Source organism: Salmo salar, chromosome ssa20 (genome assembly GCF_905237065.1).
Source record: "Salmo salar chromosome ssa20, Ssal_v3.1, whole genome shotgun sequence".
Taxonomy (NCBI): domain Eukaryota; kingdom Metazoa; phylum Chordata; class Actinopteri; order Salmoniformes; family Salmonidae; genus Salmo; species Salmo salar.
In genome coordinates, this window is record NC_059461.1 from 63,695,408 (window position 1) to 63,839,586 (window position 144,179).

General features: G+C 42.9%; 2 protein-coding genes across 2 annotated transcripts; both read right to left on the reverse strand.

Moving 5' to 3' along the window:
* Nucleotides 1-18,288: 18,288 nt before the first annotated feature.
* On the reverse strand, nt 18,289-83,838 carry nectin3a (nectin cell adhesion molecule 3a). The gene is made up of 7 exons (XM_014163107.2): nt 83,637-83,838; nt 44,407-44,754; nt 37,542-37,726; nt 30,600-30,714; nt 27,447-27,564; nt 27,050-27,201; nt 18,289-21,846 (listed from the first exon to the last, which is right to left on the reverse strand). The coding sequence occupies exons 1-7, from the start codon at nt 83,728-83,730 to the stop codon at nt 21,182-21,184; spliced, it is 1,677 nt and encodes a 558-aa protein (XP_014018582.1). The 5' UTR covers nt 83,731-83,838; the 3' UTR covers nt 18,289-21,181.
* Nucleotides 83,839-122,080: 38,242 nt separating this feature from the next.
* Nucleotides 122,081-125,021, reverse strand: diabloa (diablo, IAP-binding mitochondrial protein a). The gene is made up of 6 exons (XM_014163106.2): nt 124,659-125,021; nt 124,371-124,503; nt 124,114-124,239; nt 123,830-123,940; nt 123,391-123,487; nt 122,081-122,734 (listed from the first exon to the last, which is right to left on the reverse strand). Exons 1-6 carry the CDS (start codon nt 124,784-124,786, stop codon nt 122,532-122,534), a joined length of 798 nt encoding a protein of 265 aa, XP_014018581.1. The 5' UTR covers nt 124,787-125,021; the 3' UTR covers nt 122,081-122,531.
* Between the last annotated feature and the right edge of the window lie 19,158 nt (nt 125,022-144,179).

Sequence of the window (144,179 nt, forward strand, 5' to 3'; positions counted from 1 at the left end):
AGCAGAACGTGAATGAAGTAAGACCCTCTTTACACAATAGGCCAACTGGGAATCCTCCTCAGATTCAACAGCCTTCTTCCTCAGTGTCTCCTTTAGCTAACTTTAATGTTACACCAATTTTCCAGGATCATTCTGAGGTTTGATGAGCCCAGAAAAGCAAAATATACAAAGACTTGACTACTTTGAAATTGCACTATGTAATGTAAGCTAATACAGTAGACAAATCTTAGATGCTGCTACAGATCGATGAGTATTGTAGGCTTTGTTAATTTCACTAGCGTTCCATCACGTCTTTAGTAGTATGGTTCTTTTTTTGCATTGTGGACTACACAATCACCATCTTAGTAAATGTGTTTCCTGTCAAAGCTGCTGAACTTTTACTCACCCTCTGTGCTAGTGTTGGAGTATATCATAGTAATCTATTTGCAGTGACACTAAATGAAATGACTTGAGTAAAAAATCTGTTGAGTCATCAGATAGTTTGTGTGGTTTGTTTGTAACGACATTTTGACTCATTCAGAGAGATAGAAAACAGTTTCACCCCACACAGCTGGTACTGACTGTGAGGTTGTAGCAGAAGCACCCTCTAGTTGCGTCAATGGACTATAACTTCATCTGGAAGACATCAGAAAATACATTGTACTTTGCATTATGTCAGATAAGTATTCTCTCGCTCTCTTTCACTCAATCATTCAAACACACACACACACACACACACACACACACACACACACACACACACACACACACACACACACACACACACACACACACACACACACACACACACTAACAACACACACACTAACAACACACACCACTAACTGGCAGATTCTGCAGTAAACAGGAAGACTTCATGTCAAGCAATAACCTCACTGTGTTTCCTGTTCATCAGGGTGACAGAGACTAGCAACAGCAGCAGGGCATGATGAAAATATACTATAATCCATATTGTGCATATGATATGTTTCTACACTACAGTAAATCAGTTTAATCAATACTATGACTTGTATATAACCGCTCTGTATCTAGTAATACATCCATATCTGATGATTCTATCATTTACTGTCACTGCTGCAGCCATGATTTACAGGCAGAGGATAAAACACTGATGATTGTATCACCCAATAGTAAATCATATTCGACATCATGAGATACCAATTTCAAAAACGTAATTGAATTACATGGGGCATTAGCTTTTAATAGCAAACACTTAACATGGAGTTAGCTCGTCTCTCTCTTCCCTGACTTAATGTGAATAATCACATGAGCATAACGCCTGCAAGCTGTTTTTCTACCTAATGAAATTACCTTCAATGGTATTCCTGAAATCTGGAGAGAGGAGGAGTTTAGCAGTGGGAATAATCAGGAATTTTAACTTCTCCTCATTGCCATTTACAACCTACGGTCTGCGTACTGTCTGAAACCTTCTGTAATTCACTAGCGATAAAACATGTATTATTTGTGATATTTATGAACGTCACAGATGTACTGTTGGCATCCATCTATCGCAATAAGTGTAGTTACACCCTTCTCTCTCTGCCTCTCTCTCTCAGACACACACGTACGCAAGCACACTCAAACGCACACTGTGTCTTTGGAAAAGAGAGTGGAAAAGGTGGCTGATGATCAGGCCAGTAATGATGTTTATGGGACAGATCATTGAGATGGGTCTCTTTAGGGCTGTGATGAGCCACTTAACACGATGGAAAGGAGAAAATCATAATTCTTTCCAAAAGTGGAAAAAAATATTTGACAATTCCTCTATATTCTTCTGCACTCCCCTGTTCTTAATATGAACCCTCCCTCCCAACCCACATTTCCTTCCCAGACATGGTTCTATGATAGATTCCACATTGACTCCAGACTTGATTGATATACTATTACCCAGTAAGCAATCTGAGATATGTGGAAGAGTTAAGGCATATGAGATTTCTGTGCTGCAGGCCAAACTTTATTATTTTATTTTTTATTTAACCTTTATTTAACTAGGCAAGTCAGTTAAGAACAAATTCATATTCACAATGACGGCCTACCCCGGCCAAACCCTAACACGGAGGACACTGGGCCAATTGTGCCCTATGGGACTCCCAATCACGGCCAGTTGTGATACAGCCTGGAATCGAACCAGGGTCTGTAGTGACGCCTCTAGCACTGAGATGCAGTGCCTTAGACTGCCTCCGCCACTCGGGAGCCCATAAAACAGAGAGGGGAAAGATGTCTGTGTCCCACATGGCACTTTATTCCCTTTATAGTGCACTACTTTTGACCTGGGCACATAGTGCAAGTCCTAAGATGTCATTCTCCACAGCATGGACACCTCACAAAATGACAACACTAAGACAATTAAGCCCAAAGACCAACTTTGTTTTGAGGAACGTGTATACCTGGCCAAATGCATTGGTTAGTTGTCAGGGCTTCTCTTCTCCTCAGGCTCAGGTAAAGTGTCCTGGTTTTCAAGCCACCTGTTCAGAGTCCATGCCTACAAAACAAAAGCTGGGGGAGGGAAGTGATTGTGGTGTTATAAATGATTTCCTTTATGTTTTATGAAAGGGAGGTACAACAACATTTCACTCTTTACTGAGCAAGGCATGGACCACTCATGCATTGTATTGAATTCTCCTCCTCTGAACATTACGTTTTATTTATGCTTAGAGCATGCTGAAAGGCTGAGTGCTTGATGGCTGTTGAGTGGAGGGAAATGTCTCCTAGACTGGAGTGCACAGCAGCAGATTCTGTTGACTAATCTGCCATTAGAGTAGTGGTAGCGCTAATAGGGATGGCTGTTTATGGTAAATGGCCACCTGCATACTGTATGTGAGCTACTCCTGCAGTATCAAGTCATTTAATACAGTTGGTGGTGGCTAGGCTGCATTGCACTGGGAGCACTGTACCCAGGTGTCATTTTGAAACACAGTGCAGTGAAGTGCAGTCTGCATTTCAAAAATAACTCACAGTATCAATTTGTTTCACATAATTCTATCTGACAGAAAATTTTACAACCCCCATATATAAGAGCAGAGATCTTACCATAGGGAACGGGCTGTGCTGCATTTCCAGTTGATGGAATAGGGACTGGACATTCAGAGTAGATTCAGGTGGCTGCTGTGGTGTGTGTGTGTGGGGGGGGGGGGATGAGGGCTGTTGGCAGGGAGAGTATCAAGAGAGCACCGCAGGGAAAATGGACAGCAGATGGTTCTGGTTTGGGTACCGGCTGTACTGTATGCACCTGGTTGGTCCTGGCTGGTCCTGGCTAGGCCAGTGAAATCCAAGGTGGAGCCCACCATGCCTGGCACCACTCCTGGTATCCCCTGCTGCATGGATCTTTCTAGAGTATAGGCAGAGAGCATCTTCCAGTGCCAACCAACCCTACAGGTCCCAAACATGGGGGAGGTGACTCATAATATCAGCCCATCATCCAAGAGCTGATGTCATGGGCCCTGGTCAAAAGCAGAGCCCAATGAAGGGAGCATGGTGCCATTTTGGAGGCATACGTGGACATGATCTTTATTCACAACCAAGACCCTAGGCAGTTTGTGGTTTATAGTCTTTCATAGACAAAAACTGTCTGTGATTGTCGTTTCTGTAGGTGCACTAGCAGTAGCTAGAATGCTCACAGTACAAAGGAAATGCATTTTTGAACCACAGCGCTTTAAGGAGCAAAGCAGGAGTGCCACACCTCAAACAGTTACTCTCAGGGTGAAAAGATAATTTATGTTGACAGTCAACAACAAAACATCATGAACAAACCATTGAATATCACAAGAGAGCTGCATGCTGTACATCCTCTTGGCCCCCATTCTCCTACTGTACCCTCAGCCACAAAATCTCTACTCTCTGCTTGAGTAGATTATCTTAAGAGTTTTATCGTGAAAAACTGAGGGGCACGCATACTTCTTTGCTGATCTTGATAAATATGCCCACTACAGTTTGGAGATGTCCGGTTGCTATGGCCAATAAACGAGTTAAATATGTTGCTTTCCTAGGCAATGAGCTCTTAATTAAAAGCAGTGTAATTAGAGTTCCACCTCCTCTGAAGCGAACAAGCAGCACTACTGCATGTGCTGCTGGCTGCACCCAGCTCAGCTGACACAACAGAAAATTCACATGCAACCTTAGACCTGGGGGACAAATTATCCCGACACTGGCCAGGATGGGGGCTGTGGAGTGGAGTGAGGGAAACAGCAAATCAATATGGTTCTATAGGCCTGAATCATACATAAATGTTCCCTCTTAGCAGGGCTATTTTCAGTCATGTTTGATCTAGACTCTCCAGGGGAGGACTGAGAGGAGGCATGGGGAGGGTCCCACATGCAGGCTGGCTAGTGTGGTAATGGAGAACATTAGGACTGTGTCCCCAATGGCACACTATCCCCTATATAGTGCACTTCTTTTGACCAGAGCAAACGGCATTCTATTCCCTTTATAGTGCTGTACTTTAGGCTAGGGCCCTATGGCCCAATGGGACACAACCTAGGACAGTTAGTTTTACTTTCCATTAGCCTTCCTCAACACTGTCTGTTTCAAAACCTGCCATGCTCCCACACACACTCAATATTCATCTTTAAAAGGACATTAAGTAAAACCTGAGCAAGGCTATTCATTTAATTAACCCACATTTCTCCTGTAAGTTGCTCTGGATAAGAGTGTCTGCTAAATTACAAAAAATGAATGGGGCTGGATAAATGTAACCACTCTGTAACGCCCTGGCCATAGAGAGAAGTTTTTTGTTCTTTATTTTGGTTAGGCCAGGGTGTTACATTGGGTGGGCGTTCTATGTTCCTTTTTCTATGTTTTGGTATTTCTTTGTTTTGGGCCATGTGTGTGGCTCCCAATCAGGCACAGCTGAAGCTCGTTGCTGCTGATTGGGAGACACACATAAGGAGCATGTTTTTCCTTTGGGGTTTGTGGGTAATTGTTTCTGTTTTGAGTATTTTCCTAACAGGACTGTTTGCTGTCGTTTTTGTTCATTTTGTAGTGTTCTCTTGTTTTTTGAATTAAAATTCTAATGATGAACACATCCTCTGCTGCACCTTGGTTCCCTCTTCCAGACAGGCGTTACACACTCTCAACTTCATAGACAGAGCTAGAATGCAAGGACCGACCATTCATGATATCAAAATTAGAGATTTAATCATATTTTGATGGTTTATAGTGTTTGATTACATTTACCTTGTTTCCAAACATTGGAACGAAATAAGCTTATATTTTGGATTCTGATGGGGTACGACAGTTGAAATAAGCTCGTAAGGCATTTCTAAGTTATATTCTTCAAAAGTCAATGGGTACATACAATACATGACCAAAAGTATGTGGACACCTGCTAGTCGAACATCTCATTCCAAAATCATGGCCATTAAAATGGAGTTGGTCCCCCCTTTGCTGCTATAACAGCCTTCGCTCTTTTAGGAAGGCTTTCCACTAGATGTTGGAACATTGCTGGGGGGACTTGCTTCAATTCAGCCACGAGCATTAGTGATGTTGGGTGATTAGGCCTGGCTCGCAGTCGGTGTTCCAATTCATCCCAAAGGTGTTCGATGGGGTTGAGCTCAGGGCTCTGTGCAGGCCAGTCAAGTTCTTTCACACCGATCTCAAAAAACAATTTCTTTATGGACCTCGCTTTGTGCACGGGGACATTGTCACGCTGAAACAAGAAAGGGCCTTCCCCAAACTTTTGTAAGCACAGAATCGTTGGTGTAACGTGTGAGCTGAGAGTCGGGAAGCAAGTTCAGGGAGTGAGTGGTTTAATAAATAAACGTAATACAAAACAAGAAAACACAAACAACGCACAGACATGACACAGATACAGGAACAATAACGCCTAGGGAAGGAACCAAAGGGAGTGACATATATAGGGAAGGTAATCAGGGAGGTGATGGAGTCCAGGTGAGTCTGAAGACGTGCAGGTGTGCGTAATGATGGTGACAGGTATGCGACATAACGAGCAGCCTGGTGACCTAGAGGCCAGAGAGGGAGCACACGTGACAGTTGGAAGCACAGAATCGTCTAGAATGTCATTGTATGCTGTAGCATTAACGTTTCCATTCACTGGAACTAAGGGGTCTAGCCTTAACGATGAAAAACAGCCCCAGACCATTATTCCCCTCCACCAAACTTTACAGTTGGCACTATGCATTCGGTCAGGTAGCATTCTCCTGGCATCCACCAAACCCAGATGGTGAAGCATGATTTGTCACTCCAGATAACATGTTTCCACTGTTCCAGAGTCCAATGGCAGTGACCTTACAGTTGACCTGGGCAGCTCTAGCAGGGTAGAAATTTGAAGAACTGACTTGTTGGAAAGGTAGCATCCTATGACAGTGCCACGTTGAATGTCCCTGAGCTCTTCAGTAAGGCCATTCTACTTCCGATGTTTGTTTACAGAAATTGTATAGCTATGTGTTTAATTTTATACACCTGTCAGCAATGGGTGTGGCTGAAATAGCTGAATCCACCAATTTGAAGGGTTGTTCACATACTTTTGTATATCTATTGTATCATTAATTGTATGTAGAAACTGCTGATTGCCCCTTCAAATCAGCCCAGCATGCAATGGAGGATACATATTTCAAAGCTTTTGCTTATGACAATGGCACCCTATTCCCTATATAGTTCACTTCTTCTGACCAGAGCCCTAAGGGTCCCATTTGTAGCTCAGTTGGTAGAGCATGGTGCTTGTAACATCAGGGACGTGGGTTTGATTCCCGCGACCACCCACACGTAAAATGTATACATGTATTTGGATAAAAAGCGACTGCTAAATGGCATATATTATTTTGAATAGGGTGCCATTTGCCATCAAAGGCTGACTCCAGGGCTGGAAGTGCAGAGTGTTGGTCCAGGCAGAGTGGCCAGGAATGATCCAAAGGTCTGTGCAAAGAATACACATGCATGGGATGACGAGAGCAGAGCTCCCCAGAATCACTCATGGCGCCTCTATATGTATTCACTGACCGTCGGACCAACGTATTCCTGTTACACACTCTACTGTAGGTTGGAGGCCTAGCTGTGTTGATACAGGAATCGCCATAATCACAACTGGATCTGTAGACAGACTCTCTCTGTCCAATTAACCTTTAGCTTCACAGCAGCAATAGACCCGATCACCGCTGTCATGCCTGGCCTGATCAATATATAACCATTCACACAATGCCTTTCACATATGCATCCAAACGGAGAGATATCTCTTGTTGAATTATTTTTATTCTTTGCCTTATTGAACTTCACCTGTGTTGTACCTGTGCTGAGTTAGCGTTCACATCAATGTTCACACAGTCCTGATGTCTATCTATGAGTGTGATCTATGGTGCTGATTTCTGATGATAGCCCACTAAAGGTTTGAGAGGCAATAGTTCAAACCCCAGCCCTACCTCTCCGCTCCCCATCCTCCTCTCTCCAGGCCTGAGCCTACAAGCCTCATCCACCCTGGATCATTGTTGATGGAGCCATTGATCTTCTTAACGGGCCAAAGTTAATTAAAAGCAATTAGTCATGTCCTGCACTTATTGTATATTGTAGGGAGTAACCTATAGTCAACTCTTATCTATGCCCGAGGCTCTGATCCTATTCAAATCTATTCTGATACTTCATACAATATATGCACACACACATATTAACATCAAATCTAACATAATAAATAATAACTATGGTATGTAAAATATGAAAGATGTTGCCAAACTATGGTAATACTGTATATTTTGTTTAAATAGTAGATATTATACAGTGCTAATGTATGATATGATTTCTCATATTCAGCATGAGACAGGACAACAAGGGAAGTCCCTTTATATCCATGTAATGAAAAGAGCAGTCAGTCAGTCAGTCAGTCAGTCAGTCAGCCAGCCAGCCAGCCAGCCAGCCAGCCAGCCAGCCAAGCCAGCCAGCCAGCCAGCCAGCCAGCCCTTCCCTGGACCCTGTGGATGGTCTCTCACCTGAATGTCAGGCTAAATGTCACCAACTGTGAGCTTTGGCGCTACATCAGAGGCAGGTCTGTGTAGGCAGAGCACACCCACGCCACACTCCTCTTAATCCACACATAAACTCTGTTATTCCCCAGGCCCACCACACCATCAAAGATAAGTCGAAACAATGCATTCAAAACAACCTTAACAGCCCTAGAAAGGTCACAATAGTTTCTTCTTACAAAGAACATCTGTTGTCACCGTTAATTCGATTTATGTTCCTGCATGAGAGAGAAATGTTTGGGGCTCATGTTGTCCTTGAGACACGCTAAGTCAGTGTAGGAAATGAGGTTAATAATGTTTCAGTGACTCAGTGCCTGGCAAAAACGTTTAAACTGAAATAATAACCTTCAGTGAATTTTACGGTTTGGGTTTCTTTAGTATACAGTAGATTGGATAGTGAAATGCCTGCTGCAGTTTTATAAACTGAGAGATGATCTTTATGATACAGTTCATGAGATTTAGTCCAGTGGCATTGGATTGCAACTAAATCCTCTCCAACAACATGAAAACCATTTAAATGTGAAACAGGAAATTGTACTTAATCAATTTTTTTTTTACAAGCAAATGGCCACCAATAAAAAAAGAGCTATGTTTTATTGTACTTGAGAAACTCACAAAAGAAAACATCAACAGAAGACATTGTTGTGCTAGTGCTGACTATTAACTAAAGGCTTTGAATTATTCCCATAACAATTTCGAACCACTAATTACTGTAAAAGACTGGTCTAAATGGATAATTCACTAGAAACAAAAAACAGCTACGTTCATAGAAATAAAATGGGGACAAAAAGTGATGGAGAGCTTTAAAGCTAGAATCCTTAGTTGCTACATCCATTGTTGGACTTAATATACACTGCTCAAAAAAATAAAGGGAACACTTAAACAACACATCCTAGATCTGAATGAAAGAAATAATCTTATTAAATACTTTTTTCTTTACATAGTTGAATGTGCTGACAACAAAATCACACAAAAATAATCAATGGAAATCCAATTTATCAACCCATGGAGGTCTGGATTTGGAGTCACACTCAAAATTAAATTGGAAAACCACACTACAGGCTGATCCAACTTTGATGTAATGTCCTTAAAACAAGTCAAAATGAGGCTCAGTAGTGTGTGTGGCCTCCACGTGCCTGTATGACCTCCCTACAACGCCTGGGCATGCTCCTGATGAGGTGGCGGATGGTCTCCTGAGGGATCTCCTCCCAGACCTGGACTAAAGCATCCACCAACTCTTGGACAGTCTGTGGTGAAACGTGGCGTTGGTGGATGGAGCGAGACATGATGACCCAGATGTGCTCAATTGGATTCAGGTCTGGGGAACGGGCGGGCCAGTCCATAGCATCAATGCCTTCCTCTTGCAGGAACTGCTGACACACTCCAGCCACATGAGGTCTAGCATTGTCTTGCATTAGGAGGAACCCAGGGCCAACCGGTACCAGCATATGGTCTCACAAGGGGTCTAAGGATCTCCTCTCGGTACCTAATGGCAGTCAGGCTACCTCTGGCGAGCACATGGAGGGCTGTGCAGCCTCCCAAAGAAATGCCACCCTACACCATGACTGACCCACCGCCAAACCGGTCATGCTGGAGGATGTTGCAGGCAGCAGAACGTTCTCCACGGCGTCTCCAGACTGTCACATCTGTCACATGTGCTCAGTGTGAACCTGCTTTCATCTGTGAAGAGCACAGGGCGCCAGTGGCGAATTTGCCAATCTTGGTGTTCTCTGGCAAATGCCAAACGTCCTGCACGGTGTTGGGCTGTAAGCACAACCCCCACCTGTGGACGTCGGGCCCTCATACCACCCTCATGGAGTCTGTTTCTGACCGTTTGAGCAGACACATGCACATTTGTGGCCTGCTGGAGGTCATTTTGTGGCCTGCTGGAGGTCATTTTGCATAATCTGGTAGTGCTCCTCCTGCTCCTCCTTGCACAAAGGTGGAGGTAGCGGTCCTGCTACTGGGTTGTTGCCCTCCTACGGCCTCCTCCACGTCTCCTGATGTACTGGCCTGTCTCCTGGTAGCGCCTCCATGCTCTGCACACTACGCTGACAGACACAGCAAACCTTCTTGCCACAGCTCGCATTGATGTGCCATCCTGGATGAGCTGCACTACCTGAGCCACTTGTGTGGGTTGTAGATTCCGTCTCATGCTACCACTAGAGTGAAAGCACCGCCAGCATTCAAAAGTGACCAAAACATCAGCCAGGAAGCATAGGAACTGAGAAGTGGTCTGTGGTTACTACCTGCAGAACCAGTCCTTTATTGGGGGTGTCTTGCTTGTTGCCTATAATTTCCACCTGTTGTCTATTCCATTTGCACAACAGCATGTGAAATTTATTGTCAATCAGTGTTGCTTCCTAAGTGGACAGTTTGATTTCACAGAAGTGTGATTGACTTGGAGTTACATTGTGTTGTTTAAGTGTTCCCTTTATTTTTTTGAGCAGTATATATATATATACATGCCCATTGATTCTTGAATAATATAATTTGTAAATGCCTCTTGAGTTTAGTTCAACTGGCTTATCCCATCAGAACCCAAAAGCTTGTTTTACTCCAATGTTTGTAAACAAAGTAAATGTAAACAAACACTGTACGGCCTCAAAACATTATTTAAACTCAAATGTTGATATCATGGATGGTTAGTCCATGCCTCCATAGCTCTGTCTATGAATTTGAGAGTGGTTAAGTTTCTCCAGGCCCGTCTCTCAGCTTTTTACCAAAACAGAGGTGGAGAGACCCTTTGTTATTGTTTAAATCAAGGATTCTAGCTGTAATTCGGTTATAACTAAAGACTGAAGTCCTTGTGATATCAAATATTTATTCATATGGAGGTAAAATGACAAGGCACTCAAAAGAATCATGTTGAGGAGGAATCCCCACCCATCCCCCAGCTCTGAACAAACAGCAGACCTTCTCACAGTTGGGTGGCCCTGCCTGGCCTGGCACCCCAACCTCCTCTGGCTAATCTGGCTTTACTTGACCGCTGTGTCCACACTTCCACACACCTCTCTCTCCCCCTAACAACACATAAAAAATGACTCCACAAACGTTTAAGAGATAACAATAAGACTGCACTCAGACACCCATATGCACAAAGCCTGTTCTCTATTGCAGTGTTTTCCAAACTTGGTCCTGGGGCCCCCCTGGGTGCACTTTTTTCTTCTTCTTCCCTAGCACTACACAGCTGATTCAAATAATCATAGTTTGATGATGGGCTGGTTATTTGAATCAGCTGTGTAGTGCTTGGGCAAAAACCAAAACGTGCACCCAGGGGGTGCCCCAGGACCAAGTTTTGGAAACCCTGCTCTATTGGCCAACATAAATATAAAGAAAGACTGGGATGACCTGTGTCCCTAGCAACAGAGTTACTGGAGTTTTGGTTTGGTACAGTAGACATGCAAAACCTCATTAAAACACTTAGGCTGCATCCGAAATGGCTCCCTATTTCCTTATCTAGTGCACTACTGACCAGGGCCCATAAGGCTCTGTTCAAAAGTAGTGCACTATGTAGAGAATAGTGTGCCATTTGGGACACACAATAGGACTTTCGCTCCTCTATAATTAGTGACTCACTCCTGTCCAATGTCTGCTTAATGATGTCCAACATCTCAAGTAAAAAGGAAAAAAAATTGGCACTAAAAAGTCACATTTTAGCCACATATTCTACCTAATAATCTTAAGGGCTCAACATTTTCAGTCAATAAAAAAGGTCTGGAGCCAGACATGGCAGCCAGACGGTTTTATTGCATTCTGGGATTATACAAGCCAGGCTGAAAAATGAAAGTGCATCGTCACGTTTACCAGCTAGTTACCAGTCCTCTGTTCCTCATTGCAGGAGTGACACAAATTCATGACCTCTCCTCTCCAGGTAGCACAGCCATGGGTGAATTGAAAAACAGAGCCATGGGTCCAAACGGCAGCATGGAGCTGCCACATAGCATTTGTTCTGACGTCACCACGAGAGTCACTTGGAGATTGAGCTAACTGAAAGAGCTCAATAACTTTATGATGTTAGTCACCCTTGAAGGCATCCAAAACCATCTGTCTGCGAGTCAGTTTAAGTTGAGGCATAACCAAAAAGGATTTGTTTTTTTTACTCTATGCACAGTAACTAACGGTAACAGTCACCTAAGTAATCTCTCAATAGGCATTATTACACCATATGAATCTGTCTCCTTTGATCTTCTTGGATCATGTGAGTATACTCCACAATTGCCTTTTGAAGCTGTGTGATAAAAACAAACACTAACTGGTCTAAAAGAGGGTTTCAACCCTGACAGCACAGGGAGGGAGGCCAGGGGCCAAGGTTAACAATGTGCAATCTGATTCACATGGTAAACATCCCACCCTCAGGCCTCCCGAGTGGCGCAGTGGTCTAAGACACTGCATCGCAGTGCTAGCTGTGCCACTAGAGATTCTGGGTTCGAGTCCAGGCTCTGTTGCAGCCGGCTGCGACTGGGAGACCCATGGAGCAGTGCATAATTGGCCCAGCATCGTCTGAGTTAGGGGAGGGTTTGGCCGGCAGGGATGTCCTTGTCCCATCGTACAATAACGACTCCTGTGGTGGGCTGGGTGCAGTACACGGTCACCAGGTGTATGGTGTTTCCTCCGGCACATTGGTGCGGCTGGCTTCTGGGTTAAGTGGGCATTGTGTCAAGAAGCAGTGCGGCTTGGTTGGGTTGTGTTTCAGAGGACGCATGGCTCTTGACCTTCACCTCTCCCGAGTCTGTATTGAAGTTGCAGCAATGAGACAAGACTGTAACTACCAATTAGATAGCATGAAAAAGGGCAAAAATAAAACACATTCCACGTTCATGATGCCATCTATAAAGTACTGTATTATGTATTGCAAATGGCCCCAATTATTCCCTATGTAGTGAACTGCTTTTGACCAGACCTATGGGCCCTGGTCAAAAGTTGTGCACTATATAGGGCCTGCTATTTGGGACACGACCATCTCCTTTCTCTCAATCTTTGGACCTTTTCCAAGTAAATTTTCTTCACTCATTGTGATCAGCAGGTGGTGCCATGTGATTGGACAGCGGGGAGTCAATTGTGATCATTATTGCAGGTAAACTCAGTGAGCATGAAGGTTCAACCTGACAGGCGTAATGTTGTGAAAGTGCCTGATTTGATGACGGAATATTCCTCTCCAGTCCTCCCCTCCTCTTTCCTTCAGACTGGTCCAGTCAAGGTCAGAATGTTGCCTAACCTGATTATACCTAACGTTCCAGACAATGGAACTATATTTTTCCCCTCCATTAGCAGAAGAAAGTGGAAACGTCTTGTTATGCCCCAAGTCTCCGACCTGAGAGGCTCCGCCTATCTGCATCCCAAATGACACCGAATTTCCTTTATAGTGCACTACTTTTGACCAGTGCCCATAGGGCTCTGGTCAAAAGTAGTGCACTATATAGGGAATAGGGTTCCATTGGGGAAACATCCACTGCCTGTAGAAAAAGGGTCAGTCAGTCTCCTCTCCTTCCTCCTAGCAGCGGGAGCAGCAGGTCTAAACTCCAGACCAGCGCAGCGTGAGTGCAGCACAGGCCAGTGTTAAGTCTCTGTAATTAGGACTTCACGCTGCTCGCCTTTAAAGGCCTCTAGATAGGGGCTCTCACATCCCCTTCCTTTATATTTCATGCATTTTATTAGCTTTGACATCAGTTGTTTTCACCTCATCTTCCCCTCCGCTGTAACACACGTCTGTGTTTAGTTGCGAAACAATGGTATTTCTTTGCTCCCTTTGTGTGATTTTTTTCATCATCTACCATGCTGTATACGGTACTGGTTGTGTTTAAATAAGTCAAAAAGTGCCTCTGTCTTTCTTACAACGGACAGACCTTAAAACTATTACAATGGATTTAACTTATCTGTAAGGCAAACTATCAGAAAATCTAAGGCTAACAAAAGTAGTTCTAGAGAGCAAGTCCTTGAGTAGTGAAAGCAGGCGTAGAGCACAGTTAGTGCATTAGGGCTTTGAACTAATATCTGAGACAGCAATCTCAAGTGATGCTCAAACAAAACCTACAAATCTCTTGGCTGTGAGCTTCATCATCAAAGCAGGAGTCATAGGATGTGTGGTGTCACATGTACAAAGGCACAGCTGGTACTAGAGAAGAGCAAGGAGACAATCATAGACAATATGACAAGTGTTCTATAAGAAGACAATACTGTCAGTCTGTGAGCAAACAAACAGCAGAGCACAACGTTTGAGAGTCGGAGGGATGAGACATGAAGTGGGTGGTGTGGTGTCTACTACTGTGGTCACTGTTGCTCCTCAGCTGTCTGTGTCAGGAGGAGGGCCTGTCCTTGAACGACGGACAGCCAGAGGACAGGTGGAATAAACACAGCTATAATGCTAAGGATAACAGCAGCAGATCTTTAAAGAACAACAACATGGCCGACAGACAACCTTTCAGGCAGCCAGGGGAAATCCCTGGACAGGTGGTGCTCTCTGGCACCCTATTACCTATGTAGTGCACTAATTTTGACCAGAGATGGGTCCTGGTCAAAAGTAGGGTGTCGTATGGGATGCAGACTCTATCTCTGACTATCTTGGCTAGTTTGTTACGTCAGTCAGGACAGTTATGTCTTATGATATCCGAATGCATTATATTCCTTTTTTGTCCAACACATTACCAAGTCATGTATGGACAGTAGATGGTATAACTATAATCGACTTATTCCAGGCCAGTTCTACTACCATAGTAGTATCTGAGCCCCCACCTCCACGTGCTTTCCCTCGTTCTGTTGTTTTTTTGTAGGCTACTCCATGGATATTTCCCAGGGACCATTGCATTGTTTGGACCTGAAGCATTAAAATCCATTGAGGATTATATGTGCTCCAGCATTGGAGAACAATGCCGGGGGATGTGGGGGTCTTGTTGTCACGTCTCAGTGCGATGGCTGCCCACCCATTCTGATCACAGCCCCTTGCATGCCATGAGCCCAATTAGAAGTTGCTTAATCCCTCCTATGTGAAAGCATGCAGCTCTCTGCCCCTGCCTGCCTTCATTGTAGTACGTCAATGTGTTTGTGTTGAAGTAGCTTTTCATAGCCTGGTCCCAGATATTTTGTTCTCTTGCCAACTCTATTGTTGTCATTGGCATGACAATGAGTTGGCATGATAGCACAAACAAACTGGTACTCAGGCTAGCTATTGCAGGCATGGATTGTAGAGATGCATAGTGGTGGATTTTATCAAAGGGGCATTTGGCCCATGGCTGTCATAAGACCCTGATCTACAGACCTATGGTTTCCAAAGACAGTTCTGACCATACTGCACATCCTCTGGACTCTGAGAATAGAGTAGATACAATATGCCTGAAGTAGATTATTGTAGTACTGTCCTCTGAGGGATACTGTAAGCTCCAATCACTCTCCACCATCGCTTTACAACTTTGTGACTCAGTGGGAAAGAGACAAACACAGCTATCTTCTGATCCACAAGAGAACGAGAGCAGGCTGGGAACTGCACAGCTATGGTAGCGTATAATCTGTAAAAGGCCCTCAGTCTGAACTGATCTCAAGGAACAATGTAGTTCATCAATGAAACCTTCATTGTCCTTGCTCCCAGTCTCAGAGGAGGTGCTCAGTACAAAGGGGCTTTTGTTTTGCTGTCCTTACTCAGTCTTTTCCCAAATACAAGCCTTTATCCGAAAACAATTCATATCCACCAATTCATTAAAACAAAAAAGGCTACTTCTTTCTTTCCTAAATTGCCCTGTTCATTTCGCGGTAATTGTCAAATGAACGCAAGAAGTTTCACTCATGCAAATTACTTAATGTACTCCACATCTAGCCACGTCTGATTTCAAAAGGTAAAAAGGGACTAAGGGAGGATAGAAACTTACGGGCAAGGAGTCATACAATAGAGACTGCATGTTTCCAGGTTTACATAATGTCTACCAAACACATAAAGAAGGAGAGATGTCAGTTTTATAGAGGAGAGGAAAATGGTGAAAACAAAGGCTTCAGAAGTATACCCAAAACCATCTTCATGGCCTGGCCTGCTTTATGGAATGCACTGAACCGAGTCGCCGTGGAGACACCACTCCACTGCTGATGTAAGGAGAACCTCGTCACCCCGCTATCCCCCTTGTCTGTCGCCTCATTTCTCTCAGAGTTTGAGTGTGTTAATTTGGGACTGTGAGGCTCCTCTTTCCAAACTGGGCAGTATGATCAGATCACGACACCCATCTGACAGACAGCAGAGAGTTGTTTCTCACTCTGCCATGACATAGTATCTCTGCTGTTGGTGTTCTGCAGTCCGCTGTTCTCATTACAGCACACCAACGAGAGCTGGCCCGGCCGGGGATGGCCACGTGACAAAATGTTTGTTGAAACTGCTCAGCACTTTCCCACCGTCTGCAGCATTTCGTTATTTCGTTATTTGTCAGCTTTGGCCTTTGATGTTCTCTCCTTTGTGCTCGGGTCGTGTTCATTAGATAATAATTGTTGGGTTGTTTATTTGAAGGCAGGGGAGGGATAGATGCAGAGACTGGAAGTGGCCTTCTCTCTCTACTCTTATCTAAATGATTGGGAGCCAAATCCAGTCAAAAAGAAAACCTAGAAACCTGGCCTTTGATCTGCGTTCATTATTGGCTACTGGTAAATTTCAAGATATCCTGCAGCATGACAAAATAACACACACCACATCTAAGCAAACAAACAGCCCTTTTTTCTAGCAGCATAGTTGCAATGGACTATTAGATACCACCGCATGGCAAGACTCAAACATTGGGTGGGGTCTACCAAGAATGTTCAAAGTGTTGACTGCTGTTTTATAAGGTAACAAAAGCAAAACACATTTGCCGACAGATTCATTAAGTGTGAAAAAACACAAACCAAGACAGCTGCGGAGATGCAAGAGAGAGAGACAAAGAGCAACTGAAGCCCACCAACAGAGCTATTTACTCCTGCAGCCTGCACAAACAAGCAGATAGTAACAGTGATGAATTAGGCCGGGGTTATCCCAGTTAGGCAACGTGACGGTAATAGAGAGCGGTACCGGGTGTGTTTGGGCCACTGTTGCCAGTCAAGTGATGAAAGCAGAGAAAGGCTGTGGACCAAATGGCTCTTTATTCCATATGTAGTGGGCCCTGGTCAAAAGCAGTGTACTATATAGGGAATAGGGTGCCATTTGGGACACACACCAAGACTGTAAGAGGGAAGATTTCAGCCTGACATGCCAGAGAAGATTAGGGATCTGGTTTCTCTCCTCTCTCTCTCTTTATCACTCTGGCTTCATTGAATAACAGACAATGATACTCTTCATGCCACCTCCAGAAGCAAGTTAACACAGAGGATTAGATACCAACACTTAAAGGAAGAAGAGGCCAAACTGGGGAGTATAGAAATTTATGGGTGATTAAGGGACAAAGGGGCCCTTTTGTGAACATCACGCAGTTTGATAGGATACATTTCTTTTTTCAACTCAAGTTTAACCAGTCATTTAATATGGTAAATAAAAGTGGGATATAAACACATTATACAATTTCCTATTGGTGCAGAGGAAACGCCCGCCTTGAAACATCATGCAATAATGCTTTATTTATACACCAAATCAAGGCCAACAAAAGAATGCGACTCGTCTTGCAGCAATCACTCAAGACCTCATTGGTGACTAATGGGCTTGGAGACAGGTTCATGTCAATAGATACAAGAGGAAAACCTGCTAGGACTGTGGGTGGTCAGCAAACAAACTCAACCACCTATCCCAGTACAGGTGTGATGCATTTGTCCATCACAAAGGCAGCGGGTGGGTCTATTCTCTATGTCAGTGATGGAGAGGGTGCTGACTGGGACAGGAGAGAGGTGATGGGTCAGTAACTGATCACCACAGGTGTGGAGGCTGCTGAGGGTGACAGAGATAGATGGGTTAAGGTCTGAGTGAGTGGAACACCTTTGTCCCTCGTTTTTTTCTTGGCCCATAAAGTGTCATCTGATTGCATTGGAAGAGGTTGAACTGTGTCCCCCAAATGGCACCCTATTCCCTATATAGTGCATTACTTTTGACCTGGGCCCATTGGGCCCTCCACCCTTCTCTTCTGTCCCATAGAGCCCTGGTAAAAAGTAGTGGACTATATAGGGAATAGGGTGCCATTTGGGACACAAAATTCAGCCTCTTCCAATGCAATCAGATGACACTTTATGGGCCAAGAAACAAAAAGATTAGTAGGAAAACAAAACACCTGTTCTTATACCCATAAAGCTTATTTGTTCCTGATATGTGATTTGAGGTGAAATAAGATATTGCAGACTATCACTGCAACAGAGTTATGAATATAAACCTATGGGACAACACAGTTCAGCATGATTCAGATAAGATGCTCATTTATTACAAACACAGAACAATTATCTATCTCTTGTTTCCAATGCGATTTTTGACAAACCAATTAATAGCACAATGGCAACAAAATAATTAGTCAAACTTTTGAGAACTAATATCTTGTAAAATGAAGTGAAAGAGGAAAACTCCCCAGTACTAACAGACTAGTGCTCGTATTTTAAATTACCTTCAAATAATCGAAATGCTCTGTGACAATTTCAGACAAAAAAATTTAAAAAATTGAATAAAGAATAAAAAAAACAGCCAGCATATTTACAAAACAAGAATATTGACTATGATTCTGGCCTGCTTAGTACTAACAAAGTACTACTCATGTAATTTTCCAGTGAAATACAATTTTTAGGTACATTGCAACTTGAGCTGCTACAAGAGCTGCTACAAGAGTCTGTGTGTATAAGGCTAAACAATTCACCTTAAGTCAACTACGCTGGTTTAAAAACAAGTAACAAAATCATAAATATTACAAAGAAAGACATAAGGCACCAACCTTTCTCTCCAGGGGCATTCAGGACTTAAAATCAACACATGAATCAAATATCTTCCCGATCAGGCTGATATCATCACACATAAAAACCATGAACATATATACACACGTATGTACATAAGCAGAAGAATAAACCATAAAGGATTCAAATGAAAGGAAGGCAGTATAGGCACAACAATAACTTAATCTCTTTCCATTGCAAACATGGTCAACTTGAAAACAAAAGCTTTGCCAAAGAAAAAAAATAGAAAAAAAGAATTTCAGTAAACATTCAATCACTTTCTTCTACTCCAAATGAAATTACATGTCAAAGACCAGCCTGTATTTGAACAAATGTTCAAAACAGGGAGTAAGACCAAGCTAACCTCATATTGTGTGTACAGACAGACAGTAAAAGACATGAGAATGTATCCCTGCATTGTATCTAGCCTACGTGCCCACAACCTCTGGGTGGATGTCTGAGCAGTAGCTAAGCTAAGAAAAGTTTTCAGAGGGGCTTTGTCCATTTTAGTCAGGCTTACGCTGGAAGCCTTGAATCAAACAGATAAAAAAACATGCGTGTGCTTGCATACACAGATGCTCTACACATCACTGAGGTCAAACATTCGCAATGTTCATCCAGGGAAGAGAAGTTAATTAAAAAGCTAAAACTTTGAGGTGGGCTTTGAACATGGCAGGGTTGGAGTGGTCTAGGCAGTAGGCAGCATGTGGAGTGTGTGTGTGTGATATGCAAGTGTTTAATAAACCACCAAAGGGTTGGGAGCAAAAAAGAATAAGGATCAAATTAAAAAGAGTTTGCCCTCAATCTGCTAAACCCCACAAGGAGAAACAAAGCAACCTCAGGCAAAAACCAAGCCCCACCAAGCCCCATCTGGAAATGCCACTGGGAGATTACCACCTCTTTAACCCCCTCCTCAAACAGTCAGTGTATACATAAATGCTCCCCTCCCCCCGACCCGTTGACTGAAGAGATCGCTTTCCTTTAATAGCAAGGCTTTACAGAGCGCACTTTGATCCTTTAGTTTCTCAGGTAGAATGAAGCAGCCGGCTGAGAAGGAACAGGAAATGCTAGGTCAATACAAGCTAATGGAGATGAGACCACTGGTGATGTCAACCCTTTAGTAGCTTTAACATCATGGTCAGTGTCCCATATAGCACCATATTCCCTATATAGTGCACTACTTATGACTAGGGCTCATAGGGCTCTGTTCAAAAGTACTGCAGTACATAAGGAATAGGGTGTCATTTGGGACACCGACCATGTCATGGTGCCTGGTTGTGTACTGGAAAAAATCCATCACAGATCACACTGACACATACTGTACCAGGTTCCACTTCTATCAGCTAAAAACAAGAAGAAGCGGTCACCAACACTGGACAATTGAGGAGTAGAAAAACATTGCCTGGTCCGATGAATCCCGGGTTCCTATTGCGTCATGCTGATAGCGGAGTCAGGACTAGATAGCTGTACCTAATAAACTGGCCACTGAGTGTATAGGGAATAGGGTGCCAGTTGGGACACAAGGCTAAAGAACATGTCCAATAAACCTTTCTAAATAGATGCAAAGCTTGAGATTTGTTCCTCCGATATGCCTAATGGAGTCCTATCACATCTCATAGTCCTGACAATATCACTGTACATCCTGCTCACATCAACATGTGGATATGTTCTATCGTCATCTAGAACCGTAAACTTGTCAAATTGTCATATTGTTGAATCCTTTTCCCTTTCACATAACAGTGTCAGCACTCAAATATAACAATCTGATTTAGGTGTTCTCAACAGCAAGAAGCAACCAGAATTGTACCTTTATGAAAAAGTCATATGATTACAGGCAAGCAATAAAGTGTACATTTTGGGGGAAATGTCATTGAATATGAGGGGTTTGAATTGATGCAACATAGTTCAGAATGTTAAAAAGGGACCGAAATATTTCACTAATGAGGGCTAAAATGCCAGACTCATGAGTCATGACGGAAGACAGGTGTTTACATACATAAAAGCAGAAAGACACAATGTGAACCGCTCACATCTGTTGAAACAACCTACTACAGAGAAACCCTTGCCAAATGAACCCTAGTTCTAAAGTTAAGCCGATAATGACAGCAGATTACTGCCATTCTCAGCCTGCAATCATCTGTTGAGATGCCACGACGTTATAACACACTCCATATGGAAGTCATATAGAAGTCCTTAGGGTCAGTGGTTAGAGTCAGAGCACAAAAATGAACCGGGAATGTTCATTCTTGTCTAGAAGAGTCTGTTTATTGAATTGATATAAATTCTCTATAATATATCTATTTCAACGCTTGTTAAATTATTGTCTCACCAAGTCATTTTGAGCCAAAAGGGATTTTCCAGCTCCCCTGGAGCTCTCAGACATACCACTCCCTGCGTGAGATCACAGACCCATCCATGTGGGACACATATTCGCTGTCTGTGCCGTTGTCATAGCAGTCCTCCGGCAGGTAGGGAGAGCCGTTGGTCACTGTGGGGGTGTGAACGGGCAGCCCTCTGGGGTGGTGGATGGTGTTTTGGTTCTCAGCAGGGAAGTAGCTGCCCTCCCGGAGGCCCCTGTGGCCGTCGCCCCAGTCCTCCCTGTCCTGGATGTCGTTGGGGTAAATTATGTCCCCTCCCAGTCCCGGCTTGGGTTTCAGCTCCTGGCTGTCCTTGTAGGTAGAGTTGTGCCCGTCCCCGTAGACCTCCTGCAGCTCGTGGGGCTGGAGCACGTCCAGCTGGGACTCCTTCTGCATGTCGGAGGGGCCCAGGTACTGCTTGGTGTAGTAGTCCCCCCTGAAGGTCCTCCGCTGGCGCATGAAGCAGGCTCCGCCCAGGATCAGCAGCAGCACCAGGAACAGGACCCCACCCACAGCCCCGCCCACTATGGTACCCAGGCTGCTGTCTGACAGGGAGGCCAGAGTGGGTGAGGTGGAGTGGCCGCTCGCTCCTCGACGCTTGTTGGGGGCCGTGCTGGTGTCACTAGTGTCCAGGAAGAGGGGAGTAGAGGTTGTGGGGACTGGTGCTGTGGTGGGGGGAGGATCTGATGGATGGATAGAGGATGGGTGTGTGAGAGAGAGAGAGAGAGAGAGAGAGAGGGGGGGGCAGAGATGAGGGTTTATGGAGGGAGGGAATGGCATGACAGAGAAGAAAAAAACAATGTCAGTTAATGTCTTTAGTATGAATCTGATTGGTGACACAGTATAATCATTGAATACAGAACAAATAGAATACACAAATGTTTATATCCTGTAAAAATAACATTTAGAAAATGATAGTTGACAAAAAAGCTTTAGTCTTAATTGAAATTCTAACACGGAACCCAAACCGGCTGTGCGCGTGCGCCATCATGCATAAATGTATTTTGTCCCCCCACACCAAACGCGATCATGAGAGATGGGAATAACTAATCTCACACACACACACACACACACACACACACACACACACACACACACACACACACACACACACACACACACACACACACACACACACAAACCATGGTCTGACCCTCTTAAATCTCCCTTTTCTCTTGACTTTCTACCAGAGCCTCTCACTCCTTTACAGAGCCTTTGGTATTTGTCCAGACACTTTACTTATTTAATTCATATTCTAATTCATATTCTCATATTCTCTTTAAAAACAACAGTGTTACAGTATTGCAAAATAAATGTAGAAATCTATATTATTCAATTATTGCACCCACACTGCTCGCTTGCGCCAACGAACATCTGCGTTGCCAAGGGCTAAAATAGGAGTCAGTTCTATTTCTGACGCAGATCGCGCTGCAAGTCCTGCCTCTCCCATCTCCTCATTGGTTTATAGAAGCAGGTACCCACGTGTCATTTCCTCATTGGTTATACTCACGTGGGTGACTGAAAGACGAATGAGGTCAGTGGCGGTAATGCACCTAATTTATGAAAGATGCCAATCGCAATATAAAGTCAAGAGAAGAAAAGGCCTGAAAGGAGGAGAGATGACTAGAAACGATTCGGTTGACTGTTTTATGTGTGGATTAATTGGTGGAGTAAAGGACCTTGTGCATTTCAGGTAAAATAACAACTCAATGTTTATATCCCAGGACAAATTAGCTAGCAACAGTAAGCTAGCTAAATAGGACAAATTAGCTAGCAAGTGCAAGCTAGCTAACTAAAATTGCCATAAATGTTTAACCTCTCTAGGGTAGGGGGCAGTATTTGCACGGCCGGATAAAAAACGTACCCGATTTAATCTGGTTATTACTACTGCCCAGAAACTAGAATATGCATATAATTTTAGCATATAAAGTTTGAATATGCATATAAAGTTTGATTTGGATAGAAAACACCCTAAAGTTTCTAAAACTGTTTGAATGGTGTCTGTGAGTATAACAGAACTCATATGGCAGGCAAAAACCTGAGAAGATTCCAAACAGGAAGTGCCCTCTCTGACCATTTCTTGGCCTTCTACACTCTCTTTATTGAAAACTGAGGATCTCTGCTGTAACGTGACACTTCCTATGGCTCCCATAGGCTCTCAGAGGGCACCAGAACGTTGAATGATGACTTTGCAGGCCATGGCTGAAAAACAGTAGCGCATTTGGTAAGTGGTCGATCTGAGAACAATGAGACGGGGGCGCGCGTGCACGTGAAGAGTCCATTTTAGATTTTTAGTCTTTGAACGAAAACAGGGTTTCCCGGTCGGAATATTATCGCTTTTTTTACGAGAAAAATCGCATAAAAATTGATTTTAAACAGCGGTTGACATGCTTCGAAGTACGGTAATGGAATATTTAGAATTGTTTTGTCACGATACGCGCCGGGTGCGTCACCCTTCGTTACCCTTTGGATAGTGTCTTGAACGCACGAAGAAAACAGAGGATATTTGAACATAACTATGGATTATGTTGAACCAAACCAACATTTGTTATTGAAGTAGAAGTCCTGGGAGTGCATTCTGACGAAGAACAGCAAAGGTAATCACATTTTTCTTATAGTAAATCTGAGTTTGGTGAGTGCCAAACTTGGTGGGTGTCAAAATAGCTAGCCCGTGATGGCAAGCTATCTACTCAGAATATTGCAAAATGTGCTTTTGCCGAAAAGCTATTTTAAAATCGGACATAGCGATTGCATAAAATGAGTTCTGTATCTATAATTCTTTAAATAATTGTTATGTTTTTTTGTGAACGTTTATCGTGAGTAATTTAGTAAATTCACCGGAAGTTTGCGGTGGGTATGCTAGTTCTGAACGTCACATGCTAATGTAAAAAGCTGGTTTTTGATATAAATATGAACTTGATTGAACAAAACATGCATGTATTGTATAACATAATGTCCTAGGAGTGTCATCTGATGAAGATCATCAAAGGTTAGTGCTGCATTTAGCTGTGGTTTTGTTTTTTTGTGACATTATATGCTAGCTTGAAAAATGGGTGTCTGATTATTTCTGGCTGGGTACTCTGCTGACATAATCTAATGTTTTGTTTTCGTTGTAAAGCCTTTTTGAAATCGGACAGTGTGGTTAGATTAACGAGAGTCTTGTCTTTAAAATGGTGTAAAATAGTCATATGTTTGAGAAATTGAAGTAATAGCATTTCTAAGGTATTTGAATATCGCGCCACGGGATTCCACTGGCTGTTGAGTAGGTGGGACGATTTCGTCCCACATACTCTAGAGAGGTTAATGCTTTTCGACCTGTCCCCAAATTAATATAATTGGTTCAGAGTTAGTTTTGATATTTTAACCTGCGTGTCGTGATCGCTTTGGTGTGGGGGGACAAAATAAATGTTCACGATGGCGCACACTTGCAGCCAGTTTGGGTTCCGTGTAACACGGTGCTTTTCCCTGTTCTTCACATTGGCTTCAGACTTTACCGTAATTTCCGGACTATAAGCCGCAACGTTTTTCCTACGCCTTGAACCTCGCGGCTTAAACAATGACGAGGCTAATATATGATTTTTTTTTTTTTTTAAACACATTCTGTGACGTGCTCAGTTTTTTGGCGGCATGAAGCTTTCATTAGACCAATGAAATTGCCGACCGGGTAAAGGTCAAACAACTTTTTTATTTACTGTTTAGATTAAATCGAGCGCTCTCAAACTTCCCATCATTCTGATTACGGTAGTCATTTTGTCACCCTCATCATGGCAAAGACACGGAGAAATGCATATGATGCAGCTTTCAAGTTGAAGGCGATTGATCTGGCTGTTGGAAAAGGAAATAGAGCTGCTGCACGGGAGCTTGGTCTTAATGAGTCGATGATAAGACGTTGGAAACAGCAGCGTGAGGAATTGACTCACTGCAAAAAGACAACTAAAGCTTCCTGCTAATTTTTTGTTGTTGTTGTTACAAGCCGTGTTTCGTTAAAGCCTATTTATTTTTGTTACAAGCCGTGTTTCGTTAAAGCCTATTTATTTTTGTTACAAGCCGTGTTTCGTTAATGCCTATTTATTTTTGTTACAAGCCGTGTTTCGTTAAAGCCTGTGTAAAGTTCATTTGTTTCAATGTACCGGTAGGCACCGGCGGCTTATAGACATGTGTGGCTTATTTATGTTCAAAATTTAAAAAAAAAATTAATTCAGTGGGTGCGGCTTATATTCAGATGCGCTCAATAGTCCGGAAATTACGGTAAGTGGTTGTCACACGTATTTTTACGGGTCCAATCAATAGTATGTTGACAGAATTTGCAAAACAGCTTATCGCCTGACTCATAATAGTCCATTGGGTATTGCTCTGCTCTGAATTTAGGGGTTAGGGTCGAGTTTTTTTGATGAATTGGCGCCTCTTCGACATGTTTCTCAAAGTGACAGCCAAGTTGTGAGGCAACGTAAGGTTCCACACACGATCGACCCCCCCCCCCCTAAAACACCCCAATCGAATACGGAATTATTTCTCTAGGCCTACTCGTCTGTAATTTTACAATTATGAAATCATTTAGGTTACTACAATAATCAGCCAAATTATGGAAAATTCTGCAATATTCCAAGTTTTACAGTTGATTTCATTTTTATTACCAAATTCCGTGATTCCGTCCGCATTTTCCTGATCGCGAAATCATAGGGCCCTACAGTTTGAGCGTTTGTTGCAGCTCGTTCCAGTCGATGGCTGCAGCAAACTGAAAAGAGGAGCGACCCATGGATGTGTGTGTTTTGGAGATCTATAACAGAATGTGACTGGCGTGTGTTATTTGTGGAGGATGTGGGCTGCAGTAGATATCTCAGATAGGGGGAAGTGAGGCCTAAGAGGGTTTTATAAATAAGCATCAACCAGTGGGTCTTGCGACAGGTATACAGAGATGACCAGTTTACAGAGGAGTATAGAGTGCAGTGATGTGTCCTATAAGGATCATTGGTGGCAAATCTGATTGCCAAATGGTGAAGAACATCTAGCCGCTCGAGAGCACCCTTACCTGCCAATCTATTAATTATGTCTCCGTAATCTAGCATGGGTAGGATGGTCATCTGAATCAGGGTTAGTTTGGCAGCTGGGGTGAAAGAGGAACGATTATGATAGAGGAAACCAAGTCTAGATTTAACTTTAGCCTGCAGCTTTCATATGTGCTGAGAGGAGAGAGGAGGGAGACGAGAGGAGGGAGGGAGAGGAGGGAGACGAGAGGAGGGAGGGAGCGGGGATGAGGAAGCTGCTGGCTGTGTGTTCTACAAGCAGTGCTCGCTTGCATCAGAACAGCCTGGTACTGTAGCCAAGTGAGGCCAAATTTAGAAAAACAATGTTTATAGAGCTTTTGGGGGGGGTCCTCTGTCTGTTTTGCGAGTCAGTCATTAATTAATGTGTATTCAATTAAAGTAAATATCATTAGTCATCTCTTGATGAGTGAACGGAAACAACATGCAGCTCTTACAGCAGAGCATGGAGCACACATCCCCTTTTACAGGGAGGGAACATACTGTCTGTTACTGTATCTGTGTGTTATTCATCGTGTCCAACCCTGAAAAATTACCTTGGACAACAAACAATAGAAACAAAAAAGGGCAAATTGCTGCACATGGTGCTCCCATTGACAAGTAGGCATATTGTTGCATATTAGTGCATACTGTGTTCCTAAAAACAAACAGGGTGAAACACTCACTCTCTTATCACAGATATTTAATGTTGCCAAAACCACAACAATTTGAACCTTTGGTGCCGATACTGTGTGTTTATGTTGCTCTTTTCTCCTCTGGTGTCTGGAATGTGTGCAAATGGAGATAGGCCCTGTTTTATCTCATGGTGGGCCTGAAGGGTTTAACCAAGGCCATACTTTCTCACCTTGTATCCAGACATGAACGTCCTGACCGCGTGGACCGATGTCATTGGACACCTCACACCTGTACAGTCCAGAGTCATTTCTCTCCAGAGGACGAGTGAAAGTAAAAGTGTTGTTCACTATATCCACACCGTCAGGCATCGGCCCATCCAACCTGTTAAGAAAGGAGATCATATATAAACACAGGGATACAAACATTGCTGGATATTACTAGCCAGCAATGATCACAGTAGTGGTACATCCGAAATGGCACCCTATTCTCATTATAGTGCACTACTATGTGCCCTCGTCAAAAGTAGCAAACTACATAGGGAATGGGGTACTATTTGTGACAGGGCCAGTGTATGGCATGTTGTGGGGTGTAGTGGGTGGGTAAGCTGTTAGCTAGAGGACCCTGACCTGGTCCAGGAGAAGTGGTGGGCAGGTGGGTTGGCTTTGGCTCCACAGTCCAGCTTCACATTGTCCTGACCAACAAACCAGTTCTGGTCATATCCCACCACCGTCACCTCAGGAGCAACTGGAAAAGAAGCACAATCTTATTATAATTATTATTTATTATTATAATTATTATTTGTTACTTAGCTACTTTGTAATAAAGTAGACTAGGGTACATACCATGTAGGCCTATTGTATAAGATACACTATGATCAGGATCCTTTAATAACACAACTGACCAAGAATATTTGTTCTATACAAAACAAGAGATTCATAAAAAAAAATAAAAAAAATGCCCTAGTGTGCATTGTACACAATGGCCAATGTGCCCCCTTGTAGTACAGCGATGACAAATTAGCTTTCGCCCCAGGGGGAAAAACGAACAATAAAGAGCAAAACAACTGATAATCAAAATGAAAAAGCAGAGGCAAAGGATTCTACAGCACAGGGGTTTTGTTGGATGTGTGAAGCCTAGAAAGCAGAGAGAGAGAGAGAGAGAGAGAGAGAGAGAGAGAGAGAGAGAGAGAGAGAGGCTACATCAGACAGGTCAGAGTGGGGAGATGTAGGGGTAATAATCAATCCACTCTCTCCAGCAGCTCCCCACCAGAAACAAACAGAACAGAGAGAAGCCTACCAGAGGTATTACAGATGCCAGATGTACTGTAATAAATGTAGTAAACAATGACTCTGGTATCCAATTTCCCCCTTTTGACTTCTCTGAAGAGTGAGCAGGCAGAAACGTATTACAGTACAAAGCCGGGCAGGGAACAAGACGTTATGAATGCGTCATGTTGACCTTTGCACTTTGTTTGTGGAGAAATTGTGCTTCTATGGCACTTAAAATCCCCTGCCTCTGCATTTGACATGATTTATTGAGTTCCAAAGCCTTTCTCTTCCTGTATTAACCTCGCCTTTCTGCATCTCCACCCTTCTGCCCCCCCACCTCTCTTCCCCCTGCTGCTGCTGAGGCTTGATCAATATTTCATAAAACGCCTTCATTAACCTGCACTCACATAGTCCAAACAGATACTAGACACTATTCATCAGTTCAGGTTGCCAAGGAAGCATGCATCAATGATTATAAAATTAAGATGACTCTTTAATGGCCCTTTTATGAGGAAGAGGGAAGATGGGGAGTCGGTCCGGTCTCTGAGCATACTGCACTGTAAAACAGGCTATCGACATGACAGGTTATAGATCAGATACAGACAGCAGCCCTTCACTGATACATGTGGCAGTTGTCTAAATCTTTATGTTGTCAGAGAGCGCATGCTGAAACATGAGCAGCAGCTGTCTCTGAGACAAGACAAATCATCTACCATAAAGCCCACCTATCAGCACAGCAACCCCTCTCAAACAGAACACAAAGATAGGGAGCTACCCCTCTACTTGTCATAGTGGCACACAGCTCTCTCTATATACAGTGCATTCAGAAAGAATTCAGACCCCTTGACTTTTTCCACATTTTGATACGTTACAGCCTTATTCTAAAATTTATTAAATCGTTTTCCCCCCTCATCAACACACAATACCCCATAATGACAAGGGAAAAACACGTTCAGACATTTTTTCAAATGTATATAAAAAAATAACACATTTACTTAAGCACCTTTGGCGGCGATTACAGACTCGCGTCTTCTTGGGTATGACGCTACAAGCTTGGCACACCTGTATTTGGGGAGTTTCTCCCATTCTTCTCTGCAGATCCTCTCAAGCTTTGTCAGGATGGATGGGGAGTGTCGCTGCACAGCTATTTTCAGGTCTCTTCAAAGATGTTAGATCGGGTTCAAGTCCGGGCTCTGGCTGGGCCACTCAAGGACATTCAGATGCTTTTCCCGAAGCCACTCCTGCGTTGTCTTGGCTGTGTGCTTAGGTTTGTTGTCCTGTTGGAAGGTGAACCTTCGCCACAGTCTGAGGTCCTGGAGCAGGTTTTCATCAAAGATCTCTCTGTACTTTACTCTGTTCATCTTTTCCTCTATCCTGACCAATCTCCCAGTCCCTGCCGTTGAAAAACATCCCTACAGCATGATGCTGCCACCACCATCCTTCACATTAGGGATGGTGCCAGGTTTCCTCCAGACATGACGCTTGGCATTCAGGCCAAAGAGTTCAACCCTGGTTTCAACAGACCAGAGAATCTTGTTTCTTATGGTCTGAGTCCTTTAGGCGCCTTTTGGCAAACTCCAAGCTGGCTGTCATGTGCCTTTTACTGAGCAGCGCCTTTCATCTGGCCACTCTACCATAAAGGCCTGATTAGTGGAGTGCTGAAGAGATGGTTGTCCTTCTGGAAGGTTCTCCCATCTCCACAGAGGAACTATGGAGATCTGTCAGAGTGACCATTGGGTTCTTGGTCACATCCCTGACCAAGGCCCTTCTCCCCCGATTGCTCAGTTTGGCCAGGCAGCCAGCACTAAGAAGAGTCTTGGTGGTTCCAAACTTCATCCATTTAAGAATGATGGAGGCCACTGTCTTCTTTGGGACCTTCAACGCTGCAGAAATGTTTTGGTATCCTACCCCAGATCTGTGCCTCGACACAATCTTGTCTCGGGGCTCTACAGACAATTCCTTCGACCTCATGGCTTGGTTTTTGCTCAGACATGCACTATGAACTGTAGGACCTTATATAGACAGATGTGTGCCTTTCCAAATCATGTCCAGTCAATTGAACTTACCACAGGTGAACTCCAATTAAGTTGTAGAAACATCTCAAGGATGATCAATGGAAACAAGATGCACCTGAGCTCACTTTCGAGTCTCATTGCAAAGGGTCTGATAATACTTATGTAAATATGATAATACATTTGCTAAAATGTCTAAAAACATGTTTTCGTTTTGTCATTATGGGGTATTGTATGTAGATTGATGAGGGACATTTTTTATTTAATCAATTTTAGAATAAGGCTGTAATGGTAACAAAATGTGGAAAAATTCAAGGGGTCTGAATACTTTCCGAATGCACTGTACTAATCACGTAAAAGGTGATCTAATTGTTCCATTTCAGTGACCCTACATCTCTGCTGTCCTGTCCGCCTGGTCCCCCCAAACACCGTCATTGTAAATACAAATTTGATCTCAACTGACTTGCCTAGTTACATAAAAGAAATGTAAAACACTCACACTGCACATTGAGCACATAGGGTATCCTGAACTCAGTCTGCAGGGCTGGGTGGCGCACCACGCAGGTGAGCGTGTGGCCCTGGGAGTGTCTCCGTGGCTCCAACACATAGCGCACCTGGGTGGTGGAGGCGACATGTTGTTAGACGTGTAAATATTTAAGCATGTTTAAAGAGTGTTTGTGTGAGCTTTGCATGCCTTTTTCATGATCTATATACAGTACCAGTCAAAAGTTTGGACACACTTACTCATTCAAGGGTTTTTCTTTATTTTCACTATTTTCTACATTGTAGAATAATAGTGAAGACGTCAAAACTATGAAATAACACATATGGAATCATGTAGTAACCAAAACAATGTTAAACAAATCAAAATATATTTTAGATTTTAGATTCTTCAAAGTAGCCACCCTTTGCACACTCTTGGTATTCTCTCAACCAGCTTTACCTGGAACGCTTTTCCAACAGTCTTGAAGGAGTTCCCACATATGCTGAGCACTTGTCTGCTTTTCCTTCATTATGCGGTCCAACTCATCCCAAACCATCTTAATCGGGTTGAGGTCGGGTGATTGTGAAGGCCAGGTCATCTGATGCAGCACTGCATCACTGTCCTTCTTGGTCAAATAGCCCTTACACAGCCTGGAGGTGTGTTTTGGGTCATTGTCCTGTTGAAAAACAAATGATAGTCCCACTAAGCGCAAACCAGATGAGATGGTGTGTTGACGCAGAGTGCTGTGGAAGGCATGCTGGTTAAGTGTGCCTTGAATTCTAAATAAATCATTGACAGTGTCACCAGGGAAGCACCCCCACACCATCACACCTCCTCTTCCATGCTTTACGGTGGGAATCACACAAGGGGAGATCATCTGTTCACCTACTCTGCGTCTCAGAAAGACATGGCGATTGGAACCAAAAATCTCACATTTGGACTCATCAGACCACAGATTTCCACTGGTCTAATGTCCATTGCTTGTGTTTCTTGGCCCAAGCAAGTTTCCTCTTCGTATTGGTGTCCTTTATTAGTGGTTTCTTTGTAGCAATTTGACCATGAAGGCCTGATTTATGCAGTCTCCTCTGAACAGTTGATGTTGAGATGTGTATTTTACTTGAACTCTGTGAAGCATTTATTTGGGCTGCAATTTCTGAGGCTCGTAACTCTAATGAATTTATCCTCTGCAGCAGAGGTAACTCTGGATCTTCCTTTCCTGTGGCGGTCCTCATGAGAGCCAATTTCATCATAGAGCTTGATGGTTTTTGCGACTGCACTTGAAGAAACGTTTAAAGTTCTTGAAATTTTCCACATTGACTGACCTTCATGTCTTAACTCTTGTGTTGTCTTAAGGGTCTTAAGAGAAAACCCCTTAAATTATAATTTTTGAACTTGAAATTTGATGATGTTTCCTAGAGTGACCCCAGCATTAGAAAAAGTGAAAATTCGCCTTTGTTCATATTTCCATGAAAGCTGTACACCACCAGGGTACAAAGATTGTCTTATGGTTATAAAATAATTTACACACCACAAAAACCACACACACACACACACACACACACACACACACACACACACACACACACACACACACACACACACACACACACACACACACACACACAATGAGAAATTGAGATTATGTGTGCTACTGATTGAACTCAGACAAAACTCTAACTTTCTTGTGCATGTGCAGCATCTCCCTCCATGACCCCACACATGACTCAAGTTCACAGACAAAATAAATAACATTTCAGACAAAATAAACATTTCTTGAAAGCATTGTTTACTTATGGAGAACGCAGTCAGAGGCTATAAAGGTGCTGCAGATGACAGTCCCCCCAGTTCTCTCTTTGCTGAAGCCATGAGTGCACATCTCAGTGCCCAACAGGTCATAGATTTGATTTTTTATTAAAACATTTTGTCCAGGTGGAACAAGAGAACAATGATTTAGAAGAGGAGGAGGTATCTAAAGAAGAAGATGGGGAAGAATACAACCCAGAGCACGATGCATCATCTTCAGATGAAGAAAAATCCCCCAAGCTGAAAGAGAGACACTTTTGTCATAGAACAGCAAAATAACATGTTTTGCTGCAAAATAACAGCAAAACATAACATTGCAACACAACATGTCATAAGGATGACCACAAGGCCCAAAATACATGCAGTTGCCCATGCCCAGTACATCGCCTCAACATTCTACATGTTCATCACACCAGCCATCAAAAAAATCATCCTGGAGACAACTGGAAAAGGATGGATGAGATTGACCTGCGCTCCTACATAGGGCTGCTAATCTTGGCGGGTGTGTATAGGTCCCGAGGCTACATGTAGTCTCTGGGATGCAGAGAGTGGAAGGGCAATTTTCCATGCCACGATGCCACTGAAAGTCTACCACACTTTCTGAAGAATGCTACGATTTGATACCCGTGAGTCAAGACATGCAAGACATGTGAGAGACAAATTGGTGGCCATAAGAGAGGTCTGGGAGAAGTGGGTGGAGCGTCTGCCATACCTCTACAACCCTGGGCCTGAAGTAACAGTGGATGAGCAACTGGTCCCATTCAGAGGTACATTTTTATTTTAATATCTGTAATGTAAGTGATTTTCAATGTTAATTGTATTATGTATTGCTGTAATATCATTTATTTATGTGATTGTTTTCTGTGACACTAATACTAATTACTGATAGTAATCTATTTTGTCAAAAGGTCGCTGTCCTTTCCGGCAGTATATGCCCAAAAAGCCAGCAAAGTATGGCATCAAGATATGGGTGGCCTGTGATGCACAATCCAGCTACCCTTGGGAGATGCAAGTCTACACAGGGAAGCTGACCAGTGGAGGCCCGGAGAAGAACCAGGGGATGCGGGTTGTGCTTGATGTGACAGATGAACTGAGGGGGCACAATGTCACGTGTAACAATTTCTTCACCTCTTATGAGCTCAGCCAGCAGCTCCTGAAGAGGAAGATCACCATGGTCTGCACAGTTAGAAAGAACAATCCTGAGATCCCACCTGCACTCCTCGCAACAAGGGGGAGAGAGGCCTTCTCATCAATGTTTGCCTTCACCCCCACCACCACTCTAGTTTCTTATCTCCCAAAGAGGAACAAGAATGTGGTCCTCCTGAGCACACTGCACAAAACGGCTGAGATCAGTGATCGTGAAGACAGGAAGCCAGCCATCATCCTGGACTACAACCACAACAAAGGAGGCGTGGACAACCTGGACAAGGTGATTGGAACTTACAGCTGCAGGAGGATGACTGCCCGCTGGCCCCTGGTCATCTTCCATAACATCATTGATGTGTAAATGCCTTCGTGATATTGAACAAGATCAACCCTACCTGGATGCCTGATAAGCGGAACAAGAGGAGGGTGTTCCTGGAGCAGCTGGGAAAGGCACATGAAACCCCACACATTCAAAGAAGGGAGCGCCTCCCCCGCACAGCAGCCAATGCAGCGCTTGTGAAAGCTGTTCATGGGGCTGACTCTTGTCCTCCTCTTGCAGCTGGGGCAGGCAAGAGGAGGAGATGCCAATTCTTCCCCCCAAAGAAGGACTGTAAAACAAATACTATGTGCTGCACATGTGAGAAATACATCTGCAAAGTCCATGCACACACACTTGCATACATGTGCTAATTAGAGTTAATTGATTTATGTTCTTCATGTTTTTGTTTTGTATCTATTATCTTATTTTATTCTTATTTATTGTTGTTGTTTATACACCTTGTGGGTGGGGGCAATGGTTAAAAAAATGGGAGAAGACTAGCATTTTGTAGTTGAATTCCTCATTGCCCCCTTTTACCTTTTACCAAATAGTGCTATCTTCTGTATACCACACCTACCTTGTCACAACTAGGGCTGCTGCGGTGACCGTATTACCGCCACACCGGCAGTCACAAGTTATGAAGGCAGTCAAATTCCACATGACCGTTTAGTCATGGTAATTAAGCTTCTCCAAGCTCTGATGCTGCTGCTGCTGGTCATTAGTAGCCTACCAAACATACTAACTGCCTGGTATTCAGCACTCTTTTGTCCCACTAATTACTCTGACATCAAATGTATCTGAAAATCTAATCAAACCCATCATGAGAGCCCACGAGCTCATGTTGCTTAACATTTCTTTAGGCTATGCAATTGCGGGAGATGGCCGCTATTAAAAAGAGGAGGATCCCCTCAGCTTTCTATAGGCTAGGCCTACTATATTTACTTCTCAACTTTCCTAATATTAAGCACATTGCTTATATTTACAACAGGAGTATACCCTACCAGGCTGGCATGAAAATAAACCAAGGGGAAAAGCGTCCTCCATTCGCTATTTAAGTGCATAGATGACATTTATTTTTTCCCGGGTGCCCCTGTTTTGGTACAGGTGCATGATAATGGTCCATTCTAAATCAAAACAAATGTCACACATATATTATTTTGTATATGTAAAGACAAGATTAAATCAAGAATAGTCTGATATTAATATTAGCCTATCACTTGTGAATGATATATTATCACTTGTGAATGATGCCCAGCATAAGAAACAATGCCTTTTTTTGGCGACTTGTTTGAATGATAGTCGCACACCTCATGTAGCCTAGCCTATAGGCCTATATGTTTTAATAAGGTCTGTATCACAACTAAAGTGGCCAAATAACTTCTTAAAATTAAGCACATTAATCCGCTTTACAACTGGCATATATAACCAGCGTGTGAGTTTCAAGTTTGGGGAAGATCATTTTCATAATAAAGATTGCATAATACATAATTGCGCTAATGAAACATTTGTGCGTATAGCCTTCTATAATGTGTGCATTGCTGTGCGTATAATGTGAAGAAATAGCCTAATAGTTTATCAACATTTTAAGCTAAACATTCTGATCTGTTGCGTCAGCCACATTGCGTAAAAAGGTTTTGGGGATGCTAGTGGTTGTATTCATTTGGGATCTATCACATCCCACTGTCCCAGACTATGTTTGGAATATTTATTTCTTGCACAGAATAGAATAGGTCGACTTTTGTATTATGGGGGAGAGTAGACTGACATAGGCTAGTGCTTTAGCTGTTCGTTAGGCCTACTCATCTTGTGGACACTTCTTCCAATATCTTCAATATGGACCTCGGAATTGGATAAGAAAGCACACAGTTGCGTCCCCGATGTGTCTGTCTTCACTTGTAGCCTGTGAGAAAGACCCGATCACGTGACGGAGAGCTGTGTGAGTGATAGACGTTTCAGATTGCACAGCACACTCAGGGAGAAGGGCACAACGCAGCACTCCGGGCCGCAAAGGGGATGCCGCTGGCATTATCAAGTGGTTGTCAAATTATGAATGAGAGACTATTGGAGTGTGTACAGCCTGCGCAAAAAAAAACAAAGTAGAGCTCATGCCTTTCAAGCAACGTTTTTCAAATCACCATTAGTCTCATCATGCAGCTTTACAATGTATAAAAAATCTACACATATTGCCCAACCTTTGTAGAATAACTAAAGTTACATGAATAACTCTAAATTAAGCATATAGGAGTACCTATTTCCTTGTTAACGGCTCAACACAGAATAGCCGCACGTGCACACTCCCTCAAATAATTAGGAAAAAATATTTCTATCAATTGTATTCTTCATACTATAAAATAATGCCACGGAATTATAAGCAAATCTTGTCTGCTAAATGAACTAGTGTAGCCCACAGCCATTTGGCATAGCCACATCAGGACCTAACATAAGGACAACTCAGAGTATGCTATTCTTTTCTTCTGAAATAGACTACATTTTCTTCATATCATGCTTCTTTAGACCTATCTAAAATAAATAATGGGTTTATTGTGAGGGTGTAGGCTATACTACATGGATTTATTTGACTTTTTAAAATGGCTTGTAGGCGTGGAAGCCAGGAGAAGCTAAATGTGTGTCACGTCCTGACCAGTAAAAGAGGTTGTTTTTTATTGTAGTTTGGTCAGGGTGTGGCAGGGGTTGTTTGTTTAGAGTGTTTCGGGGTTTGTTGGGCTATGTTCTTTGTTAGTCTATTTCTATGTTAGTTCTAGTATGTCTATTTCTATGTGGTGTTTATTGGGTTGACCTTCAATTGGAAGCAGCTGCTCCTCGTTGCTTCTAATTGAAGGTCCTATTTAAGAGGGGTGTTTTTTCTATGGGATTTGTGGGTAGTTATTTCCTGTTTTGTGTTCGTGCACCTGATGGGACTGTTTAGTGTCGTTTTGTTGATTTTGTATACGTGTTTCTTTTGTTTTCCTTCTTTAATAAAATAAGAAGATGAGTTTACACGTTCCCGCTGCGTTTTGGTCTAATCCCTACGACACCCGTGACAATGTGTTTATGTTAATTAACGCTCAATTACCGTGAGGCCGACAGTTATTTGCTTGACAATCACCGACTGACAATTTCGCGACCGCCACAGCCCTAATCACAACACAACTGATTGGCTCAAACGCATTAAGAAGGAAAGAAATTCCACAAATTAACTTTTCACAAGGCACAACTGTTAATTGAAATGCATTCCAGATGACTACCTTGTGAATCTGGTTGAGAGAATGCCAAGAGTGTGCAAAGCTGTCATCAAGGCAAAGGGTGGCTACTTTGAAGAATCTTAACACTTTTTTGGGGGTTACTACATGATTCCATAAGTGTTATTTCATAGTTATGATGTCTTCACTATTATTTTACAATGTAGAAAAAACTCTGGAATGAGTAGGTGTGTCCAAACCTTTGACTGGTACTGTACATATACTGTATATGCACCCCATGAGGAGGTTGATTGTGTATGAGACCATGGCTGTGTCCCAAATGGCGCCCTATTCCCTTTATATTTTGCACTACTTTTGACCAGGGCCCAAGGGCAAAACTGACCAAAACTGGCCTTAGTCAAAAGTAGTGCACTATGTAGGGAATAAGTTGCCGTTTGAAACACGGTACTGTGGTGTAATGTCAAAGCAGTAGCTCTGTTCTGTTTGTACCTGCGTGGTGGAGGTGCCGTTGGGCTCGTCCTGCGTTTGGACCTCAGAGCGGCCAAACAGCTCAGTCTCCCAGGACACCTCGGCTGCAGGCCGGCCGCGCTCTGCTATGCAGGTGGCCGCCACCGATTCATTACCACCATCCACCAGGGCCATAGAGCCGGCAGAGACGTAGACCTTGGGCTCCACTAGGGGAGAGAGAGATAAGATTATAAAACTATAATGTTCCCAATGAGGCAATTCATTTAGCGGCATAGAAAATATACTGTACATACAGACAAAAAACATTGAAAGAGAGAGAGAAAGAGAGAGAGATGGAGTGGGAGAGAGAGGAAAAGGGGCTCGCGGAGAGATGACAAAACAGAATAGATTACAAAATGAGTATTGATATTTTGTATATGAAGATGAATAAATAATGTGCATCATAAAACAGGGACGAGGATATGGACAGAGGAGGAAGTGGCCACGGGACACTCATACACTCTGCTGCCAGACACAGTAGATTGATTTCCTGCATTTCACAGATATCTATTAAAAATTGATGAGCCAAGCAATCTGATACTATAAGAGCACTTTGGAGGGAACTCAACTCTTTTTTATTGTTATTGTGCTGGAGATGGAGACGTCTGTGAGAGATGTTTCTGTGTTTGTGAAAGGAATATTACTATGCAGCATCGACCAAGACATTTCTATTAGAGTGACTTTTGGAGCATCTCCATGAAGCAGTTTGAATTATATTCTCTTCCTACTAAACCAAAACAGTGGATTTTGTGTTGTAAATGCTGTACTTTCAAACTGCTCCTACTACTCATGGCTTGCTAATACGGTTCATAATGACTTAGAAAAACAGTTTAACAGAGAGCAATGTCAGACATAATACTCTGTGCTGTTGTGTGTGTGTCTGTGTTTCATTGTGTGGTGTCCAGTCCTGAACTGGGGAGTTGGGTTGCTGTTAATGTGTGCTGCTATTCAGTGCTTTAGAGCTAGGGTTATGTTACACTGGCTTCCTGTGAGGATGCTGAGTTACTGTGGGTTGAGACATCAGTCGTGACACAGATTTCTCTCAATAGAGCAGCATAAACAGATCCATGTGAACAGACAGTGACCGCTGTAACATAGCACTCTACCTGTTTCACAGAGCACTACTTCACTGTTCTAGTGCACCGACAGACATAATAATAAAGATACAAATAATTCAGATTTATCCCGAGAGTCCAAGGAAATACCGCAAAGAAATACCGCAAAAAATCAGAAGTGCCCATTTAAAGGGTTTAAACCAAGATATGGTCACTATGCCAAGGTTCTCCTCAAATAAGAGCAAATGAAACTGATATTTAGTAACTATCTTTGATCAGCAATGACATTGTTGTGAATTGCAAAACAGGCCGTCCATAAATTCAGAGCGTTATCATGTTCCTCAATTAATTCAGCGCATTTCACAGAGCACACCCAGAGTATAGCGTTGTTGAATCATACACACTTTGTGACAGTAGTCAAACAAAAGTCAAATGACCAAAGTTGCTAAACTTGCTAGATAACCTAATTTTAACGAATGACGGAATATCTCCTATATTTGGCTAAATCTAGTTGATGATTATACAGATAGCAGATCAGCACATGAATAACGGGGAGATGAAGAGTGGAAATATTTTCAATATCAAGGTACGTATCTTAACAGGGACCAACTCTTGTTTTAAAATACTGATATCTACTCTCATATCGTTTGTTGACAACACATTCTCTACCGAAGCGCTCACTTAGCTAGCAAGTACGAGACTGCGCAGAGAAGAGGGGGAAACGTTAAAGCGGTATTTTGACATGCATAGGAGAAAGACGTGCTTTGATAATGCAACCTACAGAATACAGAATAAAGTTACGAATTTTCATGCGAGACAGGAGTCAGGATTTTTCAGTAGGATTGGGACTGGATAGGAAAATAGCCTAGGCTCTAGGACAGGAGAAGATAGACATTTCCCTCATTCCTCTCTGAATTGTTAACAGGCTTCATGTCTGTGACAGAGATGCCTATGTAGTGAATTGTGCCTAGGCCTACTAAATTTGTGACTGTCTGAAGAGTCACAATGACTGCTCAAAGAGACACAAATTATTTTATAGGATATACTGTAGGCGTTTGATGTAGGGTTTATTAACTGCGTTCGCGTCTGCAGTCCAGCAATGCCAATTATGCGTGTGCTTTGAATTTATGGCGACTTTGTGTTAAGTAAATACGCTAGACTAAAGGCTTTCATGCGTCAACCTGTTTGGATAATGTGCAATTCCATTTTTTTGCTAATCTGATGCTGCGCATGTTGTGTATTTTGTGGAATTGCACAATTCCACAGGTTCAGGAGAGGGAGAGAGGCTAGAAAGCACTACTCCACTTCACAAATTGTCTCTAGTGTTTAAATCTATGATTCAGGGAGCTGTCAGGCTGTTTTCCTTTTCCATCATTACTCATCTGAATCTCTTGCCTGGCTACCCAGATTCCTTGCTCCAGCCAACCGCTACGCCACACCCACGGACGTTAGTTTCTTCTCTGCAAGGAGTCTGGATCTGAGTACCTCCCCGACCCTTCACCGAACGCAAACACATTTGGGACAGTCTGATTGGTCCAGAAACCAATGGGTTGGGCCAGAGCCAGAACACACGTGGGTAAAGCAGTGGTTTGAAAATTTGGCATTGGCTTTGATACTCCGATTGGTTAGAGACAACTTTATTTTGTACAACGCCCCTCCTGCCCCTTGTCACCACAAACAACTTCAATGAATGACAGAGCAGCAGAAGAATTTAGTGTCAGTTGTCAGGCTACTGAATCTCCCCTACCCTGCTATCTCTTTTTGCCGTGTCCATTTCTCCTTCCCCCTCTCTTTCTCTCTGTCTGTGGTCTCCTTCTCTCCTTGCATCTCCCCTACCCTGCTCTCTCTCTTTGCCATGTCCATTTCTCCTTCCCCCTCTCTTTCTCTCTGTCCGTGGTCTCCTTCTCTCCTTGCAGAGGGCACGGCACTAACAGCTGCTGGACTTCATTTCACAGTGACAGTGTGGCATGTGGGGCACACATACAGGATCCTCCAGACAAGGCCATCGCCCCCAGACATCTGCCGTACCCCTCCTCACAGTGGAGCGACACCCCAGAGACTCCCTCTTCTAAAAATATACCCGTGTCTCCTACACCCGGGCATCACGCAGCCATCTCAGTCAACCTGCTCACATTGTGCCCCACACCCTCATCTAATCAACACTCCCCCCTCCCCACCCCACTCACTGACCGCGCACAGTAGCTCTGTTGTGTTAAGGGGGCATCCTGGCACCCCCCCTATCCCCTTCCCTCCAGTGTAACCAAATCAGGGGTACGTGCTAATTTGGAGAGGCTGTCGGGGAGGGAGGTGGTTCAGATCTATCTTGTTGAGTGCAGAGGGTAATGATTTTCCGTCAGACAGGCAGAGAGCAGGCAGTGGGAGCCGTGTTGGCCCTGTCCCACCCACACACTGCCCAGTTCCGCTATGCTCCCATGAACGTGTAGGGCTGGGAGGTATACCTTATTTTACGATATACTGGTATTGATGCACAAACCAGTTTGGGTTTTTACTTTACCTTCTATAACGGTATTTGAATGTTTGGTTTGTTAAATGTGATACAGTGTATAACATAGATTTTTATAGTTTACTTCGCTTCTTGAGTCATCTTTCTCCACTCTCTCTCCATGCCGCTTTCCACACAGACCTAGCCACGCCCCCCGTCACTCAAGGAGCGCATTTGTTGTTCCTCGAACACGAGACAGACACTTGCGTTCAGTCTGCATGGTCAATGCAGCACATGCAACAAAGTTGATGAAAACTATGCAGTTTTCACTTTGCTTCTTAATAGAAATCCACTAGCGTTATATAATTACACTATTCGTTTGTGTTTCTTACATATGCAAACAGCTAGATTGTATTTTCTTAGCAAGTTGGGCCGAAATCTTGTTAGCCACTAATGCTAATCCCTAGTTAGTTGTTTAGCTAGCTAATAATGGTAATGAGTCAGAGCAAACATGAGTAGTGATACAGCCTGATAATACCAGTGATGGTTTAGACCTAACTCAGCATGTTGTTTGTGCAGCAAATGGTCCACCCACACAGACAGTGTGGTGAAGAAGGCTCCTTCTTCACCACCTGCTAACCATGTGTAACCATGTGTAACCATGTGTAACCATGTGTAACCATGTGTATGTGACCAATAACATTTGATTTGATAAATCAAAGAGGAATACGCAAAGCATGAATATGTTAGCTACATGAAGTAGCTGTAACCAAATCAGGGGGACGTGCCATTTCATTTTCTTTAGATTGAGTTTACCACCCACTTTGGGCTGCATGGAGTAGCTAAGAGAAAACATTAAATGTAGCCAAAGATTATAGGGTTCCTACCCTGTCACAATAACTCCTCCCTGGAATTTTCATTCATTGTCATGTCAAACAACACTATTCAAAGTGCCCACTACTATATTAGAACTATAGAATTAGAATAATCATTCTATTTTCATGATTCCAACAGTTCACCGATGTGTTTTGCTCTAAATCGCAAGTCAAATCGCAATTGCAATATTTGGTTAAAATTAAGGACTAGATTGTTAGATTGCCCATATCGTGCAGCTCTACATGGAAGTGTGGAAATTATGTCAAATTAGTGCAGGAAATGCAGAAATGAAATGAAAATGCTGCAAATTATTTTTGGTTGAACTGAATAGTATGAAACAATCAGAATGGAGAAAGACCCAATGAAATCACTTAGAATGTATGTGCTTCCCCCCTAGGGTCTCACACTACTCAAAGCAAATGTAGATATTTTGTTATTCAAAAACATTTAAAAAATGTATACCGTGATATGATATTTTGGCCATATCGACCAGCCCGATCAGAGCGCAGCTGACAAAGCCAGTCAACCAGGACTACAGTTGAACTGTAAGGCCAGTGGTCAAACCATGCAGTAGCTCCACAGTTTTGACATATCAATCAGTACACTTAAAAATAATTACAATTATCACCAATCTCTGCATTTATGGGGCTCATTGGATGATCAAGTAAATCATAGAGAATGGATATTTTGATTATCTAATGAAACACCTTCTAACAATAAAACATAAAAATGTAATTTGACCCTCAACAATTGAACAAGTCTTGCCATGGCACTGTACTGCTGCGAGGTTATGTTCTCTTAAGTTTTTATGACTCAGCTGAAAAGAGAAGATGTTATTGCTCCACATCAAATGCATGTCATGGACAGTAAAACATGGCTATCAGTGAGTCATACAGAGAGATCTGGGCCTGAGTAGAAGGCCGCTTATGGTTTGATGATACAATAACTCAGAAAGTTAAAGTGGAGCTCGGCCAGACTGTGGAGTTTGCCGCAATGTCAGGCCTAGTATCATCAGTTGACATCTTCATTAATGCAGCTTTTTTAAGTGTTGTCTTGTTTTCTCTTAGAAGTCTTAGCAGAAACTCAGTCTCTTAGAAAACTGCATAAGGTTTCTCACTTCCTTGTCAGCAATAACAATCCCAAACAAAAGGTCATTCTAATTCTCAGAGTTTCGGTGGTGGTGTATTATACCTTTGCCATTGTTTACATGTGGGGGCTTGAGGCTCAAGTAGCAAAGCTCCTCCAACCATTAAAATGTAACCCTTTGCCTTTTGTAAGGTTAGGAGGAGGAGGAAGGGGGTGGGAGAGGCAGAACGAGAAAGAGAGAATGGGGGGGTGGGGAGGGGTTTCATTACCTGAATGTACACTGCACCCCTCTTATAAGATTCAAATCTATCCCAGACTATTACATTCTTACAACCGTTGTTGAAAGGGAAGCTATGAGCTTTTTGTTTTTGTATCAGTGATTATTCTCAGAAGAGGAGTGTACCCAGTCACAGTGTTAAGAAATAACACACCCCCAATAAACAACAACGCAGAGTCAAGTAAGGCGGGTGGAAGCCCAGGTTGCGTCCCAAATGACACTATTCCCCATGGCCCCTGGTCAAAAGCAGTGCACTAGAGAAGAGCGTGCCTTTTGGGACACAGAAGACTGAAGGTAGATGTGGGCTAATGGAAGGCTGTGGAGGCCCAGACACTGAGTCGAGGCAGGCAGCCTCCTGTCACAGCAGCACTTAATGTAGCCCTCATTAGTCATCAGAGCCAGCCTGAGGCCGAGTGTCAAATTGCACCCTATTCCCTATATTGTGCACTACCTTCACCAGTCAAAAGTAGTGCACTACATAGGGCATAGGGTGCTATTTGGGACTCAGTCTCAGGAGAGATATACACATGAAGCCTGGCTGGCTGCAGCTTTCATCACCGTCCACAATCCAATCAACTATTATAGGGGTGGAAACACATGCTGACCGAACAACAATCCTTAAAGTTCACTCTCAGTAAGGTGCTACTTTATAATGTGTCCATACGAGTTGGAACCTTTACATGTGGATTTGTTTATATTAAGTCAGTAAATCTATGTGGCATTTGGCTCCTACAGTAATAAGGCTAGCTGTATGAATATTTATCAAGTCTGAACTGACCTCCTATAATTCATGGGGACAATGAGAACACTTTCCGAGAAAGGACATTCAGGTCAAATGGAGCTGGTGCTGTATGCTTCTACAGTACAAAAAGTAACTGTTTCTTTATGGTGGACGCCGAGTGTCTGTGTCCCAAATGACAGCCTATTCCCCATTTAGAGCACTACTTTTGACTAGGGCCCATTGGGGCTGCATCTAAAATGGCACCCTATTTCCTCTATAGTGCACTACTATTGACCAGAGCCCAATGCGGGCCCTGGTCAATAGTAGTGCACTATAAAGGGAATAAGGTAAATTGACCAGGTCCGAAGCTGTCTAAGAGTTCCACATACCTAGTATATTGACGGTGGTGGATGCCTGCGTGTTGCCCAGTGGGAAAGTCGCCACTTTACACGTGTAAGACCCGATGTCCTGAAATCCCACGCCTTCCAGGACGATGGTGGCATCGTGCACGGAGGGGTTCAGGAAGGACAGGCGCCTGGCGTAGTCTGGGGAGATGGAGATGCCAAACTGGGGGTTGAAGACGGCCAGGGTGATGGTGCCTGAGGGCAGGCGACGCTCCCAGGAGCTCTGGGTGAGGCTGAGGTTGGTGCCCACCTCCACCCTACAGCCCAGAGTAATGTTCTTCCCCAGCACAGCACTGACCCTCTCTGGGACCAGCACCTCGTTACTGCTCACACCTATAGACAGGGGGAAGGTGAGAGACACAGTTAGTTAGATATAGACACAGTTACAGGAGAGATCCATGTTGAAAATCCATGTCATAAAAAGAAAAACTGTAATCAGAACTGAACCTTAGTCAAAAAGGAGAACAACATGGGCTTCTTTTCAACTTTTATTCAACTTTTTTTATTCCTCTTTCATGCTTTTATTCAGAAACGACAGCCCCTTCCAAACCATAGAAACCAAACCGCCTTGACGAGGTAGGCTTACATTATGAAACATACTATATCACGTCACTTCCCTCTCATGTTACTCTTCCCATGGGAATGGGCTGATCGGACTTCTTTCTGGAACAACTGGTCATGCCGTGTGTTTGTGATATTAAGGTGGTATTTCAACAGTGTAACAACGGATGGGCTTTTAGCTTTATGATGGGGTTTATCAGGGAGATGTGTCTGAGTCTGGAACCCCTCAATGTGTGTTCACTCCTAATGAGCAACACACACCGCAACACACAGCAACAGACATTCAGCCTCCCTGTTCACCACAGGACGTCCTCACTGTCACTGCTGCTAATTGTTAGAGCACCTTGCCATATAAAGTCAAAGCATTATAAAGAAAAAAAACTTTCTGGAAGGAGATGAAACATAAAAAGCAATTTGATGTTTTTTTACTGTTTTTAAAAGGCCCTTTCATGTCTATGCATGTTGGGAGTTATTTTCAGCTTGCTGTAACATGTAAAATGTGGGTTTTTCATGGGGGCTGGCTGGCTAGTTCAGATGCTGTGATTGAGTAAAGGCGCAGAAAGCCAATGAGGAGAGAGGATGAGCAGTGAGCACATTATTATGGCAGGCTGTATCACAACCGGCCGTGATTGGGAGTCCCATAGAGCGGTGCACAATTGGCCCAGCGTCGTCCGGGTTTGGCCGGTGTAGGTCGTCATTGTTAATAAGAATTTGTTCTTAACTGACTTGCCTAGTTAAATAAAGGTTAAATAAATATTTATTTTTTAAAACAGTGGGGATCAGACGCTTCAATGGACGGAAAAGAGGCAATGAAGCCTAACATGATTCAGCAGTATTGTGTTCCTCTACCTTTTGTTTTCCTTTGCTTGGAAAGTAGAAGCTGCATGATACAAGCCTACTAGGCTAATCTGATTTATAGTAGATAGGAAGCTAGTCTGTCTAGGGGGTGTACTTCTACATCAAGCTGCCTCCCGCTACAGAAACAGGAGATACGGGTAGGTGCCTCCTGCCCTATGGGTGTAAGGTTCTGGGTGTAGCTGGTGCAGAGGAGTCAGGCACAGGACAGCAGAGATGAGTAACACAATGAACTTTGCTCAAAATTTCCAAATACATGAAGTAATACCAAGCCCACAAACAACGAACCGAACTTACAATAAAACAATCACTCACAAAAACCATGGGGAAAACAGAGGGTTAAATAATGAACATGTAATTGGGGAATTGAAACCAGGTGTGTAAAACAAAGACAAAACAAATGGAAAATGAAAAGTGGATCGGCGATGGCTAGAAGGCCGATGACGTCAACCACCGAACGCTGCCCGAGCAAGAAGAGGGACTTCGGTGGAAGTCGTGACAATGGGCTATTCTGGCTCGGACAAGGCTTATACAGTAGGCCTACTTCCTACTAGATAGGCCTAACACCTCGTGCTGGATGTTTGCAATAACTAGCTAGTCTAACCATTTAAGAAACTGAGCAATACATGCCTACAGTAACATTTAGAAACACCATAGGCAGCAAACTCTGAATGAATCACTAGCCTACAACTTGAGGGAAATGAATTTGAACTTGAAACACATCTTAAATTACAGGTTAGTCCAATGCCTAGAATCATGGGCAAAATATATTCCAACCAAGAAAGACCAGAGTCAAATGTCTCTAAATATAATAACACAAATGAGTCATTGATACCCACATACTGTATAAATTTAAACATTAAGTTCATATGAACTTTTACAACCCTGTCGTCTATATTGAATTGTTGGGGGCACACCTCGTTGTAAATCTTGCACTAGCCTTCATGTTTTTACATGAATTGAATGCCTTTCAAAACATTCAGTGTAAGGTCTGAGTTTTCTTAACGCAATTCAAAGTTATATTTGGGAGATCTAAATTTCCACCTACCAATGTGTGTGGAGTAAGCTAATAAAAGCGGCCTACTGGCTGGTGCTTTAGGGTCCTTGACATGAATATGAGAGGGAAACCACAGCTACGCTATCCTGGCTAAGAGGGAATATAGGCTCTCCCTGCTCCCTCGCCTCCCCTGTCATTTCAGGGATCACATGTACGCGTGCACGTGCACACACACACTCCCACACTAGGGCTGTCCCAGACTAAAACAAATCTTGGTCGACCAAGAGTCGTCTGTTCTTTCGACCAATCGATTGGTCTAATTTTAAAATGTCTATTTTTCCATGTATAGACATCCTATGTGCTTTAATCAAATCAATGAAATGCACTGAGCTTGTCTGATGCTTTAAGAAAACTGTTTGATGGAATAATTAAGACACACAAGTGGCTAGAGGGACTCAGACCGCAATTGATTTGAATGTTCCTGGCCCGACTCAGACTTACTGTGCTGTGTTAAAGAAAAAATACAGCGAGTGACTGTGACTAGAACCCTTTGGCTCTCTCTCTTCCCTTCTGCAATGACCACCACAGAACACCAACAGTGTGTATTGTGTGATATCCAACTGTGTTGCTGAAGCTGCAACATACAGGGCATTCAGAAAGTATCAGAGCCCTTCTCTTTTTTCACACTTTGTTACATTACAGCCTTATTCTAAAATGGATTTCACACATTTACACACAATTTAAAAACGGAAATATCACACTTACATAAGTATTCAGACCCTTTACTCAGTACTTTGTTGAAGCATCCTTTGCAACGATTACAGCCTCAAGTCTTCTTTCATACACCTGTATTTGGGGAGTGTCTCCATTCTTCTCTGCAGATCCTCTCAAGCTCTGTCAGGTTGGACGGGGAGCGTCGCTGCACAGTTACTTTCAGGTCTCTCCAGAGATGTTCGATCAGGTCGATCAGGTCCGGGCTCTGGCTGGGCCACTCAAGGACATTCAGAGACCTGTCCCTAAGCCTCTCATCCATTATATTGGCTGTGTGCTTAGGGTCGTTGTCCTGTTGGAAGGTGAACTCTTGCCCTAGTCTGAGGTCCTGAGCACTCTGGAGCAGGTTTTCATCAAGGATCTCTCTGTACTTTGCTCCATTCATCTTTCCCTCGATCCTGCCTAGTCTCTCAGTCCCTGCTGCTGAAAAACATTCCCACAGCATGATGCTGCCACCACCATGCTTCACCGTAGGGATGGTGCCAGGTTTCCTCTAGACGTGAGGCATGGCATTCAGGCTACAGAGTTCAATCTTGGTTTCATCAGACCAGAGAATTTTGTTTCTCATAATCTGATAGTCCTTTAGGTGCCTTTTGGCAAACTCTAAGCGGGCTGTCATGTGCCTTTTACTGAGGAGTGGCTTCTGTCTGGCCACTCTACCATAAAGGCCTGATTGGTGGAGTGCTGCAGAGATGGTTGTCAATCTCCACAGAGGTTCTCCCAACTCCACAGAGGAACTCTGGAGATCTGTCAGAGCAACCATCGGGTTATTGGTCACCTCCCTGACCAAGGCCCTTCTCCCCTGTTTGGCCGGGCAACCAGCTCTAGGAAAAGTCTTTGTGGTTCAAAACGCTTCCATTTAAGAATGATGGAGGCCACAGTCTTCTTGGAGACCTTCAATGCTGCAGACATTTTTTGATACCCTTCCACAGATCTGTCTTGGAGCCCTAGGGACAATTCCTTCGATCTCATGGCTTGGTTTTAGCCCTGAAATGCACTGTCAAACATCTCAAGGTTGATGAATGGAAACAGGATACACCTGAGCTCACTTTTTGAGTCTCATAACAAAGGGTCTGAATACTTCTTTATAGGAAATAATTTTGGGGGAACGTTTTACCCGTTTTTCTACCAAATTTTGTGATATCCAATTGGTAGTTACAGTCTTGTCCCATCACTGCAACTCCCGTACGGACTCAGGAGACGCAAAGGTCGAGAGCCATGCGTCCTCCAAAACAGGACCCCGCCAAGCTGCACTGCTTCTTGACACACTGCTTGCTTAACCCAGAAGCCAGCAGCACCAATGTGTCGGAGGAAACACAGTACAGCTGGCCACAAGGAGTCGCTAGAGCACGATGGGATAAGGACATCCCAGCCGGCCAAACCCTCCCCCAACCCGGACGACGCTGGGCCAATTGTGAGCTGCCTCATGGGTCTCCCGGTCGCGGCCGGCTGCAACACAGAACGGGATTGAACCCGGATCTGTAGGGACGCCTCTAGTACTGCGACGCAGTGCCTTAGACCGCTTCGCCACACGGGAGGGCCAAGGGTCTGAATTCTTATGTAAATAAGGTATTTCTGTTATAATTTTTTTTTATAAATCTGCAAACATTTCAAAAAAACTTTTTTTGCTTGGTCATTGTGGGGTATTGTGTGTAGATTGATGAAAAAAATTCTAATTGTGGGATCCATTTTAGAATAAGGCTTCAACGTACAAAATATGTAAAAAGTCAAGGGGTCTGAATACTTTCCCGAATTCACTGTATAGCATATCATAATCAAATCAATTTATTGGTTATAACAAACTCTGAACACCGTAACACGTGACAGCAAAATGGATGCAGATAACGTGACAAATAAACTCGAAACAGGGGAATGTTTACTGGTTGCTCAGGAGGTAAAGGGGAAGTCAGATGTGTGGAATAAATGTGACTAGTTATGGAAAATACTTGAGATCAACAAAAAGAAGGAAAGGAGCAAGCTCTGCCTGCATATTATGTGTGCCAAATAGGTGCTGTATAGATTACAAAATAATTTTTCTGACTGTTTGGAACAATGTAAACAACACAAAATAAATTATCAGCATACCAGTCTGTCTTACGTACATTTTTTGTTGTACAGCCTTTATTACAACAAAGACTAAAAACAGTCACATTCAATTGTAAATAACATTTCTGAATTTGAACGTTTTAGGCCTATTTACTGTTTACGTTAATATTTCAATGGTCTCCTTGTTATTTTATTTTAAAACTAAAATGCTTGATTGCATTTCAAATCATGAATGACTCTTATGTTATGTGATGACATTGAACAAATAAATTATTGATTGATACAGTAGCCTATATACAGTTGAAGTCGGAAGTTTACATACACTTAGGTTGGAGTCATTAAAATTAGTTTTTCAACCACTCCACAAATTTCTTGTTAACAAACTATAGTTTTGTCAAGTCGGTTAGGACATCTACTTTGTGCATGACACAAGTAATTATTCCAACAATTGTTTACAGACAGATTATTTCACTTATAATTCACTGTATCACAATTCCAGTGGGTCAGAAGTTTACATACACTAAGCTGACTGTGCATTTAAACAGCTTGGAAAATTCCAGAAAATGATGTCATGGCTTTAGAAGCTTCTGATAGGCTAAATTACATAATTTGAGTCAATTGGAGGTGTACCTGTGGATGTCTTTCAAGGCCAACCTTCAAACTCAGTGCCTCTTTGCTTGACATCATGGGAAAATCAAAAGAAATCAGCCAAGATCACAGGAAAAAAATTGTAGACCTCCACAAGTCTGGTTCATCCTTGGGAGCAATTTTCAAACACCTGAAGGTACCATGTCCATCTGTACAAACAATAGTATGCAAGTATAAACAGCATTGGACCACGCAGCCGTCATACCGCTCAGGAAGGAGACGTGTTCTGTCTCCTAGAGATTACGTACTGTGGTGCGAAAAGTGCAAATCAATCCCAGAACAACAGCAAAGGACCTTGTGAAGATGCTGGAGGAAACAGGTACAAAAGTATCTATATCCACAGTAAAACGAGTCCTATAACGACATAACCTGAAAGGTCGCTCAGCAAGGAAGAAGCCACTGCTCCAAAACTGCCATAAAAAAACAGACTACGGTTTGAAACTGCACATGGGGACAAAGATCGTACTTTTTGGAGAAATGTCCTCTGGTCTGATGAAACAAAAATAGAACTGTTTGCCATAATGACCATCGTTATGTTTAGAGGAAAAAGGGGGAGGCTTGCAAGCCGAAGAACGCCATCCCAACCGTGAAGCATGGGGGTGGCAGCATCATGTTGAGGGGGTGCTTTGCTGCAGGAGGGACTGGTGCACTTCACAAACTAGATGGCATCGTGAAGAAGGAAATGTATATAAATATATTGAAGCAATATCTCAAGACATCAGTCAGGAAGTTAAAGCTTGGTCGCAAATGGGTCTTCCAAATGGACAATGACCCCAAGCATACTTCCAAAGTTGTGGTAAAATGGCTTCAGGACAACAAAGTCAACGTATTGGAGTGTCCATCACAAAGCCCTGACCTCAATCCTATAGAAAATGTTTGGGCAGAACTGAAAAAGCATGTGCGAGCAAGGAGGCCTACAAACCTGACTCAGTTACACCAGCTCTGTCAGGAGGAATGGGCCAAAATTCATCCAACTTATTGTGGGAAGCTTGTGGAAGGCTACCCAAAACGTTTGACCAAAGTTAAACAATTTAAAGGCAATGCTACCAAATACTAATTGAGTGTATGTAAACTTCTGACCCACTGGGAATGTGATGAAAGGAATAACATCTGAAATAAATCATTCTCTCTAATTATTAATGACATTTCACATTCTTAAAATAAAGTGGTGATCCTAACTGACCTAAGACAGGGAATTTTTACTAAGATTAAATGTCAGGAATTGTTAAAAACGGAGTTTAAATGTATTTGGCTAAGGTGTATGTAAACTTCTGACTTAAACTGTAGGTATTGAAATATAGGCCTAAGTAAATTACGTATTAAGACAAATAAAGATGCGGTCTTAGGCCTAGAGCTCGATGGTGGTTATACAAGGCTGCTAAACTAAGGCTACTAATGATAATGACATTAAAAATTATTATAATGATGATCATAATAATAATAATAGCCAGAAGGAGATCAAGGAAAAAGGAGGGTTATTATTATTATAAATATATTTTCTGACAATTTGGAACAGTGTAAACACTAAATGAATTATAAATAATACCAGAGTGTGAAGTCCGACATGTGGTTGCGTGAGGCTTGGTGCTCACGGAATCAGTAGGCTATTAAACAAACTGTAACGGTCGTCGTACGTAGTGGACCAAGGCGCAGCGGGTTGAGTGCTCATCTTAACTTTATTTGAACACTGAACAAAACAAAACAAGAAAACGATCGAACGAACAGGATTGCAGGCTACACACACAGCTATGCAAAGAACGACTTCCCACAAACCACAGCTGAAAAAGGGCTACCTAAGTATGACTCTCAATCAGAAACAACGATGTACGATGTTCCTGATTGAGAGCCATACCAGGCCAACAAAGAAATACACAACATAAAAAACCAGAGAAATACAAAACAAGAACATTACCAAAAACCCCGGAATACTCTAAACAAACGCCCCTCTACATAAACACAAACCCCGAACCACATAAAACAAACACCCCCCCTGCCACGTCCTGACCAAACTACACTAACGTGACACAAACACTCAAACAGGCAACAGAAGCAGGATCTGTCTTGTTTCTGTAGATATACAGTACCAGTCAAAGGTTTGGACACACCTACTCATTCAATGGTTTTTCATTATTTTTACTATTTTCTGCATTGTAGAATAATAGTGAAGACATCAAAACTATAAAATAACACATATGTAATCATGTACTAACCAAAAAAGTGTTAATTCTAAATATATTTTAGATCCTACAAAGTAGCCACCCTTTGCCTTGATGACAGCTTTGCACACTCTTGGCATTCTCTCAACCAGCTTCATGAGGTAGCAACATGGTCTAGGAAAAGGCGTCAATTCAACAGCGCACTGATGTGTTTCAGAATCGAGGACAGCGACCACTATCCAACGCGGGAGAAAGCGCATTTGTATATTATTTTTATTTGTGCTGCACCATTGTTCTTACATAATATAGCTTAACCATATACAATTTCAGTAGCACATGTCTTAGACTGATGGACTGTGCCATCCCCACGGCCTCCACAATGGATCAGACCACTCAGACAGGCGCCAATCAGACAGGTGTCTTGTTCACCATGATTTATTTATTTTTTGCTACTGCTTGACGAAAGAAATCTCAGCCGACCAATAACCTATCGACCAAACAATCGACCAGTCGACTAAATGGGGTCAGCCCTAGTACACGCACACGCACACACTCTTTCCAATATAAAAACTGGGGGTGAGTGTGTGAGCAATCTGAGAATGTGTGTATGATTCAGGGATTTTGTTTAGGTAGAAGATATGTGAATCATATAGCAAGCCTAGCTGGTGAGGGGTTTGTAAGAGCTTTCCATGGCTGAATAGTTGTGTGTGTATTGCAGCGCATTGAGTTGTGTTGTGCTTTGTTTGTTTAGCGTCAGCGTGCCGTACCGTCACAGTATCCTCTGTGTGTATTGGTGTGGTTGAGTGTCAGGGTCAGTGTATGCTATGCAGCCAGTCTCCACTCCACTCAGAACACTGAGCCGGGACAACAGCTGCTCGTGCACTCTGACTGTCCCTGGGACCAACGCGCCCAGAACACCATATGCTTCTACTGGCCTACCATAACAACGTCACACACACACACACAGGCATGCTCGCGCACGCACACACACACACACACACACACACACACACACACACACACACACACACACACACACACACACACACACACACACACACACACACACACACACACACACACACACACACACACACACACACGACACACACACACACGACACACACACACACGACACACACGAGCAGGAGCTATACATAGCCATGAAAACACAAGCTACTGTAACATGGGAAAACCTCAGTCAACACAGACAGGAGGACAGGAGGGTAAAAAAAAGAAACTCATACAAAAATACAGCTTTTTCTGTGCGGCAGTAGCAGGAGAGTGAATACACTGACATGCTTGGCATGTGTGACAAGCATGTTGATCCAGGCACAGGCATGACAAACGTCTCAGACTAACTGAGACTGGGCCATTACGCTCCGCTAGGCTAGCAGCATGCCCCACATACCGTACCTGCCACACAGTGCCACCATTCCTACATACATAGCTAGGTTACTACAACAAGCAACCAGCAAGACAGTCAGTGTGTCTGTCTGCCTCTGGGACTGCCTCTGAAATAGGACCCAATTAAATTCCCTATATAGTGCACTACTTTTGACCAGAGCCCTATATAGGGAAATGGTGACATTTGGGACACCCCCATAGTCCAAGCAAACATCAAGGCAGTGTGTCTGTTGGTTTCAGCCTCTGGGTTGTCAAAGCACACAGGGAAACTAGACTCCATCCATGTTTGTTTTACAGAACAGCATTGAGCATTTAGTGCTGTGCCCACCACCCTCCTCCACCCCCACCACCACAGGAGAGGAGTGAGACAGATGGCTTCTGCCTGGGACACCTATACTACAGCCAGGAGAGTGTGGCCGGCTAGGTTGTCTCCCATTTATAGTGCGCTACTTTAGTTGACAAGAGCCCTATGGGCCCTGCACTATATAAGGAATAGGGTGCCATTTGGGACACAGCGGGAGTGTGGCAGGCAACTTGGAGTCCCTGGCTCAGAACGCACTGCAGATGAAGGCCCGCAATCAAAACAAATAATACAACTATGAAATGGAATCTGAAAAAACTGGAGGTAAGAAAATGGGAACAGGGCGTTAAACAAAACAAAGCATGCTGTTCCACCAGGGAGGGAGAGAACCTTTAAAAACAATGAGGCATCCCTCTGGACCGGACTGGAGCCACTGTAGGCTGCACTACGTCCCAAATGGCATCCTCTGCCCTATATAGTGCATTACTTGGCCTTCCCTGTAGCTCAGTTGTTAGAGCATGGTGTTTGCAACGCCAGGGTTGTGGGTTCGATTCCCACGGGGGGCCAGCACAGAAAAAAAAAAATGTATGAAATGTATGCATTCACTACTGTAAGTCGCTCTGGATAAGAGCGTCTGCTAAATGACTAAAATGTAAATGTAAATGTACTTTTGACCAGAGCCCATAGGGGCACTATATAGGGATTTGGGGATGCACCCATTGTCTCAGTCCAATCCACTGCCTCTCTATAAAGACACAATCTGTTCACTGTTCTATTCTAGGAGAAGTAAGCTACTTTTTATTTCAGATCTCACCCAAAACAAAGCCATGCTCTTCATTCCTAGGCCTATGTTGTTATGCCTTACTTACAGTTGATATTTTACTGCATTCTGCACCTCACCAATTTTTTTCTAGTTTTTGATTATCCTCTGTTCCTTAACGTAGGAAGAGAATAAATCACCTAGCTCTGTTGCCGTCCTCCTAAATTATGTGGTTTCTATTGGTTTCAATGGAATGTTTTGGAGTTTACAGCCCTGAATTTGCCCGACCAAGGAAAAAGACTAGGGGAAACACTGAAGCCTTCATGCATGGTAGTAGTCCTGGAATCAAATTAACAAGATGACTAAGGGAAAGAGGCCCAAACAATCAATTGATGATTGTTATGACAACTAACATATTATGAGGACTCTCTCAGAGAACAGCCTAAGCCTACTAAAGACAGGACATTACAAAGACAGAGGAAGCAGAACTAAAATTGATATTAGGTCCCTATATGGATGGAAACCCTGAGAACCCATCAGGCAGGGCAGCAATGAACTCATGAAAAGGATATGCTATGCTGGCCCTTTGAAGCACGCTTTCTGTTTGTTTCTCTCCCTCCTGACGCCATTAATTGTGACAAGCTGCTCTGAACGAAGACGCTGTAATGGTAAATCAAAACCTTCCAGTTTGCTTGGCAACCAACTCAAACATTGCACACTGGCCACTTGATGAGCCAAAATCCCCCACCCATCCACCCAGAGTTGACACGGCCTCGATCTTCCCCAAAGAACCTGCATGTTCCCTGGGTTGTAGTCCTCTCCTCTCCACAGTCTGGTCTGGAGGAAGCAAGAGACTGCACAGAGATAGAGACACAAAGCTACAGTACAAACATGAGCAATGGGATAAACACACCACGTAGATGTGGGTAAACTCCATGAATCGATTAGCATGTCAAGTAACACTCACGCAGGACAAAACTAGATCTAAAGACCTCACAGTTGAGGAATGCAGACAAATGAGATCTGTGCAGAAGGGAGTATTGGCTCGGTCCTCCCCTCCTGCTCCGTGGCTCGACGACTCACTGCGAGCTCACAGAACAGGGCTCCGGGCAGCCGAGCGGAAATGGAGGAAAACTCGCCTCCCTGCGGACCTGGCATCCTTTCACTCCCTCCTCTCTCCTCTCTACATTTTCCTCTTCTGTCTCTGCTGCTAAAGCCACTTTCTACCACTCTAAACTCCAAGCATCTGCCTCTAACCCTAGGAAGCTCTTTGCTACCTTCTCCTCCCTCCTGAATCCTCCTGAATCCTCCTCCCCCCTCCTCCCTCTCTGCGGATGACTTCGTCAACCATTTTGAAAAGAAGGTTGACGACATCCGATCCTCGTTTGCTAAGTCAAACGACACCGCTGGTCCTGCTCACACTGCCCTACCCTGTGCTTTGACCTCTTTCTCCCCTCTCTCTCCAGATGAAATCTTGCGTCTTGTGACGGCCGGCCGCCCAACAACCTGCCCACTTGACCCTATCCCCTCCTCTCTTCTCCAGACCATTTCCGGAGACCTTCTCCCCTACCTCACCTCGCTCATCAACTCATCCTTGACCGCTGGCTACGTCCCTTCCGTCTTCAAGAGAGCGAGAGTTGCACCCCTTGTGAAAAAACCTACACTCGATCCCTCCGATGTCAACAACTACAGACCAGTATCCCTTCTTTCCTTTCTCTCCAAAACTCTTGAACGTGCCGTCCTTGGCCAGCTCTCTTGCTATCTCTCTCAGAATGACCTTCTTGATCCTAATCAGTCAGGTTTCAAGACTGGGCATTCAACTGAGACTGCTCTTCTCTGTGTCACGGAGGCTCTCCGCACTGCTAAAGCTAACTCTCTCTCCTCTGCTCTCATCCTTCTAGACCTATCTGCTGCCTTTGATACTGTGAACCATCAGATCCTCCTCTCCACCCTCTCCGAGCTGGGCATCTCCGGCGCGGCCCACGCTTGGATTGCGTCCTACCTGACAGGTCGCTCCTACCAGGTGGCGTGGCGAGAATCTGTCTCCGCACCACGTGCTCTCACCACTGGTGTCCCCCAGGGCTCTGTTCTAGGCCCTCTCCTATTCTCGCTATACACCAAGTCACTTGGCTCTGTCATATCCTCACATGGTCTCTCATATCATTGCTATGCAGATGACACACAATTCATCTTCTCCTTTCCCCCTTCTGACAACCAGGTGGCGAATCGCATCTCTGCATGTCTGGCAGACATATCAGTGTGGATGACGGATCACCACCTCAAGCTGAACCTCGGCAAGACGGAGCTGCTCTTCCTCCCGGGGAAGGACTGCCCGTTCCATGATCTCGCCATCACGGTTGACAACTCCCTTGTGTCCTCCTCCCAGAGTGCTAAGAGCCTCGGCGTGACCCTGGACAACACCCTGTCGTTCTCCACTAACATCAAGGCGGTGACCCGATCCTGTAGGTTCATGCTCTACAACATTCGCAGAGTACGACCCTGCCTCACACAGGAAGCGGCGCAGGTCCTAATCCAGGCACTTGTCATCTCCCGTCTGGATTACTGCAACTCGTTGTTGGCTGGGCTCCCTGCCTGTGCCATTAAACCCCTACAACTCATCCAGAACGCCGCAGCCCGTCTGGTGTTCAACCTTCCCAAGTTCTCTCACGTCACCCCGCTCCTCCGCTCTCTCCACTGGCTTCCAGTCGAAGCTCGCATCCGCTACAAGACCATGGTGCTTGCCTATGGAGCTGTGAGGGGAACGGCACCTCCGTACCTTCAGGCTCTGATCAGGCCCTACACCCAAACAAGGGCACTGCGTTCATCCACCTCTGGCCTGCTCGCCTCCCTACCCCTGAGGAAGCACAGTTCCCGCTCAGCCCAGTCAAAACTGTTCGCTGCTCTGGCACCCCAATGGTGGAACAAGCTCCCTCACGACGCCAGGACAGCGGAGTCAATCACCACCTTCCGGAGTCACCTGAAACCCCACCTCTTTAAGGAATACCTGGGATAGGATAAAGTAATCCTTCTAACCCCCCCTTAAAGATTTAGATGCACTATTGTAAAGTGGTTGTTCCACTGGATATTATAAGGTGAATGCACCAATTTGTAAGTCGCTCTGGATAAGAGCGTCTGCTAAATGACTTAAATGTAAATGTTAAATGTAAACAAGGTCATGGCTGCAGTGAGGTAGAGTGGAGGAGAGGAGAACAAGGTCATGGCTGCAGTCAGGCAGTGAGGTAGAGTGGTGGAGAGGAGAACAAGGTCATGGCTGCAGTCAGGCAGTGAGTCAGAGTGGAGGAGAACAAGGTCATGGCTGCAGTCAGGCAGTGAGTCAGAGTGGAGGAGAACAAGGTCATGGATGTGCATGGAGTAACAGGCAGGGTAGACAATGACAGTGAGGGCTTGGCCTAACACATCATTGAGTCAGCATTAGAGCTGGGGTCAAATACAGTCACCCCAAATAAAACCACTCAGACACAGACACACAGGCTAGGCTAAATGGCAATGTCAGAATTACAACTCGTGTCGTTAAATCATCCAATAGAATTTGCATTTAGAACACATTGTGATGATGAGTACATCAGTACAGGAAGATGTTACCAGTTTGATGTTAGAACATGCTGTAGGCCTGCGTACATTTTATGATGTGTTAACAGGTTTTATTCAAGCTGGTGGTACAAGCTCTACAAGAGAATGGAGAGAGTGGAGGAGTAAACACAAGTTGAGTCCTTGGAAGGTAGTGATCTGCCTGATTCTCCTTTTAAGTGTAACCTGGTTGCCATCATGCAAGCCGGGACAAAGGTAGGCCAGTTCTGCTGGGACAAAGACATGCCAACTCCCTGACCAAAATGGCTGACATTTATCCGATCATAAGAAGGTGCATGTCCATTCTAGTATTCTAATTCCTAATTCTATGCCTACCCCCACATTGTTTCCTTTGGGAGAGGTGTCCTCACATTACTGATGAATAACCCGCGCAAATAGAGAGTGACAATTTAAGTTCTTAAATCAATTGAATTGATTTAAGAACAACAATTAGCAGCCATTGAGCTGAGCTGCTCTACGGTCCTGATTAAATTTGTCCTCCCAATAATCTGTACGCGCACACACACACACACACACACACACACACACACACACACACACACACACACACACACACACACACACACACACACACACACACGTCACACTCCCTGAGAGATGACTAAAGAGGATGAAAAGGAGAGCAGGGTAGGGGAGTACTCAAGTTGGGCGCTCCCTCCCTCACATTAACCTGTGAGGGTATGATGAAACGCAAGACAGTTTAGTGAAGGCCCAGTAGTAACAAATAAAGTTGTTTTTTTCCAATAGGTTAGCTCAAATGACAGAGAGACAGATGAATTAATGAATTCAGACAACGAATGTGAGAACTGAGAATGCTCTACTGGCAAATAAATAACTTCCACAACCGGATACCCTCTGTCTGGCAGTGAGTTATTAACCAAGGCACAGAGCTCTCACCATTAATCACTAGCTTTGAGAAGCTTTCCAGTATACTCACTCAATTCTTAGAGTACAGAATTGGCAGACAGTTGTCTAACATTTACCACAGCTTTTTCAAACATCATCCAATTCACCCTTTATCTTGTTTCCGTCATTCTATAATTTTCCTATAATTTTTCATGTCCCTCAGACATAGGCCCTCCACTAGGCCTAGTGCTGGAACACCAGGTGGTCACAAACAGTCACGATTATTTAATGATGTGAAGGTAAAAAATGTGGTACCACAAACATGGGAAAGGAAGTAAATGGGACAATACAGGACAACATTTGTTTAAAACAAACAATTTGCCTACTGTTGAAAAGATAAGGTAGAACGATGCACATTCTAAAATGGTGACATCAATGCACTGTTGTCAGAGAATGAATGTGAAGCAAACTGTTCCCACTGCTCATCTACAAGACTCAAGAGGTGGAAAGACATTTACACTTAGAATCTACCTAAATGGCTGACATGCTTTTGGGAAAACCTTTACCTGAAGTTTCAAGTTTCCACCACCCTCAAGTCTCTCCATGGAATGAGAGGTAGAAAATTGGGAGATAATCACTTATCTCTAAGGGTGATTTACTGCCGTCGGCTTTCTTTCTAATCCGTGCCTCTTAAAATATTGCACACTCAGGAGACTCAAAGGCTATTGAGTAGGCTTGGGCGGTATACTGTATATCCTGTATCCCTGGGTATTTGAAAAAAAACACGTGATGGTTTTTCAATACCGTCAAACTATTAATTTTAAGTTTTTCAATTAAATTTGAATATTTGTAGATCCTTTCTAAGTTAATACCTTCAGTCAACTTCTGCAATACGTTAGAGGAGATAAAGCAGATTGTGTTCTTAATTTCAGCTGTCACATTGAGCCAGTCACGTGTTTGTTTGTAAATAGCACAACGGGAGATGAAGGGAGCTGGTGAGCTCTATCGGTGTCTCTGGTGTGCGGTGCACATGAGGTGATGAAGTTACAGTTGAAGTTGGAAGTTTACATACACCTTAGCCAAATACATTTAAACTCAGTTTTTCACAATTCCTGACATTTAATCTGAGTAAAAATTCCCTGTCTTAGGTCAGTTAGGATCACCACTTTATTTTAAGAATGTGAAATGTCAGAAAAATAGTAGAGAGAATGATTTATTTCAGATGTTATTTCTTTCATCACATTCCCAGCGGGTCAGAAGTTTACATACACTCAATTAGTATTTGGTAGCATTGCCTTTAAATTGTTTAACTTGGGTCAAACGTTTCGGGTAGCCTTCCACAAGCTTCCCACAATAAGTTGGGTGAATTTTGGCCCATTCCTCCTGACAGAGCTGGTGTAACCGAGTCAGGTTTGTAGACCTCCTTGCTCGCACATGCTTTTTCAGTTCTGCCCATACATGTTCTATAGGATTGAGGTCAGGGCTTTGTGATGGCCACTCCAATACATTAACTTTGTTGTCCTGAAGCCATTTTGCCTTAACTTTGGAAGTATGCTTGGGGTCATTGTCCATTTGGAAGACCCATTTGCGACCAAACTTTAACTTCCTGACTGATTTCTTGAGATGTTGCTTCAATATATCCACATCATTTTCCTCCCTCATGATGCCGTCTATTTTGTGAAGTGCACCAGTCCCTCCTGTAGCAAAGCACCCTCACAACATGATTCTGCCACCCCTGTGCTTCACAGTTGGGATGGTGTTCTTCGGCTTGCAAGCCTACCATTTTCCTCTAAACATAACGATGGTCATTATGGCCAAACAGTTCTATTTTTATTTCATCAGACCAGAGGACATTTCTCCAAAAAGTACGATCTTTGTCCCCATGTGCAGTTGCAAACCGTAGTCTGGCTTTTTTTATGGTGGTTTTGGAGCAGTGACTTCTTCCTTGCTGAGCGGCCTTTCAGGTTATGTCGATATAGGACTCGTTTTACTGTGGATATAGACAATTTTGTACCTGTTTTCTCCAGCATCTTCACAAGGTCCTTTGCTGTTGTTCTGGGATTGATTTGCACTTTTCGCACCACAGTATGTTCATCTCTAGGAGACAGAACGCGTCTCCTTCCTGAGAGATATGACGGCTGCGTGGTCCAATGCTGTTTATACTTGCATACTATTGTTTGTACAGATGAACATGGTACCTTCAGGTGTTTGGAAATTGCTCCCAAGGATGAACCAGACTTGTGGAGGTCTAAAAAAAAAATCCTGTGATCTTGGCTGATTTCTTTTGATTTTCCCATGATGTCAAGCAAAGAGGCACTGAGTTTGAAGGTTGGCCTTGAAAGACATCCACAGGTACACCTCCAATTGACTGAAATTATGTCATTTAGCCTATCAGAAGCTTCTAAAGCCATGACATCATTTTCTGGAATTTTCCAAGCTGTTTAAAGGCACAGTCAACTTAGTGTATGTAAACTTCTGACCCACTGGAATTGTGGTACAGTGAATTATTGTCACGTCCTGACCAGTATAAGGGTTATTGTAGTTTGGTCAGGACGTGGCAGAGGGTATTTTGTTTATGTGGTTCGGGGTGGTGATTTTTGTAGTAGGGTGTTTGATTTATTATTTCTGGGTTTTGGTCTATGTTCTATGTTTTGTAGTTCTATGTTCTTTCTGGTTTGTGGTATTTCTATGTGTAGGTTAATGGGGGGCTGGACCCTCAATTGGAGGCAGGTGCTTTCTCGTTGCCTCTGATTGAGAGTCCTATATATGGGTAATTGTTTGGTGTAGTGTTGTGGGATATTGTTTCTTGTTTTGCCTGTGTGAGCATGACAAGACTGTTTTGTTGTTTGTGAGTTCTTCATTTAGTTATTTTGGTGTTCTCTTGATTTAAAATAAATTAACAAGATGAGCATCCACATTCCTGCTGCGTTTTGGTCCTCTATCCCCGACGACAACCGTTACAATTATAAGTGAAATAATCTGTCTGTAAACAATTGTTGGAATAATTACTTGTGTCATGCACAAAGATGATGTCCTAACCGACTTGCCAAAACTATAGTTTGTTAACAAGAAATTTGTGGAGTGGTTGAAAAACGAGTTTCAATGACTCCAACCTAATTGTATTTAAACTTCCGACTTCAACTGTACATTCATGATTTCTTATTCCAAACGGGCGTTGGTTTGTGTGCAAACTATATGAATAATGTGAGAATACTTCTGAAATGTATCGACGATAAGTGTTTCTTTCCCTATCTGTCTCTCTCCATGTCGTTGTGTAAAAAGCCATATTGCAAAAGTCTGCTAGGGACCTTTGTTTCTTTAGTAAGTGTGTATGTTTATTTCATGTTATTATTTAGTCAGCTAGTAAATAAATAATTAAACCAATTTGTGTAGTACTGAATCATGAGTATGGCTGGGGTTTTTGCAGGTTACGACTGTTCAGAATGATGATATGATAAGGTAAAGATCTTTAGAGTTTCATTCGGGAGATGGTAACTCTTTAAGCAACCTCTTCCATGGTGCCCCAAATTCCTAATGAGTTAACTGTTACATGATTAATTTAAATTGGGTAACAATTAAACATAGTTAGTGGATTAAATAAATAACAGTCATCACATTAATGAAAGTAAAGTCACGACAGTTGTATTGCTGCTTTTATGGCGATGTCTTTATCCCAGGTCATATTTGTGCAGTGTGAAAAAGACATTCGGCCCAACACCAACTGTAATCTGCATCCTTCCTTCCTTGCATTGTAACTTAGAGAGGGTGTTTTTCAGCCAATTAACTTCTTATGGCTTAGGGGCAGTATTTTGACGCCTGGATGAGCAGCGTGCGCAAAGTAAACCGCCTGTTACTCAGGCCCAAAATCTAAGATATGCATATAATTGGTAGATTTGGATAGAAAACACTCTAAAGTTTCCAAAACTGTTAAAATAATGTATGTGAGTATAACAGAACTGATATGGAAGGCGAAAACCTGAGGAAAATCCATCCAGGAAGTGGGATTTTTTGATGTGGGTAGTTTCAATTGAATGCCTATAGAGTATCTAATGGGTTAGGACCCAGATTGCAGTTCCTATGGCTTCCACTAGATGTCAACAGTCTTTAGACATTGTTTCAGGCTTGTTTTCTGAAAAATGAAGAAGAATGAGACCTCTCTGTGAGTGGACTGTAGAATCATGCAGTGCTGGTTTGCGCGTGTGACCGATTGTGCGCCCTTCGTTGTTTTTCCTTTCTATTGAATACGCTATTGTGCGGTTGAAATATTATCCATTATTTAGACAATTGACAAGCTGAGGATTAATTATAAACATCGTTTGACATGTTTCGACAAACTTTACCGGTACTATTAGGATGTATTCGTCTGCATGTTTTGACCACCTTTGAGCCAGTGGATTACTGAACAAAACGCGCCAACAAAACAGAGTTTTTGGGATATAAAGTGGGACTTTATCGAACAAAACAAACATTTATTGTGTAGCTGAGACTCTTGTGACTGCAACCATATGAAGATCTTCAAAGGTAAGTGATTCATTTTATCGCTATTTCTGACTTTTGTAATTCCTTTACTTGGTTGTAAAATGTTTGCATGCTTTTGTAAGCGGGGCGCTGTCCTCAGATAATCGCATGGTATGCTTTCGCCGTAAAGCATTTTTGAAATCTGACAAAGCGGCTGGATTAACATGAAGTTAATCTTTAAGCTGATGTATAACACTTGTATTTCTTATGAATGTATATTATGACTATTTCTGTATTTTGAATTTAGCGCTCTGCAATTTCACCGGATGTTGTCGAGGTGGGTCGCTAGCGGAACGCCTGCGCCAGAAAGGTTAATTCATGGCAGAAACAATCACACTCTGGCAGGTAGGCCTTTCAGAGGCGCAAGCTGACTCTTTCAGAACCACATTCCCAGTTGGTCCTCTCCAGGATCCTTGGATTGGTCCCAAATGGCACCCTATTCCCTTTATAGTTCACTACTATTGACCAGGGCCATAGGGTGCTGGTCAGAAGTAGTGCTCTATAGAGAATAGGGTGCCATTTAAGACACTGTCCTTTTCTCCTTGCTCCCCCACAGCACCCCGCCTGACTACAACCCCTCTCAGACTGTCACATTTAATTAAAGTTCAGCGCTTAAACAGAAAACAGAAATCAATAGTGTTAGCGTACATAGTGTCAGGATGGGTTGCAACCTCTCGACACAGTGGACAATAACTATACTCTCTAGGATCTGTGAAGGACGATGTCTGCCAGTGTCCTTAAGCAAACCAATACATCCCTGCAGTACTCAGCAGTCTGGGTCGTGTGTTATGGTTGGTTGCAGGGAGAATGTGGGACATGTTGATGAAAATATGCAGTCACAGGGATATGAGTATTAGCCTAATTCAATTCCTCAAAGAAAACTCTAGCACAACACAAAATATAATATATATAGTAAAGAAACACTTAGCATCTTGGCAGCTCCAAATGAGGACTAAAGGGATGGCAGTTGGGGGGAGTGAAAGGAAGGGAAGAACTGAAGAAGGACGACTCATGGTCTAGGGGTTCACACTCCGGTGTTTCTCAACCTGTTGTGTGAATAATATGGGCTAATTTGGTAGCTGCAGTGTCAGAGGGTCAGGCTATGACATTCCTGATGTGCTCCTTCTAGAAGTGTTATCACTCTAATGGGTGTTGAGCTGTCCCCGTTACAGGCTTTTCGTACATTGGTGGTAGGTCTATATCTTCCAGTAAATGTACAACTAGTTTCAACACAAGGCATGAGTTGTAAGCCTAATATGCCAGGCTTAGCTGACACACAGACTGACTATTTGTGGAAGTTGGGTTTTCCTTCTCAGAATCAGAAACTCAGGAGCTGACATTACTAAGGCCTGAAAACATTCTCTCTCCACCCCAGACTCAGTAAGACAACCATGAAATTCTTGGGCTAATACATTGTAACGACATATGCGACAACCAGAAAATTGAATTGCGTCTATTCAGTCAGTCTTTGGAGACAAGTGCTTTATGATTTGTTTTTGATACATTTAACTGAATCTATAACTGAATCATTCCCAAACATCACATTACAGAGTCGTGACAAGAAAAAGGTGTGTTAAGCTGAGCTATTTTTGGGCTGTAATTCACAGATGTTGTCAAACTCATTACAATCCAGCCAATCATGTAGGCTTCCATACCACAGACTGAACACTATACCAAACAAGCATCTCCCACCCCACTACGCACTGTGTCAACAGTTGGGTGAAGGAGTAGAGCCGAGTCGTATGCTGTTCATTCCAGCAGTCGCTCTGGATGCATCCCAAATGGCAAACTATTTTTCCTATATAGTGCACTACTTTTGACCAAAAGTAGTGCACTATAGGGTTAGTGAACTGTTTTGGATACAGTCTCTCTGACAATGCTCAAGTGTAAATCCAGCAGTGAGCCGTGCCTAGAAACACACATAGATACAGACGGATGACACTCCAGGCGACAGTATACTATCCGACCTAACAAGGGCTGGGCACTGGACTTCCTTCCAAAACTCACAACACACAAGAGTCTCTTTTGAAGGACTAGGTACTTTCTCTGGTTCACAAACTAAGTTTAAAAATCACAACCTCAACTCCACTAACAATTACACATAGACAGAAATAGACTGAAATACATCAAGCCAGTCTTAGGGGGATAGGTGGGGACTCACTGTCTGGGAGACTGAGGCCTATACAAATCCCAGCAGATAGTAATTAGTTAATGTGAAAAAACAAAAACTCATCCACCTCCTCAACTAAATACTGTTACTGTAGTTTCATTAATTTCTCACAGTTTCCTACATGCCACAGAGACCCTGGAGGAAATGGGATTGTTTTTCTTCTGGCTTTAAGATGATTCCCAGGGATTTTTCTTGCCCTTTTCAGACTTCTTAAACTGTTTGCCTGTATTTTTAGTTAGCAGTAGCTAACAAACTCCTTCAAAAATCAGTAATCTAGCGGTCCTGACATTACTTCAGTCTAAACTGCTACATGACGATGATGGAGTCAGTCATATTTCAGACAACATCAGAACGGAAACACGTGGGAGTGTCGTAGAGACTGAAGACATGCGATGGGGACACAGAAAGGAAAGAGATCTCAAATAGAATGACAACATTATGATTCAATCTTATGGGGATGCAAACACTTTGGATAATGAGCGTGGCCTTTGTATTTGAGAGAGACAATTCCTGTGATGCTGTGAATACCGATTTTGTGTAAAATATTTATGAGCCAGGGGGTTTTAGTTATTAGGACGAGGGATACCCATGTGACAATGTATACCCATGTTCATTATGCTACGTACCTACTCAGATCCCACCTTCCTTCTCATCTCCATCTCTATGGGTGTGTTCCAAGTGGCAACATACTGTCCATTCCCTATACTCCCTCCAGAGGATTCCGGTGAAAAGTAGTGCACTGTAGGGAACAGGGTGTCATTTGGGACACACACCATCTCTGTCTTTACTACATTATGTGCATTCCTTCTCCCAGCAACTTTATGCTAAACTGAACTCTGAGAGCTGTGTCATCTGTCTCTGTGTAAGATCCAGATAAAAAAAACCACAAAGGACAGATTCTAGTCCTTTTATCCATCTCAAAGTAATACAAACATCAACAAGGCTACACAAGTGTCTCACCAATTACTTTAATCAGTGGTACATAGGCTAGATACAGGATGTATTGCATTTATGGCTAGATACAGGATATGCTTGTACCTCAAACGTGTTACTTTGTTATACAAGAAATTAACAAATGATTCAAAAACAGAATACAGGGTTTGGAGCTAGGAAGATTTGCTTTCGCTCTTTCCTAATTGAAGCCTTTCAGCATGGTGATTTCAGCAGAGGAATGGGTCCTGAGAGATTGGATCTGTATTTGTGACAAGCTATAGGCTACTCTTTTTTTTTTTAAATGATCGCTTAAATTCACAGGCCTATTAACGATGTCTGCCTTTGCAGTGCCTGGCTATAATTAGAAAATGGTCTTTAAGAATCTTGGCAATGGCAATGGGGAGGGATTAGTGAGCGAGCACAATGTTGCAATCGTTCCCATGCCCCAGAGTCTTCTTTTGGTCAGTCAGCTTGAGGAAGAGCAGGAAAACAAGTCCGTCATCTGATTTGTGTCTATAACCAAAATACAATCTGTTTAAATTTACTAGTTCAATATCAAAAAGGATGTAATTAAACCATGTCCACGCTTGTGTAGACAATATCAGGTAATAGGCTACTTTATTTCTCTTCAGGTCCTACAGTAAATCCATTATTTTGACAACTCTATCGTAAGGGACAACAGGAGCATCTTTTTCCTCATTGTAGTTGACAAGCATCCTCTGGCTGAGACACAGATCACTAAATATATTGTTTCCTAACAGTCCAAGAAAATAGTTAATCTGTATATTTCCTTGAGAATGCCTTGATAATTTAGGCAAGAAATATAGGATATAATACCAGGCTTGATGGGCTGCATGCAGGCCATTGCTTTAGAGAAATTATTCTTAATAAGGGGATGCTTCTAGTGAAGCTATGAACTTGTTTAAACTTAGAAAGTAAATGGTTGATATAGATCAGAATTTTACTTACGCATAAGTTCCTAGCTAGCCAAGTGAACTGGACCAAAACTGCTGAGCAAGGCTGTCTATTCTTCCTTTCAATAATTGCTTGCAAATCTTCATGCAATCACCAGTAACGATGATGGGATGATAAGATGTTTCACCATCTAATTTGTCGAATAACCAGACCATATTCAGCCACTTAAACTCTATGATTTACAGTGCCTTCGGGAAGTACTCAGACCCCTTGACGTTTGTCACATTTTGTTACGTTACATGCTTATTCTAAAATAGATTAAATAAATAAAAAATCATCAGAAATCTACACACAATACCCCATAATGACAAAGCGAAAACTGATCTTAAGAATTTTTGTAAATGTATTAAAATTTAAAAACAGAAATACCTTATTGACATAAGTATTCAAACCCTTTGCTATGAGACTTGAAATTGAGCTCAGGTACATCCTGTTTCCATTGATCATCCTTGTGATGTTTCTAAAATTTGATTGGAGACCACCTGTGGTAAATTCAATTGATTAGACATGATTTGGAAGGTACACCTGTCTATATAAGGTCCCACAGTTGACAGTGCATGTTAGAGCAAAAACAAAGTCATGAGGTCGAAGGAATTGTCCGTAGAGCTCTGAGACAGGATTGTGTCAAGGCACAGATCTGGGGAAGGGTACCAAAAAATGTCTGCAGCGTTGAAGGTCCCCAAGAACACAGTGGCCTCTATCATTCTTAAATGGAAGAAGGCTGGAACCACCAAGACTATTCCTAGTGCTGGCCGTCAGGCCAAACTGAGCAATCAGGGGAGAAGGGCCTTGGTCAGGGAGGTGACCAAGAACCCGATGGTCACTCTGACCGAGCTCCAGAATTCTTCTGTGGAGATCGGAGAATCTTCCAGAAGGACAACCATCTCTGCAGCACTCAACCAATCAGGCCTTTATGGTAGAGTGACCAGACAGAAGCCAATCCTCAGTAAAAGGCACAAGACAGCCCGCTTGGAGTTTGCCAAAAGGCACCTAAAGACTCTCAGACGATGAGAAACAAGATTCTCTGGTCTGATGAAACCAAGACTGAACTCTTTGGCCTGAATGCCAAGCCTTATGTCTGGAGGAAACCTGGCACCATCCCTACAGTGAAGCATGGTGGTGGCAGCATCATGCTGTGGGGACAGGGACTGGGAGACTAGTCAGGATCAAGGAAAAGATTAACAGAGCAAAGTACAGAGAGATACTTGATTGAAACCTGCCCCAGAGAGCTCAGGACCTCAGACTGGGGCCAAGGTTCACCTTCCAACAGGATAATGACCCTAAGCACACAGGCAAGACAACGCAGGAGTGGCTTCGGTGAAAGGTCTCTGAATGTCCTTCAGTGGCCCAGCCAGAGCCCCGACTTGAACCTGATCGAACATCTTTGGAGAAACCTGAATATAGCTGTGCAACAATGCTCCCCATCCAACCTGACATAGCTTGAGAGGATCTGCAGAGAAGAATGGGAGAAACTCCCCAAATATAGGTGTGCCAAGCTTGTAGTGTCATACCCAATAAGACTCAAGGTTGCAATTGCTGCCAAAGGTGCTTCAACAAAGTACTGAGTAAAAGGTCTGAATACTTATGTAAATGTGATATCAGTTTTTTTTTTTTTATTAACCTGTTCTTGCTTTGTCATTATTGGGAATTGTGTGTAGATTAATGAGGAAATAAAAGATTCAATCAATTTTAGAATAAGGCTGTAACCTAACAAAATGCAGAAAAAGTCAAGAGGTCTGAATACTTCCTGAAGGCACTGTATATAATGTATTTTTAGTGCCTATTTATTATGACACTTAAATCTGCAATATGTAACTTTTTGGGCGACCTGACCAAATTCACCTAAAAATATGAGTTATAGCTGTCATTGAAAGCAAGTCTAAGAAGAGGTAGATCTGTGCTTCAAGTTAAGTTTTGTTTTTGTGTCTCTTACTTTCAGTTTTGTACACCAGCTTCAAACAGCTGAAAATGTAATATTTTTGGTTATTGAGAAGACATTTCACAGCGGTTTAGATGGTACAATGATTCTCTACACCATTGGGTATTCAACTCCTACCATACGAGGTCTGGAGCCTGCTGGTTTTCTGTTGTACCTGAATTAATTGCACCCACCTGGTGTCCCAGGTCTAAATCAGTCCTTGATTAGAAAGACAAATGAAAAATATGCATTGGAACTGGCTTCGAGGTCCAGAGTTGAGTTTAAGGGCTCTACACTATACATTGCTTGTTTTGTCACAAACTGAAATTAGATTAACTATTCGAATTTTAGCAACCAGGAAATGGCGGAGCAATTCCATACTGTGATAAATTGCCTGAATTGATGCCATAATGATAAATAGAATGATAAGTTTATAACAATGTGCACCACAGTTGTTTAAATATCCTTTAAACTACTACTAGTTTGATGGTTGTAGCCATCAATTGTCCCATTAACAATCACTCATATTAGCAAACCTATTTCATTTCAAACTTCACATTTCTCTAGTATAGGCTACTTATCGTAACAAACAATATCAGCTGAATGCCTGCAATAAGTGATCGATATGGTCGGTGTCAATTTTCGGTTTATCGTCCCAGCTCCATTGCAGTGCACAGTACTGTGCCAATAATTTGACGAAGACCCAGTTTGGGGTTGAAACATTGTCCTATTAACCTGTTAGGGCTAGGGGGCAGTATTGACACGGCTGGATAAAAAACGTACCCAATTTAATCTGGTTACTACTCCTGCCCAGTAACTAGAATATGCATATAATTATTGGCTTTGGATAGAAAACACCCTAAAGTTTCTAAAACTGTTTGAATGGTGTCTGTGAGTATAACAGAACTCCTATGGCAGGCCAAAACCTGAGAAGATTTCAAGCAGGAAGTGGCCTGTCTGAGAAGTAGTGTTTCATCTTGGCTCTTTTTATTGAAGACTCAGGATCTGTGCAATAACGTGACACTTCCTACGTCTTCCATAGGGTCTCAGAGCCCGGGAAAACGTTGAACGATATCGAGGCAGGCTCTGGCTGAAACACTTTATCGCTTTTGGCAAGTGGCCACTCAGAGTACTATGGGCTTAGGCGCGCGCCCGCTTCGACCGAATGCTTTGTTTTCCTTTGTCTGTTAATCTAAACGCAGATTCCCGGTCGGAATATTATCGCTTTTTTATGAGAAAAATGGCATAAAAATTGATTTTAAACAGAGGTTGACATGCTTCGAAGTACGGTAATGGAATATTTAGAATTCTTTTGTCACGAATTGCGCCATGCTCGTCACCCTTATTTAGCCTTTAGGATAGTGTCTAGAACGCACAAACAAAACGCCGCTGTTTGGCTATAACGATGGATTATTTTGGACCAAACCAACATTTGTTATTGAAGTAGAAGTCCTGGGAGTGCATTCTGACGAAGACAACAAAGGTAAGAACATTTTTCTTATAGTAAATCTGACTTTGATGAGTGCTAAACCTGCTGGGTGTCTAAATAGCTAGCCCTGTGATGCCGGGCTATCTACTGAGAATATTGCAAAATGTGCTTTCACCGAAAAGCTATTTTAAAATCGGACATAGATTTCGAGTGCATAGAGGAGTTCTGTATCTATAATTCTTAAAATAATTGTTATGCTTTTTGTGAACGTTTATCGTGAGTAATTTAGTAAATTCACCGGCAGTGTTCGGTGGGAATGCTAGTCACATGCTAGTCACATGCTAATGTAAAAAGCTGGTTTTTGATATAAATATGAACTTGATTGAACAAAACATGCATGTATTGTATAACATAATGTCCTAGGGTTGTCATCTGATGAAGATCATCAAAGGTTAGTGCTACATTTAGCTGTGGTTTGGGTTTATGTGACATTATATGCTAGCTTGAAAAATGGGTGTCTGATTATTTCTGGCTCGGTACTCTGCTGACATAATCTAATGTTTTGCTTTCGTTGTAAAGCCTTTTTGAAATCGGACAGTGTGGTTAGATTAACGAGAGTCTTATCTTTAAAATGGTGTAAAATAGTCATATTTTTGAAAAATTGAAGTAATAGCATATCTAAGGATTTGAATAACGCGCCACAGGATTCAACTGGCTGTTGAGTAGGTGGGACGCAAGCGTCCCACCTAGCCCATAGAGGTTAAACACATTGGGAGCATTACACCAGTATACAGATTTACTTTTTGTTCTGCGTCAATCATTCCTGGTGCTCTGGTTGTTTTCAAACAGTCTACATCACTGCCCATGTCAGCAATCAGCACAAACAATTGAGGAGGAAGGGAAACCAAACACAACAAAAACAAATCCAGTGAACTGTGTGTGCTCCAGTGCCCCGTAAAAGCACTGGTTTGGTCAGCGTGGCATCCTACCAGAAGGCGTGTACTTGCTAGCCACTCCAACTCTCTCCCTCATGCTCTCTTCGTCTCACCCTTTTCCTCCTCCAGATTAGTGTAGTAATCTGTCTTGATACACTGAACCACCCACTTAGTTTGAACAGTTAGCATTGCTATGATTTGCTTATTCTGCAATTTTTTTAAGGAGAGATGTGTCAGCACCATCGCTCGGGACACATATTAAACAATCAAAACCGTCTGGACTAAAACACGCCCAGAATGACAAGTGTCTATTTATTGTCCTAATCCTTCCCAGCCAAATGCTTACTACTCCTCCCATTCACAGATGGTACTATTGTCCTATCTTCCCTTTAGTTCTCCTTGTCTCCTTGACTTTGTTTAGGGTGATTCGTGGATAAGCCTAATTAGAAATATAACAGCATTCCTTTTTAAACTTTAAATAGAACTGGCCAGTTGTTTTGTTCCCTTGCTTTCACAATTCAGAGTAAAGTCACAATAAAAACCACAGCTAACTGACAATCATGTCGTAAGACAGCAGAGCAATCATCTATCATCCATCTCCCCAACGGTTTGTAAAGAGTAGCCTAGTTGGGTTGTTGACATGTGGACCAATTTCATCAACACAATGACAGACACAGAAGCCTCAGTCTGCACCCCATGTCACCATCAAAGCCTGTCAGATTATATTCAAACTCAAAGCAGCACGAAGATCCATCCAGCTTTTTCGTCACATAAGCCTCACTGTGAGCTGGGAATGAACGCAGAAAAGGAGACCAGGTATGCGCTGGTCAAAAGTAGTGCACTTTATAGGGAATAGGGTGCCATTTGGGATGTAATGCAGTCTAGAGATGTCTGGTGAGTGGTGAGTTGAAAGTACCTACAGAGCCAAAGAGGGATGTGAAAAGACCGCTAGCCTAGCTGGGATTGCCTAGCTGGGATTGCCTAGCTGGGATTGCCTAGCTTGGAGAAGTAAACTAGGAAAGTAAAAGTTGGCAGAGCCCCAGTTGGGACATGGTGGTCTGAAATCCCATTAGAGACATAGCTGCTGTATATCTTAAACAAGCGGCTGGGTCGCTCTGAAAGCCAAATCAATTACTCCATGTTAGTGGACAAGGTCTTTTGGCTGCCTCACAGTTCCTGGGTTTGGGTGTCTGACATCATTTGAGACACGTAGGCTTCAGGCTTGTGATCTGGGGCCCGGGAGGGAGGATTTAAGCCTTGTGCCATTCTTATGATCTACCTCGCTTTTCATCACTGGTGGTCAACGACTAGGCAGAAAGTAGTCCTATAAGTCAGGCTACTTGAAAGATATTTAGCTGAGAAATTCCTCAGTGGTAGTGATGGGGGGCAAAAATGCTCTTTGTCAAATTCAGCAGTGGTGACAGGACTTGAAGAGCGAATGTCCATCACATGCACAGCATAGCTTGACCATCTGGCTAATTTTGCACTAATTACAAATTACAACCAAATGTACACTAGAATCCAAAGTTTCACACAAGGCCAGATTTCCTTGTAATTGTGATCCAAGCTCAGAATGTCAGAGAAGGGCAATAGTAAATAGCATTTGAATAGGTATTTCCTAAGTAAGACATTCTGACAGGCCTCATTCACCATGTAGGCCTAGCCTCAAGGATGGATTATAAAAGTAATGGGTCAGACTAAACTCACAAGTAGTCCTAGGATAAAACACTTGGTAACAGTGCCTCCATGATCAGCCTCAGTCCAATATACTTTTCACCATGATAGTGCAGTAACAGTGAACATGACCATGCAACTCAGTCTGCATCAGTGTTTCCGTTATGAAAATGTGGCGCCGGACATTTGACCAGCAGCATTTTTTATTTACCGGACCCATATGCTGTTACATTCCCCAGCAAGAAAAACAAAAATGTCGCTCAAAAACCAGAGGGAACTAACAAAAAGTCACTGAACAACAACCAAAACGAAACAGATGGAATTTCGGAGGGGTTCTGAAAGACACTTGGCGTCCACTGATAGTTGACTAGCAGCAACAACTGGAACCTAAACGCCCACCATGAGTGTCCACTAAATTTGCCCAAGAAGAGTCAAAAATGAAAAACCCACACCAAACGTAAAAGATAGGAAGCAAACCAAAAAGATGGAGCAAAATGAAATTAGGGAAATTAGAAAAAGGAATGTTTTTCTAGAAATCAAATAGGGAGCGCTACTCTTAAATAGCTCCTGGGCCAGCACAGGTGAAACACCTTCCCACTAACGAGATGGCAACCAGCACAGGTGTAACACATACTGACTAACGAGTTGACAAAAATATGTGCGCCCTACGTGCTAACGAGCTATACGTGCTAAGGTCCAACCTCAAAACATAAATGGAAAAACCAAAACCTGTAACAATGCATTGGGTGAGTAACCTGATTAGGGCATCCACCCATGGTGCTCAGAATGACAGTAATCACATTTAGATTATGGTAATTCATCTTAACAGAACACGCAAGTCGAGGATGCAATGACATGTGTCCTTACCGTACACTTTGAAGATGTTAGAATAACTGTCCACATTTACTTTTCCTCAGCCACAAGACGAGTAAATAACAGCAAAATCACTAGCCTATGCATAGGCGGCGCTTCAGTTTTAAGTTTGGGGAAGTACATTTTAACCATAAAAATGCACCTTTATAATAAGCATTCCATGCATCATCGCATTTGCAGACTTACTATTTGTAATGTCATGAGTAGATTGGATAGTCATAATTTAAGCTAAATTACAGGGAAGCCTACTCTGCCGACCCTGATCAATAAAAATGACATTGTCCATATAATAGGCCTACGTTGAGGGGAGACAAATAGAATATGACATCGATCTAAACTGGAGGAGGAAATGATTGTCCAAAAACAAACTTTTAAGTGGCACTGACCTAACAATGATAAAGAGTGAATATGCGCAGTGCACACTCACTGGGGATATGGCCGATGCTCTCTTCTGGTGCCAATAAGATAGGAATAGGGTGCCATTTGGCCATTTGGGGGAGACTGAAATTGTACTCTGTACCCTGCTACTCCGACAGCTCTGCTCCCCAGATAGCTCCCTCCACATGGCAGTCCCTTGTTAAAAAATTCCAGTGTAACTACAAAGAGAGAGAGGAGCGCTGCAAACAAACAAGCTCTTTGTGTAATGTCCTTGGTGACAGGGACGAGGACACAGTAGCTACCTGTTTGATTCACATTGCCCACCGAGGCTCCAGTACCTACCTGTGAGCTATAAGATGGCGCCAGAAGGGATGGCTGCCGTTGTACGGGCTCCTGCTACTCTGTGTGCGTTGTTTGTAATTTTTTTGTACATAATGTTTCTGCCACCATCTCCTATGACCGAAAAGAGCTTCTGGACATCAGAACAGCGATTATTCACCTTGGACTGGACAAAGATTTTTTTCTTTAATGAATCGGAGGCGAAATATTTACAGCTCCTCCTGGACCAGGCCCAAATCCCCGTCATACACATGAAGAAGAGACACCGATACAGGGTGCACAGATTCGGGTGCTTGATGAGAATTCATTGGTGAGTGGATAATCCGCCTATACCATCCGTCCTACTGGTGACCGTGCAATCACTGGAGAATAAACTGGATGTGCTCCGTTGGAGACTATCCTACCAACGGGACATTCAAAACTGTAATATCTTGTTTCACCAAGTCATGGCTGAACGAGGACATGTATAATATGCAGGTGGCGGGGGGTTTCGTGCATCGGCAAGACAGAACAACAACCTCCGGTAAGACGAGGGGTGGTGGTCTGTGTCTATTTGTCAATAACAGCTGGTGCACAATCTATAATATTAAGGAAGTCTTAAGGTTTTGCTCACCAGAGTACCTCATGATAAGCTGTAGACCACACTATTTACCGAGAGAGTTTTCATCTATATTTTTAGTAGCTGTCTATTTACCACCATAAACCGATACAGGCACTCAAAGAGCTGTATAAGGCCAAAAGCAAACAAGAGAATACTCACCCAGAAGCGGCACTCCTAGTGGCCGTAGATTTTAATGCAGGAAAACGTAAATCCGTTGTACCTTTCTTTCTATCAGCATGTCACTCTTGCAACCAGAGCAAAAACATTTTTGACCACCTTCACTCCACACAAAGCTTTCCCTCACCCTCAATTTGGCAAATCTGACCATAATTGTATCCTGCTTACAAGCAAAAACAGGAAGTACCAGTGACTCGCTCAATATGGAAGTGGTCTGATGACGCGGATGCTAAACTACAGATCTGTTTTGCTAGCACAAACTGGAATATGTTCTGGGATTCATCCGATGGCATTGAGGAGTATACCACATAGTCACCGGCTTCATCAATAAGTGTATCGACGACTTCGTCTCCACAGTGACCATATGTACATATCCCAACCAGAAGCCAAGGATTACATGCAACATCTGCACTGAGCTAAAGACTAGAGCTGCCGCTTTCAAGGAGCAGGACACTAATCTGGATGCTTATAAGAAATCCCGCTATGCCCTCCGACGAACCCTCAAACAGGCAAAGCGTCAATACAGGGCTACGATTGAATCCTACTGCACTGGCTCTGACGACTATGTGATCACGCTCTCCGTAGCCGATGTGAGTAAGACCTTTAAACAGGTCAACATTCACAAGGCCGCAGGGCCAGACGGATTACCAGGGTGCGTACTCAGAGCATGCAAAGTCCAACTGGCAAGTGGCTTCAGACATTTTCAACCTCTCCCTGACCGAGTCTGTAATACCTACATGTTTCAAGCAGACCACCATAGCCTCTGTGCCCAAGAACACTAAGGTAACCTGCCTAAATGACTATCGCCCTCTAGCACCCACGTCTGTAGCCATGAAGTGCTACTGGTCCCGTGTGGCTCAGTTGGTAGAGCATGGTGTTTGCAACGCCAGGGTTGTGGGTCCGATTTCCACGGGGGACCAGTACGGGAAAAGAATGTATGAAATGTATGCATTCACTACTATATGTCGCTCTGGATAAGAGCGTCTGCTAAATGACTAAAATGTAAAAAAAAATATTTAAAAAAAGGTAAAAGGCTGGTCATGGCTCACATCAACACCATCAACCCAGAAACCCTAGACCCACTACAATTTGCATACCACCCCAACAGAACCACAGATGACGCAATCTCCATTGCACTCCATACTGCCCTTTCCCACCTGGACAAAAGGAACACCTACGTGAGAATGCTGTTCATTGACTGCAGCTCAGAAATCAACACCATAGTGCCCTCAAAGATCATTGCTAAACTAAGGACCCTGAGACTAAACACCTCCCTCTGCAACTGGATCCTGGACTTCCTGGTGGGCCGCCCCCATGTGGTAAGGGTAGGCAACAACACATCTGTCACACGCTGATTCTCAACACGGGGGCCCTCAGGGGTGCGTGCTTAGTCCCCTTCTGTACTCCCTGTTCACCCACGACTGTGTGGCCATGCACGACTCCTATAACATCATTAAGTTTGCCAACGACACAACGGTGGTAGGCCTGATCACAGACAATGATGAGACAGCCTACACGAGGAGGTCAGAGACACTGCCAGGACAACAACCTCTCCCTCAACGTGAACAAGGCAAAAGAGCTGATCGTGGACTACAGGAAAGAGGGGTCCGAACACACCCCCATTCACATCGACAGGGCTGTAGTGGAGCGGGTCGAGAGCTTCAAGTTCCTTGGCAGTCCACATCACTAACAAATATCATGGTCAAAACACACCAAGACAGTCGTGAAGAGGGCACGACAATACCTATTCCCCCTCAGGAGACTGAAAAGATTTGTTATGTGCCTTCAGATCCTCATAAAGTTATACAGCTGCATCACTGAAAGCATCCTGACTGGTTGCATCACCTCTTGGTATGGCAACTACTCGGCATCCGACCGCAAGGTGCTACAAAGGGTCGTGCGTATGGCTCAGTACATCACTGGGGCCAAGCTTCCTGCCATCCAGGACCTCTATACCAGGCGATGTCAGAGGAAGGCCCTAAAAATTGTCAAAGACTCCAGCCACCCTAGTCATAAACTGTTCTCTTTGCTACCGCACGGCAAGTGGTACCAGAGCACCAAGTCTAGATCCAAAAGGCTCCTTAACAGCTTCTACCCCCAAGCCATTAGACTGCTAAACAGTTAATCTAATGGCTACCCAGACTATTTGCATTGACCCCCTTTTTTACGATGCTGTTATTCGCTGTTTATTATCTATACATAGTCACTTTACCCCTACCTACATGTACATATTACCTCAATTTACCTCGACTAACCTGTATGCCTGCACATTGACTCGGGACCGGTGCCTCCTGTATATAGCCTCGTTATTGTTATTTTATTGTGTTACTTATTTAGATTTTTCTTATTTTAGTTCATTTCATGAATATTTTAGAAAATATTTTCTCACTTTGTTTTTTAAATTCTGCATTGTTGGTTAAGGGCTTGTAGTTAAGCAATTCACAGTAAGGTCTACACATGTTGTATTCGGTGTATGTGACAAATTCAATTTGATTTGATTTGTTTTAGCTAGGACTATAGGGGAGATAAGAGTATGATTCAAATTGTAATTTATTCACTTGGGATTCATACTACCTAAACTGTCACTCTAGCAGCTGATTACTTGCGAAAATCAGGAAGAAACTAGCCTACTTTTTGTTGATTGAACTTTGATGGTCTCCCAGCTGATGTTTGAAAAGTGTAGCTTTTTATGCCAGAATAAAATTATTTTTACTTTTGGCATTTAGGCTAGCCTTTGTCATAAGTGTGAGGGTTATTAGCATGTGGAAATCAAATCACTGCCAACAAAGATCTGTTGTACATTAAAAAGCACTGTCTCCTTAAATCACATACATCAACAGAGCATGTATGCAGGAATTACCAAGGTCTACGTGACAGAGTTAACACTGCATGTGTATGGGTTCATTACAACTGACAGTTGAGTGAGTGAAAGGTAGAGTGAGTGGTGAAAAAGGAGAGCCACACTAGTTTCCCATAACCCATGAGCTCCTATCCTAGAGGGACTACTCTGCTGACTGTGCACATCCTGCCTACACTGCTCCACTCTTTAATACCTCACTGTTAAACCACAATGCCCCAGTTGCCTCAGGTGCGTGCTGTGATCTGCTCTCCAGGTGGAAAAACTAAATTCCTGACAGCGGTAGGCAAAATTGTTTTTAAAGGTTGCCTCTATTCATTCACAGTATGGTCATTAACTGTGACGAATATCTGGAAGCCATTTATGCCACCCACTTATAGCTATGGAAGACTCAAAGAAGAAATGGCAACACTTAGGTTGCCCGTGTGCCATCATGTTGCCTAGTTACTTTGCATGAAACTACAGGTAAATAAGACCTACATGAAATAGCCTAATGGTTGAATTCTAAGTTAAAAACGTAGCCTCGTTACTGTGTAGTTACATGTAAATAGCCTAGTGCACACCACAAAATGAAGATGTAGGCCAACTAGTTTAATGGAATCTGTACAACTTTATAGTGACTGAAGCATTCAGATTGACTTCGATCATTCCAGAACAACAGAGTGCTTCGAATATAGCAGAAAAAAATATCACATCAGAACAGTATAGCCTACTTCCTAAAGCTATATTAAACTGCAGCATGTTATGAAATAAATGAATCAAACATCATGTCCCTGAAACGGATACCGATTCCTTTCTAAAAGGAAAATAGAGCTCTGGAAGAAGTGCTGTGTCACAGCCTAACAGGCAGCAGCATTGCTTACTGGTAGAGCCATGTTCACCCATGATGCCAGGGCTGGAGGTCACTCTGTTACATTCGCTAATGGACTACTACTCTAGTACTGGCCAGAGTGCTGCTGTAAAGCCTGCATGGCTACGACTGCATCCCAAATGGTGCCCATAGGGCTGGTCTAAAGTAGTGCACTATAGGGAATAGGGTGCCATTTGGGAAGTATGGCTACCTCTGTTCTGACAGTCTGTCAGAGGTGGAGGGTGGGCGCTCAGTAGCCTCAGTGGCCACAGCCAGCCTGCTCCCCACACAGCCAGCCTGCCCCCCACACAGCCAGCCTGCTCCCCCCACAGCCAGTCTGCTCCCCACACAGCCAGCCTACTCCACATACAGCCAGCCTACTCCACATACAGCCAGCCTACTCCACACAGCCAGCCTGCTCCCCACAGCCAGCCTGCCCCCCACACAGCCAGCCTGCTCCCCCCACAGCCAGCCTACTCCACACACAGCCAGCCTACTCCACACAGCCAGCCTGCTCCCCCCACAGCCAGCCTACTCCACCCACAGCCAGCCTACTCCACACACAGCCAGCCTGCCCCCCACACAGCCAGCCTGCTCCCCCCACAGCCAGCCTACTCCACACACAGCCAGCCTACTCCACACAGCCAGCCAGCTCCCCCCACAGCCAGCCTACTCCACGCACAGCCAGCCTACTCCACACACAGCCAGCCTACTCCACATACAGCCAGCCTACTCCACATACAGCCAGCCTACTCCACATACAGCCAGCCTACTCCACACAGCCAGCCTGCTCTCCAAACAGCAAGCCGTCAGCCGCCACTTCCCACAATAAAGCACAACACTCATCTGCTGATGGGCCTTCCTTCAAAAGAGCCTTTTAATGTGACTGGGCGATTTCAGATTGAATCTGCTGCTGCCTCACAAGTGAGATTAAGAGAGGATCAGATGGGATACAACAGCTGCTCATCATAGATGTGCACCCCAAACACAGCTTCTTTTGAAGCCTTGTATAGCTAAGCTTACCAATAGCAATTATAATGTCTTGCTTTTCCAAAATATAGCATGGCCAGAGTTGATGTGTCGTGTGTAGACTTATTGAAATTGTTTCAAAATAGTTTGGGTGGCTCTGAAGACTTTTTCCAATAAGAGGAAGAAAAATAATGGTCATTTATTAGTAACATAGAGACTAATACAGAGCATCAGTAATGGTGCCTTTTTGTAAGCACTAACGGAGGCTAACTCTGCCATGGCTTGGTGGCCAAAGCCTATGGGGAAATGAATGGGGTTGTTGTGAGGTTTTTGGTTAAAAAACAAAAATAAGGTATTCGGTAACACAGGTTTAGGATATCTTATACTTGTTGTTCTATGAGATAATCTTCATCAGCTAACATCACTGTGAATTTTGAAGCATTTATGTCATCAAAACAAGCACATAAAGCACATAAAGGCTTCATAATTCATAAAGGTCATGTTACCTGACTGATATTATCTCATAGAACAAAAACGTATAAGATCTCCTAAGCCTGTGTTAACCCCAGACCTTATTTTCATTTATCCCAGAACCTCATTCTTTCCCCATTAATGGCCAACGAACCAGAGCTAGAAAATGCTAACTCATTTCTGGTTTTTAGGACTACAAACCGGCGAGCTCGATAGTGTAATGTCCTCCAACTTCAAAGTCACAACAAGCTAAAGGCCAAACTGATGCTGTAGTACGGTGCATTAGACCTGTTCTTTGCATGTCTTTTTTCAAATCTATTTTCATCTTAAGCCTGTAATTTAGGTGGCTCCATTACTATATTATTTATTTATATTGCGAAGGAACCACACAGCCCTGAAAAAAGAAACCACCAAACTATGGTCTTCAATTACAGACCTCACAGTTTGGTGGAACCACGCCTGTGACTGTCCCCTCCCCTCCTCAGTCGACATCAGTCTTTCTACACTCTGGGTGCGCTGAAAATGACACATTCAGGGAATTTCGTCTACCCTCCATCTCTATCAAATCTGCCCTTCTTAAAATCCCCCACAGTCCATAGAAGAATCCCTAGCACACTGTCCAACACTAGTCTACACACTACATCATGATTTACAACAAAAATATAGCTCCTAAGCATCTACTGTCTGACCGGCAAGATTTATGAACCTCATAAATAATGTGGTCGTAAAGAGAGTGAGAAAGATGGCATACATGCAGGTGTGGGTGTGTGTGTGTGTGTGGGGAAGGGGAGTTATTACCAATCTAGGCTATAATGGGGTCATATCTGATTTCTTCGGACTAAAACAACAATAATACAGATCAGTGATTTACTGATATTTGCTCTGGTTAATGATCTGCTCTGGTTAATCTTTTACTATAATAAAATAGTACAGTATGTGTTGTGTCCTGCTATGAGTATGGGGTATAGTATAGGTTCTGTCCCAAATTACCTATATTGTGCATTATCTTTGATCAGAGCTCTATGGGCCCTGGTCAAAAAAGTGCACTATAAATGGAATAGTGTGCCATTTGGGACATATCCATAGAGTGGGGTATAGTATGCCTCCCCCCAGCTGCTCTGTTTGTGACAGCGAGACTGGAAGGTGCTCTGGAATAGAGCCCAACTGCAGGTCAATACTTCCAGACTCTGCGGCTGCAGTGCTTTTCCTCGTTCCTCTCTCAGTCACTGAAATGTCTTCATTTCTCCTGCCGCTACACACACCCAGCCTTAAGAGGCTCCTCTTCTCTCCCCTGCTTGCCTCTCCTCTGCCTTACATGTTCTATTCCATTTATTTATACATTTTTTAAACTTTGCAACCTTTGTAGTGGAACTACCTCCTTTTCATCAAGCAGCTGCATATGCACTGACAGGTGACATGGGATTTAGGAAAGTCTGTATTATTAGGAGATTAATGTGAGGTTAAATCGATACAAGTCATTTAGGATTTCATGATTCCAGTAATTTGCTAAATCACTGTCAACCTCGAGGTCAATGAAACATGATACCGTGGCTAAATCTTCAGTGGGGAATCTCTCTCTCTGACATTTTTCTTAAAACTTTGTTGCTATTCAAATCACTGCTTGGTCTGTCATTCCACTCATGAAAGAATAGAAACATCAAAACCCATTAAAGCCCACAACAAACGAAATGGTCTGACACCTAGTTAGTTTTTAGCACACTATATCAGATAGCTTCCCTTTGTTGTAGCAAGCTAAGAAACGTTAGTTATGGTCAAAGCCACATAATAGATCTCAAGCAACATTTATGTAGTTTCAATGGCACATCTCGATGCGAAAGATGCCGGGGAAAAAGTGAACTTCATTGCGTTTGTTAGAAATAATGTAGCTAATGGAGAAAATACTAGAACGTTAACTAGCCTTAGTTTCATACTCTAACTGAGGGAATATTAGCTAACTTACCAGAGACAATTCAGGCCAAAAACCTATTCGTCCCAACAAAACCGCTAACTCGCGAGTATGCACAGCACAGCACCGCACTCAGGTCGCTCCCATTCTATGGACCATAGAATTAGCATTCCCGTTAGCATAGCCAGCTACTTTACCACGTACAGTAGCTACAGTACAACTTCAATATCCAGAATTCCAAAATACATTCGTAAATAGATAAATTAAATGAAACTGACAACTTACAGGTAAACCCATAAATGAGAAGCAAAACTGTAGAAGCTTGCAGTCCATTGAGCGGCAGACTCTTGTGATAATCGAGTAGCAATCTTTTCGCCATGATCTCCCCGTGTACTTTCTCTCTGCCTCGATCCGCTTCTACGTCTGTTCTACCGCAGATTGCTTGCTTGCTTCTCTAGCAACTCCTCTCTATAGCGACTGCCCGGGCAGATGAGCTGTACCACTTCTGGGACTGACAGGGGCTCTCACACACCTTTATCAGTAAACGAATTCCTTTTTTTAATGCAACTTGTAAATACATGCATTAATTGTACAGTGTATAGCTAAGTAGTTAATGTGTCAAGACTTTATAGGGCCTTATTAGACTTACACCTCCTATTATTGACTAATGAGTACATTAAATTGAAATGGTGCATTGCAAATTATGTTATATCAGTTTTCCATTCAGGAATATCCCTAATATTATTTCACAGTTAGGCATATTTTTGTGGTGATACATTCCTAGGGCATTTCATTTATATCAGTTGTGTAATGGAGTCGATCCTATGTCAGTGATCACTTTGAGAATGATTCCTTGTCTGACAGACATGAATAAAATAAACATTTAAGAGTCAAGATCCTTTAAAACGTGTTAATTAAGTCTAAACAACAGTGTTGGGATGGTTTACAGCCCCTTTGAAGAAAAAACAGCAGGTTTGGACTTAACGTTCCCTCCAACCAAATAACATAGCACCATTGCCAGGTTACCACAACATTAACACTAAAGTCTCCATTTGAATGGGGTCTGATGATCTTCAAATCAATGAGAATGATGGATATATGACATATACCCCACTTATCCTGAAAATGTATGTTGGGCTACCACCCGCCTTTACTACCTCCATATTTCAGGAGCTGTTGCTGCAAACAACGTTTCTGTGGCATTTCCTTGTCTGTTTTCCTGTGTGCATTCCTGTGTTGTAATTAGAACAATACCTAGAAAGTGGCAAATCCAAATGTTTGTCAGTGAACACCAGTTGTTTGGCTAATAAAGAACAAGCAAACCCTAATGATTCCTAGTCATATAAGCAAAATAGTTTGGATACTTATATTGAAAGAACAACATCAGCAAGTCATTGCTCATAGCTGTGGGCTACAGTTATAAACAATCACATAATTATTTCAGACCGACATATACCCAGACAGCTGTAACTGAAAAATATCTGTTCTCTTAGATTTTCTCTTAAGATATGATATTTAAACAGATAAACAAACCGAAAACACAGAACTTTCCAATATGTGTGTCATGAAATAGGTGAGGCCAAAAACCTATTCCTTTCATATTTACCTTTCTATTTCAGTGTGGAGGGACATCCTCGTTAATTACCTCAGGGAGACAGACTCTAACCCTGCAGGTTCCCCTCATCTACTGCAATATTTAACCCAGTCCCTAAGCATCTCTCCACCATAGTGCCACCACAACCCATCCTAGCTGTGATTAAAGCCTGACCCACACAGTGTCTGCGTCTTGAATGGCACCCTATTCCCGATACAGTGCACTACTTTTGAACAGAGCCCTATGGGCCCTGGTCAAAAGTAGTGTACTATGTAGGGGACGCAGCTTGTGTGGGACGAAGTCTGTGTCTCTCCCCTCTATGCACCCTTGGCTGTGTTATTTATATCTTCAAAGAGTGATACATCCCCAAGTGAAAGTGGTGCCATTTATCCTAATCAATCACCCTCACCAGACCACTTCAGAAATGAATTGTATCTTCTGTTAATGTTGCTCAGTGCAATGGAAAGACTTAAAAAATAAGCTTGTTGATGGGATTATTAATCAAATCATTTATAATATAATATATCATAAGGAATTCCTGTGCTAGAATCAAATGGTTTATTGAGCCTTTATGGTGTGTGACCTTGGTAACAGTGGTGACTCACTGAGAGACCTTTAGACCCCTCTAAACATTTAGTCTGATTGTGTTATTACAATTCCTCCCTGGCAGACAGGGCTGTATTGGCACCACCTCCCCCTGTGACCAGTAGGTGCACATCCACAGGCTGTTGTCTGGGGCATTTGGTTTACCAGTCTGTGAAAACAGCCTTTGTTAAACTTGACATTCCTCTAGCAGTCACATTAGAGACTGCTAGAGAGCCAGCCCCACATTGTCCCTTCTCCTGCCAAGGTTTGGCCATCTAAGAGCAGCCTGGGGAGGATGGAGGTCATCCCAGTGCTGACTCGACACAATCCTGTTTACAACTTGAGTGGGGCCTCCCCTATAATGAACTCTGCCGCTTAACTTGACCTTAGGGGACGTGAGGGAACACAATTAGACTAATATACCTCAGTCACTTTACGGATGTGCATTCTCACAGATTATCCCTAAAAGCATCTCTGTACAGTTGAAGTCAGAAGTTTACATACACTTTAGCCAAATACATTTAAACTCAGTTTTTCACAATTCCTGACATTTAATCCTAGTAAAAATTCTCTGTCTTAGGTCAGTTAGGATCACCACTTTATTTTAAGAATGTGAAATGTCAGAATAATAGCAGAGAGAATAATTTATTTCAGCTTTTATTTCTTTCATCACATTCCCAGTGGGTCAGAAGTTTACATACTGTCATTGACGTGGGTGTAGGTGGCATGGAAGTCAGGCGCAGGAGAAACCAACTTGATGTAATTGGAGTAGTTTAATGAGATAAAAACAAACTCCAAAAAACAAACGTACAAAAAATAACATGGGTAACATAACCCATCGCACACCTATACATAATCCAAGAAACACAAAACACCAGACAATCTCGGACAAGGACATGAGGGAAAACAGAGGGTTAAATACACAACATCTAATGAATGGGATTGGAACCAGGTGTGTATGAAAACAAGACAAAACCAATGGAACATGAAAAATGGATCAGTGATGGCTAGAAGACCGGTAACATCAACCGCCAAGCACCACCCGAACGAGGGGGTCATCGACTTCGGCAGAAATCGTGACAGTACCCCCCCCCCCGACGCGCGGCTCCAGCCGTGACGTGAGCGGCGTCCCAGGTCTCCTCCGCGCGCCGGAACAAGTGGTCCACCGCAGGAGCCTTGGTCTGACTCTGATGCCAAGGGGCCAGAACCGGCTGATACACACACTGAAAGGGAAAGAGGTTAGTGGAGGAGTGGCGAAGCGAGTTCTGAGCCATCTCTGCCCAGGGCACGAACGCCACCCACTCCCCCGGCCGGTCCTGACAATAAGACCTCAGAAACCTACCCACATCCTGGTTAACTCTCTCCACCTGCTCGTTACTCTCAGGGTGAAAACCCGAGGTAAGGCTGACCGAGACCCCCAGACACTCCATGAACGCCTTCCAGACCCTTGACGTGAACTGGGGACCCCGATCAGACACTATATCCTCAGGCACCCCGTAGTGCCGAAAGACGTGTGTAAACAGAGCCTCTGCAGTTTGTAGGGCCGTAGGGAGACCGGGCAAAGGGAGGAGACGACAGGACTTAGAAAAACGATCCACAACGACCAGGTTCGTGGTGTTACCTTGCGAAGGTGGAAGATCGGTTATGAAATCCACCGACAAGTGCGACCACGGCCGTTGTGGAACGGGTAAGGGTTGTAACTTACCTCTGGGTAGGTGTCTAGGAGCCTTGCACTGGGCGCACACCGAGCAGGAGGAAACATAAACCCTCACGTTCTTAGCTAAGGTGGGCCACCAGTACCTCCCACTAAGACAGCGCATCGTCCGACCAATCCCAGGATGACCAGAGGAGGGTAACGTGTGGGCCCAGTAGATCAATCGGTCGCGGACAGCAGACGGAACGTACAGACACCCAGCAGGACACTGAGGGGGAACGGGCTCTGCACGTGACGCCCGCTCAATGTCCGCGTCCAGCTCCCACACTACCGGTGCCACCAAACAAGAGGCTGGGATTATGGGAGTGGGATCCATGGACCGCTCCTCTGTGTCATACAGCTGGGACAGTGCGTCTGCCTTAACATTCTGGGAACCTGGTCTGTAAAAGAGGGTAAACACAAAACAGGTGAAAAACATGGCCCACCTTATCTGGCGAGGATTCAGTCTCCTCGTCTTCCGGATGTACTCCAGATTGCGGTGGTCAGTCCAGATGAGAAAAGGGTGTTTAGCCCCCTCAAGCCAATGTCTCCACGCCTTCAAAGCTTTGATGACAGCCAACAGCTCCCGGTCCCCCACATCATAGTTTCGCTCCGCCGGGCTGAGCTTCTTAGAGAATAAGGCACAGGGGCGGAGCTTAGGTGGCGTACCCGAGAGCACAGCTCCTATCCCAGCCTCAGACACGTCCACCTCCACTATGAATTGCAAAGACGGATCCGGATGAGCCAACACCGGAACCGAGGTAAACAGAGCCTTCAGTTTCCTAAAAGCCCTGTCCGCCCCAGTTGATCACCGCAAGCGCACTGGACCCCCCTTCAACAGTGAGGTAATGGGAGCAGCTACCTGACCAAAACCCTGGATAAACCTCCGGTAGTAATTGGCAAACCCTAAAAATCGCTGCACCTCCTTTACCGTGGTGGGAGTCGGCCAATTACGCACGGCTGCAATGCGGTCACTCTCCATCTCCACTCCTGACGTGGATAGGCGATACCCTAAGAATGAGATGGACTGTTGAAAGAACAGGCATTTCTCAGCCTTGACATACAGGTCATGCTCCAACAGGCGACCAAGCACTCTGCGCACCAGGGACACATGCTCGGCACGTGTAGTGGAGTAAATCAGAATGTCAACAATATACACCACTACACCCTGCCCGTGCAGGTCCCTGAAAATCTCGTCTACAAAAGATTGGAAGATTGATGGAGCATTCTTCAAACCGTACGGCATGACGAGGTACTCATAATGCCCTGAGGTGGTACTAAATGCTGTCTTCCACTCGTCTCCATCTCGGATACGCACCAGGTTGTACGCACTCCTGAGATCCAGTTTAGTGAAGAAGCGCGCCCCGTGCATTAACTCAATCGTCGTGGCGATCAGAGGTAGCGGGTAACTGTACCCCACCGTAATTTTATTGAGACTTCGATAATCAATGCACGGGCGCAAACCTCCATCCTTCTTCTTCACAAAAAAGAAACTCGAGGAGACGGGTGAAATGGAGGGCCGAATGTACCCCTGACGCAGGGATTCGGAGACATATGTCTCCATAGTCACCGTCTCCGCTTGCGACAGGGGATGCACGTGACTCCTGGGAAGTGCAGCATCTACTATGAGATTTATCGCACAATCCCCCTGTCGATAGGGTGGTAATTGAGTCGCCTTCTTCTTACAGAAGAAGGCGACTCATATGCCAAATCGGCATATTCGGGGGGAATGCGCACGGTGGAGACCTGGTCTGGACTTTCCACCATAGTAGCACCAATGGAAACCACTACACACCTACCTGAGCACTCTCGCGACCAAACTGTAAAGCCTTTTTGAAATCGGACAATGTGGTTAGATTAACGAGAGTCTTATCTTTAAAATGGTGTAAAATAGTCGTATGTTTGAAAAATTTAAATTATTGCATTTTGAGGTTTTTGTATTTCGCGCCATGCTGTTCCACTGGCTGTTAAATAGAGTGGGACGGTCACGTCCCACTAGCCCAGAGAGGATATACAGTCGTGGCCAAAAGTTTTGAGAATGACACAAATATTAATTTCCACAAAGTTTGCTGCCTCAGTGTCTTTAGATATTTTTGTCAGATGTTACTATGGAATACTGAAGTACAATTACAAGCATTTCGTAAGTGTCAAAGGCTTTTATTGACAATTACATGAAGTTGATGCAAAGAGTCAATATTTGCAGTGTTGACCCTTCTTTTTCAAGACCTCTGCAATCTGCATGCTGTCAATTAACTTCTGGGCCACATCCTGACTGATGGCAGGCCATTCTTGCATAATCAATGCTTGGAGTTTGTCAGAATTTGTGGGTTTTTGTTTGTCCACCCGCCTCTTGAGGATTGACCACAAGTTCTCAATGGGATTAAGGTCTGGGGAGTTTCCTGGCCATGGACCCAAAATATCGATGTTTTGTTCCCCGAGCCACTTAGTTATCACTTTTGCCTTATGGCAAGGTGCTCCATCATGCTGGAAAAGGCATTGTTCGTCACCAAACTGTTCCTGGATGGTTGGGAGAAGTTGCTCTCGGAGGATGTGTTGGTACCATTCTTTATTCATGGCTGTGTTCTTAGGCAAAATTGTGAGTGAGCCCACTCCCTTGGCTGAGAAGCAACCCCACACATGAATGGTCTCAGGATGCTTTACTGTTGGCATGACACAGGACTGATGGTAGAGCTCACCTTGTATTCTCCGGACAAGCTTTTTTCCGGATGCCCCAAACAATCGGAAAGGGGATTCATCAGAGAAAATTACTTTACCCCAGTCCTTAGCAGTCCGATCCCTGTACATTTTGCAGAATATCAGTCTGTCACTGATGTTTTTCCTGGAGAGAAGTTTCTTCTTTGCTGCCCTTCTTGACACCAGGCCATCCTCCAAAAGTCTTCGCCTCACTGTGCATGCAGATGCACTCACACCTGCCTGCTGCCATTCCTGAGCAGGCTCTGTACTGGTGGTGCCCCGATCCTGCAGCTGAATCAACTTTAGGAGACGGTCCTGGCGCTTGCTGGACTTTCTTGGGCGCCCTGAAGCCTTCGTCACAACAATTGAACCGCTCTCCTTGAAGTTCTTGATGATCCGATAAATGGTTGATTTAGGTGCAATCTTACTTGCAGCAATATCCTTGCCTGTGAAGCCATTTTTGTGCAAAGCAATGATGACGGCATGTGTTTCCTTGCAGGTAACCATGGTTGACAGAGGAAGAACAATGATTCCAAGCACCACCCTCCTTTTGAAGCTTCCAGTCTGTTATTCGAACTCTATCAGCATGACAGAGTGATCTCCAGCTTTGTCCTCGTCAACACTCACACCTGTGTTAACGAGAGAAAATCCCTCACATAATGTCAGCTGGTCCTTTTGTGGCAGAGCTGAAATGCAGTGGAAATGTTTTTGGGGGATTTAATTCATTTGCATGGCAAAGAGGGACTTGCAATTAATTGCAATTCATCTGATCACTCTTCATAACATTCTGGAGTATATGCAAATTGCATCATACAAACTGAGGCAGCAGACTTTGTGAAAATTATTATTTGTGTCATTCTCAAAACTATTGGCCACGACTGTACTTTTTCTCTCATGGGGAGCGGAACACGTTGTGGTGTTGAAGGAGCACATGGTGTGGTTCCATCTTTGAGCTTTATCTTGTATGACTCTTGGAGTTTTCCCAGTCCATGAAAGATGGACGGATAGACGATGGTGAAGTCTGTCTCTGGCTGTGTCACTTCTTCGGTTCTGTGCACTAACTGTAGGGCCTCTATGGCTGGTAGGCCTAGGAATGGTTGTCAGTCCTGCTACAATGTACACCAGTCCTTCCATCCATGTTCTCGTCCTCCTCCACATCTTTTGCATCCCTTTTCACTCGGATTGTCATATGTTTCGTTTTTTCCCTTTTGTATGTTGTTTGTGCACTTTGTTGGAATTTTCTCCCTTTATTCCATTTTGCTTTGATAACGTCCACATTTATAGTGGTTTCTCCTCCTATTGCATTGCTGTGCAGTAATGTTTGTTGCTTCTTTACAGTTTCACTTTGTCTGACTTTGAATAGCTGTTCTGACAGCCTCCTGTTCTGACAGCCTTCTGTTCTGACAGCCTCCTGTCTTTTATTCCAACGACAATTTTGTCTCTTATAAGTTCTTCTTTGAGCACTCCAAAGTTACAATGCTCAGCTGCTTGTGTACATCTGTGATGAATGCCTCTGCACTCTCTCCCTCATCTTGACATCTCATGTTGAATTGTGCTGTTTCAAAAATAACCTTATCTTTTCCTACACAGTGCTGCTCAAATGCTCCTGTTACAGCATCAAACTCCTTTTTTTCTGCATCAGTCAATGGCAATACTTCCAAAATATAATCAGCGGCATCCCCCATAGCATATAAAAGAGTTCACCTGATATTCCTCTGGTTTTGTATTCAGCCCTGACGCCAGAGGAAACTTGGCCAATCTGCTTTGTTTGAGAAGTCAAAGGGCTCTGGATGAGTTATATGTACAGCTTTATTTTTTATTTATTTAGCTTTATTACTTTTTTAAAATGTATTATTATTGCTTGCAGAAAAACTTTTCCTCCTTGCGGTTTTTTCCCTTCTGTCTGTCCCTTTGTGCTGCTCCGTGAGGGCCCGGCGTTGCCTAGCAACTAAGAACCCACACCATGCTCCACACACACCGTAGGCTGATGGACAGACACGCTGCTGCTGGGCTTCCCCGACCTTAGCTAGCAAGCATAACAATGTCATTCATTTGCACAATGTGTCTGGTTCACTTTCACTTGTAAATGTCCACACTGATGGAGAATGACATTCGGTAGCTAGTTTTAGTAGACAGAGTGGCGATCAACATCAGATTTTTTCCACATCTGACGCCAGATAAGAATACAGAATCATAGTGTTAGCTTTAGAAAACTGTTTCGTAAGTTAACACCGGATATCGTTACAGAGCATTATAGGTACTGTAGTACAACATGCTACAGTAGCCGGCTTGTGACGCGTCTTTCTTTTTTTCCCCCAACGCAGTTACGCCAAAATCACACCCCCGACGTTCTACTACGCTCCCATTGGCTAGCTAGCGTTGTCTCGCTCACAGGCGATCAGCGCAGAGACAGTGATCTTCCAAGGATGGAAAGTGTAATTTAACAATTAGCTGCCTACCGCAGTGCAGGCCTATTATTATCATGTTTGGTAACATTTGTCCATGTATTTATTTTCAGAGTTTCAATGAGTTGTTAAAGTTTCTCAGAGAACTCTGCTGAATTCCCTCAATTGAATGTCAGCTAAGTTAACCTAGGCTACTTAACGTTACTAGCTCGGTATTTGAAGTTATATTATCATTAGTAGTCTATTATCAGGTAAAAAGCATATGCTTATTATTTATAATTTCTCAAATATGTATTAGCTAATCATTCAGTCAATACGCTATGCGTTTCAATCTTGAAATACAAGGGCAAATGTTATTGATATTTACTTCCGGACATGGAGAGCACTTAAAGCGTTGTAGAACGCCCCTCTGAATAACAGGGCATGGTTTTGGCTTAACTGCGTTGGGAAAAAGAAAGACACGCTTGTGACAGTGTCTAAGGTTCAGGGCAGGGTATTTTATTTATTTTACCTTTATTTAACTAGGCAAGTCAGTTAAGAACAAATTCTTATTTACAATGATGGCCTACCAAAAGGCAAAAGGGCTCCTGCTGGGATGGGGGCTGGGATAAAAAATAAATAATAATAATATATATATATATATATATATATATATATTTTTTTTAAATTACATTTTATATATATATAGGACAAAACACACATCACGACAAGAGAGTCACGACAAGAGAGACAACACAACACTACATAAAGATAGACCTAAGATCACAACATAGCAAGGCAGCAATACATGACAACACAGCATGGTAGCAACCAAACATAAAAACAACATGGTAGCAGCACAACATGGTAGCAGCACAAAACATGGTACAAACATTATTGGGCACAGACAACAGCAAAAAGGACAAGAAGGTAGAGACACCAATACATCACACAAAGCAGCCACAACTGTCAGTAAGAGTGTCCATGATTGAGTCATTGAATGAAGAGATTGAGATAAAACTTTCCAGTTTGAGTGTTTGTTGCAGCTCGTTCCAGTCGCTAGCTGCAGCGAACTGAAAAGAGGAGTGACCCAGGGATGTGTGTGCTTTGGGGACCTTAAACAGAATGTGACTGGCAGAACGGGTGTTTTATGTGGAGGATGAGGGCTTCAGTAGATATTTCAGATAGGGGGGAGTGAGGCCTAACAGGGTTTTATAAATAAGCATCAACCAGTGTGTCTTGGACGGGTAAATGGAGATGACCAGTTTACAGAGGAGTATAGAGTGCAGTGATGTGTCCCATAAGGAGCATTGGTGGCAAATCTGATGGCCGAATGGTAAAGAACATCTAGCCGCTCAAGAGCACCCTTACCTGCCAATCTATAAATTATGTTTTCGTAATCGATGATTGGGTTAGCAACCTTAAAGAAGAAAGGGTCTAAACCATCTGACCCAGATATTTTTTGGGGGTCAAGTTTAAGGAGCTCCTTTAGCACCTCGGACTCAGTGACTACCTGCAGGGAGAAACTTTGTAGCTGGGGAAAAAGAGGGAGAAGCATCAGGGATAGTCGCATTAGAAGGGATGGGAGATGTGGAAATGTTGGACGGGCAAGGAGGCATGGCTGAGTCAAATAGGAATCCTGACTTAATGAAGTGATGATTAAAAAGCTCAACCATGTGCTTCTTGTCAGTAACAACCACATCATCAACATTTAGGGACATGGGCAACTGTGAGGAGGAGGGTTTATTCTCCAGGTCTTTAACTGTTTTACAGAACTTCTTGGGGTTAGACCCACAGAGAGAGAACTGCTCCTTAAAGTAACTAACTTTGGTCTTCCGGATAGCCTGAGTGCACTTATTTCTAATTTGCTTGAACGAGAGCCAGTCAGCCTGAGTATGCGTATGCCGAGCCTTTCGTCAAATGCAATTCTTGAGAAGGTCCAAGCATCTTCAACAGAGGGGATCAAGCTTATTCTATACCATTTTACAGAGGCCAGTTCATGAAGGAAGGCTTCCTCATTAAAGTTTTTTAGCAAGCGTCTAAGACAAATCAGGACAGGTCTTTTCACTGAGCAGCCATTACGAACACAGGCTGTAAAACAGTGATCACTAATGTCATTACAGAAAACACCAGACTGATACCTATCAGGATTATTTGTGAGGATAACATTGAGGAGAGTAGCCTTTTCTTGGTGTTTGCAGTCATACCTTGTGGGATTGGTAATAATCTGAGGAAGATTTAAGGAGTCCCATTGCTTTAGAACTTGGTCAGGTGGTTTAAGCATGTCCCAGTTTAGGTCTCCTAGCAGGACAAATTCAGACTTAGTGTAAGGGGCCAGGAGAGAGCTTAGGGCAGGTAGGGTACAGGCCGGTGCTGATGGAGGACGATAGCACCCAGCAACAGTCGACAAAGAGCTATTTGAAAGTGTCATGCTTAAAACCAGAAAATCTAATTGTTTGGGGACAAACTTGGTAGAGACAACCGAGCACTGAAGGTGATCCTTTGTAAAGATTGCCACTCCCCCACCTTTGGAAGATCTGTCTGGCCAAAAAGGTTATAACCAGAAAAGTTTACATCAGTATTCAAAACACTCTTCCTTAACCACGTCTCAGTAATGACCAACACATCTTTATTGGAGCTGTGAACCCACACTTTCAGTTAATCCATTTTAGGTAATAAGCTTCTAGTGTTAATGTGCAGAAAACCCAGGCTTTTACGAGAGCAGAAATCAGTGAGGCAGATATCAGAGCACAAGTCAGAATTGGGGCTAGCAAAAGTAGATGGGCCAGGGTGTACATGCTGGGCTAGTGGTGACTGTTTAACATTCTAATGGCCTGGAGATAGAAGCTGTTTATCAGTCTCTCGGTCCAAACTTGGATGCACCTGTACTGTCTCCACCTTCTAGATCAGGGGTACTCAACTCTTACCCTACTGGGTCCGGAGCCTGCTGGTTTTCTGTTCTACCTGATAATTAGTTGCACACACCTGGTTTCCAGTCCCTGATTAGATGGGAACAATGAAAAAAGGCAGTGAAACTGTCTTCAAGGTCCAGAGTTGAGTTTGAGGGTTCTAGATGGTAGCATGGTGAACAGGCTGTGCCTAATGTCCTTGATGATATTTTTGGCCTTCCTGTGACATCGGGTGCTGTAGATGTCCTGGTGGGCAGGCAGTGTGCCCCCGATGATGCATTAGGCTGACAGCTGTCATGACGTTGCCCTGTTGGGTGAGGTTTATGACCCCCCATAAATACCTTTCCCACTTTTCTCTCCACTCTACAGAATGGACTCTTGGAAAGCCCTTTGTTAACATAGAGAGAGTATGGTAACATCAAAAGGTTGGGGAATGGAAGAATATTTCCCGTTTTCAGCCAGTTGAAAGTGTCCATTGGTACTTAAAGAATATGATGTCAGATCAGTTGTTGTCTGGGACATTATATCTGATTTAAGGACGACATAAATTGTATCTTTGAAAGTTTACACATTCTGGTTATCAGATTCACGTGGAATTGTTGTTCACTTGGCCACGTCCAAGTGAACAGACATTGGTTGAGAACTGTGAAACACGCCCTTCTATCCCACAGTACAAAAGCCCGTTGACGGAAGTCAAACTCAGTTCCCGATGACATGAGGACTGGTGTCCATATGTTTAAAAGGGATAATTTCAACTACAACCTAACAAAATTAACATTTAGTTCCAGCAATGTCAGGACTGCTGTCCTAACGTTTGAAAGGGCAAATTTCAACGTAAAGGTGATGATCACCATGCTGGAATGGTGAATTCCGACTAGGCCAGCCAGAATACAGCGCGAGCTGATTATGGCAACTTGGTAGGAACTTTGAACAATTATTCACTAAAGAAGACGTGATACCACCTAGACGTCAAATTATCAGCTGCAGCTGTAAACATACGTAGCCTAGGAAAGGACAGACAATCTCAGAAGAACAACAGGGTACTTTAACATATCCGTTCTACAACACTACGACCAGAAAGATTCTTCAAAGGACAATGGCGATCTCTGCTGGGTAAACCAGTCTTCCATCTTCAACCCATCTATTGAAGCGCAGCTCAGAGTAAATACACTGCTCAAAAAAATAAAGGGAACACTTAACATGTTGGGGCTCGGGGGCAGTATTGAGACATTTTGAAAAAAATATGTGCCCATTTTTAACTGCCTCCTACACCAACTCAGAAGCTAGGATATGCATATTATTAACACATTCGGATAGAAAACACTCTGAATTTTCTAAAACAGTTTGAATGGTGTCTGTAAGTATAACAAAACTCATATTGCAGGCAAAAACCTGTGAAAAATAGATCCAAAAAAATGTGAATTTTGTGACTGTACTATTTAGTGTCATTGTTTTATAGATACCATAGTGAGAAAGGATTCATTTCGCAACACCTACGGCTTCCACTAGATGTCAACGATCTTTATAAAGTTGTTTGAAGCGTCTGTGATAAACAGAGAGCAAATTAGAATCCAAGGAAGTTGACATGTCATCACTTCATTTTTTTGCGCCTGCGCATAAATCTGAGAGACGTGAGTTTGTCATCATTTTTTATCTAGACATAGGATAGGTTGTGTGAAAATATTACTGATGTTTAACGTTAAAAATGGACCAAAAGATTAATGCTAAACAACATTTGACATGTTTGAACGAACATAAATAGATTATTTACAAGTTTTTTTTTTAGCTTTTCGGCGTGATTTTACCAGCCCCACACCACGTTTTGTGGGAGCATAATGAACGCTAAGTACTTGGTGTTATTTGGACATAAATTATGAACTTTGTCAAAAGAAACCACATTTGTTCCGGACCTGGAATGCCTTCCGGACCTGGGATCCTGCCTTCTGATGGAGATAATCAAAGGTAAGGGGGTATTTACAATGTTATTATCGATTTTAGATGATGCTAACTGTATAGCATAGCCTGTTGTTCTTAGCATAGCACCCCGTTTATTGCAAAATGTGATTTCCCAGTAAAGTTATTTTGAGATCTGGCCATTCGGTAGCAATTACGAGATGATAATATATTATTCTTTGAATGACAATATTATAATTTACCAATGTTTTCGAATAGTAATTTTGTTATGTTCACCGGAAGCATTTCAGAGAAGAAAAAAATCTGAATTTCACGCTACTGTAAAATGCTGTTTTTGGATATAAATATGAACTTGATGGAACAAAAAATGCATGTATTGTATAACATAATGTCCTAGGAGTGTCATCTGATGGAGATTGACAAAAGTTACTGCATAATTCAAGCTGGTTTCTGCTTTTGGTGATGCCTGACCTTGAATTGAAAATGGATGTTTGTAATTTTGTGGCTATGTACTGTCCTAACATAATCTAACTTTATGCTTTTGCCGTAAAGCCTCTTTGAAAATCGAACAATGTGGTTAGATTAAGGAGATGTTTATCATTTAAATTGTGTAAAATAGTTGATTGTTTGAGAAATTGAAATTATTCGATTTTTGATGTTTTGAATTTCCAGCCTTGTTAGCAATCCCGGCTCGGGGTTCATTGCTAACCTGTAGCCCCAACAGGTTTTAAACAACACAATGTAACTCCAAGTCAATCACACTTCTGTGAAATCAAACTGTCCACTTAGGAAGCAACACTGATTGACAATAAATTTCACATGATGTTGTGCAAATGGAATAGACAACAGGTGGAAATTATAGGCAATTAGCAAGACACCCCCAATAAAGGAGTGGTTCTGCAGGTGGTGACCACAGACCACTTCTCAGTTCCTATGCTTCCTGGCTAATGTTTTGGTCACTTTTGAATGCTGGCGGTGCTTTCACTCTAGTGGTAGCATGAGACGGAGTCTACAACTCACACAAGTGGCTCAGGTAGTGCAGCTCATCCAGGATGGCACATCAATGCGAGCTGTGGCAAGACGGTTAGCTGTGTCTGTCAGCGTAGTGTCCAGAGCATGGAGGCGCTACCAGGAGACAGGCCAGTACATCAGGAGATGTGGAGGAGGCCGGAGGAGGGCAACAACCCAGCAGCAGGACCGCTACCTCCGCCTTTGTGCAAGAAGGAGCAGGATAAGCACTGCCAGAGCCCTGCAAAATGACCTCCAGCAGGCCACAAATGTGCATGTGTCTGCTCAAACGGTCAGAAACAGACTCCATAAGGGTGGTATGAGGGCCCGACGTCCATAGGTGGGGGTTGTGCGTACAGCCCAACACCGTGCAGGACGTTTGGCATTTGCCAGAGAACACCAAGATTGGCAAATTCGCCACTGGCGCCCTGTGCTCTTCACAGATGAAAGCAGGTTCACACTGAGCACGTGACAGACGTGACAGAGTCTGGAGACGCCGTGGAGAACGTTCTGCAGCCTGCAACATCCTCCAGCATGACCGGTTTGGCAGTGGGTCAGTCATGGTGTGGGGTTGCATTTCTTTGGGGGGCCGCACAGCCCTCCATGTGCTCGCCAGAGGTAGCCTGACTGCCATTATGTACCGAGATGAGATCCTCAGACCCCTTGTGAGACCATATGCTGGTGGGGTTGGCCCTGGGTTCCTCCTAATGCAAGACAATGCTAGACCTCATGTGGCTGGAGTGTGTCAGCAGTTCCTGCAAGAGGAAGGCATTGATGCTATGGACTGGCCCGCCCGTTCCCCAGACCTGAATCCAATTGAGCACATCTGGGACATCATGTCTCGCTCCATCCACCAACGCCACGTTGCACCACAGACTGTCCAGGAGTTGACGGATGCTTTAGTCCAGGTCTGGGAGGATATCCCTCAGGAGACCATCCGCCACCTCATCAGGAGCATGCCCAGGCGTTGTAGGGAGGTCATACAGGCACGTGGAGGCCACACACACTACTGAGCCTCATTTTGACTTGTTTTAAGGACATTACATCAAAGTTGGATCAGCCTGTAGTGTGGTTTTCCACTTTAATTTTGAGTGTGACTCCAAATCCAGACCTCCATGGGTTGGTAAATTGGATTTCCATTGATTATTTTTGTGTGATTTTGTTGTCAGCACATTCAACTATGTTAAAAAAAATGTATTTAATAAGATTATTTATTTCATTCAGATCTAGGATGTGTTGTTTAAGTGTTCCCTTTATTTTTTTGAGCAGTATATATATATCTTGCACTTTCCTCTTCCGAATGGGTGTTTTTTAGAATGCATAAGATTCTGTATTTACTGTAGCAAAACTTCGCAAGGTCCAATAGAGATTCAATCCCTTTGTCCCTCAAGTCTTCCCGCTCTTTCATTCAAACCCAACCCCCTTTCTATGTGTAACCAGCCGTCATATCGGGTTATCCCACTAGGGGCTTTTCATGACATGATTAGTATTCAATGTGTGATCTATCCTATGTATATGTAATTCTGTGAGATTATTTAGGTATTTAGTAAATAAATAATTAAATTAATTTGTGTATTGCTGGTTCAAGTCAAATTAAATTGTATTAGTCACATGCGCCGAATACAACAGGTGTAGACCTAACAGTGAAATGATTACTTACGAGCCCCTAACCAACAATGCAGTTTCAAAAACATACGGATAAGAATAAGAGATAAAAGTATCAAGTAATTAAAGAGCAGCAGTAAAATAACAATAGCGAGACTATATACGGGGGTCAATGTGCGGGGGCACCGGTTAGTTGAGGTAGTATGTACATATAGGTAGAGATATTAAAGTGACTATGCATAGATGACAACAGAGTAGCAGTGGTGTAAAGAGGGGGGGGGGGGCACTGCAAATAGTCTGGGTAGCCATTTGACTAGATGTTCAGGAGTCTTATGGCTTGGGGGTAGAAGCTGTTTAGAAGCCTCTTGGACCTAGACTTGGCGCTCCGGTACCGCTTGCCATGTGGTAGCAGAGAGAACAGTCTATGACTAGGGTGGCTGGTGTCTTTGACAATTTTTAGGGGCTTCCTCTGACACCGCCTGGTACAGAGGTCCTGGATGGCAGGAAGCTTGGCCCCGGTGATGTACTGGGCCGTTCGCACTACCCTCTGTAGTGCCTTGCGGTCGGAGGCCGAGCAGTTGCCATACCAGGCAGTGATGCAACCAGTCAGGATGCTTTCGATAGTGCAGCTGTAGAACATTTTGAGGATCTGAGGACCCATGCCGAATCTTTTCAGTCTCCTGAGGGGGAATAAGTTTATCGTGCCTTCTTCACAATCAATCAATCAAATTGATTGATAAAGCCCTTCTTACATCAGCTGATGTCACAAAGTGCTATACAGAAACCCAGCCTAAAACCCCATACAGCAAGCAATGGAGGTGTAGAAGCACGGTGGCTAGGAAAAACTCCCTAGGAAGAAACCTAGAGAGGAACCAGGCTATGAGGGGTGGCTAGTCTTCTTCTGGCTGTGCCGGGTGGAGATTATAACAGAGCATGGCCAAGATGTTCAAATGTTCATAGATGACCAGCAGGGTCAAAGAATAATAATCACAGTGGTTGTAGAGGGTGCTTCAGGTCAGCACCTCAGGAGTAAATATCAGTTGGCTTTTCATAGCTGATCATTCAGAGTATACCGCTCCTGCTGTCTCTAGAGAGTTGAAAACAGCAGGTCTGGGACCTGCCCTCCAGGACACCTACACCACCCGATGTCACAGGAAGGCCAAAAAGATCATCAAGGACAACAACCACCCGAGCCACTGTGTAACAGGCGTCAAAATGAGTAGACCAAGGTGCAGCATGGAATATGTTCATCTTGTAGTTTTAATGCAAAAAAAACACATTACAAATTAAACAAAAATGACTGCCGACAGTTCCGTCAGGTACTTGCAACTAAACGGAAAACAGAAATAGAAATCTAGAAACCCCACAATGTAACAGAAACCCCAAAACACACCCAAAACACCCCCATGTCACGCCCTGACCACTCTACTATTGAAAATGACCTCTTACAAGGGTCAGGACGTGACACACTGCCTGTTCACACCACTATCATCCAGAAGGTGAGGCCAGTACAGGTGCATCAAAGCTTGGACCGAGAGACTGAAAAACAGCTTCTATCTCAAGGCCATCAGACTGTTAAACAGCCATCACTAACATTGAGTGGCTGCTGCCAACATACTAGAAAATAAGGGAAAGCCGCACACTCTAAGAGCTCAGATGCAAAAATATAATAACCAACGTTTCGACAGCAAAGCTGTCTTCATCAGGGTATCATCACAAACACTGCGAGATGAGTCATTTATATAGTGTCAAGAGACACACAGGTGTTTGTAATCATGGCCAAGTGTGGCCTAATATCATTGGTTAACTCAAATATTTAAAAAAAATGGCATACAAAGAACATACAAATGGATAAGTATACGTTCATAGCATTTGTAGTCTAAAATGTATCTAACAAACAATTACAATGGCAAAATCACAATAATCACAAGAATGGCTTCAGATCAAAGTCTATGTTGAGACCGAAGGTCTGAAGCCATTCTTGTGATTATTGTGATTTTGCCATTGTAATTGTTTGTTAGATACATTTTAGACTACAAATGCTATGAACGTATACTTATCCATTTGTTTGTCTTTTTGTATGTTCTTTGTATGCCATTTTTTTTAAATATTTGAGTTAACCAATGATATTAGGCCACACTTGGCCATGATTACAAACACCTGTGTGTCTCTTGACACTATATAAATGACTCATCTCGCAGTGTTTGTGATGATACCCTGATGAAGTCGGCTTTGCTGTCGAAACGTTGGTTATTACATTTTTGCATCTGAGCTCTTAGAGTGTGCGGCTTTCCCTTATTTTCTAGTTTTCTACTCCGCTAGCCAGCACCTCGCCTTTATAGGTGTGCGTTTCTTTTTTCTAGATTGCTGCCAACATACTGACTCAAATCTCTAGCCACTTTAATTAAACAATTGGATGTAATAAATGTATCACTAGCCACTTTAAACAATGGCACTTTATATAATGTTTACATACCCTACATTACTCATCTCATATGTATATACTGTACTCTATACCATCTACTGCATCTTGCCTATGGCGTTTGGCCATCACTCATCCATATATTTATATGTACATATTCTTATTCATTCCTTTACACTTGTGTGTATAAGGCAGTTGTTGTGAAATTGTTAGATTACTTGTTAGATTACTTGTTAGATACAGCGAGGGAAAAAAGTATTTGATCCCCTGCTGATTTTGTACGTTTGCCCACTGACAAAGAAATGATCAGTCTATAATTTTAATGGTAGGTTTATTTGAACAGAGAGACAGAATAACAACAAAAAAATCCAGAAAAACGCATGTCAAAAATGTTATAAATTGATTTTCATTTTAATGAAGGAAATAAGTATTTGACCCCTCTGCAAAACATGACTTAGTACTTGGTGGCAAAACAATTGTTGGCAATCACAGAGGTCAGACGTTTCTTGTAGTTGGCCACCAGGTTTGCACACATCTCAGGAGGGATTTTGTCCCACTCCTCTTTGCAGAGCTTCTCCAAGTCATTAAGGTTTCGAGGCTGACGTTTGGCAACTCGAACCTTCAGCTCCCTCCACAGATTTTCTATGTGATTAAGGTCTGGAGACTGGCTAGGCCACTCCAGGACCTTAATGTGCTTCTTCTTGAGCCACTCCTTTGTTGCCTTGGCCGTGTGTTTTGGGTCATTGTCATGCTGGAATACCCATCCACGACCCATTTTCAATGTCCTGGCTGAGGGAAAGAGGTTCTCACCCAAGATTTGACGGTACATGGCCCTGTCCATCGTTCCTTTGATGCGGTGAAGTTCTCCTGTGGCCTTAGCAGAAAAACACCCCCAAAGCATAATGTTTCCACCTCCATGTTTGACGGTGGGGATGGTGTTCTTGGGGTCATAGGCAGCATTCCTCCTCCTCCAAACACGGCGAGTTGAGTTGATGCCAAAGAGCTCCATTTTGGTCTCATCTGACCACAACACTTTCACCCAGTTGTCCTCTGAATCATTCAGATGTTCATTGGCAAACTTCAGACGGGCATGTATATGTGCTTTCTTGAGCAGGGGGACCTTGCGGGCACTGCAGGATTTCAGTCCTTCACGGCGTAGTGTGTTACCAATTGTTTTCTTGGTGACTATGGTCCCAGCTGCCTTGAGATCATTGACAAGATCCTCCCGTGTAGTTCTGGGTTGATTCCTCACCATTCTCATGATCATTGCACCTCCACAAGGTGAGATCTTGCATGGAGCCCCAGGCCGAGGGAGATTGACAGTTCTTTTGTGTTTCTTCCATTTGCGAATAATCGCACCAACTGTTGTTACCTTCTCACCAAGCTGCTTGGCGATGGTCTTGTAGCCCATTCCAGCCTTGTGTAAGTCTACAATCTTGTCCCTGACATCCTTGGAGAGCTCTTTGGTCTTGGCCATGGTGGAGAGTTTGGAATCTGATTGATTGATTGCTTCTGTGGACAGGTGTCTTTTATACAGGTAACAAGCTAAGATTAGGAGCACTCCCTTTAAGAGTGTGCTCCTAATCTCAGCTCGTTACCTGTTTTAAAAGACACCTGGGAGCCAGAAATGTTTCTGATTTGAGGAGGGGTCAAATACTTATTTCCCTCATTAAAATGCAAATCAATTTATAACATTTTTGACATGCGTTTTTCTGGATTTTTTGTTGTTATTCTGTCTCTCACTGTTCAAATAAACCTACCATTAAAATTCTAGACTGATCATTTCTTTGTCAGTGGGCAAACGTACAAAATCAGCAGGTGATCAAATACTTTTTTCCCTCACTGTATTACTGCATGGTCGGAACTAGAAGCACAAGCATTTCGCTACACTCGCATTAACATCTGCTAACCATGTGTATGTGACAAATAAAATGTGATTTGATTTGATTTGAGGTAGCAGTCCGGTGAACAGGTCAGGGTTCCATAGCCGCAGGCAGAACAGTTGAAACTGGAGCAGCATCACAACCAGGTGGACTGGGGACAGCAAGGAGTCATCAGGCCAGGTAGTCCTGAGGCATGGTCCTGAGGCATGGTCCACGACTGTCTTGGTATGCTTGGACCATGTTAGTTTGTTGGTGATGTGGACACCAAGGAACCTGAAGCTCTCAACCTGCTCCACTGCAGCCCCGTCGATGAGAATGGGGGTGTGCTCGGTCCTCTTTTTCCTGTAGTCCACAATCATCTCCTTTGTCTTGATTACGTTGAGGGAGAGGTTGTTGTCCTGGCACCACACGGCCAGGTCTCTGACCTCCTCCCTATAGGCTGTCTCATTGTTGTCAGTGATCAGGCCTATCACTGTTGTGTCATTGGGAAATGTAATGGTGGTGTTGGAGTCGTGCCTAGCCGTGCAGTCATGAGTGAACAGAGAGTACAGGAGGGGACTGAGCTGTAGTCAATGAATAGCATTCTCACATAGGTGTTCCTTTTGTCCAGGTGGGAAAGGGCAGTGTGGAGTGCAATAGAGATTGCATCATCTGTGGATCTGTTGAGATGGTATGCAAATTGGAGTGGGTCTAGGGTTTCTGGGATAATGGTGTTGATGTGAGCCATGACCAGCCTTTCAAAGAACTTCATGGCTACAGACGTGAGTGCTACGGGTTGGTAGCCGTTTAGGCAGGTTACCTTAGTGTTCTTGGGTACAGGGACTATGGTGGTCTGCTTGAAACATGTTGGTAATACAGACTCGGACAGGGAGAGGTTGAAAATGTCAGTGAAGACACTTGCCAGTTGGTCAGCGCATGCTCGCAGTACATGTCCTGGTAATCCGTCTGGCCCTACGGGCTTGTGAATATTGACCTGTTTAAAGGTCTTACTCACATCGGCTGCGGAGAGTGTGATCACAGTCTTTCCGGAACCTGGTGCTCTCATGCATGTTTCAGTGTTATTTGCCTCGAAGCGAGCATAGAAGCTTGTCTGGTAGGCTTGTGTCACTGGGCAGCTCTCGGCTGTGCTTCCCTTTGTAGTCTGTAATGGTTTGCAAGCCCTGCCACATCTGACGAGCGTCAGAGCCGGTGTAGTACGATTCGGTCTTAGTCCTGTATTGATGCTTCGCCTGTTTGATGGTTCGTCGGAGGGCATAGCGGGATTTCAAGGAGTCCCGCTCCTTGAAAGCAGCAGCTCTAGCCTTTAGCTCAGTATGGATGCTGGCTGTAATCCATGGCTTCTGGTTAGGGTATGTACGTACGGTCACTGTGGGGATGACGTCATCGATGCACTTATTGATGAAGCCAATGACTGATGTGATGTACTCCTCAATGCCATCGGAGGAATGCCGGAACATATTCCAGTCTGTGCTAGCAAAACAGTCCTGTAGCTTAGCATCTGCTTCCTCTGACCACTTTTTTATTGATCTAGTCACTGGTGCTTCCTGCTTTAATTTTTGCTTGTAAGCAGGAATTAGAAGGATAAAATTATTGTCAGATTTGCTAAATGGAGGGCGAGGGAGAGCTTTGTATGTGTCTCTGTGTGTTGAGTATAGGTGGTCCAGAGTTCTTTTTCCTCTGGTTGCACGTTTAACATGCTGATAGAAATTTGGTAAAACGTATTTAAGTTTCCTGCATTAAAGTCCCTGACTACTAGGAGTGTCACCTCTGGGTGAGCATTTTCTTGTTTGCTATGGTGGAATACAGCTCATTCAATGCTGTCTTAGTGCCAGCCTCTGACTGTGGTGGTATGTAAACAGCTACAAAGAATACAGATGAAAACTCTCTCGGTAGGTAGTGTGGTCTACAGCTTATCATGAGATACTCTACCTCAGGCGAGCAATAGCTCGAGACTTCCTTAGATATTGTGCACCAGCTGTTGTTTACAAAAATACATTGACTGCTGCCCCTTGTCTTACCAGACGCCCCTATTCTATCCTGCCGGTACATTGTTTAACCAGCCAGCTGTATGTTGATGTTGTTGTCGTTCAGCCACGAAGCATAAGATTTCACAGTTTTTAATGTCCCGTTGGTAGTTTAATCTATCGCGTAACTCGTCGATTTTATTGTCCAAAGATTACACGTTTGCTAGCAGAATGGAGGGAAGTGGGGGGTTTATTCGATAGCCTACGACTTCTCAGAAGGCATTCCGACCTTCGGCCCCTCTTTCTCTGACCTCCTCTTCACGCAGATCACCTGGATTGGGGCCTGTTCCCGAGGAAACAGTCTATCCTTCGCGTCGGGCTTGTCAGAGTTGTGAAAGGAAATTCTGCTAGTCCGTGGTGAGTAATCACAGTCCTGATGTCTTGAAGTTATTTTCGGTCATAAAAGACGGTAGCGGCAACATTATGTACAAAATAAGTAAAAAAATAAGATTACAAACAGCGCAAATAAACAAACAAAAACACAATTGGCTGGGGGAACGTAAAACGTCTGCCATCTTTTCCGGCGCTGATTCAAATTATTAGCTAGGGTTCATGCAAATAACCACAAGTACTTACGACAATCAGAATGAGACCGGTCGAGGTGACGATTAATAATTGACTGCTATTGATATAAAAGATCTTCAGATCTTTAAGAGAATGGATTCGGGAGATAACCACTCTATACAAATTAATGCTTCTGTGGTGCCCCAGGTTATTAATGGTTTAATTGTTGCATGGTTTAATTCAATCACGTAATTGATTAAATGTTAGGTAATCAAATTGATAAAATAGCATGTCATATAACTTAATCAGTCAGAGAGACATGGCATAATGACGCCCTGTGCGAGGAATCTAAAATAGAATGAAGCTTTTATTTGGATTCAGTCTATATAAAATTGAAAAGCAGATCACATAATACATCCAGTTTATTATTATACATTATTGGAGGGGTAGACAGGAAGTGGTGAGCCGAGTGTGTGTTCTGGAGGCTGCCTCCGTGTTGTTCTCTGACGTAGCCAGTGGGTATTGTTAGCTATACATTTCTAGTTCTAGGGCTGATCCAGCTAATTATAGAAATTTGAGAAATAAAGCGTTTGCCTCCCGTGTTTTAGAACCGGGTAGACTCAGTCATTATTAATTTCTCGAGGGAGGACACAGGGCCAGCCAACTGAAATTTGAGTAGATATTAGCTTGACTAGCGATAATTATCTCTCTATCTCTCGCGTTTCTATCTCTCGCGTATGTCTTTGTTTACCACGCGTTCCTGTAAAACATTGCATAAAACCGTTCCCTTGCTGAAGGGGACCCTATTTTGTGCTTGGAAGTGAGATTTCTGTACAAATACAGTGCCTTGCGAAAGTATTCGGCCCCCTTGAACTTTTCGACCTTTTGCCACATTTCAGGCTTCAAACATAAAGATATAAAACTGTAATTTTTTGTGAAGAATCAACAACAAGTGGGATACAATCATGAAGTGGAACGAAATTTATTGGATATTTCAAACTTTTTTAACAAATACAAAACTGAAAAATTGGGCGTGCAAATTATTCAGCCCCCTTAAGTTAATACTTTGTAGCGCCACCTTTTGCTGCGATTACAGCTGTAAGTCGCTTGGGGTATGTCTCTATCAGTTTTGCACATCGAGAGACTGACATTTTTGCCCATTCCTCCTTGCAAAACAGCTCGAGCTCAGTGAGGTTGGATGGAGAGCGTTTGTGAACAGCAGTTTTCAGTTCTTTCCACAGATTCTCAATTGGATTCAGGTCTGGACTTTGACTTGGCCATTCTAATACCTGGATATGTTTATTTGTGAACCATTCCATTGTAGATTTTGCTTTATGTTTTGGATCATTGTCTTGTTGGAAGACAAATCTCCGTCCCAGTCTCAGGTCTTTTGCAGATTCCATCAGGTTTTCTTCCAGAATGGTCCTGTATTTGGCTCCATCAATCTTCCCTTCAATTTTAACCATCTTCCCTGCTCCTGCTGAAGATAAGCTGGCCCAAACCATGATGCTGCCACCACCATGTTTGACAGTGGGGATGGTGTGTTCAGGGTGATGAGCTGTGTTGCTTTTACGCCAAACATAACGTTTTGCATTGTTGCCAAAAAGTTAGATTTTGGTTTCATCTGACCAGAGCACCTTCTTCCACATGTTTGGTGTGTCTCCCAGGTGGCTAGTGGCAAACTTTAAACGACACTTTTTATGGATATCTTTAAGAAATGGCTTTCTTCTTGACACTCTTCCATAAAGGCCAGATTTGTGCAGTATACGACTGATTGTTGTCCTATGGACAGAGTCTCCCACCTCAGCTGTAGATCTCTGCAGTTCATCCAGAGTGATCATGGGCCTCTTGGCTGCATCTTTGATCAGTCTTCTCCTTGTATGAGCTGAAAGTTTAGAGGGACGGCCGGGTCTTCGTAGATTTGCAGTGGTCTGATTCTCCTTCCATTTCAATATTATCGCTTGCACAGTGCTCCTTGGGATGTTTAAAGCTTGGGAAATCTTTTTGTATCCAAATCCGTCTTTAAACTTGTCCACAACAGTATCTCGGACCTGCCTGGTGTGTTCCTTGTTCTTCATGATGCTCTCTGCGCTTTAAACGGACCTCTGAGACTATCACAGAGCAGGTGCATTTATACGGAGACTTGATTACACACAGGTGGATTCTATTTATCATCATTAGTCATTTAGGTCAACATTGGATCATTCAGAGATCCTCACTGAACTTCTGGAGAGAGTTTGCTGCACTGAAAGTAAAGGGGCTGAATAATTTTGCACGGCCAATTTTTCAGTTTTTTATTTGTTAAGAAAGTTTGAAATATCCAATACATTTCGTTCCACTTCATAATTGTGTCCCACTTGTTGTTGATTCTTCACAAAAAATTACAGTTTTATATCTTTATGTTTGAAGCCTGAAATGTGGCAAAAGGTCAAAGTTCAAGGGGGCTGAATACTTTCGCAAGGCACTGTAAGATTAGTGTAGCACTAGATGATACAGCTAGCAAAGGACCAGCAGCCATTGTGTTTTCGTGTGTCACACGGAATTTCCTCTGGCTTTGTGCAATCGAGTTCGAGTTCAGCTTTGTGCAATCAGTGACCTTTAGTGGTGAAGAACCGAAAGTAATAAACAATAAAACAACTTTTAAAATATTTTTTAATTCTATTTGAAGGCAAAAAGTGTTCTCATTTGTGGTAACTATGGGTACACTTATGATAATCCTGCCAGTCTCAATTGACTGGATAATTGTCTCATCCAATTTAATAAGTTAAATTGTTGAATATACCTTTTCAGGTTCTTCCAATTAAATGAGATATTTTCAACTTTTCCATATTAACCTATATGAAGAAGCACTCTCAGGTTAATTAAAGTATAATTCCCAAATAGCCTATACAGGTAGGATTAATCATTATCATTGATTAATCAATTTGCTTTTGCAAAATTCATTCACGTCAATCTCCCACATTACTGATACAGTACTGATGGTTCTTTAACGTCTATAAATAGATAAAAATTGTCTTTGCAGCTTCCAACCAATTCCAAACCCAAACTTAAAAAAAATAGATTTTTTGTAAATCTTTCAAATAATGTGCAAGCTATCAGAGGAGGTGGTCACCACTCCTCCGCTAATTAGTGAATCTCCACCCATAAAAGGATTGATCTCTGACCTCAGCAGCGATACCAACCCTAATTATGCCATTAGCGGAAAAACTGTATAACGGTTTTGTAACGGTTCTCTCCACTTTAGCCCTTATGTATCGCCATCAAATATTGGCATCATTCCAATATCGCAGTGCACAGCTGAAGCAAGTGCAAGACATGGTTGACATGAAGGGACAGGTGGAGAGAACCAAGCAACAAGCAGGAAATTAAAAGATTCTGCTAGGCGAAGAACTGCGTTTGAAATCTGAACAATTAAAAGTAATGGCAAATATTTATGATGATGAACGAACACAAACTCTTCAACGAAATCGTTGTCTCCAGGAACAACTCGATTTAGCCAAAACTAAATACGAGGTAGTCCATTCCAAACCAGATAAATCTACAAACAGGAGAGCACAATTTGATAACATGCAGGCAGTTTTGTTGAACGTTACTCAAAGTAACAGTGTTCTACTCCAAATGCTGCAGACCGAAGACGATCAGTTAATGAACACAATGACTAAGTTGGATGACAAATCAGCAGAACTCATTGAAGTCACTGACCAAATGAATGATGAGAGAACTCAGGTGATGAAGATGGAAATATTGATTTCTAAGCAAGCGAAGAAAATCTCATCACTGAATCTCTCGCTCTGTACTCAAGACATGTATCTGCAAACAATGACAGATAAGTTTGAGACCAAAAGGAGTAAGTGCGACACTCACGTGTCCAAAATCAGTACTCTAAGCGCTCAGTTGGACTCTGCAATGCAGCAGAATACCACCCTTAGGTACAATCTGGTGGAATTCCAGAACGGTCACGCGCTACAGAGTGACTCCCCAACCAAGCAACCGGAGTCCGGTACTCAAAGGAATGAAGACATAGAAGGTTCCAGACTTTGCCTCCGTCATGTGTCCCTCAGTCTTCTCCCCATGGCCATTCGGCACTGAGTAATATGGCGCCTCTTTGCCAACAAAGCCAAAGTTTGGCTTCTGCTCTTAGCCTTTTGGCCCCAATTTCCCCACAGGATGAAGCCAACCCTCTCCACTCGCTTGGCGCGGAATGCCTTGACAAACTCGTCAAGAATTTCCCCACCTTTGACCCCGTTCCAGGTCAGCCAAACAATACTGAGACGTTCCTAGCTGACATAGAGGACACATTGAATGGCTACCCGAACGCTACGGGTTCTGACAGGGTTTACCTGTTGAAGCGAAAGTCAAATAGACACGTGACGAGGTTCTTTCGTCTACAACAGCAACACGTGCTAAACGACTACGCTAAACTTGCCACAGCTTTGAAATTAGAATTCAGTGGTTCTGCGACTTGCAAATACGACAGCTCACTGGCTAACTCTGTCAAACAAGCTCAGAATGAACACCCACAAGCTTACTATCATAGGCTTCGTTCAGCTTACTTGGCCTACTCACTGAAACAGGAATGGAAGAGCTGTTACCATTCAAACAAATGTTTCTGTCAAACATGTATCCCACCTTCATTACCTACAGCCCACATTGGCTTGCCTATCTTACAACTCAGAGAGCTTGCAAGCACAGCTTTTGATGCATCAAAAGCTCGCAACGCTAAGAGCCCTGACCACTCGGTTTTGAAGTTTGACCGGGAGCACTCACTCCAGTTAGAGGGTGCATTATTAGGTATTGGAGCGTTGAAAGATGATGCACAACAACGGTTTCTACCATGAAACCACGAATCCAACAACCACCGAGGTCGAAATAACTGTAAAGTATGTTGCCATCGAAACGACTACCACTACAATTGACGTGTTCGCTTTGTTCCTACACCCAACCCAAACAAAGTGTCAGAGCACAAGGGTAATAAAGGGTTAAAGGACGATCAAAACATAGACCAATGTTCTCTAGAAGTTCCACTACGTGAAGAACTAAAGCAAAAATATTTTGAGAAAAGGGTAAAAGATAAGTCACAAGGCTTAGACTGGGAATTGCCGGACACCAGATCCGCAGGAATTAACACCCGTTAAAAATCTAATTTCTCACTCGAGACCCTATCCAGGGCCCACTTGATCAAGAAACAAGCCCACAGGCTTTGTCTATAGACTCTGATGCAAAGGTTGCAAAGAAAAAGGTCAAAAGCTTTGTTAAAGCCAAGCTCACTCAAAATCCGAAAAGTCGATCTGCTTTCACCTTGAACAGAAATGGCACATCACGTTGTTGCCAACGACCACTCCACTTTGTGGGGAATATTTCCACTAAACGCGAATCTAAACGGCCATACCTGGAAACAGTCCTGGAGGACTGCTTAACCTCTATGGGCTAGGTGGGACGCTAGCGTGCCACCCGTGGTGCACTCCATCAACAGCAGGTGCATTTCAAGAGCGGCAAATTTGAATCCAAATAAATGTCAAAATTCAAATTTTTCAAAAATACAACTATTTTACACCATTTGAAAGATAAACATCTCCTTAATCTAACCACGTTTTACGATTTCAAAAAGGTTTTACGGCGAAAGCATAAATTTAGAGTATGTTAGGACAGTACATTTACAAGAGTTGTGTGTAATGTTTTGTCAAGTCAAAGACAGGGTCACCAAAACCATAAAACCAGCTAAAATGATGCACTAACCTTTTACAATCTCCATCAGATGACACTCCTAGGACATTATGTTAGACAATGCATGCATTTTTAGTTCTATCAAGTTCATATTTATATCCAAAAACAGCGTTTTACTATGGCATTGATGTTGAGGAAATCGTTTCCCTCCAATAACCGGCAGTCAAGTCAGCGTCACAAGTTAAATAATTAAAATTAGAAAACATTGGTAAAATATTATATTGTCATTTAAAGAATTATAGATTTACATCTCTTGAACGCAATCAACTTGCCAGATTTAAAAATAACCTTACTGGGAAATCACACTTTGCAATAATCTGAGCACTGCGCCCAGAAAAATACGCGTTGCGATACAGACTAGACGTCATGTTGGGGAGATCTAAAATCGAAAATACTATGTAAATAATCCATTACCTTTGATTCTCTTCATCAGATGTCACTTCCAGGTATCACAGGTCCATAACGAATGTAGTTTTGTTCAAAAAAGCTCATCATTTATGTCCAAAAATCTCCGTCTTGTTAGCACATGATCTAAGCCAGCCGGACTTCTCGTCATGAACGAGGGGAAAAAAATATATTTACGTTCGTTCAAACATGTCAAACGTTGTATAGCATAAATCATTAGGGCCTTTTTTAACCAGAACATGAATAATATTCAAGGTGGACGAATGCATACTCTTTTATAACGTATTGGAACGAGGGTACCCAACATGAACTCGCGCGCCAGGTGTCTAATGGGACATCATCGTTCCATGGCTCTTGTTCGGTCAGATCTCCCTCCAGAAGACTCAAAACACTTTGTAAAGGCTGGTGACATCTAGTGGAAGCAATAGGAAGTGCCAAAATATTCCTCAGCCCCTGTGTTTTTCAATGGGATAGGTTTAAAGTCAATACAACACATCAGGTATCCACTTCCTGTCAGAAAATGTCTCAGGGTTTTGCCTGCCAAATGAGTTCTGTTATACTCACAGACACCATTCAAACAGTTTTAGAAACTTTAGAGTGTTTTCTATCCATATATAATAAGTATATGCATATTCTAGTTACTGGGTAGGATTAGTAACCAGATTAAATCGGGTACATTTTTTTTATCCAGACGTGCAAATGCTGCCCCCTAGCCCTAACAGGTTAACTTGTCTTGTGCTAATTGATTCAGGCGCAACAATATCGCTCATCTCTCAAACATTGTTCGATGATCTCAAAAGGGCTGTGAAGCCAACTAAACGTTGGTTAATTAATTAGGGCTAGCGGGCAGTATTTTCACGGCCGGATGAAAAACGTACCCAATTTAAACAGGTTACTACTCTGTCCCAGAAACTAGAATATGCATATTATTAGTAGATTTGGATAGAAAACACTCTGTGTTTTCTAAAACTGTTTGAATGGTGTCTGTGAGTATAACAGAACTCATACGGCAGGCAAAAACCTGAGAAAAAGTCAAGCAGGAAGTGGGAAGTCTGGTGCTTGTAGTCCTTTCAAGTGATTGCCTTGACTGTATACAGTGACTTAGGGTTCATTTTGCAGATTCTGTTTGAAGATTCTATGGTGAATTTGAAGGGAATACCAGCTGTGGTAAACTGGTGTCCCATTATAAGGCATGGGCTCAAGTCACGCGCAATGACTTGGGAGCGAGCTGAGTTCATATTCACTCCTAAAGAGAACGGATAGGTCAGGTAGGAATTTTATTCAAGGTATATGATAAAAACAACCTAAAGATTGATTCTATACATCATTTGACATGTTTCTACAAACTGTATTATAACTTTTTAGACTTTTCGTCTGACTAAGTAAGTATGCGCGTAGTGGATTTGGATAGTGAACCTAACGCGCGAACAAAATTGATTATTTGGAAATAAATATGAACTTTATCGAACATTTATTGTGGAGCTGGGATTCCTGGGAGTGCCTTCTGATGAAGATAATCAAAGGTAAGTGAATATTTATAATGTAATTTCTTAGTTTTATTGACTCCAAGATGGCGGGTTTCTGTTTGCTAGTTGTTAGTGTCATCTGGGCTGTACTCAGATTATTGCAAATTGTGCTTTCGCCATGAACCTTTTTTGAAATCTGACAAAGCGATTACATTTAGAAGTGTATCTATAATTCTGTGCATAACACTTCTATACTGATCAAACATTTTGATGAGTATTTCTGTAATATGTGTGCTCATTGTGCTGATTCACTTGAAGGTTTTGAGGGAAAACATTTATCAACATTACGCGCCAATGTAAAATGCTGTTTTTGGATATAATTATGAACTTTATCGAGCAAAACATACATGTATTGTGTAACATAATGTCCTAGGAGTGTCATCTGATGAAGATCGTCAAAGGTTAGTGCATCATTTAGCTGTGTTTTGGGTTTTTGTGATGCATCTAGTTGCTTGGAAAATGGCTGTGTGATTATTTTTGTCAATGTACTCTCCTAACATAATCTAATTTAATGCTTTCGCCGTAAAGCCTTTTTGAAATCGGACAATGTGGTTGGATTTACGAGAAGATTATCTTTAAAATGGTGTAAAATAGTTGATTGTTTGAGAAAATGGAATTATGAGATTTTAGCTGTTTTGAATTTGGCGCTCTGATTTTCCACTGGCTGTTGTCAAAATCAATCCCGTTAACAGGATAAGAACGGGAAGGGGTCCCATAGAGGTTAAAAGTGGAATGATGCGACACTTCGAGGTTTCACTCAGACTACCTCACCTCTCACATTGAGAGTCATGCTGAAACTACACTTCCAGGACGTATCGCTCATTCACACTGTGTATGTTACCAGCCTCGAATCTGAACCCCTGCTACTCGGAGCAGACTTGATGGATTGGTTACTCCCACTGATGGATTGGAAAACCAACCATGTATGGTCACAGGTCACAGTGCCTTCTCCACTGACTACACTGTCTCCCCCTAATGCTAGCAGCAATGCAGTCATCCACGAGGGGTATCTGTCGAAAGCACCCGTAGGGAAAAAGACGTTTTGAAACCTCTTGGTGCAGAATCCAATCCAAGGAGATATATATACATATATATTTTTTATTTAACCTTTATTTAACTAGGCAAGTCAGTTAAGAACAAATTCTTCTTTACAATGACGGCCTAGGAACAGTGGGTTAACTGCCTTGTTCAGGGACAGAACGACATATTTTTACCTTGTTAGTTCGGGGATTCAATCTAGCAACCTTTCAGTTACAGGCCCAACACTCTAACCACTAGGCTACCTGCCGCCCCAAAACTATATTATGATATCTCGACACAGTCCACTAGCAAACCTGATTGACCATTCTTTTCATGATTCCAAGCAAGCAGTCTCTGTGAATGAGCAACTTCCCCCCTCCTTCAAGTTGTGCAACACTGTAGTTGAGATGAACTTCTCTTGCCCTTCGGACACTTCCGCAAGCACTGAATCTGAGATATCACTGAGGTGTACCACACTGGTCGTAAAGGAAGTCCAGTGGACTTTTCCACCTCCAAAACAAATGGCAACAATAATCATTCCTTGCCATGTGTAGTAGCCACTACAATGCAACTAGTAAAGAGCTCTAATCATATGTTCCTGTAGGATAACATTTCAGAATAAATCGGTAGGACAACTGGTCCCCTTGAGTACCAGTACCAATATCACAGTCAGTCCAGCAACAATCAGTAAGAGGATTAGAGACCTCACAAGTCAAATTGCTATTGATAATAGCGACAGAGGAGTTAGTAGTCACTCAGATTGCAACACGTGTAAGAGAATCTCCAGAACACTCTTCTGATGGTCAACACGCATGCCACTAATAAATAGAACCCTCCATTCAGGAGGAAAGTTATTAGAAGTCATGAACCATGATCACACCGCATACGGCTGGTTCAGCGCTTAGAGAGTACTTCCGTCATGAGGTTTTTATTTTTTTTAACTTTAATTTAACTAGGCAAGTCAGTTAAGAACAAATTCTTATTTTCAATGACAGCCTAGGAACAGTGGGTTAACTGCCTTGTTCAGGGGCAGAATGACAGATTTGTACCTTGTCAGCTCGGGGATTCAAACTTGCAACCTTTCAGTTACAAGCCCAACGCTCTAACCACTAGGCTACCCTGCCGCCCCATGGCGTGGATAACATAACTATGAAATAGACTTCTTCATACCTATCGCCACTACAATAGTGGAAGATGCAGTGACTTGTAGTAAAACCACTACAGACTCCCTCGACACCAATTCTGACTGACCTCCAGGCATTGACCTGAAAATTACCTGATTACGTCAGATTCATTCTGAACAAGTTGTAGTCTACCAGGATACTTGGGTTTCTTCCTTTGACATGCGCGCTTGTGTAAGCTTAAACGCACATGTACAACTGAACATCCAATTAGGATTTATGCCAGGATCACTTAAGGGTCTGAACAAAATGCCAACCTGGGTAAAATTTAAAATGTACCCAGAGGCCTTTGACACTACAGCTACCGTACTCACCAGTTTATCCCCAGAAGTCCATAGGTCATTCCTGTAGACTGCCCAAAACTTATGCCTTACAGCTGTAGACTTATCATGTACTGTAGTTATCAACTTAGGATAGTGCCCTAAGCAACACACTGCAAATTAGGAACGCCCTAGACATGACATTAGAGACAATGCCATAATAGCCATGTTTCCATACCTTGGACGTAGAATACAGTCCAATTAGATAATTAAAGTGTGATAACTATATTTTGTATTTATCTTTTGTTTATGCTTTTTATTCATTTTCAACATTTTCAACCATCAGTTAGTTCAACAACGCTGCTCATTTGGGAGGAAATGTCATTATATATTTCATGAGCATGTGTGCGTTGTTAACATCTGCCTAAGTAACTGCCCAGATCTTCCAGTCTGGATGACCAGACAATAGGTCCGGAACAGCGATCCCCAACCCGGACATCCCCTGGCCATTCCTGTGATGCTTTGCAGCTTCCAGAAAACATACCAAGGTGGACCACCACAGGGGGACCGCAACAGCGATCAGTAACTGGACATCCTCTGCCCATCCTTGGAGCGGCCTGCTTCATTCGCATAAACCCTACCTGGGTCAACCACCAGAGGGGGACCACAATGATGGTCCACAACCAGGACAACCCACGGTCATTTTTATGTTGGTTTGCAACTTGCAGGATAATCGCAAGATTGAACCCAACAAAGGGGGACTGTCATGACATTGCCCTGTTGGGTGAGGTTTATGACCCCCCCATAAATACCTTTCCCCCTTTTCTCTCCACTCTACAGAATGGACTCTTGGAAAGCCCTTTGTTAACATAGAGAGAGTATGGTAACATCAAAAGGTTGGGGAATTAAACAATATTTTCCTTTCTCAACCAGTTGAAAGTGTCCATTGGTACTTAAAGAATATGATGTCAGATCAGTTGTTGTCTGGGACATTATATCTGATGATAGGATAACAAATTGTATCTTGGAATGTCTACACATTCTGGTTATCAGATTCACATGGAATTGTTGTGCAATTTAAATGTTTAAATATGGAACTATTTGTGAAAAGATTAAATGTAATTTCTGCCTCCTAAATAAGAGAATTGTTTCATAGTAAAACATCGGCCCACTCAGTGGCCACGCCCAAGTGAACAGACATTGGTTGAGAACTATGAAACACACCCTTCTCTCCCACAGTACAAAAGCCCGTTGACGGAAGTCAAACTCAGTTCCCGATGACGTGAGGACTGGTGTCCATACGTTTAAAAGGGCTAATTTCAACTACAACCTAATGAAATTAACATTTAGTTCCAGAAATGTTAGGACTGCTGTCCTAACGTTTAAAAGGGCACATTTCAACGTGGAGGTGACGATCACCATGCTGGAATGGTGAATTTTGACTAGACCAGCCAGAATACAGTGCGAGCTGATTATGGCAACTTGGTATGAACTTGGTATGAACGATTATTCACTAAAGAAGAAGTGATACCACCTAGACGTCGAGTTATTAGCTGCAGCTGTAAACGTACGTGGCCTAGGAAAGGACAAACAATCTCAGAAGAACGACAGGGTACTTTAACGTATCCGCTCTACAACACTACGACCAGAAAGATTCTTCAAAGGACAATGGCGATCTCTGCTGGGTAAACCAGTCTTCCTTCTTCGACCCATCTATCGAAGCGCAGCTCAGAGTAAATATATATATCTTGCATTTTCCTCTCCTGAATATGCGGTTATTAGAATGCATAACATTTACATTTACATTTAAGTCATTTAGCAGACGCTCTTATCCAGAGCGACTTACAAAATGGTGCATTCACCTCATGATATCCAGTGGAACAACCACTTTACAATAGTGCATCTAAATCTTTTAAGGGGGGGGTTAGAAGGATTACTTTATCCTATCCTAGGTATTCCTTAAAGAGGTGGGGTTTCAGGTGTCTCCGGAAGGTGGTGATTGACTCCGCTGTCCTGGCGTCGTGAGGGAGCTTGTTCCACCATTGGGGTGCCAGAGCAGCGAACAGTTTTGACTGGGCTGAGCGGGAACTGTGCTTCCTCAGAGGTAGGGGGGCCAGCAGGCCAGTGGTGGATGAACGCAGTGCCCTTGTTTGGGTGTAGGGCCTGATCAGAGCCTGAAGGTATGGAGGTGCCGTTCCCTTCACAGCTCCGTAGGCAATCACCATGGTCTTGTAGCGGATGCGAGCTTCAACTGGAAGCCAGTGGAGAGAGCGGAGGAGCGGGGTGACGTGAGAGAACTTGGGAAGATTGAACACCAGACGGGCTGCGGCGTTCTGGATGAGTTGTAGGGGTTTAATGGCACAGGCAGGGAGCCCAGCCAACAGCGAGTTGCAGTAATCCAGACGGGAGATGACAAGTGCCTGGATTAGGACCTGCGCCGCTTCCTGTGTGAGGCAGGGTCGTACTCTGCGAATGTTGTAGAGCATGAACCTACAGGATCGGGTCACCGCCTTGATGTTAGTGGAGAAGGACAGGGTGTTGTCAATGATCACGCCAAGGTTCTTAGCACTCTTAGCACTCATAAGATTCTGTATTTACTGTAGCATAGCTTCTCAAGGTCCGATAGAGATTCAATCCCTTTGTCCCTTTGTCCCTCAGTCTTCCCGCTCTTTCATTCAAACCCAACCCTCTTCCTTTGTGTAACCAGCCATCATATCGAGTTAGCCCACTAGGGGCTTTTCGTGACATGATTAGTAATCGATGTGTGATCTATTCTGTGTATATATATATATATATATATATATATATATATATATGTCATTCTGTGTGATTATTTAGTAAATAAATAATGAAGCCAATTTGTGTATTGCTGATTCGACTCATTAACTAGGGTTCGTGCAGATAACCAAGTACTTACGACAATCCGAATGAGACCGGTCGAGGTGGCGATTAATAATTGACTGCTATTGATATAAAAGATCATTAAGAGAGTGGATTCGGGAGATAACAGCTCTATATAAATGAATGCTTCCGTGGTGCCCCAGGTTATTAATGGTTTAATTATTGCATGGTTTAATTCAATCACGTAATCAATTAAACGTTAGATAATGTCACAGCCTGATCTGTTTCACCTGTGTTTGTGATTGTCTCCACACACCTCCAGGTGTCACCTGTTTTCCCCATTAGTCCCTTGGTACTTATTCCTGTGTTCCCTGTTTGTCTGTTGCCAGTTCGTCTTGTCTTGTCAAGTCAACCAGCGTGCTTTTCCATGCTCCTGTTTTTCCTTATCTCTGTTTTTCTAGTCCTCCCGTTTTTTACCCTTGCCTGCCTTTACTCTGAACCCGCCTGCCTGACCATTCTGCCTGCCCTGACCTCAAGCCTGCCTGCCACGCTGTACCTCCTTGACTCTGACCTGGTTTATGATCTTTTGCCTGTCCACAACCTTTCTCTTGCCTGCCCCTTGGATTATAATAAATATCAGAGACTCGAACCATCTACCTGGCGTGTCTGCATCTGGGTCTCGCCCTGTGCCTTTTATAGGTAATCGATTTGATAAAATAGCATGTCATATAACTTAATCAGTCAGAGACACGACACAGTACTACCCTCTGGAGAGTCCTGAGGTTGCGGACGGTGCAGTTGCCATACATTGCGGCAATACAGCCGGACAGGATGCCCTCGATGGTGCATCTGAGGTCTTAGGGGTCTTAGGAGCCAAGATGGATTTCTTCAGCCTCCTGAGGTTGAAGAGGCGCTGTTGAACCTTCTTTACCTTGCTGTTGGTGTGAAGTGGCTGCAAAGAAAATATATCGACTTACTAGGATTTTTAAAAGACAAACTAAGTTTCTGTTTTGTCTGCTTGGACTCGAGAAGTATACTGTAGTTGCGTTAATATTTTTGCAGGCAGTTATGTTCTTTTGATGAAAGTATTTGCAATTTTGACGGTATAATATAGTTTTGATGAATGTATTTAGTGTTTTGCAAAAGGCCACAGAGTTCTGTCTTCTGGACTCTGTTTTGAAAATTGACATTGTTCCAAAGAATGCTCATAACCGATTGATCAAAACTGTAATACTGGAATTCCAGGTTTGATTGAATTGAGCCTTTTATTGTATTTTATAATGGATTTAGACCACCATCTACATTTACAACACAATATTACACATGGAGGTCAAACAGTAAAAAACACACAGAGCATGTTGTACAGTTATCTATTGTTGGGGATTTTCTGTTTCAAAGTCTATACAAATATATGTAATAAAAATTCACAAAGCAATCCGTAAATCTGCTCAAATGTTTCGCGAAGTCCGAAGAGTTCTTTCAAAGTCCAGTGAGTTTTGCTTTGAACTCCTTCCCACATCATTAACTTTGACAGATGACATAATTTGTCTTCAGCTCATTCACATGTCCCCCAAACCTTCTGTGAGTCTAATGGACAAATTCCTCTCATAGATTGAGACATTTCGTTTCTGTTCTTTCACAAAAAAAAAAACAGTACCAGACACGATCACTGGTTTTCCTTATTCTCAAGGTAATATTAAAAATTAAATTAACATGTCAAATTAACAAACGGACCTAAAAGAGAAGCCAATACAAGTATCAACCTGTTTTCTAAACCCATTGACCTCATAGCTTAATGTTGTTTTGTGTTGTCAGAACCTCTGGTTTAGGTGACATGGTGGATTGGGTGATGACAGGAGGAGTTAGCAAAATAGACTAAAAGCTGTGAGGAGGAAATGTGTGCGGATTATTAGCAAAGTGTAGATATAAATAAAGACATGGTACTTGGATCTGCCCCCCTACTAAGACAAATTTAGATTCTCTTTTAGTAAACCTGAGAAATTAGTGAGGAAGAAAACTGCACTTTGCCATCAACTACTAGATGTGCATATAAAAAAAAACTTCTACAACACACAAAATGAACTTGGCATAAAAAGTAATTGAAACTCTGAAAACATTTGGCACCTCGTTTAGATTGGTCAATGAATGTCTCAAGACATAAGACTGGCGTCACTGGTTTTATGCAGAGTTTAGAGGGACAAACAGCCCACTTTTGCAAACAGAATATCCCCAAGAGGACCACAGTGGTATTTCTCTCTCCAGGTTGGCACAGACAGTTCCCAACTATGACATCTAGTCTGACCCACAATTAACAGTAAAGAAGAAAAATCCTTACTGCCAAATACATTTTTACAGATCTCACACTGACTCTTAGGCAACCCCATAGCACACAAATAAATATTAACTTTCTTCTCAATAAAAGTTAAACAAATGTGGAATTTTTTATTCTTCAGCTAAATTGTTTCACAACTTTTATTCAAATCTATAATGACAAGTATATTAATTCTGAGAATTTCCTATAAACCAAAAGAAACAGAATACAATCCAAACAGCTATGAAAAATATACTTTTTATTATAAAGTTAGTTAATTTACATATCATAAAATACAAATAAACAAATACAACCATACCTGTACTGCTGTTGACCATAGTCCATACATTTCACTTAGGACACCCTGATTGTCAATTATTATTTTCAGTTTAAAGACTTGAAGTTGACATTCAAAGCTGTATTCAAATAAATATAATTGTTAGTGTTGATTATAGGAAGTGCATGAAACTAACCAACTCAAATGTAAGTCACAATTTTAGCTTTATAAACAAGGAATCATGACATTCCATCAAAAAAGAATCACTTGTGTCATTCAATTCACCACTAAATTCTCTACATGTTTTTTGTTTATCATAATTTAATATAAAACAACTCCTGAACTTCCCAAATGGTGGACTTGTTGAGGATCTAAACCACAAACTACTCAAACTTGTTTTACTCTCAGGATTATTCTTAGTCTTCTCTGAGGTATGCCTCATGCACGTCATCACCACCCCTCTCTATGAAGGAGGCATACTCCGCCATCCTCTGGATATCCTTGGCCTGGGTCTCAGCCAGCTTCCTCTCAGCATCCACAGATATCTGCCGGACCTCCTCCACCTGAACCTTGGCCACATGCAAATTGGTCTTGGCAGTGACGGATGCATGCTCAGCTCCTGGGAAACAAACAAGACGTTGGTATTTTAGTCATTTCACCATTACAGAGAAAAGGCGCCAAAGATGAAACCTTCAATCCATGGTAATACTGGGTGACATTGAGCAGGTACCCCTGTCATCATTTCTCTATTGTGCTGCATCATGGGAATTAGAGTACATGGTGACCTGGAGTTTTAGTTCTTTACCATCAAAGCCCTATTGACTAACAGCTACTGATCCATACATTCGCCAAAGTGTGAGACTGTGCACCCTCTTTCAAGAGCTGTCAAACAGCAAACTACAAAGTAGTGAAACAGAGATACACAAAACAAACAATGGTGGCCTTTCTCAGAGCTAGCAGGTTTATTACTGCACTGACAGGTTAATGTCTGTATGAGAATCACAGTGCTGACTGAGGACAGTCATGGGGAGAAGGCAGCATCAGGTACTACACCACACTAACTTGTGTATGCATGTATCATTGTTGTGCAATTCAAGGTTGTGGTTCAGTTCTTTTTAGTGAAACAGGTTGTATTGGTTTATTCGGATCCCATTAGCTTTTGCCAAAGCAGCAGCTATTCTTCCTGGGGTCCACACAAAAACATAAAACACGACAAGTAACAAAACACTGATAGACAACAGTCACACACATTTTTAACACAACCTTTTCACATACCAGTGTTGTACGCTTCCTCAGCTGCCATTTCACACAGGTTGACAGCATTAATCCAGTTTGACTCAAAGCGGTTGCACTCATCTAGTCTGCCACCAACCTGCCAGAACAGAGAGAGAGACAGAGAGAGAGACAGAGAGACAGAGAGAGAGAAACCCATCAGAACATTTTATTACTTTCTTGAGAGGTTTATAGAGCTCAAACCATATTTACTTTTAGAACATAAATGATAAACATTGATGAAAGGCAAACAGGAGTGACTAAAGCATTTACTATGTGAGATTGAGAGAAGGTAAATCAACATTTCTTTGGAAATAAACAAGACACCCTAAAGACAGCTTTTCCAGATGACTGGATACAAATATTCATATTTTCTGAAAGATTACTTTGCAAGACAACAGTGTATTTTTGGTGTATTTGAGTACACATTTCATTCACCTACCTCAACACGCTGACCAATGATCACTTGCCAAATGGCATCCTGCTCAGCAGTGGAGAGTTTTCCAAGTGAAGCCAGATATCTCCTCTGGAGGGCTATGAGGGTATGGAGAGCCTGAGGACAACGCAAACACATGGTCGAAAACATGAAGGGTCATTTAGGTAACATGATGCCATTGGCTTACTGGTTAAATTCACATTTGATATTTCAAATGGCTAGAATTGTCACACCGTACAGCTTAGCATGAATGATAACAAAAATCCACTATGATTGCTTCAGGTACTTACTTTGGCATATTGTGTGATGGACTCTACGAGAGCCTGAGTGGTCTGGGAGAGGTAAGTGTTTGCACTGTCTGTAACCATAGAGGATGCTCTTCGGATCAGGGATTCATGAGAGAGGTTCTCCACATGCTGGATAGAGAGAAACAGAAAAGTTTAATACAAGAGCTGAAAGGGGGGATTTTTAAGATTCATGCATGTATATGATGTCAGCCTTATTCAAGTTGTGCAGCACAGAGAGAGAAAGAGAAAAGGTCCTGTACCAGCATTAAGGGGACAGCGCTCAGCCCACTCCCAACACTCAAAGAGGCCAAGCTCGTTCTGGTAACATCCGTGAAACGCACAAGCCTCTGACGCGAGGGCTTCCTACCGTTGAGGACACTCGCTGCTGTGCTCCTGCAAGGTAATGAAAAAAAACAACAGCGCTGACATTAGCAAGCTATAGTGGTTAAAGCAAATCGATATTTATCTTAGACGAAACTGTTTCTGTTTGCATACGAATATAATTCATTATGGTGCAATGATGTAGTTGTTATTAGAAAGTTATTTACCTGAAGAAATTGAGACAAGCAACGCTTCTTCCGAGCGCGGCCATATTGGTCCGGAGCAAAAGGAAGTCCGTCCGACTTTGTAGAAGTGCCCCAGTAGCACAAGCAGAGCATTGTCTAATAGCTTGCATTTTACTTGTAATGTGGTTTATTACTATTCAACTTAAATATAAGATATATAAGTTTACTTTTGTGATGTATTAATGTCTCAATAAATTATTTTTAAACCCAAAAATTCCTTTACCAGAACGATTTACCTTAGAAAGTAAGTATATATCGCCACCTAGTGGTAAAAAGAAGTCAACCGCGTATGCTGTATTCCTGCTGTAGTCCTGTATTCTTTTGCACAACTGTGCTTTCTGAATCCTGTAGACTCCCAGGGGTATTTATAAGGCCACAGAACAAGCAGCCTCCCACCACACAGATGTATTGATCCCTGAAATGTGCCAACTAGACATTGCCTGAAGGTCCAGGAGGGGACCTATTACGCACATACTACGTAAGCATAAGGTTATGTAAATTGAACTCATCGGTCCACAGAGAGGTTTTTTTCTGGCAAAACAGATATTTCAATATCAGCTTCAATAGTTACTTTATTGATTAATTTACTGATGAATCAGTGTCCCTCCAATTAAACTTAATGACAAGCAGTTCACCCCAAAATTAGTCAGACATTCACATCAAAAGTGATCTAATGTTGAGAAGAGTCCATGTTCCCCCACTACATCTGTCGTGTAGATCTAGCTATACAGTATGTCAGACCCAAATAAATGGTAAAGTTATAGGCACCATATAATTGATTGGTAGTTTGAGCTACACATATCCACAAGATGGTGCTCCCAACTTCAGGCTGATCCTGACCTCAACCATTATGTGTGGCCAAAGGATTTGGTATGTAGTGACAATGAATATTATACTGGTTTTCAAAAGCCAGAGACAAAGGAAAACCTTAGAGGCTGGAATACTGTAAGGGAAGTAATCTTGTTTGTGTTTGTGATATTTTCTAATTTGCTAAATTAAATCGGAGTGCCTCTTTGGTCTTATTCTGGTCAATAGTTTGATCTGCGATGTGTATAGATCAAACTATTGAGAAATTATGTCACTAAACTCAACAATAATAAGAAGAAATTCTATTATGAAGCCAAGATCAATGATATAAAGAATGATAGGAAAAAAAACTTTGGAGTACTTGAAAATTAGGAAATTATGGGCAGAAAGACAAACTTAACTCTATCTTTCATCGAATCAGATGGCTTATTCATCACAAAACCATTTGATGTTGCCAATTATTTTAATCAATCAATAATGACAAACCTCTTGGTATTGACAACTTAAATGAAATGCTACTGAGGCTGGTAGCTGGCTCTATATCCACTCCTATCTGTCATATCTTTAATCTGAGCCTAGAGAAAAGTATCTGTCCTCAGGCCTGGAGGGAAGCCAAAGTCATTCCGCTATCCAAGAATAGTAAAGAAGCCTTTAATGGTTCTAACAGCCAACCTATCGGCTTGCTGCCAGCTCTTAGAAAACTGTTGGAAAAAATGGTGTTTGAGCAAATACAATTCTATTTCTCTGTAAACAAATTAACAACAGACTTTCAGCATGCTTATAGAGAAGGGCAATGAACATGTATTGCACTGAGACAAATTACTTATGATTGGTTGAAATAAATTATTTTAGATGTCAGTGCAGCCTTTGATATTATTTACCATAGCCTGTTGTTGAAAAAACATGTGTTATGGCTTTTCAGGCTCTGCCATGTTGTGGATTCAGATAGTATTCACACACCTTGACTTTTTCCACATGTTGTTGTGTTACAGCCGGAATTTAAAATTGATTCAATTGAGATGTTGTGTCACTGGCCTACACACAATACCTCATAAAAAAATGTTTTTAAACAAATTAATTAAAACTGAAAACCTGAAATGTCTTGAGTCAATAAGTATTTTGTTATGGCAAGCCTAAATAAGTTCAGGAGTAAACATTTGTTTAACAAGTCACATAATAAGTTGCATGGTCTCCCTCTGTGTGCGATAATAGTGTTAAACATGATTTTGGAATGGCTACGTCATCTTTGTACCAAACACATACAATTATCTGTAAGGTCCCTCAGGCGAGCAGTGAATTTCAAACAGATTCAACATATTGTACTCTACTGTACTCTACAGAATAACATTTTACTGTACTGTACTGTGCCATACTGTACTGTGCTGTTCAAACTTGTGAAACAGCCTAGACATCTATGACTCGTTCAGATTTGCTTATATGGGGCTCATTAGCTCATTAGAATAATACCCAGCATGCTATGCAAGTATTTGTTTTTACATTTACGTTTTGGTCATGTAGCAGATACTCTTATCCAGAGCAACCAACAGTCTAGGGTAGATAAACAACATCGCACAGTCACAGCAAGAAAATAATATTTCTGTAACTGTTTCTGAGAATGTTACTGTAGTTGAACAGATCTGTTGGTTTATTCTGTAAATTGTACTGTGTTTGAACATCATGACTGTCAGTTTTAAATGGGGACGATCTTCTGTTTCTTCATCCATTTAAAGACTTTTAAATTAGTGATACATATCTACTGGTTTCCATGAGCTTGGTTCAACTTTCGTTCCCCTTCAATACCCAAAACACAAGCTTGTTTTACTCCTTTGTTTGTAAACAATGTAAATAGAAACAAATACTGTTTAGCCTCAAAACATGGTTAAAACTATCATTTTTATATGGATGGTTAGTCCTTGTATCGATAGCTCTGTCCATGAGTTTGAGAGTGGTTACATTTCCAGCCCCATCCCTCAGCTGTTTACCAAATCAGTGGCAGGGAAACACTTTATTATACACTGCTAAAAAAAATAAAGGGAACACTAAAATAACACATCCTAGATCTGAATGAATGAAATAATCTTATTAAATACTTTTTTCTTTACATAGTTGAATGTGCTCACAACAAAATCACACAAAAATAATCAATGGAAATCCAATTTATCAACCTATGGAGGTCTGGATTTGGAGTCACACTCAAAATTAAAGTGGAAAACCACACTACAGGCTGATCCAACTTTGATGTAATGTCCTTAAAACAAGTCAAAATGAGGCTCAGTAGTGTGTGTGGCCTCCACGTGCCTGTATGACCTCCCTACAACGCCTGGGCATGCTCCTGATGAGGTGGCGGATGGTCTCCTGAGGGATCTCCTCCCAGACCTGGACTAAAGCATCCGCCAACTCCTGGACAGTCTGTGGTGCAACGTGGCATTGGTGGATGGCGCGAGACATGATGTCCCAGATGTGTTCAATTGGATTCAGGTCTGGGGAACGGGCGGGCCAGTCCATAGCATCAATGCCTTCCTCTTGCAGGAACTGCTGACACACTCCAGCCACATTGTAAGGGCTGTCTGAAGAGAGAGTGGACCAAAACGCAGCGGAGTTAGTGTTCATCATATTTAATTATAAAATGGAACACTATACAAATACAAAATAAGAAACTGACAGCCAACAGTCCTGTCAGGTGAAACACTGAACAGAAACAATTACCCACAAAACCCCAACGGAAAAACATGCACTTATGTGTGACTCCCAATCAACCACAACGAACTTCAGCTGTGCCTGATTGGGAGCCACACACGGCCCAAAACAAAGAAATACAAAAACATAGAAAAAGAACATAGAACGCCCACCCAATGTAACACCCTGGCCTAACCAAAATAAAGAACAAAAAAACCCTCTCTATGGCCAGGGCGTTACACACGAGGTCTAGCATTGTTTGCATTAGGAGGAACCCAGGGCCAACCGCACCAGCATATGGTCTCACAAGGGGTCTGAGGATCTCATCTCGGTACCTAATGGCAGTCAGGCTACCTCTGGCGAGCACATGGAGGGCTGTGCGGCCCCCCCAAAGAAATGCCACCCCACACCATGACTGACCCACCGCCAAACCGGTCATGCTGGAGGTGGAGGATGTTTCAGGCAGCAGAACGTTCTCCACGGCGTCTCCAGACTCTGTCACGTCTGTCACATGTGCTCAGTGTGAACCTGCTTTCATCTGTGAAGAGCACAGTGCGCTAGTGGCGAATTTGCCAGTCTTGGTGTTCTCTGGCAAATGCCAAACGTCCTGCACGGTGTTGGGCTGTAAGCTCAACCCCCACCTGTGGACGTCGGGCCCTCATACCACCCTCATGGAGTCTGTTTCTGACCGTTTGAGCAGACACATGCACATTTGTGGCCTGCTGGAGGTCATTTTGCAGGGCTCTGGCAGTGCTCCTCCTGCTCCTCCTTGCACAAAGGCGGAGGTAGCGGTCCTGCTGCTGGGTTGTTGCCCTCCTACGGCCTCCTCCACGTCTCCTGATGTACTGGCCTGTCTCCTGGTAGCGCCTCCATGCTCTGGACACTACGCTGACAGACACAGCAAACCTTCTTGCCACAGCTCGCATTGATGTGCCATCCTGGATGAGCTGCACTACCTGAGCCACTTGTGTGGGTTGTAGACTCTGTCTCATGCTACCACTAGAGTGAAAGCACCGCCAGCATTCAAAAGTGACCAAAACATTAGCCAGGAAGCATAGGAACTGAGAAGTGGTCTGTGGTCACCACCTGCAGAACCACTCCTTTATTGGGGGTGTCTTGCTAATTGCCTATCATTTCCACCTGTTGTCTATTCCATTTGCACAACATCATGTGAAATTTATTGTCAATCAGTGTTGCTTCCTAAGTGGACAGTTTGATTTCACAGAAGTGTGATTGACTTGGAGTTACATTGTGTTGTTTAAGTGTTCCCTTTATTTTTTTGAGCAGTATAGTTCAAACATGCAGATTGCCCCTTTAAAGCTTGTGGAAAATCTAATTTAAGTTCCTGTGTCATTGGGAACACTAATAAATATTGTAAATCAAATCAAATCAAACTTTATTTGCCCAATGCGCCAAATAGAAACAAGTATAGACTTTACCGTGAAATGCTTGCTTACAAGCCCTTAACCAACAGTGCAGTTCAAGAAGAAGAAAATATTTACCAAGTAGGCTAAAATAAAAAGTAATAATAAATAGTAACACAATAAGAATAACAATAACGAGGCTATATTGTCACGTCCTGACCAGCAGATGGAGCTGTTGTTGTAGTTTTGGGGTCAGGACGTGGCAGTCTTGTGTGTGTGTGATTGTTCTGTGTTGGTCTTGTGACTCCTGATCAGGAACAGCTGGGGATCGTTGTTCCTGATTGGGAGTCATATATGTAGGAGTATGTTTGTCACTTGGTTTTGTGGGTAGTTGTTTTTGCACTGCGTATTGTGTGCCTGCAAAACTGTTCCTGTCTTATATATTGTTTGAATTGTGAAGTGGATGCTCTACTCCTTTATTTTTATTAAAGATGAGTATTCACATACCTGCTGCGCCTTGGTCCATTTTTACAGAAGACAGCCGTTACAGAACTACCCACCACCAAAGGACCAAGCAGCAGAAGAGGAGGAAGCCACAGGAGAGAAAAAGGGAACAATGGACATGGGAGGACGTCCTGGACGGCAAGGGAGCCTACACCTGGGAAGAGATCCTGGCCGGAAGGGATCGCCTCCCATGGGAACAGGTGGAGGCACTCAGGAGAGTGGAGGCAGCTGGACAGAGGAACCATCGGGAAAGTTACGCTGGAACACGGTTGGCTAGGAAACCCGAGAGGCAGCCCCAAGATTTTTTTGGGGGGGCACACGGGTAGCTTGGCCAGGCCAGGGAAGAGCCGTAAGCCAGCTACCCGTGACTACAGGGAGGTGCGTACGAGGTGGAGGGCGCCATGTTACGCTGAGGTGCGCACCATCTCGCCTATACGGACGCACAGCCCAGTGCGCCCAGTACCAGCGCCCCGCAGGTGCCAGGGCAAGGGGAGCATCGAGCCGGAAGGGGTGATGCCAACCCTGCACTCAAGACCGCCAGTGCGCCCTTTCGGTCCGGTGTTTCCCGCTAGACACACTAGCATGGAGGTGCGTGTCTCCAGGCTGGTACGTCCAATACCTGCCCCACGCATCAGGAGTCAACAGTCGTCGGAGCTGCCCGCCAGTCAACAGTCGTCGGAGCTGCCCGCCAGTCAACAGTCGTCGGAGCTGCCCGCCAGTCAACAGTCGTCGGAGCTGCCCGCCAGTCAACAGTCGTCGGAGCTGCCCGCCAGTCAACAGTCGTCGGAGCTGCCCGCCAGTCAACAGTCGCCGGAGTGGTCGGACTGCGCTGAACTGCCGGAGTGGTCGGACTGCGCTGAACTGCCGGAGTGGCCGGACTGCGCTGAACTGCCGGAGTGGCCGGACTGCGCTGAACTGCCGGAGTGGCCGGACTGCCCTGAACTGCCGGAGTGGCCGGACTGCGCTGAACTGCCGGAGTGGCCGGACTGCGCTGAACTGCCGGAGTGGCCGGACTGCCCTGAACTGCCGGAGTGGCCGGACTGCCCTGATCTGCCGGAGTGGCCGGACTGCCCTGAACTGCCGGAGTGGCCGGACTGCCCTGTTCTGCGGAGTGGCCGGACTGCCCTGTTCTGCGGAGTGGCCGGACTGCCCTGCTCTGCCGGAGTGGCCGGACTGCCCTGTTCTGCCGGAGTGGCCGGACTGCCCTGTTCTGCCGGAGTGGCCGGACTGCCCTGATCTGCCGGAGTGGCCGGACTGCCCTGTTCTGCCGGAGTGGCCGGACTGCCCTGTTCTGCCGGAGTGGCCGGACTGCCCTGTTCTGCCGGAGTGGCCGGACTGCCCTGTTCTGCCAGAGTGGCCGGACTGCCCTGTTCTGCCAGAGTGGCCGGACTGCCCGGTTCTGCCAGAGGTGCCCGCCTGCCCTGATCTGCCAGGGTGCCCGGCCTGTCAGGATCAGCCCGAGGGGTCCTCCTGCCCTTCGGTCCAGCCCGAGTGGTCCTCCTGCCCTTCGGTCCAGCCCGAGTGGTCCTCCTGCCCTCCGGTCCAGCCCGAGTGGTCCTCCTGCCCTCCGGTCCAGCCCGAGTGGTCCTCCTGCCCTCCGGTCCAGCCCGAGTGGCCCGCATGCCTTCCGGCCCGGCCCGAGTGGCCCGCATGCCTTCCGGCCCGGCCCGAGTGGCCCGCATGCCTTCCGGCCCGGCCCGAGTGGCCCGCATGCCTTCCGGCCCGGCCCGAGTGGCCCGCATGCCTTCCGGCCCGGCCCGAGTGGCCCGCATGCCTTCCGGCCCGGCCCGAGTGGCCCGCATGCCTTCCGGCCCGGCCCGAGGGGCCCGCATGCCTTCCGGCCCGGCCCGAGGGGCCCTCCTGCTCTCCGGCCCGGCCCGAGGGGCCCTCCTGTCCCCGGCCCGGCCCGAGGGGCCCTCCTGTCCCCCGGCCCGGCCCGAGGGGCCCTCCTGTCCCCCCGGCCCGCCCGAGGGGCCCTCCTGTCCTCCGGCCCGGCTCGAGGGGTCCGTCTGCCTGGCGCAGCTATCGGCTCCACCGAAGTGGGCGACGCCGAGGGTGGAGCAGGGTCCACGTCCTGCACCGGAGCCACCTCCAGGATAGGTGGGTTGGGGAGGGAGGGTGTAGCACAGTGCCGTCGTTGACGGCAGCCACCCTCCCTTCCCTCCCTTATTGTTTAGGGGTTATTGTTTATGGGGTTTGTTGGGGATTTTGTTTGTTGGTGTTTTTTCGTTTTTAGGTGCATTGAGGGGGGGGGTACTGTCTGCACCTTGAGGGGGGGGGTACTGTCACGTCCTGACCAGCAGATGGAGCTGTTGTTGTAGTTTTGGGGTCAGGACGTGGCAGTCTTGTGTGTGTGTGATTGTTCTGTGTTGGTCTTGTGACTCCTGATCAGGAACAGCTGGGGATCGTTGTTCCTGATTGGGAGTCATATATGTAGGAGTATGTTTGTCACTTGGTTTTGTGGGTAGTTGTTTTTGCACTGCGTATTGTGTGCCTGCAAAACTGTTCCTGTCTTATATATTGTTTGAATTGTGAAGTGGATGCTCTACTCCTTTATTTTTATTAAAGATGAGTATTCACATACCTGCTGCGCCTTGGTCCATTTTTACAGAAGACAGCCGTTACATATATACAGGGGAGTCTCTGACAATTTTCTATGTTGCAATCTTCAGTTGGTTCCTCTTTCCTATATAAAATCCATTTAAAAATAATTATTGTGATATGGTGCTTACTTCATTGAGAATGTATGTGCAGTTTAAAATTGGTCATATGACAAAAAAAATGACAAAAAAAGGTGTATTTTGAACGTCTGTAAATTACGTCTTTTCAACTTTCATGAGGAACTGAAAATGAGCCTGATTTCAATGTCTGGAAAATACGTATTTTCAAAGACCGGAAAATACGTCTTGTCACCTTTCATTCCGAAACGAAAATTATCCTGATTTTAAAGTCTGGAAAATATTTATCTTCAACACCTGGAAAATATGTATTTTCAAGGTCCAAAAAATACGTATTTTAAACATCCGTAAAATTGACCATATGACCAAAATAAATTAATTTTATTTTTTTATTTTGAACGTCTGTAAATGACATCTTTTCACCTCTCATTCAGAACCTAAAATGAACCTAACTTAAATGTTTGGAGAAGACATCTTTTCAATGTCATTTTGCTTACCATACATGGGCGATTATATAAAAGAACAATTGAATATTCATTACATTTATTATCAGGTATGACTATAAGAACCTTATTGTTTATTATAACAACAAAAAACTATTGTTAGCATTTTGATCAGGCAACAAATAACACTGGCCTTTAGTTCAGCCGCATTATGCAATTAAAATATTAATTGGTTTTTAATTGAGTGTTGTATGATGGTATCACCTTGTTTGTTCATATTTACTCTTACTTTGTCTATCTTCTGATGATGTAGTCTTTTGGGAACATTGAATAACTTGACCTCTTATGGTATGAGGTGATATTATGGGACTTACATTAGTGTAGTTGTTGATACATTTTTTTGTAGAGATATACAGTATATCATTATGAGACTGATTGTCTGAGAATGAGTGTCAGACAGTTTGCCATTGAGCAGCATCACAACCAGCTGCTGGAGGCTGAGGGGCTCATTAGGACAACTCAGATCTCTCTCTTACTTTAGCCTAATTAAGCCTGATATTAGAGAGTAAATACTGAGCCCGGGCTCTCCCTGTATAGCAACAAATTGTTGTTGCTTTTCAAAACAAACAATGCATATTAGGCCCTGCAAAATTATGAATAATTAATGACAATTTTTTATGACGTTCAAAAAGTCTTAATAAGCCACACAGGATTTCTAGCAAGTCTTTCATCACCATTCTCATCATGAGGGGCCGACACAGAGAAAAACAGATGAACAGTGAAGAGAACAAAGTCAGGCCCAGAGAGGATATGTCTTGGCTATGTTTTGGTCAGTCGCAGTATGATGTCTGGCTACTACCTCCACCCACAGTATGATGCCTGCCTATTGGCTACTAACAGACAGGTACAGCAGGCTATGTTTTGGTCAGACGTACAGTACCAGTCAAAAGTTTGGACACAACTACTTATTCAAGGGTTTTTCTTTATTTTTTAATATTTTCTACATTGTAGAATAATAGTGAAGACATCAAAACTATGAAATAACACATGGAATCATGTAGTAACCAACAAAGTGTTAAACAAATCAACATATATTTAATATTTGAGATTCTTCAATGTAGCCATCCTTTGCCTTGATGACAACTTTGCACACGCTTGGCATTCTCTCAACCAGCTTCATGAGGTAGTCACCTGGAATACATTTCAATTAACAGGTGTGCCTTATTAAAAGTTAATTAGTGGAATTTCTTTCCTTCTTTTTTTATTTTTATTTATTTTTTATTTATTGAATATTTCGAAAACATACAATATACTTGCAGTGAAGCCGCTCAACAACTACATCATACCAGTCATCCAACAGATTCCCATTCAGAGCGACACACAGAAGCATCCAGGGTCAATGCCCTGCTCAAGGGCACGTTGACCGATCTACCACTAGACCAAAAAACATTAACCTGAACCCTCCAAGATCCCCCCACAGTTCCCCAATAGCTGTCCCTCAACCATTCGAGACTCCTCCCACATTCGAGACCCCTCCCCCCAGAAGAAAAATAAAAAATACAATTAATTCCATTCCCCATCCCCAAGAACCCCCCCAATGCACCAACATCCAAGAGAATGAACTAAAGAGAAAAAAGGAAAAGACAGAAGAAAACAGAAAACAACGATGCAAAAAAACAATAAAACAAAATAATCAATTTAAAACAAAGGACATCAAGGACAACTAAAATCATAACAGCAATGCCAACAGTATATGTTTGTGTGCATGTCTGGCACTATTAGATGTATGTGTGCGTTCTTGTATGTGTTTATTTGAATGAGAGTGTATGTATATGCATGTGTACAAACACCTGCACGGCATCAGCCTCAGGCAAACCGACATTAGTTGTAAAAACACTACCACTTAGTGTCATTCAAATGTACTTTTTAATATGTTTTATTTATTTATTTTGTTACTTTTATCTTAGAATGATGGTCAATCTCCTGCACAGCAACTCCACTCCCACTCCCACTCCCACTCTCCAATTCCACATACCAACCCTCAGCTTCCCTCAGCCCATCCCATCTATCTCTGCTGGCCACCCACTGCGGGTTTCTACGCAACACATATCTTTCAACTATGCTGTGATGTTTAACGTACAATTTCAATCTATCTAATCGAGTAGAATCCACAGATTGCGAGTTGAAGATGAATATTTTTACTAAGAATATTAGTATATTAGTAATTGACTGACCCGGTCTCTCCAGTTCTCCTAACAGTACTATTTCTAGGGTCAATTTTAGATCAGTGCTATGCATTTTCAGCCATTCCTGAACCTGATACCAGAAACAGGCTACCCGATGCAATACCAAAATAAATGGTCTATTGATTCTGTATCCTCACAACAAAATCTGCAGAGCATCGATGATTTTATGCCCCAAATATTCAACATTTTGTTGGTGGCTAGAATTCTATGTAATAATTTTGGCTGAAAAGCCCTTAGTCTTGAATCTTGCGTTGTTTTATATATCAACTCATACACCCTGTACCATGGAATCGGTACATCAAATATCTCTTCCCAACTATTTTGCAATCTGTATGGCACAGTTGTCAACCTCCTGGTCCTCAAATGAAACTGGTATACTTTCCCATTTATGCTATTTTTATTCCTCCGACAGTTTTGATCCTTTATATTGGGCAGACAGACTAGTTTCCTACCTCCTCCCGCTGCCACCTGCCTCCTCCATTTTTGGGGTAATGCTGTAATCAATTGGTTGTACTCTTGGATTGAGCAGACCTTTCCGTACAATTCTGATAACTCCACGAAGGACATAACTTTACCATTCCAATTTACAATATAATTTAAGAACAAAATACCCTTTTCAAACATCTTTCCCATAAATACAGGTATTTTATCAACCAGCACATTTGAGTTCAGCCATAATACTTGTTGTAATATTTGTTCCGTCTTTTCAGGGGGATGAAATTGAAATTGTAGCCAGCTCTGCAATGCTTGTTTGAAAAAGAGAGATACTTTGAAAAAAGTATCATTTTCAATTAATCGAAAATGAGACGTGTCACGCCCTGACCTGAGAGAGCCTTTTTTATTTCTCTATTTAGGTTTGGTCAGGGTGTAATTTGGGTGGGCATTCTATGTCCTTTTTTCTATGCTTTGTATTTCTTTGTTTTGGCCTGGTATGGCTCTCAATCAGGGACAGCTGTACATCGTTGTCGCTGATTGGGAGTCATACTTAGGCAGCCTGTTTTCCTTTGGGCTTTGTGGGTGGTTATTTTCTGTTTAGTACCTGACGGAACTGCTTGTTGCTCTGCTTGTTGCTCTGCTTGTTGCTCTGCTTGTTGCTCTGCTTGTTGCTCTGCTTGTTGCTCTGCTTGTTGCTCTGCTTGTTGCTCTGCTTGTTGCTCTGCTTGTTGCTCTGCTTGTTGCTCTGCTTGTTGCTCTGCTTGTTGCTCTGCTTGTTCATTAAAATGACGAACACTTACCCCGCTGCATTTTGGTCTGATTTTCTCTTCCCCTTCAGCCGAGGATGACGAAGACCGTTACAACATGGCAATCTGCAAAAAGGCTAATTTTAAACAATGGATGAGATTTCTTAGTAATCTACGTGAGAACCATTTAGGGTTCAAATACAACTTTTGAATGAGTGAAGCTTTTAGAGAGGTTTAGTGCTTTTATATTTATTGATCTCAAACCACCCTATTCATTATATAGATAGGCATGTTTTATTTTGTCTGGTTTAGGGTCCCAGATAAAGCTAAATATTTTTTGCTCATATGATTTGAAAAACGAATCATCAGGAGTAGGCAGCGCCATAAGTGAGTAAACTGAGATATGACTAAGAAGTTAATCAGGGCAATTTTTCCATAAATGGACAGGTATTTACCTCTCCATGGTTGCAGGATCTTGTCCATTTTTACAAGTTTTCTATTGAAATTAATTGTTGAGAGCTTATTTATATATTTTGTGATGTGAATACCGAGTATGTCTACTTCACCATCAGCCCATAGGTAAACTGCAGGGTAATGTAAAAGTTGTATTTTTTTTTAAGGATCCAATACGTAATATCGTACACTTATCATAATTAGGTTTTAGTCCAGAGAGTACAGAAAAGTTATCTAGATCTTCAGTGAGACATTGCAGGGATCTAGCTTGCGGACTTAATATATAACTTGACACATCGGCATACATGGACACCTTTGTTTTTAAGCCTTGGATTTGTAATCCTCTAATGTTGTTATTGGATCTGATTTTAATAGCTAGCATTTCAATGGCCATAACGAATAGATATGGTGACAGCGGACACCCTTTAACTCCTCTTGACAATTCAAAACTCTGAGAAGTAGCCGTTATTTACTATTTTACACCTGGGTTTGCTATACATTCTTTTTTACCCATTTTATAAGAGAATTACCCAAATTGAAAAAGTCCAGGCATTTATAAATAAAATCCAGTCTTTATCAAATGCCTTTTCAAAATCTGCTATAAACACCATTCCTGGCTTCTTAGATGTTTCATGATGTTCTATTATTTCTAGTAGTTGTCGTATTTTATTTCCAATGTATCGTCCATGTAAAAAAACTGTCTGATCAGGATGAACAATACCTGGTAAAACCCTTTTAATTCTGAGTGCTATGCATTTTGCTAGTATTTTTTTGCATCACAACATTGAAGTGTAAGTGGCCTCCATTTTTTTTTTTAGACTGTGTCTTTATATTTGCCATCTGGGTCTTGTTTTAATAATACAGAAATCAGACCTTCCTGCTGAGTACCTGACAGACTACCATTTCTATAGGAGTAGTTAAAACAATCTAACAATAGAGCTTTAAGTATATCAAAAAAATACTTGATATACCTCTACCGGTATGCCATCAAGCCCTGGGGTTTTTCCAGACTGAAAGGATTTAATAGCCTCAAAAGGTTTTTCCTCTGTAAATTGGCCTTCGCACTGATCTTTCTGTACATTTCTTAATTTTCCATTTTTTTTATATTATTTGGAAAGAATTCCTTACCATAATCTTCATTCAGTGGGAAAGGATGAGACGGAAAAGAGAACATCTGCCTAAAATAATTAGCTTCCTCTTTTAAAATATAATTCGGAGAATCATAGATGACTCCATCTTCAGTAACGAGTTTCTGCAAATTCTTTTTGTTAGCGTTCCTGTATTGGAGATTCAGGAAGAATGTTGTGCATTTTTATCCATATTCCATCCAGTTTGCTTTATTTTTGTAATAGATTACATTAGATCATTCTTGAATAAGTTCCTCAAGTTCTTTTTGTTTTCCTCTAACTTATTTTGTATCTCTGTAGTATCGTTTTTATTGCTATCTACCTGTACTATTAGTTCATGGATTTCCCTTGTTAGTCTTGTCTCGTTAGCCAGAAACTGCTTTTTTGTTATTGATGAATATTGAATTGAATGACCCCTGAAGGTACATTTAAAGGTATCCCAAACAATAAGGGGATTTGCTGACCCTATATTATACTGGAAAAATTCAGTTATAAATTATTTTGTCCTAGTTAAAAATAAGTTGTTCTCCGGTAAACTTTGATTAAATTTCCAATATCCCTGTCCACTTGGAAAATCTCTGGGAGTTATGTGAATGCCAATTAGATGATGATCCGATCGCATTCTGTCTCATACTAAAACTTTTTTAACCCTTGACGCAAGAGCGAAAGAGACAAGAAAGTAGTCAAGATGACTAGCATGATTAAGTCTCCATGTATATCTCACTAGCTCTGGGTTTTTTTAGTCTCCAAATATCCACTATTTCTAATGTGTCCATAATATTTGTGATTTCCTTAAGGACACGGTGATGATAGTTTGTAGAGTGATTACCTTTACGGTCCATTGAGGTACTTAACACTGTGTTATAGTCTCCTACCATAATGATTAGATCATTTGTTGCCTGTAAGTTCAATAAATTTGTATAAATGTTTTCGAAGAAGTGTGGATCATCCTGATTTGGACCATATAAATTAATGATCCAAATCTCTTTTTTGTCCACTTTCATATTCAAAAGGATCCACCTTCCTTGCGAATCATTCCTGACTATTTGCACATTCAGATCGACATTTTTGTTAAATAATATCATCACACCCTTTAAAATTTATTTTTTCTTTCACCACCCCATTCCTTTTTCCACGCAATGTCATCTAAGGATGAAGAGTGAGTTTCCTGTAAACAGTATGTTATATTCCTTTTCTTTTAGCCATGTAAAGACTGATCCTCTTTTTTTATAATCTGCTAAACCGTTACAATTATAACTGGCTATACTTATTTCACCCCTTACCATAACTAGATACTATTCTGTCTAAATTGACCATAATTAGTGCTTGTAAAGTTGCTGCCATCAGAGGTATTATGAAGGTCAAAACTAGAGCTTTCAAATGTCTGATATTTAGAATTCAAGAAATACGTTCTAGCAATATTTGTTTTATTCCCTTGCCTGTTTGCCTGTGAGCCAATGCCACAGATGTTAGAAAATTGAGACAAGATATTATGTATGGAGCAAATCTGAGTAGGTTGATGTGTATGATATTGGATGTGATATAGTGAGAGTGTGTACGATGTCTGTATAAGAGTAGGACTATAATGTGTGATGTCCAAATAAATAATAACTCTGCCAATTTGCATGGTTGAGTATCTATGTGTGTCTAAACACATCCCAGCATTTTCATAGCAATTGACGTTTCACATGATCATGATAGAGACCTTGCAGTACTTGAGAGACGGCTTCACTACAGTACAAATGTATTCCGTACAATATGTTATTATTCCCCAATGCCCCTATTCTGATATCTTCCCCTTGCTTGTTGTAAACATATAAACTTGTAGACAAATACATAAAAAAGATAGACAAACAATAAACACATTAAATTCTAAAACAGTTCTTGAAAATAGAGAGAGAGGGAGAAGCGAGAAAGAGAGTGAGAGAAGAGAGCGAGATCAGGTGTGTGTGTGTATGTATAAGTCCGTATGTGTAAGCAAGCATGTAATTGAGTACGTGTGTATTCATATCCACTTGATAATGTTCAGATATTTTTACAGTTCCCATAACTTCTTTTTTTTTGTAACCTGAAGTCCCTGTAGAATTATCTACAGGCACAGTGTTATGTAGCTGTCTCAGAATAGCTGTCCATCTATAAAGAGTTTGTCCACAATGATAAAGGCACGGTTACCATTCTCCCTTTGTTGTCTTTGTACCAGATACAGTCTCTTACGACGTTTGTTTATCTCCCTTGGGAATTGGTAATTGAGACCAAATTTGGTCCCTTTAAGCACCCTTCCCCTGCTTTTGATCAGCTCCTTTTGTTGGTAGTGTTCAAATTTTGCGATGATCAGCCGGGGACCCTTGGTCTTGTCGCTCCGAGCTTCAAGTCTGTGTACTCGGTGGAAAGCCACCTTGTTTGCAGTCTCTATAGGAAGTTTCAAGGCGGATTGCATGAATTCTCTGATCGTGCCCTCTGGATTATTGGATCAGGAATCCCAGGAAAAATTGATTTTCAAACATGCTACGACTTTGTATGTCTAGTAGCGACTCCTTCATCACCCTGTTTTCCCTGAATAGACAATCCATGTTGGAATCGTGGATTTTTACCTTGGCTGTGAGCAGTGGCGGTTCTAGACCATTTCAACTGGGGGGGCCAAGCTGGGGCCAGTTGTACTGTTAGAGGGGCCAGTTACATTAGACGTTATTGTTGTCATATCGTTTTCTTCACTGCATTGCAGGCATTAGCAGGCAAAAGACCATGTTCATAATCATTAGTGTTCCGCGTTGCCACTGTCTAATAACGGATGTAAAAAAAGAACGATAGCAAAAATTAGTTATGTAAAAATTATTTCATACTCCACATTTAGGGGGGCCACAAGGGTGTCCAAAATTGTTGTCACAGGGGCACTGGCCCCCCCTGCCCCAGAACCGCCATTGGCTGTGAGTGTCTTGTTTTCTCTTTGGAGTGTGATAATTTATTTCCTTCTTAATGTGTTTGAGCCAATCAGTTGTCTTGTGACAAGGTAGGGGTGGTATACAGAACATAGCCCTTTATGGTAAAAGACCAAGTCCATATTATGGCAAGATTACTTTAAGACATGAAGGTCAGTCAATAAAGAACATTTCAAGAACTTTGAAAGTTTCTTCAAGTGCATTCACAAAAACCATCAAGCGCGATGATGAAACTGGCTCTCATGAGGACCGCCACAGGAAAGGTTCAAGTAACAGACATATCTCAAAATCAACTGTTCAGAGGAGACTGCGTGAATCAGGCCTTCATGGTCGAATTGCTGCAAAGAAACCACTACTAAAGGACACCAATAATAAGAAGAGACTTGCTTGGGCCAAGAAACACGAACAATGGGCATTAGACCGGTGGAAATCTGTACTTTGGTTTGATGAGTCCAAATTTGAGATTTTTGGTTCCAACCACCGTGTCTTTGTGAGACGCAGAGTAGGTGAACAGATGATCTCCGCATGTGTGGTTCCAACCGTGAAACATGGAGGAGGAGGTGTGATGGTGGGGGGGGTGCTTTGCTTGTGACAAGGTCTGTGATTAATTTAGAATTCAAGGCGCATTTAACTAGCATGGCTACCACAGTATTCTGCAGCAATACGCCATCCCATCTGCTTTGCGCTTAGTGGGACTATCATTTGTTTTTCAACCGGGACAATGACCCAAAACACACCTCCAGGCTCTGTAACGGCTGATTGACCAAGGAAAGAGATGGAGTGCTGTATCAGATGACCTGGCCTCCAACTCATCCCATGGTTTTTGGTTACTACATGATTTTATGTGTTTTTTCATAGTTTTTATGTTTTCACTATTATTCTACAACGTAGAAAATAGGAAAAATAAAGAAAAACTCGAATGAGTAGGTGTGTCCAAACATTTGACTGGTACTGTAGTTTTGCCAGTAGTCTTCCCAGCTGGCTGATAGGTAGATGGATGGGAAGCCATCTAGTTGTGTATTAGAAATGATCCTCAACAGCATATGCATAGTAGTGGTCACCAAACGTGGTCCCGCATAGCAGCATGGGACAGACATTGTGTTGCAGCAGCCAAAGACCAAAACAACTAATGAACCCATGGTCAAAGCTATATGACGAGCCTAAGGTGTTTTATTGCTGGGTTGGAAAAAAACATGCACACCCTGTTGCTATCCAGGACCAGGTTTTGTGACTTCTGGTGTTTACAATTGAAACAGTTTTTCTGGGAAAGTGAACACAAGTCAAGAGTCCGCTGACTTGTGAATCTGTGCTGCAGGTCATCACACAGCTATACTAGTTTTGACCTCAATAAACTGTGCAGGTTCAGTTCCTGAGAATGACATCATACACCTCCAAATAGCATTCCCTCAAGGCTGTCACATAGCAGTCCATTCAGAAGTGGAGTAGGCCTCACAGCAAGAAACAAAACAAAGTTTGAATAGCATTCAGAATGTAGTGTTTATTTTCCTATTTCTGACTATTACATTGCATGATAGTTTGCACCATGCAGTGGTGTAAAGTACTTAAGTAAAAATACTTAAAAATACTACCTAAGTTGTTTTTTGGGGTATCTGTACTTTACTTTACTATTTATGTTGTTTTACAGCTTTTACTATTACTCCACTACATTCCTAAAGAAAATAATGTACTTTATACTTTATACATTTTCCATGACACCCAAAAGTACTTGTAATATTTTAGCAGGACAGGAAAATTGTCCAATTCTCATCTCTATTGGATCTGATCTGGTGGACTCACTAAACACAAATGCTTCATTTGTAAATCATTTCTGAGTGTTGGGGTGTGCCCCTGGCTATCCATAAATTAAAAAAACAAGAAAATGGTGCCGTCTGGTTTGCTTAATATAAGGAATTTGAAATGATTTATACTTTTACTTTTGATACTTAAGTATATTTAAAACCAAATACTTGTAGGTTTTAACTCAAGTAATATATGTGAGAGAAAATTACGTATTTACCTGATTTATTTAATATTAATGGTTAACAATTACTGACACTAGTAGTGTCAGCTACATATAGTACTCTGCATTTGTATAAAGGTTAGGTTACTCGGTCCAGCACTCAAGGGTGCGGGTTCAACCAGCCTTATTATTGCAATAATTAATCAATATTAAATAAAGATGATTGTTTGAAGAAATGACAAAGTCTCTCTCAGCACTGAATATCCACAACATATTTTACTGGGTGACATTCACTTTTACTTGAGTCATTTTCTAATAAGGTATATTTACTTTTACTCAAGTATGACAATTGGATACTTTTTCTACCACTGGCACCATAAATCCAGAACATGCTGCATGTGAGTGAAGAGAACTTGCCTCTGTGTTTGTTATGTGTCTCTGGAATAAGATCCCCCAATTGAGGCCCAAAGGGCTATCTACTAGTGATGCTCAGGTCAGCTGTTTGTTCACCCGCACCCGCCCGCAATTGTTAATAATCCATCCGCAACTGCCCAGCTATATGTGGTAAAAGGGGTGCAACTCAATATTAGGAAGGTGTTCCTAATGTTTGTCATCTATATCAGTCCACATATTTTTGTTAACCAAATTCGATACTCTCATACAACATACAACGAGTAAAACCTCTCGCTTTGCCTCTTCCTCTCTGTCTATAATTAGATAAATGCAGCTTGTCTTCTGTCATTACTTGTTGCCCTAAAATTCTAAATAAACTCTTGCTCACCAGAATAATGTTATGAATCGATAGAATTAATGCTTTAATCTAGTTGACATCAGTAAAGTTATTTTTCAGCTCTCATGCAGCAAATACATTTAGGGACTGGGGAGAAAATGAAATAACTCCAAATGACATCAGTTTGACCGGTTTTAAGGAAATTAAAACCTGTTAAAACGACTCAACATGTTTCTGAAAATATTTCAGTTCGGCTTGGATGCATATTTGATGTGGTTGAAATACTGTCAGCTTTTATGATGCTGATAAAGATAGCACCTTTACAGATGTCCCTAACCGTGCATTTATTCTCACAAGATGCAAAAAAAGAACAAATACTTGTTCCGAGTCCAAATTTA

Bases quoted from the DNA above. Each gene is read 5' to 3' on its own strand.
- nectin3a (XM_014163107.2), bottom strand. From the start codon at position 83,730: ATGGCGAAAAGATTGCTACTCGATTATCACAAGAGTCTGCCGCTCAAT. The intron at 27,565-30,599 runs GTGAGTGTTTTA...CTTCTTTTCCAG, and splicing joins CTATGTGCTCAATGTGCAGT to TTGCTCCTGAGGTGACGGTG. The intron at 21,847-27,049 runs GTGAGAAAGTAT...TCCATCCATCAG, and splicing joins CGTTCATGTCTGGATACAAG to ATCCTCCCCCCACCACAGCA.
- diabloa (XM_014163106.2), bottom strand. From the start codon at position 124,786: ATGCAAGCTATTAGACAATGCTCTGCTTGTGCTACTGGGGCACTTCTA. The intron at 124,240-124,370 runs GTACAGGACCTT...CTCTCTATCCAG, and splicing joins GCGCTGTCCCCTTAATGCTG to CATGTGGAGAACCTCTCTCA. The intron at 123,941-124,113 runs GTAAGTACCTGA...CGTTGTCCTCAG, and splicing joins CCATCACACAATATGCCAAA to GCTCTCCATACCCTCATAGC.